At 47.3% G+C, this 144179-nt stretch overlaps 1 protein-coding gene and 6 pseudogenes across 3 annotated transcripts; 2 read left to right on the forward strand and 5 right to left on the reverse strand.

Annotated features, from left to right (window-relative positions):
• Positions 1 to 23027: 23027 nt before the first annotated feature.
• MTIF3 (mitochondrial translational initiation factor 3) lies at positions 23028 to 78156 on the reverse strand. 3 transcript variants are annotated; one of them, XR_010204123.1, is made up of 5 exons: positions 77914 to 78156; positions 56776 to 57242; positions 52418 to 52572; positions 43479 to 43772; positions 23028 to 23547 (listed from the first exon to the last, which is right to left on the reverse strand). XR_010204123.1 is itself a non-coding variant. In XM_063951710.1 (4 exons), exons 1-4 carry the CDS (start codon positions 78042 to 78044, stop codon positions 43554 to 43556), a joined length of 972 nt encoding a protein of 323 aa, XP_063807780.1. In that variant the 5' UTR covers positions 78045 to 78156; the 3' UTR covers positions 43069 to 43553. The 3 variants fall into 3 exon arrangements, 2 of the variants coding, with proteins under 2 accessions (XP_063807780.1, XP_063807781.1); XM_063951710.1 differs by lacking the exon at positions 23028 to 23547 and having other exon boundaries at positions 43069 to 43772; XM_063951711.1 differs by lacking the exons at positions 23028 to 23547; positions 77914 to 78156 and adding an exon at positions 77782 to 77905 and having other exon boundaries at positions 43069 to 43772.
• Positions 78157 to 107201: 29045 nt separating this feature from the next.
• Positions 107202 to 107321, reverse strand: LOC135051723 (5S ribosomal RNA; annotated as a pseudogene).
• A 165-nt stretch (positions 107322 to 107486) lies between these two features.
• LOC135051870 (5S ribosomal RNA) lies at positions 107487 to 107606 on the reverse strand (annotated as a pseudogene).
• A 4364-nt stretch (positions 107607 to 111970) lies between these two features.
• LOC135051554 (5S ribosomal RNA) lies at positions 111971 to 112090 on the reverse strand (annotated as a pseudogene).
• A 165-nt stretch (positions 112091 to 112255) lies between these two features.
• Positions 112256 to 112375, reverse strand: LOC135051871 (5S ribosomal RNA; annotated as a pseudogene).
• A 9251-nt stretch (positions 112376 to 121626) lies between these two features.
• LOC135051873 (5S ribosomal RNA) lies at positions 121627 to 121746 on the forward strand (annotated as a pseudogene).
• A 165-nt stretch (positions 121747 to 121911) lies between these two features.
• Positions 121912 to 122031, forward strand: LOC135051425 (5S ribosomal RNA; annotated as a pseudogene).
• The last annotated feature ends 22148 nt before the right edge of the window (positions 122032 to 144179 follow it).

The following is a 144179-nucleotide window of genomic DNA, read 5'->3' on the forward strand; positions in this document are numbered from 1 at the left end:
GGGTTTCCTCCACTTCCTCTGATCCCAAGAATTCTAAAAAGAATAAAAAGGGAAAAGGTTCAAGCAATATTAATTGCTCCGGACTGGCCAAGAAGGGCCTGGTACACGGATCTTCTGGAGATGCTCCTCAAAGACCTGTGGCCTCTACCTCTTCTGCAACAGGGCCCGCTTGTCTATCAAGACTTACCGCGGCTACGTTTAACGGCATGGAAGTTGAACGGCTGATTCTAGCCAGGAGAGGGATCCCTGACAAGGTCATCCTGACTATGATCCATTCCAGGAAGGGAGTAACGTCTAAACATTGCCACCGTATTTGGAAGAAATATGTCTCTTGGTGTGAGAGCAGAAAATATTCTGCAGTGGAATCTCATCTGGGACATTTCCTGCAGTCGGATGTGGATGTGGGCCTGCGTCTGGGCTCCATAAAAGTCCAGATTTTGGCCTTGTCAATTTTATTCCAGAAACAATTGGCTTCTCTCCCTGAGGTCCAGACTTTCTTGAAAGGTGTTCTACAAATCCAACCTCCCTTTGTGCCTCCCACGGCACCTTGGGATCTCAATTTGGTGTTGCAGTTCCTCCAATCGGGCTAGTTTGAAACGTTACAGGAGGTAGATGTAAAGTACCTGACGTGGAAGACCGTCACACTGTTGGCCTTGGCTTCAGCAAGACGTGTGTCGGAGCTGGGGGCTTTGTCTCACAAAAGTCCCTATTTAATTTTCCATGAGGACACAGCTGAACACAGAACTCGTCAGCAATTTCTTCCTTAAGTGGTGTCTGCATTTCACATCAACCAAACTATTGTGGTTCCGGTGGTTACCGACACCTCTGCTACTTAAAAGTCTTTGGATGTTGTAAGGGCTTTGAAGGTGTATGTAAAACGTACAGCTCGTCACAGAAAATCAGACTCGCTGTTTGTTCTTTATGATCCCAATAAGATTAGGTGTCCTGCTTCGAAGCAGTCAATTGCACGCTGGATCAGGCTCACTATCCAGCATGCTTATTCCACGGCACGATTGCCGATTCCAAAATTTGTGAGACCCACTCTACTAGGTCAGGGGGTTCTTCTTGGGCAGCTGCCCGGGGTGTCAGCTTTACAGCTCTGCTGAGCAGCTACTTGGTCAGGTTTGAACACGTTTGCAAAGTTTTACAAGTTCGATACTTTGGCCTCTGACGACCTTCAGTTTGGTCAATCGGTTCTGCAGGAACCTCAGCACTCTCCCTCCCGGTTTGGGAGCTTTGGTACTTTCCCCATGGTACTAAATGGATTCCAAGTATCCCCTAGGACGTAAGAGAAAATAGGAATTTAGTTACCTACCAGTAATTCCTTTTCTCATAGTCTGGAGTGGATACTGGGGAATCCTAGTACTGTGGGCATAGAGCGGTCCGCAGGAGCATCTGGCACATGTAAAACTCTGTTGTGTGCTGACTCCTCCCTCTATGCCCCTCCCCATGACCCAGTCTTATTAAACAGTGCACTAGGAGACAGAACATACTTCGAAGAAGGCATATATCATAATAACAGGTGTGGTAACATAGCAACACACAACCGCATAACCAACAGGTAATAACATCAACAAAACTATTCAAGAAAATGTTGATGTAAACCGGTAATTTAGCCACTGAAAATGAGAGACTGCAACAAGCAGCCCCTACCAACATAGAAACCAGTAAGCAGGAACGAAGCACTGAGGCGGGCGCCCAGTATCCACTCCGGACTACGAGAAAAGGAATTACTGGTAGGTAACTAGATTCCTATTTTCTCTAAACATCCTTCGTGGATACTGAGGAATCCAAGTACTGTGGGGAAGTCCCAAAGCTCCCAAAACGGGTGGAAGAGTGCTGAGACCCCTGTAAAACCACCTGACCAAACTGAGGGTCATCCTCGGTCAGGGTATCAAACTTATAAAACTTAACAAAGGTGTTCGTACCCGACCAGTAACTGCTCGGCACAATTGTAAAGTCGAGACCCCCCTGGGCACCCGCCAAGGATGAACCCATCGATCTTGTCGAGTGGGCATGAACTGACTTTGGAACCGGCAAAGCGGCCGAAGAATAGGCCTGTTGAATAGTCGACCGAAGCCATCTAGCAATGGACTGTTTAGAATCAGGTCGACCAATCTTGGTCGCATCATACAAAACAAACAGTGAGTCTGTTTTCCTGTTACGAGCAGTCCTATTAAAATAAATTTTGAGTGCCCTGACCACGTCCAAAGAACGGGAGGCAGCAGAGGTGTCACCTAACACAGGAACCACTATTGGCTGATTGACATGAAAAGCTGACACCACCTTAGGCAAAAACTGCGGGCGAGTCCTAAGCTCCACCCTGTTCTCATGAAATACCAAATAAGGGCTCCTACAAGATAAAGCCCCCCAACTCCGAGACACATCTAGCCGAGGCCAGGGCCAAGAACGTGCCTGTCTTCCACGTAAGGTATCTCAACTCCACCTTTTGTAAAGGTTCAAACCAATCAGATTGGAGAAAGGACAACACCACATTCAAATGCTACGGAGCCTTGGGAGAAACAAACTGTGTCTGTATACGCAGAACTCCCTGTAAAAAAGGTCTGCCCCTCAGGCAACGACGCCAGTTGTTTCTGAAAGAAAATCGAAAGAGCTGAGATTTGGACCTTGATGGAACCCAAACGGAGACCCAGGTCTACTCCTGCTTGCAGGAAGAGGAGAAACCTACTAAGGCTGAACTCCACGGGAGGGTAACCCTTATTTTTGCACCACTCCACATACTTTTTCCAAATACGGTGGTAGTGCTTTGACGTTACCCTTTTTCGGGCCTGAAGCAAGGCAGCAATCACCAGGGGATCAAACCCCTTCTTCCTCAATATTGCCCTTTCAACTTACACGCCGTCAAATGCAGCCGCTGTAAGTCTGGATAAACGAAAATAGGATTTTATTACCTACCGGTAAATCCTTTTCTCTTAGTCCGTAGAGGATGCTGGGGTCACATTCAGAACCATGAGGTATAGACGGGATCCACAGGAGACATGGTGTTAGGGTCTCCTGCCCTGTGCTGCCACGTCGTCATGGCAACCGGGAGACAAGTGCTAGTGGAGTAACCTGAGCGCAGCTGATACTCCGGTTCGGGTCTTTTGCTGTGCAGTGGTTATAGGCTCTGTGCACGGCAGGGGATCCGGTGCTGGTTTTTGTGCTCACAGTCTGTGAGGTCTGAGTGGGGCGTGGACAGCACCTGCTTTATAAGGCCTCTTTTCAGGGTAAGCAGATGCTGCTGAATCTCTGTTGGTTAGTCAGTTCATGAAAGTTAGCCAGTACTGTGTAGCTTTGTATTTGTTTGTTGCTTACTGCAAATAGGCCTGGGGATTTGGTATTACACTCTGCCAATCCAGACCTAGCAGTAAGACTGGAGTCAGTCGTTTAGCTTGCTGGGGTTCTGTTATTACTCTGTGAACTTAGCAAGTTTGCGGCTGTATTCTAACACTTGCCTGTCTAATCCTGTCTCACTGTGCTAGGTGTCAGGGGTCAGTTTAGTGGCAGTAAGCTTAAACCTGTGCACTGCAAGTGAGAATCAGGATTGTGGAGGCTCTCCTTGTGTCTATCATTCCATCTCTGACCAAGGAGTTTACTGCCACACCCGTTGGTAACCCTTTAGGGTTTTGCTGTTGCCCTTAGCAACAGCATTTCGGGTTCTCTACGTATTAAAACACAACATCTTGCTTTTTACATCTGAGCAGTTCTAATACAAGGGAGATACCCAGTTCCTTAGCCTCTGGGCTTCTCTGTTCACTGTGTGTGTATTTTGTTACCCTATCACCTTCTGTGTACGTTATGTCATATTCCCCAGTTTGTCTGTGAGTCCATTTGTTTTGCATAACAGTTCAAACACCAGTACATTCCTGCAGACACTGGAGTGCATAACAGTTCTGACACTAGTACTTTCCTGCAGGCACTGGTGTGCATAACATATTCAGCAGCCTAATACTCCTGTTGAAATTTTGTGGGAATATGGAGCATACCCCTCAAAATACGTTGCAACAGGTGGTCGATCAGGTTCAGGTCCTGACTCGGCAATTTAATGATTTGTCCATTAAAATGCACACCTCCCAGGCTGCTGGCGGAGCTCCCGCAGCAGCAGCACCTGCAGGGGTTAAGGAGCCGAAAGTAAATCTCCCGGATCGTTTTTCTGGAGATCGCTTGCAGTTCTTTTGTTTCAAGGAGAGCTGCAAGCTATACTTCCGGCTTAGGCCTCAGTCTTCTGGGTCGGAGATTCAGCGGGTGGGCATAGTGATTTCCTTGCTACAAGGAGACCCACGGGTCTGGGCATATGGGTTGCAGCCTGACTGTCCGTCGCTTAAAAGTGTTGATGCTTTTTTTACGGCACTGGGCATGTTGTATGATGACCCTGACAAGACGGCCTCAGCCGAGGCTCAGATTTCGATCCTTAAGCAAGGGCGAAGGCCAGTTGAGGTTTACTGTACGGAGTTTCGGAGGTTGGCCCATGATACCCAGTGGAATGACCCAGCCCTGAGACACCAGTACCGAAGAGGTCTTTCTAACCAGATAAAGGACCAACTGGTACAATATCCCTTGCCTGATAGCTTGGATCAGCTCATGCAGTTATCCATCCGGGTGGATAGATGGCTGAGAGAGCGTAGGCTTGAAAGGGAGACTGAGATTTCCTTCCTTCCCAAGGGAACCTCAGACTCTGAGGAATTTTCTGAGGAGCCTATGCAGATTGGGGCTACCCGCCTCTCCTCGCGTGAGAAGACGCGGAGGAGACAGCAGGGGTTGTGTTTGTACTGTGGGAATAAAGGTCATGTGGTAGTATCATGCCCAGAAAAGCCGGAAAACTTCAGGGCCTGAGGGTGATGGGAAATATCCTGTCAGGCCAGAAGTCAGAATTTCCCAAGAAGACTTTTATCATTCCGGTGACCTTGAAGATCCTCGGTCAAACTGTCAAGACTGAGGCCTTTGTGGACAGTGGGGCCGACGGGGTTTTTATGGACCGCCAATTCGCCCTAAAACACTCTGTTCCCTTAGTACCCTTGGCATCGGAAATTGAGATTTGTGGGTTAAACGGGGAACCATTATCCCAAGGTAAAATTACCTCTTGCACTAGCCAGATTTCTTTGTTTATTGGAGCCACACACTCTGAAAAATTGTCCTTTTATGTGACTGTCTGTACTTTTGCCCCATTGGTGTTGGGGTTACCCTGGTTAAGGGCCCACAATCCTCAATTTGACTGGGTCTCTGGGGAGATTCTTAGTTGGGGTACTGATTGTTTCAGGAGTTGCTTGAGCCTTCCAGTCAGGCTCTCGCAGCTAAGTTTGCCAGGATTGCCAGGGTGTTATGCAGATTTTGCGGACGTGTTCTCCAAAAAAGTTGCAGAGGTACTACCTCCCCATCGCCCCTATGACTGTGCCATTGATGTGTTGCCAAATGCTAAGCTTCCCAAGAGCAGGTTGTACTCCCTGTCACGTCCTGAGACTCAGGCTATGGCAGAGTACATTCAGGAGAACTTGGCTAAGGGATTTATCAGACCTTCACAGTCTCCAGTTGGGTCGGGGTTCTTCTTCGTGGGTAAAAAGGACGGTTCGTTGCGACCCTGCATCGACTTCAGGGAATTGAACCGTATCACGATTAAAAACTCATACCCACTGCCTCTCATTTCGGTCTTGTTTGACCAGCTTCGTACTGCCACCATTTTTTCTAAGATTGACCTACGCGGTGCGTACAATCTAATCCGAATAAGAGAGGGGGATGAATGGAAGACTGCCTTTAATACCCACTCAGGGCATTATGAATATTTGGTGATGCCTTTTGGGCTCTGTAATGCCCCGGCAGTCTTCCAGGATTTCATGAATGATGTGCTCAGGGAATATTTGGATAGATTCTTAGTTGTATACTTAGATGACATCCTAATCTTCTCCCATTCCCTGGAGGAACATCGGAAGCATGTACGCTTAGTCCTCCAGAAACTCAGAGACCACCGGCTTGGGGCGAAGCTGGAGAAGTGCGAATTTGAAGTTCAGCAAATCGCATTTCTAGGATATATTATCTCCCCAGAAGGTTTCCAAATGGAGGGTTCCAAGGTACAGGCAGTCCTGGATTGGGTGCAGCCCACTAGTTTGAAGGCGCTTCAGCGTTTCCTGGGCTTTGCGAATTTTTATAGACGATTTATCGCTGGATTTTCGTCTATAGTGGCGCCCTTGGTGGCACTCACTAAGAAAGGGGCGGATGTTGCTCACTGGTCTTGTGAGGCTAAAGCGGCTTTTGCCCGTCTCAAAAGGGCATTTGTTTCGGCCAAGGTGCTGCGACACCCAGATCCAGAGCGTCCTTTTGTGGTGGAGGTGGATGCCTCTGAGATGGGTATTGGGGCAGTGCTTTCTCAGATGGGAGTGTCTGATAATCGCCTTCATCCCTGTGCTTACTTTTCCCGTAAATTTTCGCCTGCCGAGATGAATTATGACGTGGGTAACCGGGAATTGTTGGCTATTAAGGATGCACTCGAGGAGTGGAGACACTGGCTTGAGGGGGCTAAGTTTGTGGTCTCAGTTCTCACTGACCATAAGAATCTGGCATATTTAGAGTCAGCGAAGCGTCTCAATGCCAGGCAGGCACGATGGGCTTTGTTTTTTGCTCGCTTTAATTTTTTGATAACATATCGCCCTGGGTCAAAAAACATCAAGGCTGATGCGCTCTCGCGGAGTTTTGCTCCAATCCAGGAGACCACCGAGGAGCCGTTGCCCATTGTTTCCCCATCATGTATTAAAGTGGGCATTACCCAGGACCTCTTATCATTAGTCCTTAGAGCACAGGAGCAGGCTCCTCCAGACCTTCCGGTAGGTCTTTTGTTTGTGCCTCCTAGGTTAAGACAGCGAGTGTTCCTGGAATTCCATGCCAAGAAGTCGGCAGGTCACCCGGGTATTGCCAGAACTCGGGAGTTGCTATCTAGGGCGGTGTGGTGGCCCTCGGTGGCTAAGGATGTGGATCAGTGGGTTCGGGCATGTGACATCTGTGCCCGAAATAAGACTCCTAGAGGGGTTCCTGTTGGCCCATTACATCCACTCTCTATCCCATCTAAGCCATGGACCCACATTTCAATGGATTTTGTGGTGGACTTGCCCAAATCCTCGGGGATGACAGCCATCTGGGTTGTCGTTGACAGGTTTTCGAAGATGGCGCACTTCGTTCCACTGGTTGGGCTGCCATCAGCCAGACGCCTGTCTGAATTATTTATGCTGCATGTTGTGCGTCTCCACGGGTTGCCACTTGATGTGGTCTCTGACCGCGGATCCCAGTTTGTGGCCAAATTCTGGAGGGCATTTTGTTCCGATCTCCAGATTTCTGTCAGCTTGTCGTCAGGCTACCATCCGCAGTCTAATGGGCAGACTGAAAGGGTGAACCAGTCCTTGGAGCAGTTCCTCAGGTGTTATGTCTCCAAGTGTCAGACTGACTGGGTTGCTCATCTGTCCATGGCGGAGTTTGCCTATAACAACGCGGCTCACTCTGCTACAGGGATCTCTCCCTTCCTTTGTGTGTATGGGCATCATCCTAAGGCCAATTCTTTTGACCCCCTGGACTCCACGCCTGGTGGTTCCTCTGTGGTTTCGGTCCTTAGAGGTATTTGGCGGAAAGTGAAGAAAGCCCTTGTATCTGTGTCATTAGTGACCAAAAGGGTTTTTGATAAGCGGAAAAGACCCTGCAGCTTCAAATTAGGAGACTTCGTCTGGTTGTCTACCAAGAATTTGAAGTTGAGACAGCCATCTCATAAGTTAGGGCCCCGGTTCATCGGCCCTTATAAGATCACCAGGGTTATCAATCCGGTGGCATTTCAGTTAGATCTGCCCCGTTCTTTGGGTATCAATAAAACATTTCATTGTTCCCTTTTAAAACGGGCGATTAGTAATCCTTCCTCCAGTGGAAGACCTTCCCCTCTTCTGATACGTGGCCAGAGGGAGTTTGTTGTTGAAAGGATTCTTGACTCCAAGGTGGTTCGGGGTCGGCTGTCATTTTTGGTGCACTGGAAGGGGTATGGCCCGGAGGAGCGGTCGTGGGTGCGCAGTTGTGATCTTCATGCCCCCAGACTGATACGCTCTTTCTTCTCGCAGTTCCCCGATAAACCCGGTGGTAGGGGTTCTTTGACCCCTCGTCAGAGGGGGGGTACTGTTAGGGTCTCCTGCCCTGTGCTGCCACGTCGTCATGGCAACCGGGAGACAAGTGCTAGTGGAGTAACCTGAGCGCAGCTGATACTCCGGTTCGGGTCTTTTGCTGTGCAGTGGTTATAGGCTCTGTGCACGGCAGGGGATCCGGTGCTGGTTTTTGTGCTCACAGTCTGTGAGGTCTGAGTGGGGCGTGGACAGCACCTGCTTTATAAGGCCTCTTTTCAGGGTAAGCAGATGCTGCTGAATCTCTGTTGGTTAGTCAGTTCATGAAAGTTAGCCAGTACTGTGTAGCTTTGTATTTGTTTGTTGCTTACTGCAAATAGGCCTGGGGATTTGGTATTACACTCTGCCAATCCAGACCTAGCAGTAAGACTGGAGTCAGTCGTTTAGCTTGCTGGGGTTCTGTTATTACTCTGTGAACTTAGCAAGTTTGCGGCTGTATTCTAACACTTGCCTGTCTAATCCTGTCTCACTGTGCTAGGTGTCAGGGGTCAGTTTAGTGGCAGTAAGCTTAAACCTGTGCACTGCAAGTGAGAATCAGGATTGTGGAGGCTCTCCTTGTGTCTATCATTCCATCTCTGACCAAGGAGTTTACTGCCACACCCGTTGGTAACCCTTTAGGGTTTTGCTGTTGCCCTTAGCAACAGCATTTCGGGTTCTCTACGTATTAAAACACAACATCTTGCTTTTTACATCTGAGCAGTTCTAATACAAGGGAGATACCCAGTTCCTTAGCCTCTGGGCTTCTCTGTTCACTGTGTGTGTATTTTGTTACCCTATCACCTTCTGTGTACGTTATGTCATATTCCCCAGTTTGTCTGTGAGTCCATTTGTTTTGCATAACAGTTCAAACACCAGTACATTCCTGCAGACACTGGAGTGCATAACAGTTCTGACACTAGTACTTTCCTGCAGGCACTGGTGTGCATAACACATGGGCACTTTAAGACTTTCAAAGGATGTGAACTGGCTTCTCCCTCTATGCCCCTCCTCCAGACTCCAGTTATAGGAACTGTGCCCAGGGAGACAGACATTTCGAGGAAAGGAATTATTGTTAAACCACGGTGAGCATCTTACCAGCTCACACCTCAAGCATGCCGCAGAACGTGGCATTCAACAGAATACAAGCCAACGGCATGAACGATTGCAGCAACATGCTGAATCGTACCATAAATCCAGCGTGCAATAGTCTGCTTGGAAGCAGGGCACCCAATCTTGTTGGAAGCAAACCGGACAAACAGGGCCTCTGTTTTCCTAATCTGAGCCGGTCTGGCGACATAAATCTTCAAAGCTCTGATCATCTAGAAACTTTGACTCAACGAAGGCGTCAGTGGCCACAGGCACCACAATAGGTTGGTTCATGTGGAAAGATGAAACCACCTTCGGCAGAAATTGATGACGTGTCCTCAATTCTGCTCCATCTTCATGGAAGATCAAATAAGGGCTCTTGTGAGACAAGGCCGCTAACTCAGACACCCGCCTTGCAGAAGTCAAGGCCAACAGGATGACCACTTTTCAAGTGGGGAACTTCAACTCCACCTTCTGTAAAGGTGCAAACCAATGTGATGGAAGGAACTGCAACACCACATTAAGATCCCACGGTGCCACAGGAGGCACAAATGGAGGTTGGATGTGCAACACGCCTTTCACCAAAGTCTGAACTTCTGGAAGGGAGGCCAATTGTTTCTGAAAGAAACCGATAAGGCTGAAATCTGTACCTTAATTGAGCCCAATTTTAGGCCCGCATCCACACCTGCTTGTAGAATATGGAGAAAACATCCTAGCTGAAATTCTTCCGTAGGAGCCGTCTTGGATTCACACCAAGAAACATATTTTCTCCAAATACGGTGGTAATGTTTAGACGTTACCCTTTTTCTGTCTTGAATAGGTGTGGTAACAACTTCACTGGGAATACCCTCACGGCTAGGATTTTGTGCTTAACAGTCATGCCGTCAAACGTAGCCACGGTAAGCCTTGATACACGCACGGCCCCCTACTATGGTCCTCACGCAGAGGAAGAGGGCAGGGATCTCCTATGAGTAATTCCAGAAGATCTAGATATCAAGCCCTCCTTGGCCAATCTGGGACAATGAGGATTGTTCGAATCTTTGTTCTTCTTATGATTTTTAGAACTTTTGGAATGAGAGGAAATAGAGAGAATCCATACACCGACTGAAACACCCACGGTGTCACCAGTGCATCCACTGCTATTGTTTGAGGTCTCTCGACCTGGAACAATATCTCTGAAGCTTCTTGTTGAGACGAGATGCCATCATGTCTACTTGAGGAAACTCCCCAATGACTTGTCACCTCAGCGAAGACCTCTTGGTGGAGGCCTCACTCTCCTGGATGGAGATCGTGTCTGCTGAAGAAGTCCCTGGAATGAAGATTGCTGACAGAGCGTTTGTTGTCTTTCCATCCCGCGGAGAACCTTTGTGGCTTCTGCCATCGCTGCTCTGCTTTTTGTTCTGCCTTCGCGGTTTATGTACGCTACTGCTGTTACATCGTCCGACTGGATCAATACGGGCAGATCGCGAAGAAGATGTTCCGCTTGCAGAAGGCCGTTGTAAATGGCCCTTAACTCCAGAACGTTTATGTGGAGACAAGTTTCTTGACTTGACCATCTTCCTTGGAAGATTTTCCTCCGTGTGACTGCACCCCAGCCTCGGAGGCTTGCATCCGTGGTTACCAGGATCCAGTCCTGGATCCCGAACCTGCGCCCCTCTAGGAGGTGAGAGCTGTGTAACCATCACAAGAGTGAGATTCTGGTCTCAGAAGACAGGATAATCCTTCAGTGCATGTGTAGGTGGTATCCGGACCACTTGTCCAACAGGTCCCACTGGAACACTCTGGCATGAAATCTGCCAAACTGAATGGCCTCGTAGGCCGCAACCATCTTTCCCAGCAACCGAATGCATTGTTAAATTTACACTTTTGCTGGTTTCAGAACATGTTTGACCAGGCTCTGAAGTACTAGAGCCTTTTTCCCTGTAAGAAAAACTCTGTAGTTCTGTGTACAGTATCCTTCCCAAAAAATGACAGCCGCGTTGTTGGAATCAACTCTGCTTTTGGCAAGTTTAGGAGCCAACCATGCTGTTGAAGAACTGTCAGGGAGAGTGTAATGTTTTGCACCAACTGGTCCCTGGATCTCGCCTTTATCAGGAGATCGCCCAAATACGGGATAATCGTGACTCCATGCTTTTGAAGGAGAACCATCATTTTCGCTATTATGTCGGTGAAAAAACCTCGGAGCCGTGGATAGACCAACCAGCAACGTCTGAAACTGGTAATGACAATTCTGAATTGCAAACCTCAGTGACGCCGAGGAAAATGGAAATCTGTAAGTAGGCATCCTTTATGTCTACCGAAACAATGAAACCTCTTTCCACCAGACTGGAAATCACTGTCCTGAGAGATTCCATCTTGAATTCGAGTCTCTTTTGTAGAAATCGAAGGATTTCCGTTTAGGATTGGCCTCTGTCCGGTCTCGGGACCACGAAAAAGGCTTGATTAAACGGCTTCACCCTGTTGTAACTGGGGAACCAGGACAACGACATGATTCTGACACAATTTTTGTATTGCGTCGCATACTACCTTCCTGTTCGGAGGAGAACTGGTAAGGCCGATTTGAAAAATCGTTGAGGGGAAACGTCTCGAAAACTGCCAGTTTTCAGAATGAATCCAGAACTGACTGAAGAGTTTTTAGATGCGCCCCCACCGGTGCGGCCTCCCGCAAGAGAGCCCCAGCGTCATGCGGTGGATTTGGCAGACGCAGAGGATGATTTCTGCACCTGTGATCTTGAAGAGGCTGCGGACCTCTTCCCTCTTCCCCTTCCAATACCTGCAAAGAAAAGGGAATCTAACTTCTTGTGCATCTATTGGGTTGAAATGACGGCATCCGATAATGATGCGTCTTCATTTGTTGTGAGTGAACATAGGGCAAGAAGGTTGACTTACCTGCGGCCGTTGCCGAGATCAAATCAACTAGGCCATCATCAAACAAGGCTTCACCTTCATAGGGAAGAGGCTCCATTTCTTCTTGGAGTCAGCATCAGCATTCCATTGGTGAATGCACAACGACCTCCTAGCTGAGACCGCTATGGAATTGCCCTGTGAACCCAAGATTCCTATTTCCCCTGCAGTCTCACTTAAGCATGCTGCAGCGTCCTTGATATGACCCAACGTAAGGAGTATCCCATCTCCCTCCAGGGTATCTATATCGGATGACAAGGTATCCTACCATTTTTTAATACTACTACTCACCCATGCGCCTGCCATGGCAGGTCTGAGTAATGAACCCGTGGTTACATAGCTAGAATATAGCGTAGCTTCCTGCATACGATCCACTGGATTTGTGACATAGCCCCATGCAGAGCAGGGAGTGACTCCCACTTTATTCTGTCCGCGGCGGGAACGAACAACAACCCGAATCCTCCAGGTGATTCTTTCTCAAACAGAGCGCTCAACACATGAGATCAGCTATCAGTATATATCTATACATACATACACATACCCATACATACGTATATACATATATACATATATCAAGCCACATACATATATAGACCCTCCGTCAGGAACAGCAGGGTTCTCAGTGACGTTAATACGTCCTTCATTATACTGCTCTTTGTCAATATTGGATCTAATCAGGAAACAATCTGGTCGACATAGGAATCAGTATCCGTGTCGGTATCAGGGAGTAGCAACTGGGCAAAATAAAATTTTAGCGACCCCGAGGGGTCTGAGGGTAAAATAGCTATGATCATCACATCCTCCATAGATATTTCTACGTCTGTGTCTGGGACACAGATTTATGCAACCTTACTCTGATATGAATCACATTATCATGCACATTTTTACCCAGTCAGTTATTGGTGGTGCCGACAGGGCCACCCACACACGTCTGTGTCCCTAATATAGTTTCCTCTTGGGAAAAAACATTCTGCCAACGACATGTTGACACACATGTACCAAGTACCCACAGACACACCGGCTTATGGGAGTAATCTAACAGAGGGACACAGAGGATTTTTCAGCACACAAAACCAGAGCCAAAAATACACAGTCCGGACAATAATAAATACATATATGACAGACTTGTAGTGCTTTATATAAACAACAAGCACCCATATTGCTGCGCCACCCCCCCCTGTTTTGCACCCTGAACTTTGTCAGCAGTGAAGGAAGGACCAGCGTCTCCCTGAGAAGAAAAAATAGCGCTGAGCAGTGTGCTGGTGAGGTGAGGAAGAAGCCCCGCCACCGTAATGGCGCGCTTCTGTCCCGCTCATAAATAAATAATTACGCTGGCAGGGTAAGGACAGTGCCCAGGCACTAATGTCCACATGTTTGCCAGCCTTTTGTGAGGATTTATGCTGCCCAGGGTGCCCCCCCCAGCGCCCTGCACCCTTCAGTGCTGTGTTGTGTGCGAGCATGGCGCGCAGTCTGCCTTCCGCTCCGCGGTACCTCAGAAATGCCGTCACTGAAGAGAAGTCTTCTTTTCTTCTGCTACTCACCTGTCTTCTGGCTCTGTAAGGGGGTGACGGCAGGCTGCGGGAGTGAGCATCTAGGCGTACCGAGCGATCATCACCCTCAGGAGCTAATGGTGTCCTGTCAGCCAGAAGCAGAGCCCTCGAACTCACTAGAAGTGGGTCATACTTCTCTCCCCTAAGTCCCACGAAGCAGAGAGACTGTTGCTAGCAGCCTCCCTGAAAATAAAAAACCTAACATAAGTCTTTTCAGAGAAATTCAGTAGAGCTCCCCTGTAGTGTGTCCAGTCTCTCTGGGCACAATTCTAAAACTGGAGTCTGGAGGAGGGGCATAGAGGGAGGAGCCAGTTCACACCCTTTGAAAGTCTTAAAGTGCCCATGTCTCCTGCGGATCCCGTCTATACCAGATGGTTCTGAATGTGACCCCAGCATCCTCTAGGACGTATGCGAAAGGACCTTGCTGTAGCAGATCCCTGTTCAGAGGGAGCGGCCACGGATCCTCCAGAGACAGGTCTAGGAGATGACAGTGCACCTTTGGGTATGGATTGGTTGGTGTAATTGTTTCATAATTTAAGTATACACACCCAATGAAGTCAGGCAGAAAAGCATAAGCAAAGTTTTGTTTACTTCTCATAATGTTCCTCATATGTCTACATCACAATAAGGTTTTTGCATAAACATATAAACATAATATAATGTTCATAAGGACAATCTTCATATTTCTACAGTAGGAAAGAGACGCAGCACAGCCAGGCCACAACCCACACTGCCAAGAGATGCAGATGCTGGCGATGCAGGTAAGAATTTAGTGTATACACATATTCTGAAAACACATAGAAATTCAGAATTATAATGTTTATATTATCATATAGGTCCTCGGATCGTCTCCATTAGATGGGTACCAAGAGACGCCGGCTTGAGGCGGAATCTCCACCCGCATCCTCACCACCACAACGGCGCATCTCTACTGTGTTGGCCTAGCCACCACAAGCCATTTTGGCCAGTCCACAAAGCGAGGAACCACAATCCCCTCAGCTGTCTGGTGAGTAAACATAACAATTAATTTTATATTCTTTAAAAAACAGTGTTTGTGCACACCCAAAAAAAATGTGTTTAAAAAAACACTCATCCTTGTATTAATCCCCAACAGCAAACACATGGGGGTAACGTTAGTAAGATGTTTTTTTTTTTTTTTTTTAGATGTGATGTTGGCCATAGCAACCAATCTTTGTTTTTGTTTTTGTGCTAGAAACAGCTACATAAATGTTAAGTCGAATCCGATTGTTTGGCATGGCCAACATCACCAGTTCTAAACATTGCCCACCTTAATACATTTTCAACCATATTTTGAAATACATTTATTTGCACTATATTTAATCAAGTTTTGGCCACACCACTGACTGCCTTGAACAATGTATGCGTGTATTGCTCAACACATTTAATGTATTGTGTGTGTTTTACAAAAGTAAGCTTCATACACAATGTGTAAATGTTGTAATTTTTATTTGTTAGAGTTCTTCGTGTTAGCACATTAATTATGGCTCAGAGTCCAACAATTCCCTGAAACATTTTTGAACTGAGTAGGGAACGTAAGAAGCCACATTTCTCTAACGTCCTAGTGGATGCTGGGGACTCCGTCAGGACCATGGGGATTAGCGGCTCCGCAGGAGACAGGGCACAAAAATAAAGCTTTAGGATCAGGTGGTGTGCACTGGCTCCTCCCCCTATGACCCTCCTCCAAGCCTCAGTTAGGTTTTTGTGCCCGTCCGAGCAGGGTGCAATCTAGGTGGCTCTCCTAAAGAGCTGCTTAGAAAAAGTTTTTAGGTTTTTTATTTTCAGTGAGTCCTGCTGGCAACAGGCTCACTGCATCGAGGGACTTAGGGGAGAGAAGTCAACTCACCTGCGTGCAGGATGGATTGGCTTCTTAGGCTACTGGACACCATTAGCTCCAGAGGGATCGAACACAGGCCCAGCCATGGAGTCCGGTCCCGGAGCCGCGCCGCCGACCCCCCTTGCAGATGCCGAAGATGGAAGAGGTCCAGAAGCAGGCGGCAGAAGACTTTTCAGTCTTCCTGAGGTAGCGCACAGCACTGCAGCTGTGCGCCATTGTTGTCAGCACACTTCACACAGCGGTCACGGAGGGTGCAGGGCGCTGGGGGGGCGCCCTGGGCAGCAATGTATAATACCTTTTTATGGCTAAAAATACATCACATATAGCCCTTGAGGCTATATGGATGTATTTAACCCGTGCCAGATCTCACAAACTCCGGAGAAGAGCCCGCCGAAATAGGGGGCGGGGCTTATTCTCCTCAGCACACAGCGCCATTTTCCTGCTCAGCTCCGCTGTGAGGAAGGCTCCCAGGACTCTCCCCTGCACTGCACTACAGAAACAGGGTAAAACAGAGAGGGGGGGCACTTTTTTTGGCGATATTACTATATTTAAGCTGCTATAAGGATACAACACTTATATAGGGTTGTTCCCATATATATTATAGCGCTTGGGTGTGTGCTGGCAAACTCTCCCTCTGTCTCCCCAAAGGGCTAGTGGGGTCCTGTCTTCAATAGAGCATTCCCTGTGTGTCTGCTGTGTGTCGGTACGTGTGTGTCGACATGTATGAGGACGATGTTGGTGTGGAGGATGAGCAATTGCCGGTAATGGTGATGTCACCCCCCAGGGAGTCGACACCGGAATGGATGGCTTTGTTTATGGAATTACGTGATAATGTCAGCACATTACAAAAATCAGTTGACGACATGAGACGGCCGGAAAACCAGTTAGTACCTGCCCAGGCGTCTCAGACACCGTCAGGGGCTGTAAAACGCCCTTTACCTCAGTCGGTCGACACAGACCCAGACACGGACACTGAATCTAGTGTCGACGGTGAAGAAACAAACGTATTTTCCAGTAGGGCCACACGTTATATGATCACGGCAATGAAGGAGGCTTTGCATATCTCTGATACTACAAGTACCACAAAAAGGGGTATTATGTGGGGGGTGAAAAAACTACCTGTAGTTTTTCCTGAATCAGAGGAATTGAATGATGTATGTGATGAAGCGTGGGTTAACCCAGATAGAAAAGTGCTAATTTCAAAAAAGTTATTGGCATTATACCCTTTCCCGCCAGAGGTTAGGGCGCGCTGGGAAACACCCCCTAAGGTGGATAAGGCGCTCACACGCTTATCAAAACAAGTGGCGTTACCGTCTCCTGATACGGCCGCCCTCAAGGATCCAGCTGATAGGAGGCTGGAAACTACCCTAAAAAGTATATACACACATACTGGTGTTATACTGCGACCAGCCATCGCCTCAGCCTGGATGTGCAGTGCTGGGGTGGTCTGGTCGGATTCCCTGACTGAAAATATTGATACCTTGGATAGGGACAGTATTTTACAGACTTTAGAGCAATTAAAGGATGCTTTTCTTTATATGCGAGATGCTCAGAGGGATATTTGCACTCTGGCATCGAGAGTAAGTGCGATGTCCATATCTGCCAGAAGAAGTTTATGGACACGACAGTGGTCAGGTGATGCGGATTCCAAACGGCATATGGAAGTATTGCCGTATAAAGGGGAGGAATTATTTGGCGTCGGTCTATCGGATTTGGTGGCCACGGCAACTGCCGGGAAATCCACTTTTTTACCTCAGACCCCCTCCCAACAGAAAAAGACACCGTCTTTTCAGCCGCAGTCCTTTCGGTCCTATAAGAACAAGCGGGCAAAAGGACAGTCATATCTGCCCAGAGGCAGAGGAAAGGGTAAGAGAGGGCAGCAAGCAGCTCCTTCCCAGGAACAGAAGCCCTCCGCGGGTTCTGCAAAGCCCTCAGCATGACGCTGGGGCTTTACAAGCGGACTCAGGAACGGTGGGGGGTCGACTCAAGAATTTCAGCGCGCAGTGGGCTTGCTCACAGGTGGACCCCTGGATCCTGCAGGTAGTATCTCAGGGTTACAGGTTGGAATTCGAGAAGTCTCCCCCTCGCCGGTTCCTAAAGTCTGCTTTGCCAACGTCTCCCTCAGACAGGGCGACAGTATTGGAAGCCATTCACAAGCTGTTTTTTCAGCAGGTGATAGTCAAGGTACCCCTCCTACAACAGGGAAAGGGGTATTACTCCACGCTATTTGTGGTACCGAAGCCGGACGGCTCGGTAAGACCTATTCTAAATCGGAAATCTTTGAACCTGTACATACAAAAATTCAAGTTCAAGATGGAATCACTCAGAGCAGTGATAGCGAATCTGGAAGAAGGGGACTTTATGGTGTCCCTGGACATAAAAGATGCTTACCTGCATGTCCCAATTTGCCCTTCACATCAAGGGTACCTCAGGTTCGTGGTGCAAAAGTGTCATTATCAGTTTCAGACGCTGCCGTTTGGATTGTCCACGGCACCTCGGGTCTTTACCAAGGTAATGGCTGAAATGATGATTCTTCTGCGAAGAAGAGGCGTATTAATTATCCCTTACTTGGACGATCTCCTGATAAGGGCAAGGTCCAGAGAACAGCTGGAGGACGGAGTAGCACTAACCCAAGTAGTGCTGCAACAACACGGGTGGATTCAGAATTTTCCAAAATCTCAGTTGACCCCGACAACACGTCTGCTGTTCCTGGGAATGATTCTGGACACGGTTCAGAAAAAGGTGTTTCTTCCGGAGGAGAAAGCCAAGGAGTTATCCGAACTTGTCAGGAACCTCCTAAAACCAGGAAAAGTGTCTGTGCATCAATGCACAAGAGTCCTGGGAAAGATGGTGGCTTCTTACGAAGCAATCCCATTCGGCAGATTCCACGCACGAACTTTTCAGTGGGATCTGCTGGACAAATGGTCCGGATCGCATCTGCAGATGCATCAGCGGATAACCTTATCGCCACGGACAAGGGTGTCTCTTCTGTGGTGGTTGCAGAGTGCTCATCTGTTAGAAGGCCGCAGATTCGGCATACAGGACTGGGTCCTGGTGACCACGGATGCCAGTCTGAGAGGCTGGGGAGCGGTCACACAGGGAAGAAACTTCCAGGGAGTATGGTCAAGCCTGGAGATGTCTCTTCACATAAATATACTGGAGCTAAGAGCGATTTACAATGCTCTAAGCCTGGCAAAACCCCTGCTTCAGGGTCAGCCGGTGTTGATCCAGTCGGACAACATCACGGCAGTCGCCCACGTAAACAGACAGGGCGGCACAAGAAGCAGGAGAGCAATGGCAGAAGCTGCAAGGATTCTTCGCTGGGCGGAAGATCATGTGATAGCACTGTCAGCAGTGTTCATTCCGGGAGTGGACAACTGGGAAGCAGACTTCCTCAGCAGACACGATCTACACCCGGGAGAGTGGGGACTTCATCCAGAAGTCTTCCACATGATTGTGAACCGTTGGGAAAAACCAAAGGTGGATATGATGGCGTCTCGCCTCAACAAAAAACTGGACAGGTATTGCGCCAGGTCAAGAGACCCTCAGGCAATAGCTGTGGACGCTCTGGTAACACCGTGGGTGTTCCAGTCAGTGTATGTGTTTCCTCCTCTGCCTCTCATACCCAAAGTACTGAGAATTATACGGCAAAGGGGAGTAAGAACGATAGAACTTGGTACCCGGAACTTCAGGAGATGCTCACGGAAAATCCGTGGCCTCTACCTCTAAGACGGGACCTGATTCAGCAGGGACCGTGTCTATTCCAAGACTTACCGCGGCTGCGTTTGACGGCGTGGCGGTTGAACGCCGAATTATAAGGGAAAAAGGCATTCCAGAAGAGGTCATTCCTACACTGGTTAAAGCCAGGAAGGAGGTGACTGCACAACATTATCACCGCATTTGGAGAAAATATGTTGCGTGGTGTGAGGCCAGGAAGGCCCCCACGGAGGAATTTCAATTGGGTCGATTCCTACATTTCCTGCAAACAGGATTGTCTATGGGCCTCAAGTTGGGGTCCATTAAGGTTCAAATTTCGGCCCTGTCGATTTTCTTCCAGAAAGAATTGGCTTCAGTTCCTGAAGTCCAGACTTTTGTAAAAGGAGTACTACATATACAGCCCCCGGTTGTGGCCCCAGTGGCTCCGTGGGACCTTAATGTAGTTTTGGATTTTCTCAAATCCCATTGGTTTGAGCCACTCAAATCGGCGGATTTGAAATATCTTACATGGAAAGTAACCATGCTACTGGCCCTGGCTTCAGCCAGGAGAGTGTCAGAATTGGCGGCTTTATCGTATAAAAGCCCATATCTGATTTTCCATTCGGACAGGGCAGAACTGCGGACGCGTCCTCATTTTCTGCCTAAGGTGGTGTCAGCGTTTCACCTGAACCAGCCTATTGTGGTGCCTGCGGCTACTAGCGATTTGGAGGATTCCAAGTTGCTGGACGTTGTCAGGGCATTGAAAATATATATTTCAAGGACGGATGGAGTCAGAAAATCTGACTCGCTGTTTATACTCTATGCACCCAACAAGCTGGGTGCTCCTGCTTCTAAGCAGACGATTGCTCGTTGGATTTGTAGCACAATTCAACTTGCACATTCTGTGGCAGGCCTGCCACAGCCTAAATCTGTCAAGGCCCATTCCACAAGGAAGGTGGGCTCATCCTGGGCGGCTGCCCGAGGGGTCTCGGCATTACAACTCTGCCGAGCAGCTACGTGGTCGGGGGAGAACACGTTTGTAAAATTCTACAAATTTGATACCCTGGCTAAAGAGGACCTGGAGTTCTCTCATTCGGTGCTGCAGAGTCATCCGCACTCTCCCGCCCGTTTGGGAGCTTTGGTATAATCCCCATGGTCCTGACGGAGTCCCCAGCATCCACTAGGACGTTAGAGAAAATAAGATTTTACTTACCGATAAATCTATTTCTCGTAGTCCGTAGTGGATGCTGGGCGCCCATCCCAAGTGCGGATTGTCTGCAATACTTGTACATAGTTATTGTTACAAAAAAATCGGGTTGTTCTTGTTGTGAGCCGTCTGTTCAGAGGCTCCTACGTTGTCATACTGTTAACTGGGTTCAGATCACAAGTTGTACGGTGTGATTGGTGTGGCTGGTATGAGTCTTACCCGGGATTCAAAATCCTTCCTTATTGTGTACGCTCGTCCGGGCACAGTATCCTAACTGAGGCTTGGAGGAGGGTCATAGGGGGAGGAGCCAGTGCACACCACCTGATCCTAAAGCTTTATTTTTGTGCCCTGTCTCCTGCGGAGCCGCTAATCCCCATGGTCCTGACGGAGTCCCCAGCATCCACTACGGACTACGAGAAATAGATTTATCGGTAAGTAAAATCTTATTATTTCTAAAAAAAAGGTGACCTAAATTTTTAAGTTTAGCCCACAATCTATTTATCATTTACAACATGAATATTAAGAAGTAATGCATGTTGACGTAAAGCTCAAACCAAACCGATGCAAAATATTAACTAAATAGTGGCTGTCTTCAACCCCATACAGAACCCACCCATCATGCCCGAGGATACCCAGCAGGAAACGGACTTGCAGGAATCGTACACACTACACCTGCAAGCGATTGATCCAAACCAGCCAACCACGCCGCAGGACATAACCCAACCACCCCAAACATCCCACAGCCCCCAATTGAGCCCAACACCACCCCAGCCACAAATGGGCCCAGAGTTTTGGTCCGGTTGGGCCACACAACAGGCACAACACTATGCCTGTCTGAACACCCACAGCCAATACCTTGCCAGTCTGCCCCATCATCTGCCTAGACTCAGTCGGAACTCAGGCAGACTGATTGTTCAAGTTGGCAGAGTAGCAAATTCTATGGAGCAGATGAGGGCAGACAACAGCCAAATGCACGCACATTTACAAAGAATAATGGATGACCAACAGCGGCATCAACAAGCCCTCATACAAATTATACAACATAACCAAGTAATAAACGAAAGCCTCTCCCGAATCATTGCCAACAACACTACCGCAACTACACAACTGCTACAAGCTACAAGAATCTACAAGCTACAAGAATCAGGGCTAGAAAGCACAATATGCACTTGGGTCAAAAACTGGTTAGATAATAGGGAGCAGCGCGTTGTGGTTAATGGATCTTTTTCAACTTGGACTGAAGTGAAAAGTGGTGTGCCGCAAGGCTCAGTATTAGGACCGCTATTGTTCAATATTTTCATTAACGACCTAACAGAAGGTCTAGAGAGCATGGTGCCAATTTTTGCAGATGATACAAAATTGTGTAAGGCTATAAATACAGAGTAGGATGCAGAGTCTCTTCAGAACTACTTAGTTAAATTAGAAGCATGGGCAGCCAAATGGAGAATGCGCTTCAACACAGAAAAGTGTAAGGTAATGCACTGTGGTAACAAGAACAAAAATTACACCTACCTACTAAATGGGGTAAAATTAGGGGATTCTGTACTGGAAAAGGACTTAGGTGTCCTCAAAGATAGCAAACTAAGCAGTAGTACCCAAAGTAGGACTGCATAAAACGGGGTATTGATGCTAGGGACGAGAGTATTATACTCCCGTTATATAAATCACTAGTGAGGCCACACCTTGAATACTGTGTACAATTCTGGGCACCGTACTACAAAAAGGATATCCTGGAGCTAGAAAAGGTTCAGAGGAGGGCGACCAAACTAATTAAGGGCATGGAGACGATGAAATACAAGGAAAGGCTTGAAAGACTAGGCATGTTTACATTGGAAAAGCAGAGACTAAGAGGGGATATGATCAACATCTACAAATATATAAGGGGACAATACACAGAGCTTGCGCGGGACCTGTTTTTGGTTAGATCAACACAGAGGACTCGTGGACACTCGCTCAGGTTAGAGGAGAGGAGATTCCGCACAATACGGCGTAAAGGCTTTTTCACGGTAAGGACAATACGTGTTTGGAATTCCCTGCCTGAGGGAGTTGTAATGGCGGAATCTGTCAACACCTTTAAGAATGGGTTAGATAAATTCCTAATGGATAAGGATATCCAGGGGTATGGTGCATAGTCATGCATTATAGTTACTATAAATAGGGATAAAATGCAACGGCTGACATCAGCATCAGTCAGAAATTTTAGTCAAATCATCATGCATAGGAGACCACAAATAGGTTGAACTCGATGGACAATTGTCTTTTTTCAACCTCAGATACTATGTTACTATGTAACTCACAGCAAGCCTCAACAACCTGAGCCAAAGCATAAATGTGTTGGCATCCCACCAACTAAGCTCAAGCTCAGGAACAACCACACCTAGCCAGACCCCAGTTACCTCCCCAGTTAGACGATCCAGCAAAACCAGGACCAATGAACCATCCCAATCCTCTGCACCCAGCAAACAAAAAACAAAGAAATGATCAAGGCTGCAGCAACAACTACAGTATGTTCTTAGAAAATTACTAATTATCTAATTGATTAACTCAAAATGCCTGAGTTTAAGGTAATACATTAATCATACGCAATATGTATAATGTTTCATTTATTAATGACTGACAGTGTAAGTTTCACATTTTATTGCCTAACTGTAAACAACATGAGAAATAACAAACAATAACGCATCACAAACAGAATTCAGACCTATCAAACATTTTAGAATTGGTGTTAGCCAAGGTTAATTATGAATAAATAAGACTTACCGGTAAAATAATGCAAAATCACTTCTTGCCTTACCTGCCTCCCTACATCTGTACTCACACTGTCGCCAGATGTTTCTAACTCACCTATTTGCTGACTGTGTTCTTCATCACCAACATGTGGCAGATGTTGGCGCAAACACATGTTATGAAGAAAACAGCAGCAGAACACAATCCTAGTCACCTTTGAGGGACTATACAACAAAAGCCCTGCAGACTTATCCAGACACCGAAACCTAGATTTCAGCACCCCAAAACATCTTTCTATCACATTCCGCGTGGACTTATGTGCATTATTATAATTGTGTTCAGCAGGAGAATCAGGTTGGGACAATGGAGTAAGGAGCCAAGAGTAGCAGCCATAACCACCATCACCTGAAAGACAGATATAGGCAACATTAGGACATGTGGTTTAGGGAAATAAAAAAAACATAATGACGAGGTTGAAGTTACCACACATACACACAACAAACTTGGAACATACCCAGCAGCCAGCCATCAGGCATTTGTCCGGCATCAAACTTATCAAAGAGGAATGACTGACTGAGGATGAAGGAGTCATGGCAGCCGCCAGGGTAACCCGCAACAACACTCATAATTTTTAGATTTGCATCACAAACCACCTGGACATTAGTGGATTGGCCCAGATGTCTATTGGTATAAATATATTGCCTGCCCCTAGGTGGTCTCAGCTCAACGTGTGTGCAATCTATGGCACCCAGCACATTGGGCATGCCAGCAAGCTCATAGAAAGCTACCCTGACTGCATGCCACTGCGACTCCTGGGTAGGGAAGCAGATAGAGGCATCTATGTGGGGATCCAAGGCATCCAAAACCTGAGTGGACATTACAAAATATAAGGCGAGTGTCATGACCTGTAGTAAATACTATACTGTGTTATATTACATAACAGAAGCACCACTTAGACATAGACGTGTATGTATGTTTTAACTCACCTGATTTAAATATTTTGAAAAGGTGGGCTGGGAGATACCAATTACATCGCCAGTCACAGCCTGGAAGCTACCAGTAGCCATAAAGTCAACACAGCCAGGAGTTTGTGCATGCCTGAGACAGAGCGAGAGCATGCTGTCTCAGGGTCTAGGTCCAGTTTGACAAGGTCATACAGACGAAAAAAATATCTCTATTTAGCCGGAACATCTGTATAACCTGATCATCGACCAATGCGTTCAAGTTTAAACGCCCCCTAAAAAACGAGGCCTGCGCAGCCTCCGCGGCACCTGTACAACCTGCTGACCATGTTCAGTTTCCTGGCCCTGGTTTATTGTAGCCTCATGGAGCAGTCTCAGGTATCCCCCAGCAAACAAGAAATCAGTACTACATACGTCAGCAGCCATTTCAGAGTGAGAGATTAGAAAAATGTGCTTGGGTCCCTTTTAAAGGTCAAAAAATTCAGGTGTGATTAATGTAGAATTGGAAACACATGTAAACACGCTTCTCAAAAGCAGGTCTATATTTTTACCGCATTTTTTACGAATTGCTTTTTTTCTCGGCCGCAAATGCATTTTCACGGTAGAGATTTCAAATACGAATGCATAGTAAATGACCGAGTTCTATACCTAAACAGCCGTGTTTGACCGATGGTGTATTCATTCGTATTTTTAAAACACAGCCGTAAAAAAAATACGAATGCCCTCATCACTGCCGAGATTTGAGTTTAGTAAATTCCCTGGATGACATTTTGAACAAAAAACACCAAATCGGTCAAAATCGGGAACTTAGTAAATATACCCCTGTGTCTCCCTGAAGGGCTCTTTGTGGGTTACTTGTGCTTAAAGTGTGTGTGTGTGTGTGTGTGTGTGTGTGTGTGTGTGTGTGTGTGTGTGTGTGTGTGTTGTCTCATTTACATTATGTCAGGCAAAGACTGTTTCTTGTACAGCGGAGTGTTCCTCTTCACCAGGGGGCTCACTACTGGGTACTCAGGGTTCACAGAATAGCAGGGCTGAACCGGAGTGGGTTAATTCTCTTAAAGGAATGATCTCCACTCTTTCTACAAAATTGTCCCGCAATGAGAAAGAGACGCAATACTTAAAACAGACTGTGTATGAGTTTATGAACAGAGACTCAGTCCCCAAAAAAGCGATCTCTGGCCTATATCCTGCAGTCTGACTCTGACGCTGACAGAGGAGTGTGAGGAATCTTATTTCAATGTAAAAAAGAAGTCCTGCGTCAAAGGAATTGAATACCCTGTTTGAAGAACCATGGGTTAATCCTGATAAGAAATTTCAGATCCCTAAAAGATTGCTCTCATCATTTCCTTTTCCTCCGGATGATAGGAAAAAATGGGAAGATCCACCGATAGTGGACACATCAGTCTCTAGGCGCGTAAAATTGTATTGCCTGTTCCTAGTGCAGCCTCCCTGAAAGACACAGCTGATCATAAAATTGAGACTACACAAATCATTGTACACTGTTGCTGGGATGGCCCAAAGACCCACTATTGCATGTGTGTGGATCACAAAAGCCATTGATTCCTTGTCTAGGGGGGATGATGTTTTACTCCTGCAGCATATACAGGACTCTGCAAACTTTATGGTGGAAACCATAAAAGAAATAGGCTTGCTTAATGCACGCACCACCGCTATGGCAGTGTCGGCACGCAGGGGCTTGTGGCTACGCTAGTGGACTACTGACGCAGACTCCAGCAAAGGCGTGGAAGGCCTACCATTCACAGTAGAGGCCTTATTTGAAGATGAACTAGACAAATGGATCTCCACAGCTACTGCAGGTAAGTCTACGTATCTTCCTTCCGCAGCCACCCCAACCAAGAAGACTTATTCAGCTTCTAAGTTGCAGTACTTTTGGACGGCCAAGTTCAAGGGCAAATCCAGAGGTGTTTCTACATCCTCCAGCGGCGCAAGAGGTAAACTACGCACACCAGCAACTGCCAGTGCTCAGGAACAGAGCTCAGGCTCTGCTTCCTCAAAGCCTTCAGCATGACGGTGGACCGCAATGCCTGGAAGGCTGTCAGGTGGGAATCCAACTACAATTCTTCAGTCAGTTCTGGTCCAGTTCGTGCCAGGATTCCTGGGTCATAAATCTCATTTCCGAGGGCTACAGACTGGAGTTCAAAGAGCTCCCACCTCACAGATTCTTCAAATAAGGCTTACCAGTTTCACAAGAGGCAAGTATAACTTTACAGCATGCCATCCAAAAGCTGGAACATAGTCAATTCATTGTTCCAGTTCCACCTCATCTGCAAAATAAGGGGTACTATTCCAACTTGTTTGTAGTACCGAAACCAGACGGTTCGGTAAGACCAATTTTCAACCTCAAGTTGTTGAACCTGTACTTACGAGTGTTCAAATTCAAGATGGAGTCTCAGAGCGGTGATCTCAGGTCTGGAGGAAGGAGAATTCCTAGTGTCCCTGGATATCAAGGATGCGTACCTTCACATTCCGATCTGGCCGCCTCATCAGGCTTATCTACGGTTTGCACTGCAGGACTGTTACTACCAGTTCCAGGCCCTGCCATTTGGTCTCTCCACGATACCAATGGCAGAGATGATGTTTCTACTCCGCAAACAGGGAGTGAATATAATTCCGTGCCTGGACCATCTCCTGATAAAAGTACCGTCCAGGGAAAGGTTGCTGGACAGCTTTGATCTCTCAACCAAACTCCTCCAGGATTACAGGTGGAGTCTGAACCTTCCGAAATCTCACCTAGAGCCAACACGGAGGTTCCCATTCCTGGGAATGATACTGGATGGCCTCTTACAAGGCACTTCAATACGGAAGGTTTCACGCAAGACCCTTCCAGCTCGATCTGTTGGACAAATGGTACGGATCGCATCTTCACATGCACCAGAGGATCCGTCTGTCGCCAAAAGCCAGGATCTCCCTTCTGTGGTGGCTACAGACTTCTCACCTCGTCGAGGGTCGGAGGTTCGGCATTCAGAACTGGATTCTGTTAACCACAGATGCAAGCCTCAGGGGTTGGGAAGCAGTCACTCAGGGGGTGCAGTTTCAAGGCAGATAGTCAAGTCAGGAAGTCATCCTTCCAATCAACATTCTGGAACTCAGATCCTTATACAATGCCCTTCTGCAGGCCTCACATCTTCATCAAGATCGGGCCATTCAGGTTCAGTCGGACAATGTGACGGCAGTAACGTACATAAACAGACAGGGCGGAATGAAAAGCAGAGCAGCAATGTCAGAGGTGTCAAGAATTCTCCTCTGGGCAGAAAGAAATGCTGTGGCATTGCCAGCGGTCTTTATTCTGGGAGTAGATAACTGGGAAGCAGACTTCCTCAGCAGACACGACCTGCACCCGGGGAAGTGGGGCCTTCACTCGGAAGTATTCAGGTGCTTGACACGTCGATGGGGATATCCACTGATCGACATGATGGCCTCTCGTCTCAACAAGAAGCTCAGGCAGTATTGTTCCAGGTCGAGAGACCCACAAGCAGTGGCGGTAGATGCTTTGACGACTCCATGTGTCTATCAGATGGTGTACGTGTTTCCTCCACTTCCTCTGATCCTAAGAATTCTTAAGTGAATAAAAAGTGAAAAGGTTCAAGCAATACTGACTGCCCCGAACTGGCCAAGAAGGGCTTGGTACACGGACCTTCTGGAGATGCCTAACAAGGTTATCCCGACTATGATCCAAGCCAGGAAGGGGGTAACGTCTAAGCATTACCATCGTATTTGGAAGAAATACGTCTCTTGGTGTGAGAGCAGAAATTATTCTGCGGTTGAATTTCATCTGGGACGTTTCCTGCTTTTTCTGCAGTCAGGTGTGGATGTGGGCCCGTGTCTGGGCTCCATAAAAGTCCAGATTTCGGCCTTGTCCATTTTCTTTCAAAAACAATTAGCTTCTCTCCCTGAGTGTCACGCTCGGCGTAAGTTGGGGTTCCGACAACCGAGTTTTGGCTGAAGGGACAGCTACCTGTGAGGAGAGTAAACGAGGTGGATGAATGTAATTCCTCCTCATGGGGTGGAAGCCAAACTAAGTGTTAACGTTGGCCGGAGTGCGTAAAGAAAAGGAGGACTTCGTAGAAAGATAACTGTAGTTTTAATGAATAATAAGGCTGTACACGAATATTGGAGAAATAGAAGAAACTGAAAGAATTAGAGTCTATGGTTAAATGAGTTGAAGAGTGAAGCTGAAGAACTCCAGTAAAGAAGAACTGAAGACTGTGTTTTATGATTAAAAGACAAGGCTGAAGTACTTGGACTTTGAAGAAATGAAGACGTGGTTTGTGATTGAAAGAGGAGGCTGAAGAACTTGGACTTTGAAGAAATGAAGACTGTGGTTTGTGATTGAAAGAGGAGGCTGGAGCTCCTCTACGACCTGGGACCCCGTGAGCACTTCCACGAAGTGGCAACGGACTTAAACAGCAGGACTGCAGCAGCGTTTAGGTAACAGATAGATGAGAGCAACCAGGACCAGGGAACCAGAAGTAACCTGAGAGCACAGAGCTGGAGAACCTTTCACAAGGAGGTAACTTGAAGCACTGGCACTCCACCTCTGAGCCAGCCCCCTTTTGTAAAGGGAGAACATGCAGGATTGACTGGACACAGATTGGGAACTTCATTGGTAATACTCTGGTCTCCAACATGGCTGCCCCCAGCACAGGAGACATACTTAGCTGTTAGCACACAGCTTTAGCCAGCTTCTGTCTCTGACACACTATACTGTGTCACCACTAGAGAACCTTACTGCAGCGATCCCCGCCGCAGCACCTGGCTCTCCAGACCCTCTGCTCCCAGGCCTTGGCAACCGCACATCCATCCAGGAGGACCCACCGCCAGCAGCTCCCTGCTGCCGCAGCCGCGCCAACCATGGGGACGGTAACCCGCGGGAGCACCCGCCGGAGGTAAGGCTCCGGAGCCTGACACTGAGGTCCAGACGTTTTTGAAAGGTGTTCTGCACATCCAACCTCCCTTTGTGCCTCCCACGGCACCTTGGGATCTCAATTTGGTGCTGCAGTTCCTCTAATCGGACTGGTTTGAACAGTTACAAGAGGTGGACGTAAAATATCTTACGTGGAAGACCGTCACACTGTTGGCCTTGGCTTCAGCAAGACATGTGTCGGAACTGGGGGCTTTGTCTCACAAAAGTCCCTACTTAATTTTCCATGAGGACAGAGCTGTACTCAGAACTCGGCAGCAATTTCTTCCTAAAGTGGTGTCTGCATTTTACATCAACCAACCTATTGTGGTTCTGGTTGTCACCGACACCTCTGCTACTTCAAAGTCTTTGGATGTTGTGAGGGCTTTGAAGGTGTATATCAAGCGAACAGCTCGTCACAGAAAATCGGACTCGCTGTTTGTTCTTTATGATCCCAATAAAATTGGGTGTCCTGCGTCAAAGCAGTCCATTGCACGCTGGATCAGGCTTACTATCCAGCATGCTTATTCCACGGCAGGTTTCCATGTCCAATATCTGTACTGGCCCACTCTACTAGGTCGGTGGGTTCTTCCTGGGCGGCTTCCTGGGGTGTCTCGGCTTTACAGCTCTGCCGAGCAGCTACTTGGTCAGGTTCGAACACGTTTGCTAAGTTCTACAAGTTCGATACTTTGGCCTTTGAGGACCTTTAGTTTGGTCAATCAGTTCTGCAGGAACCTCAGCACTCTCCCACCCGGTTTGGGAGCTTTGGTACATCCCCCTGGTACTAAATGGACCCCAGTATCCTCTAGGGAAGAGTCAGCACACAACAGAGTTTTACATGTGCCAGATGCTCCTGCGGACCGCTCTATACCCACAGTACTAGGATTCCCTAGTAATCTTTTTCTCATAGTCCGTAGGGGATACTGGGCCCAGTGCTTCGTTCTTCCTGCACTGTTACTTGGCTAAGTAATGTTGTTTGGTTCAGCTGTTGCTGTTCCTGTTTCAAGTTTGGTTAGCATGGCTTTCCTCTTATTTTATGTGTGCTGGTTCGGATTCTCACCACAATCCTTATCTATCCTTCTCTCAAAGTATGTCCGTCTGCTCAGGCACAGTTTCTTAGACTGAGTCTGGTAGGAGTGGCATAGAGGGAGGAGCCAGCCCACACTATCAAATTCTTAAAGTGCCCATGGCTCCTAGTGGACCCGTCTATACCCCATGGTACTAAATGGACCCCAGTATCCTCTATGGACTACGAGAAAAGGATTTATCAGTAGGTAATTAAAATTCTTTTTTCTGTAACATCATTGACTGCACCTGTTAACAAGCAAAAGTCTGGGGCACAGTGTCTTCTCAATGGTGTGTAGCCAGCAGCTTGTTATTGGTTGGTGCTGGGCAGGCAGTCGGGATCATAGCTGGCTGAAAAACACAACACCAACAGCTCGCTTCTATAGCTTGCACGGTGCACCACATGCTAGTCGCAGCACTGGATGGCAAAGAAGAGAGTTTAAGACAGTAGCCAGCTGCAAGCAGACAGGTGGGTCAGAGACACTGCCCGGGAGCCGTCTGCTGTCTCACTGGAGCAGCACAGCTGGTTAAAAAAAAAAACCTGCTCCTCTGTAACCCCTCAAATCCTGCACCCGGGGCACATGCCCCCTTAGGCCCCCCCCTAGTTGTAGCCTTGCCCAGGCAGTAAAGCACTGGGCACCAAGGAAAAGTGTCATTAATTCTATACTTATGGCTCCATAAAATCGAGAGTTTATTTACTAATCCTATGTTTTGTAATTGTCAGCTTTGCGATTTTACATTTTGGCTTAAATATGCTGGGAATTAAATAAGCCCCAAAACATCCAATGAAAACATCAAGTGTTGTAGAAACTTAAAGGGTTAACTAGAAATGAACCATAACTAAAGGTTTTATACTGTTCATTATGTAGAGAATACAGGGGGTCATTCAGGTGCGGTCAGATTTGCTATACCCGCTGCTTCCTTGAAACGTGTCGACCATTGTCCCCTCAACCTTTTGTCCATGTCGACCATCTGGGGTTGACCTAAAGACTGTAGACCTACTTAATCTAGATACCACACCTTCCTGTAGTGTAATTCTCTATGCGGGTTATGTGTATGTTCCTGGATATGCACCTGCTGCTTTACTTTGTATATGCCTGCCCGTATATGAACACTGCGCTTACATTTGGCAGAATAAAACACACAATGCTTCATTCCTTTAAACATTAAAATAAAAACATTTGGTTGGAAATAAAAGTCAGTTATTTAATTACGGTTGTGGTTTTGTTTAAAGGTAATGGGTCATTGCCTCTTTGCCATTTGCCGATGGTACGCATTCTTGTCTGCATGCTACTAGGTGGAACTATACATGCCACAAAGCCCTGGTCACTGAATTTATTTGCTGGACAAGCCCTGGTACATCATATACCATAGGGAAAAGTATGGTATATGGAATAAAGACAGCATGCTGAATAAGCAAAATAAACAGAATACAACGTGGAAGATACTGGCGCCCTATACATATGATGCACCAGAGAGAAAATAAAAATTTTAAACCTACCGGTAAATCTTTTTCTCCTAGTCCGTAGAGGATGCTGGGGACTCCGTAAGGACCATGGGGGTATAGACGGGCTCCGCAGGAGATATGGGCACTATAAAGAACTTTAGAATGGGTGTGCACTGGCTCCTCCCTCTATGCCCCTCCTCCAGACCTCAGTTAGAGAAACTGTGCCCAGAGGAGATGGACAATACGAGGAAAGGATTTTGTTAATCTAAGGGCAAAATTCATACCAGCCCACACCATCCACACCGTATAACCTGGAATATACGCAACCAGTTAACAGTATGAACAAAAAACAGTATCAGCTAAAGACTGATCTCAACTGTAACATAACCCTTATGGAAGCAACAACTATATACAAGCCTTGCAGATTTTGTCCTCACTGGGACGGGCGCCCAGCATCCTCTACGGACTAGGAGAAAAAGATTTACAGGTAGGTTTAAAATCTTATTTTCTCTTACGTCCTAGAGGATGCTGGGGACTCCGTAAGGACCATGGGGTTTATACCAAAGCTCCAGACCGGGCGGGAGAGTGCGGACGACTCTGCAGCACCAACTGAGCAAACGCAAGGTCCTCATCAGCCAGGGTATCAAACTTATAGAACTTGGCAAAATTGTTTGAACCTGACCAGGAAGCTGCTCGGCAAAGCTGTAAAGCCGAGACGCCTCGGGCAGCCGCCCAAGAAGAGGCCACCTTCCTAGTGGAATGGGACTTTACTGAATTTGTTAACGGCAAACCCGCCGTAGAATAAGCCTGCTGAATCGTGTTACAGATCCAGCAAGCAATAGTCTGCTTCGAAGCAGGTGCGCCAACGTTGTTGGCTGCATACAGGACAAACAGTGCTTCTGTTTTCCTAACCCGAGCCGTCCTGGCTACATTGATTTTTAAGGCCCTGACTACATCCAGGGACATGGAATCCTCGAAGTCACCCGTAGCCACAGGCACCACAATAGGTTGGTTCATATGAAACGAAGAAACCACCTTAGGCAAAAATTGAGGACGAGTCCTCAACTCTGCTCTATCCACATGGAAGGTCAAATAGGGGCTCTTGTGAGACAAGGCCGCCAATTCGGACACCCGCCTTGCAGATGCCAAGGCCAACAACATGACCACCTTCCAAGTGAGAAATTTCAATTCAACCGTTTGAAGAGGTTCAAACCAGTGAGACTTCAGGAACCGCAACACCACGTTAAGGTCCCAAGGTGCCACTGGGGGCACAAAAGGAGGCTGGATGTGCAGCACTCCCTTTACAAAAGTCTGGACTTCTGGGAGAGAAGCCAATTCCTTCTGAAAGAAAATAGACAGGGCCGAAATCTGTACCTTAATGGAGCCTAATTTTAGGCCCATATCCACTCCTGTCTATAGAAAGTGGAGAAAATGGTCCAGATGGAAATCTTCCGTAGGAGCATTTGGCGTCACACCAAGAAACATATTTCCTCCAGATATGGTGATAATGTTTTGCCGTCACCTCCTCCCTAGCCTTTATCAGAGTAGGGATGACTTCCTCCGGGATACCTTTCCCAGCTAGGATTCGGTGTTCAACCGCCATGCCGTCAAACGTAACCGCAGTAAGTCTTGGAACACGCAGGGCCCCTGTTGTAACAGGTCCTCCCTGAGAGGAAGAGGCTATGGATCTTCTGTGAGCATCTCCTGAAGATCTGAATACCAGGCCCTTCGAGGCCAATCTGGAACAATGAGGATCGTTTTCACTCTTTTTTGTCTTATGATTCTCAATATTTTGAGATGAGAGGAAGAGGGGGGAACACATAGACCGACTGAAACACCCAAGGTGTCACCATGGCATCTACCGCTACTGCCTGAGGGTCCCTTGACCTGGCACAATACCTCCGAAGCTTCTTGTTGAGGCGTGACGCCATCATGTCTATGTGAGGAATTCCCCAAAGACTTGTTATCTCTGTAAAAACGTCTTGATGAAGTCCCCACTCTCCTGGATGGAGATCGTGTCTGCTGAGGAAGTCTGCTTCCCAGTTGTCCACTCCCGAAATGAAGACCGCTGACAGAGCGCTTACGTGATTTTCCGCCCAGCGAAGAATCCTGGTGGCTTCCGCCATTGTCACTCTGCTCCTTGTCCCGCCTTGGCGGTTCACATGAGCCACGGTAGGTCGCGAAGAAGATTCTCCGCTTGTCGCAGGCCGTTGTATATGGGCCTCAATTCCAGTACGTTGATGTGTAGACAAGCCTCCTGGCTTGACCATAGCCCCTGAAAATGTCTTCCTTGTGTGACTGCTCCCCATCCTTGGAGGCTCGCGTCCGTGGTCACCAGAACCCAGTCTTGAATGCCAAACCTGCAACCTTCTAGAAGGTGAGCACTTTGCAGCCACCACAGGAGAGACACCCTGGCTTGGGGGACAGGCTTATCTTCTGATGTATTAGTAGATGGGACCCTGACCACTTTGTCCAGGAGGTCCCACTGAAACGTCCTTGCATGAAACCTGCCGAAGGGGATGGCCTCATAGGCTGCCACCATTTTCCCCAGAATTTGAGTGCATTGATGAACAGACACTCTTTTTGTTTTTAGCAAGTCTCTGACCATGTTCTGGAGATCCTGGGCTTTTTCCATCGGGAGAAAAACCCTCTTCTGTTCCGTGTCCAGAATCATGCCTAGGAATGATAGTCGAGTCGTTGGAATCAATTGTGACTTTGGCAGATTGAGAATCCAACCGTGTTGTTGTAGCACTCTCAGGGAGAGCGACACGCTCTTCTGCAATTGATCTCTCGATCTTGCTTTTATCAGGAGATTGTCCAAGTATGGGATAATTGTGACTCCCTGCCTGCGCAGGAACACCCTCATCTCCGCCATCACCTTGGTGAAAATCCTCGGGGCCGTGGAAAGCCCAAACGGCAACGTCTGAAACTGGTAATGACAGTCCCGTACAGTGAATCTCAGGTACGCCTGATGAGGAGGATATATGGGGACATGAAGGTATGCATCCTTTATGTCGAGTGACACCATAAAATCCCCCCCTTCCAGACTGGAGATCACAGCCAGGAGCGATTCCATCTTGAATTTGAACTTTTTCAAAGTACAGGTTTAGGGATTTTAGATTTAAAATGGGTCTGACCGAACCATCCGGTTTCGGGACCACAAACAGGGTCGAATAGAACCCTTACCCCTGTTGGACTAGGGGAACCTTGACAATCACTTGCTGTTGACACAGCTTTTGAATTGCAGCTAAAACTACTTCCCTCTCCGGGGAAGAAGCTGGCAAGGCCGACTTGAAAAATCGGCGAGGGGGCACCTCTTCGAATTCCAGTTTGTAGCCTTGGGATACAATATCCATCGCCCAAGGATCCACGTCTGATAGAACCCAGACCTGGCTGAAGAGTCGAAGACGTGCCCCCACCGATGCGGACTCCCTCAGTGGAGCCCCAGCGTCATACGGTGGATTTAGTAGAAGCCAGGGAGGACTTCTGCTCCTGGGAACTAGCCGGAGCAGGTGCTCTTTCCTCTACCCTTACCTCTGGCGAGGAAAGATGAGCCCCGACCTCTTCTGGACTTATGCGACCGAAAAGACTGCATCCGATATTGTGGAGTTTTCTTTTGCTGTGGGGGAACAAAAGGCAAAAAAGGCAGATTTACCCGCGGTAGCTGTGGCAACCAGGTCCGCGAGACCTTCCCCAAATAAAACTTCACCTTTGTATGGCAAAACCTCCATATGCTTCTTTGAGTCGGCATCACCCGTCCATTGGCGGGTCCACAGGGCTCGCCTAGCAGAAATCGCCATGGCGTTGGCTCTCGAACCCAGTAGCCCAACGTCTCTTTGAGCGTCCCTCATATACAAGACTGCGTCTTTAATGTGGCCTAAGGTCAATAAAATGGTATCCCTGTCTAGGGTATCAAGGTATCTGTCCAAGCTGCAACTGCACTACACACCATGCCGATGCTATTGCCGGTCTGAGCAAAGCACCTGTATGCGCATACATAGACTTTAAAGTAGTTTCCTGTCTGCGATCAGCAGGATCCTTGAGGGCTGCCGTGTCCGGAGACGGTAGCGCCACCTTCTTGGACAGGCGTGTTAAAGCCTTGTCCACCCTGGGTGAGGATTCCCAACGTACCCTGTCCTGTGCAGGGAAAGGATGCGCCATAAGAATCCTTTTGGGAATCTGCAGCTTTTTATCAGGGGTTTCCGAAGCTTTTTCAAATAACTCGTTAAGCTCATGGGATGGGGGAAAGGTTACCTCAGGTTTCTTTTCCTTATACATGCGCACCCTCGTGTCAGGGACCGAGGGGGTCATCTGTGATATGCAAAACATCTTTTATTGCAATAATCATATAATTAATACTTTTGGCCACCCTTGGGTGTAACCTCGCATCATCATAGTCGACACTGGAGTCAGAATCTGTGTCGGTATCAATGTCTGCTATTTGGGATAGGGGACGTTTTTGAGACCCAGAAGGGCCCTGTGACCCAGTCGAAGCGGTGGATTGACTCCCAGCTTTTTCTCTAGACTCTTTGTCCAATCTCCTATGTAATAAGGTCACATTTGCATTTAAAACATTCCACATGTCCATCCAATCATGAGTCGGCGTTGCCGACGGAGACACCACAATCATCTGCTCCACCTCCTCCTTAGCTGAGCCTTCCGCATCAGACATGCCGACACACTCGTACTGACACCCCCACACACACAGGGATATAGTTATAAGGAGACAGTTCCCCAATAAGGCCCTTTGGAGAGACAAAGAGAGAGAGTATGCCAGCACACACCCAGCGCCAACTGACACTGGAAAATAATCTCCCAGATAATAGCGCTTTTATCTTAATCACTGTGTTAATACACTCACTGCGCCTTACAAGTGCCCCCCCTCCTCTTTTCAGCCCTGTGTCACCGTGTTCAGCAGGGGAGAGACCGGGGAGCCAGCTTCTCTGCAGATCTCTGTGGAGAAAATGGCGCTGGTTAGTGCTGAGGGACCAAGCTCCGCCCCCTCCAGTGGCGGGCTTTGGTCCCACTCAAAATATCACAAAACTGACGGGGGATTTATAGAATTACTGACTCCGCAGTGTCTAACCTTATAATGCCAGAATTAGAGGTGTTTATTGCTGCCCAGGGTGCCCCCCTGCGCCCTGCACCCATCAGTGCCCGCTAGTGTGTGTAATGTGTGGGAGCAATGGTGCACAGCTTTACCGCTGCGCGCTTACCTCAGTGAAGATCTGAAGTCTTCTGCCACCTTGAAGTCTTCGTTTCTTCTTATACTCACCCGGCTTCTATCTTCCGGCTCTGCGAGGAGGACGGCGGCGTGGCTCTGGGACGAACAGCGGGGGGAGACCTGCGTTCCAACTCCCTCTGGATCTAATGGTGTCCAGTAGCCTAAGAAGCAGAGCCTATCACTTAAGTAGGTCTGCTTCTCTCTCCTCAGTCCCACGATGCAGGGAACCTGTTGCCAGCAGTGTTCCCTGAAAATAAAAAACCTAACAAAATTCTTTATCACAGAAACTCAGGAGAGCTCCCCTGTAATGCATCCAATCTCCTCTGGGCACAGGATCTAACGGAGGTCTGGAGGAGGGGCATAGAGGGAGGAGACAGTGCACACCCATTCTAAAGTTCTTTATAGTGCCCATATCTCCTGCGGAGCCCGTCTATACCCCCATGGTCCTTACGGAGTCCCCAGCATCCTCTAGGACGTAAGAGAAAGTAATTTAACAGCCGCCACATTCCCATAGTTTAAATAATTTAGAACTATGGTTTAGGCAAAATAAACATATACTTTATTGACACTCACAGGATATGAACAAATTTCACATAGACATATAAAAACATACATAAATAGATAAAGTGCCTTGTGCTAATGGTAGATTTTCTCACCAGAAAGGCACACTGATGTTAGGTCCTGATCGTCACAGCTTGTCATCCATCCAACATGTTTCGGTCCAATGACCTTTCTCAAGGAGTGGATCACGATCAGGACCTAACATCAGTGTGCCTTTCTGGTGAGAAAATCTACCATTAGCACAAGGCACTTTATCTATTTATGTATGTTTTTATATGTCTATGTGAAATTTGTTCATATCCTGTGAGTGTCAATAAAGTATATGTTTATTTTGCCTAAACCATAGTTCTAAATTATTTAAACTATGGGAATGTGATGGCTGTAAAATCACTTTCACTCTGGTACATCATATGTACACGGCGCCAATATCTTCCACGTTGTATTCTATTTAAATTTGCCAAAGGGACTGTGTTTATCCCTTTCCTGTGGAAAGATAAGACAGCCTGGTGCATTTAATTGCGCAGACAAAAGTGAGGGTATTTTTTCATCATTTGAATAAGCAAAATAAGGCAGAATGTTCACATGTAGGAGCGAGTGACCCAGCAGATAATCGAATGTGCTCACACACAACACTATTCCTTCAACCAGACAGAGTTCAATCGGATTAAATTTAAACCATACATAAGATGCTATTCCTTCGGAACACCGATAAAAACACGATCGAAGGTGAACACACATATTGAAAGAAAAACATAAATAGGGCGGGTATTCAATTAGTGCCGTTTTGTCGACCAGTCAAAAAAAAACTGCACTTTTTGCAAATTTTTAGGTTGAATTTAGATTCAACCTATTCAATGCCCGTGCCTTTTTCGACTGGTCTAAAAATCCACACGGGCGAAAACCATGTGGATTGGCGAATGCACCGCCGATCCACGTTGTCAAATTTGCCAGTTTTTGGGTCCATTTTCACCAATGCTGATTCGACAAAACAAAAAGGCATGTTCAAAAATGGATTTGCCCATGCTATTTAATACACACAGGTCGAATTAGTGCCAATTTCCCAACTGTCAAAAAATTTGGCACTAATTGAATATCTCCCACAAATGAAGGAACGTACAGTATGTATGATTGTATCCATGTGTACCCACCTTAAGAGAGTGATAAAGTGGACAGACATAAACTAGCAACCAATCAGCTACTACCATGTTACAGTCTGTGTTTGAAAAATTAGTTAGGAACTGATTTGTTGGTACTTTATCTCTCTTGACAGCTTGGTACATCTCCCCCTATGTTTGATAACCCTCGTTCAGTCATAATCATTTGGCACCAGGACCTGCAGATCCACAGCCATGTAAAGGATTTACACCAAGGCATATAGTCATATTTTAGCCATTATTTTATTTCATTATAGTCTTTATCCATCTGTTAAGTTGGCCCGCCCTTCTCATTCAGCAGAGGTTCTTCTTTTTAGTCAGACGTCACAGGGAATAATAAGGATGTGTACTAATTTGTGTGGTAGAATGTATGTAAGAGTTTCAAAGGGTGTTGAAACTGGAGCTGTGGCCACATCATGTTCTAGATACATATGCACAAATCACTGCATGTAAGTTCTTAGTTCTCAGCGTTGTTGGGCCCAGGAACACTAACACTTACAAGCCAAGACTGAATTATTATTAATATTGACGTCACTTAGGCTTGTTCGCTTCATGCACTACAGAAATTTTTTCAAAAATACCCACATACTCAGGAGTAACTTTGTATGAAATAGGGGAGTTTTTGTAACTACCAGGTTATCTCTAGTGACAATGTGTAGTTACCAGAAAACACACAGCCCCTTAGTGCACTGCAGATAATACGAGTAGGGGAAGGCAGTTAAAGCGCCCAATATCCCCAACTTGGCACTTACATCCTTGATTGAAAACAAGAAGAAAAAAAAATTCAAGTGCAACATTAAAGTATGAAAACCTAGAATCCAGCCTTTTGCTGTTTTGGAAAGTTGGACTAATGACCAAAAGTATTTTGTGGAGGTTAGAAAATAAAATAGACATTTGGTTTTAGTCCACTTTCTTAAAAAAAAAAATATATGACAGTTTTGGCCTTTTTGAATCGACTGACTTTGTTGTGTAAGGAGGAAAAAGCAAACTAATGGCATTTCTTTAATTCAGAAGGTATAAGATGCGAGCGGGCTGCATTAGTCATCACTGCAATTGATACTGGACGGTGACCAGCTCAAATAGGGCCAAAATGTTCAGCAGTGTAGGGGTTAAATATGACCAACCTTCTCAGGAAGGACTGGACATGGCGGGGAGGGGGGGAGGGGGGGTTGTACCTCCTACTCCTGTTGCAATGATTTGCCATATGCTATTGCAATTATATGCTATGTGCAATAGAACGCCCCCTGCGATCGCATCATTTGCATACGGTTCTGTATAACTGCAGAATCATTGCTTACACCGCTGCACACCGGGTAGCCATGCAGAGCCGGAGTACCTCTGTGATGTGCAGGCTAAGCTGAACTTCTGGGACACACAGGCCTCTATAGTAGCAAGTGCGATCGCAACTGCTAATGTATGACCCCCAGAAAGCACAGCCGGAACGGCCATGATACACCACCAACACTGACTTCCTGTCATTCACTTTGCTCCTTAAATCTCCCTGCGACCACTTCGCGAATCACTCCCGGCACGTGTCCACTGTGGCTCAGATGCATGCGCAGTGCTAAAACATTGATTGATAGGCATACAATCGCTGTTTTGCATCCACACCCGAATGACCTCCAGTGTCTATGTATCAATCAAATATTCCAAACTTTTTCAACGTTTGATCATATGGTGGAGCACCATATCTCCATTCTGTACTGAAGCTCAATGAAGGTTGGCCTGGAGATTTTAATTTTAGCCATGAATAAATTAAGTAAAGAGCCTTATAGGAGACAGTAAGTAGGCTTCAGTGATACAAACAAAAAAAGGAAATTGCACCCTTGGTAAATCAAGTTTAGTACACAATAAAAGGCAGTACACCTGACCACCAGGGATGTTATTACAATGCACCTAGTATGATGAAATAAGAGGTCATTGTAGAATAGTCAAACCCATTCCTCCACAATTCCAAGATGACTTCTAATATCTTTATATTACACGAACAGGAGTGGTTTATACGTGATCCGGTCTGAAGATCGACACTGTCTAGGTCAACAATGTTTAGTTCGACCACTATTGGTCGACAGTCACTAGGTTGACATGGTTTCAAGGTCGACATGGTTTCTAGGTCTCCCGCCGTCACCCCTCTGCTACCCCCCTGCCCCCTCTATCCCTCCCCTCCATCTATCCCACCCTGTCCTCCTTCCATCCGACTTCAGAAAAGGAAGTCCACTCCCTCATCTTATCCTCCCCCCCCACCACCTGCGCCCTGGACCCCCTCCCCTCTTCTCCGCTCCCTCTCCCCCACTGCCTGCTCCCACCTTGCTCACCTCTTTAACCTGTCCCTCTCCACCGGCATCTTCCCCTCACCATTCAAACATGCTCTGGTCTCACCTATTCTCAAAAAACCCAACCTCGACCCCTCATCACCCACTAACTACCGCCCCATCTCTCTTCTCCCTTTCGCCTCCAAATTACTTGAACGACTAGTCTACAGCCGTCTCACAAGCTACCTCTCTGACAACTCCATCCTCGATCCACTACAATCTGGCTTTCGCCCACTCCACTCAACTGAGACTGCCCTGGTGAAAGTCACCAATGACCTGCTTTCGGCCAAATCCAGGGGCCACTTCTCTCTGCTCATCCTTCTGGACCTCTCTGCTGCCTTTGACACCGTAGATCATCCTCTCCTCCTCGGCACACTCCAAAACGCTGGCCTCTCTAGCACTGTCCTTGACTGGTTTTCTTCTTACCTCACTAACCGCTCCTTCTCTGTGTCTGCCTCAAGCACCACCTCACACCCTTCCTGTTGGTGTCCCTCAGGGTTCTGTCCTTGGACCCCTTCTGTTCTCCCTGTATACCTCTTCCCTGGGTGCGCTCATTAACTCATTTGGCCTTCAATACCACCTCTATGCTGATGACACACAACTCTACCTCTCATCTCCTGATCTGTCCCCCTGTCCTCTCTCAGGTTTCCAGCTGCCTCTCTGCAATCTTCTCCTGGATGTCTGAACGCTCTCTAAAGCTCAATATGGACAAAACGGAACTCATCATCTTCCCCCCATCCAGAGCAACACCCCCGACCAATATCTCCATCACTGTTGACAACACCACCATCTCCCCCGTTCCCCAACTCCGCTGCCTGGGCGTCACTCTTGACTCCTCCCTCTCCTTTGCACTCCACATCCAAGCTCTGGCACAATCCTGTCGTTTCCAGCTACGCAACATTGCTCGTATCAGGCCATATCTCTCCCAGAGTGCAACTAAACTCATCATCCACTCACTGGTCATCTCACGACTTGATTACTGCAATGTCCTCCTCACTGGCCTCGCTTGCTCCCATCTTGCTCCCCTCCAATCTGTCCTGAACTCCGCAGCTAGGCTTATCTTCCTCTCCCGCCGCACCACATCTGCCACTCCCCTTCAACAAAATCTACACTGGCTCCCATTCCCCTACAGAATCCTCTTCAAACTCCTCACCCTCACATACAAGGCCATCTCTAATTCCACTGCTCCCTACATCTCCAACCTCCTTTCCCTTCATACTCCCTCCCGCCCCCTACGGTCGACTAATGACCGTCGCCTCTCCACCGCCCTGGTCACTGCTTCCCATGCACGAGTTCAGGATTTTGCACGTGCTGCACCCCTTCAATGGAACGCACTCCCCCGCTCCATTTGACTCTCCCCAACCTTGCAAAGCTTCAAACGGGCTCTAAAAACCCACCTATTCATCAAAGCGTACCCTTCTAATGCATAACCCAGAGCTGAAGCCGCGCCTCCACCCCCTGCCTCATGCCGTGAACATCTCAGCTTTGCTTGCATACTGCCATCAGGCTACCTCCCGCTTGCCTGCACCTCTTGTCATCTGTCTGTCGCCCCTCCCCAATAGATTGTTAGCTCTTCAGAGCAGGGCCCTCTTTCCTCTTGTTATCTAAGCCCTCGTCTCAACACATTTCACTCACAGCTCTCCCCTACTCAACGACCATTTTTATCCTGCTAGTAAAGGCTCATCTCCATCTATGACCACCAGCCTCTAGTAGTACGATGATCACTCCCTCAATACTTACATCTTAGCTGTACTATGTCTTGAGAATGTGTGGTGCTCTGTTACCTGTACTCTATTTCTGTTATTTATTTACTGTAATGCAATGTTTTGTCCCCTGTACTGTCCTTTGTACGGCGCTGCGAAACACATGTGGCGCCTTATAAATAAAATGTAATAATAATAATGATAATAGGTCGACATGACTTTCATATTTTTTTTTTCTTTTATTGAACTTTTTCATACTTAACGATCCACGTGGACTACGATTGGGACAGTAATCTGCCTGAAGCTCGCTGCGAGGGAACATGTTGCATTAATTGGACTATCCGGTCACTGTACAGAGAAAACAACATAAAAAACCCATGTCGACCTTTTGAACTGTCGACCTAGACCATGTCAACCTAGAACCCCTGTCGACTTACCAACCCTGTCGACCTAGTGCCTGTCAACCTATAGTGGTCGACTCAAACATTGTCGACCTAGAAACTGTCGACGCAATAATCCACACCCGGTTTATACTTTGCAAGAAAAAATCCTTCGTTTTTTATGAAATATTAAAACATTATTTTAATTACCATTATATTAAATTATGTTTTTATTGTACATCATTCTGTGTAATTCCATATTTTTTGATTTGATTGTAAATGACAAAGTATGATCTGCGCTTACATATTTCTGCTGAATAGGTCAGCTTGAAAACAGTATGAAAGATGAGAGAAGTGCGCTTTTTTTTTCTTTTTTTAGCAACTCCAGTATCACACAGCAAAGACAAACGCTTCATCCGTATTACGGCACGTGCTAAAGGGGGCATAGTTGTAGAATTCAAGTACAATTATAAAAACTGGTGTAAAGGAATAAGGCAGTATTGCAATGGTTTTCATTTTCAGAATTTCACTAGTATCAAGTCTCCTTAGGAGCGGAGAAGTATTATTTAACGGTCAGAATGGAGGAAAATTTCGTGGAGAAAACTACCTTTAGAGAAAGAAAAACATAGTAGAAACAGTATTTCTCTTTAATAAGCTTCAGTCAGTTCCAGACACAGGGCCGCTATGCATCGGGTGGCATTGTGCCCTGGTTTTCTGTCTTCTCTGGAGAAGGGAGGTTATTCTGCTTTTTCTCCTTCAGATCCTTGCGGTGTTTCTGCAGCTCCTTCTCAGAGCACGGCCGCAGAGTACACACCATGGCTCTACCATCTTTCCTTTCCTTTGGCTGCGATAAACAGGCGGCAACATCCTGCAAGTTCTCGATTATCTGCTGCAAAACCACCTGAAGAAGAAACAAATCACACGTGTGACTGGATATTTCCATCCATAGTGGTATTACTAGTTGACATGCCCCCCATAAGGTCAGTTTTAGCTATAGGTTATAGAATTTTGATGGTAGAGTCTACGTAACAGCTCTATCACCAGTTTTAACTAGAGATGAGCGCCTGAAATTTTTCGGGTTTTGTGTTTTGGTTTTGGGTTCGGTTCCGCGGCCGTGTTTTGGGTTCGAACGCGTTTTGGCAAAACCTCACCGAATTATTTTTGTCGGATTCGGGTGTGTTTTGGATTCGGGTGTTTTTTTCCCAAAAACACTAAAAAACAGCTTAAATCATAGAATTTGGGGGTCATTTTGATCCCAAAGTATTATTAACCTCAAAAACCATAATTTACACTCATTTTCAGTCTATTCTGAATACCTCACACCTCACAATATTATTTTTAGTCCTAAAATTTGCACCGAGGTCGCTGTGCGAGTAAGATAAGCGACCCTAGTGGCCGACACAAACACCGGGCCCATCTAGGAGTGGCACTGCAGTGTCACGCAGGATGTCCCTTCCAAAAAACCCTCCCCAAACAGCACATGACGCAAAGAAAAAAAGAGGCGCAATGAGGTAGCTGTGTGAGTAAGATTAGCGACCCTAGTGGCCGACACAAACACCGGGCCCATCTAGGAGTGGCACTGCAGTGTCACGCAGGATGGCCCTTCCAAAAAACCCTCCCCAAACAGCACATGACGCAAAGAAAAAAAGAGGCGCAATGAGGTAGCTGACTGTGTGAGTAAGATTAGCGACCCTAGTGGCCGACACAAACACCGGGCCCATCTAGGAGTGGCACTGCAGTGTCACGCAGGATGGCCCTTCCAAAAAACCCTCCCCAAACAGCACATGACGCAAAGAAAAAAAGAGGCGCAATGAGGTAGCTGACTGTGTGAGTAAGATTAGCGACCCTAGTGGCCGACACAAACACCGGGCCCATCTAGGAGTGGCACTGCAGTGTCACGCAGGATGTCCCTTCCAAAAAACCCTCCCCAAACAGCACATGACGCAAAGAAAAAAAGAGGCGCAATGAGGTAGCTGTGTGAGTAAGATTAGCGACCCTAGTGGCCGACACAAACACCGGGCCCATCTAGGAGTGTCACTGCAGTGTCACGCAGGATGTCCCTTCCAAAAAACCCTCCCCAAACAGCACATGACGCAAAGAAAAAAAGAGGCGCAATGAGGTAGCTGTGTGAGTAAGATTAGCGACCCTAGTGGCCGACACAAACACCGGGCCCATCTAGGAGTGGCACTGCAGTGTCACGCAGGATGTCCCTTCCAAAAAACCCTCCCCAAACAGCACATGACGCAAAGAAAAAAAGAGGCGCAATGAGGTAGCTGACTGTGTGAGTAAGATTAGCGACCCTAGTGGCCGACACAAACACCGGGCCCATTTAGGAGTGGCACTGCAGTGTCACGCAGGATGTCCCTTCCAAAAAACCCTCCCCAATCAGCACATGATGCAAAGAAAAAGAAAAGAAAAAAGAGGTGCAAGATGGAATTATCCTTGGGCCCTCCCACCCACCCTTATGTTGTATAAACAAAACAGGACATGCACACTTTAACCAACCCATCATTTCAGTGACAGGGTCTGCCACACGACTGTGACTGATATGACGGGTTGGTTTGGACCCCCCCCAAAAAAGAAGCAATTAATCTCTCCTTGCACAAACTGGCTCTACAGAGGCAAGATGTCCACCTCATCTTCACCCTCCGATATATCACCGTGTACATCCCCCTCCTCACAGATTATCAATTCGTCCCCACTGGAATCCACCATCTCAGCTCCCTGTGTACTTTGTGGAGGCAATTGCTGCTGGTCAATGTCTCCGCGGAGGAATTGATTATAATTCATTTTAATGAACATCATCTTCTCCACATTTTCTGGATGTAACCTCGTACGCCGATTGCTGACAAGGTGAGCGGCGGCACTAAACACTCTTTCGGAGTACACACTTGTGGGAGGGCAACTTAGGTAGAATAAAGCCAGTTTGTGCAAGGGCCTCCAAATTGCCTCTTTTTCCTGCCAGTATAAGTACGGACTGTGTGACGTGCCTACTTGGATGCGGTCACTCATATAATCCTCCACCATTCTATCAATGTTGAGAGAATCATATGCAGTGACAGTAGACGACATGTCCGTAATCGTTGTCAGGTCCTTCAGTCCGGACCAGATGTCAGCATCAGCAGTCGCTCCAGACTGCCCTGCATCACCGCCAGCGGGTGGGCTCGGAATTCTGAGCCTTTTCCTTGCACCCCCAGTTGCGGGAGAATGTGAAGGAGGAGATGTTGACAGGTCGCGTTCCGCTTGACTTGACAATTTTGTCACCAGCAGGTCTTTCAACCCCAGCAGACCTGTGTCTGCCGGAAAGAGAGATCCAAGGTAGGCTTTAAATCTAGGATCGAGCACGGTGGCCAAAATGTAGTGCTCTGATTTCAACAGATTGACCACCCGTGAATCCTTGTTAAGCGAATTAAGGGCTGCATCCACAAGTCCCACATGCCTAGCGGAATCGCTCCCTTTTAGCTCCTTCTTCAATGCCTCCAGCTTCTTCTGCAAAAGCCTGATGAGGGGAATGACCTGACTCAGGCTGGCAGTGTCTGAACTGACTTCACGTGTGGCAAGTTCAAAGGGCATCAGAACCTTGCACAACGTTGAAATCATTCTCCACTGCACTTGAGACAGGTGCATTCCATCTCCTATATCGTGCTCAATTGTATAGGCTTGAATGGCCTTTTGCTGCTCCTCCAACCTCTGAAGCATATAGAGGGTTGAATTCCACCTCGTTACCACTTCTTGCTTCAGATGATGGCAGGGCAGGTTCAGTAGTTTTTGGTGGTGCTCCAGTCTTCTGTACGTGGTGCCTGTACGCCGAAAGTGTCCCGCAATTTTTCTGGCCACCGACAGCATCTCTTGCACGCCCCTGTCGTTTTTAAAAAAATTCTGCACCACCAAATTCAAGGTATGTGCAAAACATGGGACGTGCTGGAATTTGCCCATATTTAATGCACACACAATATTGCTGGCGTTGTCCGATGCCACAAATCCACAGGAGAGTCCAATTGGGGTAAGCCATTCCGCGATGATCTTCCTCAGTTGCCGTAAGAGGTTTTCAGCTGTGTGCGTATTCTGGAAAGCGGTGATACAAAGCGTAGCCTGCCTAGGAAAGAGTTGGCGTTTGCGAGATGCTGCTACTGGTGCCGCCGCTGCTGTTCTTGCGGCGGGAGTCCATACATCTACCCAGTGGGCTGTCACAGTCATATAGTCCTGACCCTGCCCTGCTCCACTTGTCCACATGTCCGTGGTTAAGTGGACATTGGGTACAACTGCATTTTTTAGGAGACTGGTGAGTCTTTTTCTGACGTCCGTGTACATTCTCGGTATCGCCTGCCTAGAGAAGTGGAACCTAGATGGTATTTGGTAACGGGGGCACACTGCCTCAATAAATTGTCTAGTTCCCTGTGAACTAACGGCGGATACCGGACGCACGTCTAACACCAACATAGTTGTCAAGGACTCAGTTATCCGCTTTGCAGTAGGATGACTGCTGTGATATTTCATCTTCCTCGCAAAGGACTGTTGAACAGTCAATTGCTTACTGGAAGTAGTACAAGTGGGCTTACGACTTCCCCTCTGGGATGACCATCGACTCCCAGCGGCAACAACAGCAGCGCCAGCAGCAGTAGGCGTTACACGCAAGGATGCATCGGAGGAATCCCAGGCAGGAGAGGACTCGTCAGACTTGCCAGTGACATGGCCTGCAGGACTATTGGCATTCCTGGGGAAGGAGGAAATTGACACTGAGGGAGTTGGTGGGGTGGTTTGCGTGAGCTTGGTTACAAGAGGAAGGGATTTACTGGTCAGTGGACTGCTTCCGCTGTCACCCAAAGTTTTTGAACTTGTCACTGACTTATTATGAATGCGCTGCAGGTGACGTATAAGGGAGGATGTTCCGAGGTGGTTAACGTCCTTACCCCTACTTATTACAGCTTGACAAAGGGAACACACGGCTTGACACCTGTTGTCCGCATTTCTGGTGAAATACCTCCACACCGAAGAGCTGATTTTTTTGGTATTTTCACCTGGCATGTCAACGGCCATATTCCTCCCACGGACAACAGGTGTCTCCCCGGGTGCCTGACTTAAACAAACCACCTCACCATCAGAATCCTCCTGGTCAATTTCCTCCCCAGCGCCAGCAACACCCATATCCTCCTCATCCTGGTGTACTTCAACACTGACATCTTCAATCTGACTATCAGGAACTGGACTGCGGGTGCTCCTTCCAGCACTTGCAGGGGGCGTGCAAATGGTGGAAGGCGCATGCTCTTCACGTCCAGTGTTGGGAAGGTCAGGCATCGCAACCGACACAATTGGACTCTCCTTGTGGATTTGGGATTTCAAAGAACGCACAGTTCTTTGCGGTGCTTTTGCCAGCTTGAGTCTTTTCAGTTTTCTAGCGAGAGGCTGAGTGCTTCCATCCTCATGTGAAGCTGAACCACTAGCCATGAACATAGGCCAGGGCCTCAGCCGTTCCTTGACACTCCGTGTGGTAAATGGCATATTGGCAAGTTTACGCTTCTCCTCCGACAATTTTATTTTAGGTTTTGGAGTCCTTTTTTTACTGATATTTGGTGTTTTGGTTTTGACATGCTCTGTACTATGCCATTGGGCATCGGCCTTGGCAGACGACGTTGCTGGCATTTCATCGTCTCAGCCATGACTAGTGGCAGCAGCTTCAGCACGAGGTGGAAGTGGATCTTGATCTTTCCCTAATTTTGGAACCTCAACATTTTTGTTCTCCATATTTTAATAGGCACAACTAAAAGGCACCTCAGGTAAACAATGCAGATGGATGGATTGGATACTAGTATACAATTATGGACGGGCTGCCGAGTGCCGACACAGAGGTAGCCACAGCCGTGAACTACCGCACTGTACTGTGTCTGCTGCTAATATATAGACTGGTTGATAAAGAGATAGTATACTCGTAACTAGTATGTATGTATAAAGAAAGAAAAAAAAACCACGGTTAGGTCACTGGTATATACAATTATGGACGGGCTGCCGAGTGCCGACACAGAGGTAGCCACAGCCGTGAACTACCGCACTGTACTGTGTCTGCTGCTAATATATAGACTGGTTGATAAAGAGATAGTATACTCGTAACTAGTATGTATGTATAAAGAAAGAAAAAAAAACCACGGTTAGGTGGTATATACAATTATGGACGGGCTGCCGAGTGCCGACACAGAGGTAGCCACAGCCGTGAACTACCGCACTGTACTGTGTCTGCTGCTAATATATAGACTGGTTGATAAAGAGATAGTATACTCGTAACTAGTATGTATGTATAAAGAAAGAAAAAAAAACCACGGTTAGGTCACTGGTATATACAATTATGGACGGGCTGCCGAGTGCCGACACAGAGGTAGCCACAGCCGTGAACTACCGCACTGTACACTGGTTGATAAAGAGATAGTAGTATACTCGTAACAACTAGTATGACGACGGTATAAAGAATGAAAAAAAAACCACGGTTAGGTGGTATATAATACAATTATGGTTGGACGGACTGCCTGCCGAGTGCCGACACAGAGGTAGCCACAGCCGTGAACTACCGCACTGTACACTGGTTGATAAAGAGATAGTAGTATACTCGTAACAACTAGTATGACGACGGTAAAAAGAACGAAAAAAAAACCACGGTTAGGTGGTATATATTATAATACAATTATGGATGGACGGACTGCCTGCCGAGTTCCGACACAGAGGTAGCCACAGCCGTGAACTACCGCACTGTACACTGGTTGATAAAGAGATAGTAGTATACTCGTAACAACTAGTATGACGACGGTATAAAGAACGAAAAAAAAACCACGGTTAGGTGGTATATATTATAATACAATTATGGATGGACGGACTGCCTGCCGAGTGCCGACACAGAGGTAGCCACAGCCGTGAACTACCGCACTGTACTGTGTCTGCTGCTAATATAGACTGGTTGATAAAGAGATAGTATACAATACTACTAATATACTGGTGGTCAGGCACTGGTCACCACTAGTCACACTGGCAGTGGCACTCCTGCAGCAAAAGTGTGCACTGTTTAATTTTAATATAATATTATTTATCATGTACTCCTGGCTCCTGCTATAACAACCTGCAGTGCTCCCCAGTCTCCCCCACAATTATAAGCTTTATATACAATACATTGATGTGCAGCACACTGGGCTGAGCAGTGCACACAGACTGAGTCACTGTGTGACTGTGTATCGTTTTTTTCAGGCAGAGAACGGATATATTAAATAAAACAAACAACTGCACTGTCTCTGGTGGTCACTGTGGTCGTCAGTCACTAAACTCTGTCTGCACTCTGCACTCTCTTCTAATCTACAGTATCACAGCAATCTCTCTCTCTCTCTTCTAAATCTAATCTAAATGGAGAGGACGCCAGCCACGTCCTCTCCCTATCAATCTCAATGCACGTGTGAAAATGGCGGCGACGCGCGGCTCCTTATATAGAATCCGAGTCTCGCGATAGAATCCGAGCCTCGCGAGAATCCGACAGCGTCATGATGACGTTCGGGCGCGCTCGGGTTAACCGAGCAAGGCGGGAAGATCCGAGTCGCTCGGACCCGTGAAAAAAAAAGTGAAGTTCGTGCGGGTTCGGATTCAAAGAAACCGAACCCGCTCATCTCTAGTTTTAACACCAGTGCCTTAGCAAGGAACTCGTGCAACCTGGGCTGCCCCAAATTCATGTAATGTCACAAAAAGGGGGCCTGGCCAAGTGGCTGAGTGGCGAGTGAATACTAAGAATGTACACACGTGTGTTTTCAGGCTATAGTGTGTTAAGGAATTCTGCAGGTGAAATCCTGTTGCCACCAGGGCAGAGATAGTGCCCTCCTTAAGCCTTGCACCTTAGGCCGTGTACCTGCTCGCACACACCCCTAGTGGTGGCCCTGGATAACTGTGACTACAACTGCTGCATGCTCCCTCTGATGGAAAGATGCATTTCTTTTCTTTATGTATAAGAATTTTTTTTACAAAGGATGGCAAAAAAATAAAAATTTTCCTATAAAACGGGGAAAGTATTTAGGTGCTTTATTACACAGAAGAAACATCATTCATGCCTGCAATATGCTGTTTAGTTTCTCACGTTTTGCTCTGTAAATCAGTTCCCTTTTAGAACATCCCTATGTGTACTGGCTGACGTACAGCAATAATCAGTGTAAGAGCTGACAGTAAATCACAAGGCTAAGCATTGTATTCAATACAAATGATAAAAGAGATGTAAATCAGCACACAGCTCTCACTGACAAGCCTGCTTACAGCACTGTCAATCACGCAGAACACACAAAGCTAATAAACCATACCGGTGTAATATATTCTGCCAAGAACCTTTATATGACTATTTGTCTTCAGGGTTTGGTCTTTTCTTAAGCGGAGATCACTTTACTAGTTTATGTTGGATTTAAACTGAAAAACAACCATCTCAGAAACAGATGTCGCTACCTCTCATACAATAAGTCTTGGTGCTGATGATTAAACTATGCAATGTCTTCCAGTCTTCATACAACGTGTAAAACATTACTAGTATGCAGACTGCTAATGAAAGCTAATGAATTGCTTGTGCTAACGGGCGGCCATTATTTCTGCTCACACACTCCTGAGGTGCCAAAGAGAAATCCACCCAAACTCAGCGTCCCCAGCAGTTTGCACAGGTCCGCTTTATGTGGCTAATACAGGTGCATTTGGGCACAACATGCGAAATAAGTAATGGCCGCCCGCAGCATTCATTCTCATCGGCACAAGCAACTGAAAAATCACCCATCACTTTAGACAAGAGATCGGGTGCCAAAAAACAGTTCATTCCCACCATGGAGGCAATGCTGAGAAAATGCAGGCACTGGATTCAGTATGATATCCCAGCCGATGGGATGCCAGTGGTCAGAATTCCGACGCCAGCATTCCGATAGTGTAAATCCTGGAAGGGGGTAGGTAAGACACCCCCCCCCCCCCCCCCCTTGCACATCCCTTTCCACAGTCTAACCTCCCCCCGGTGGTACCTAAAACTCCCCCTTAGTACCCAAACCCTCTCCAAGCCCGTCCACCCCCCTCCGCTGCCGAACCCTAATCTCCCCTACCTTGGTGGCATCTAAACCTATACCACCCAGGGCCCCCCCACCCTGCGTGGTTATAACCTGCCCGCTATACTTATGGTCGGTATGTCGGCTGTCGGGATCCCGACAGCCAGCATCCGGATCGCATCCCCAGGCACTGCCCAACATGCAAGTATACATGTGAGTGGGTGGTATAATGCCAGTTTGTGGTGGTACACTGTGGGCATTCCTGAGATTATGAGTTTGATTCTGGGGAAATCATCTGTGTAGGGTTTATATGTTCTCCATATGTTTGCATGGCTTTCCTCCCACAGTTCAAAAACATACTGGTAGGTCAATTGGCTTCTGACAGAACTGATCCACAACATAGATTAATATTTCAACAAAAGCAGATTTTATTCTTACAACATGCTGCCAATCACCCCTTTACATTTTTGTAATGCTGCCAAGTAGTTCAGTAGTATCAGCCATTGGCACTGCCACTTACCACCTTGTCTGGTCCCGAGCCTCCGCGACTATTCAAAACAGTAATTTTTACATGACGTTTCTTTTCTATCCACTGAGCGACCTGTTTCATTTTCACATCTAAATCATGTTGTGAAATGCTCGCAAGGAAAGACAATTCCTTGGTATAGATGGGACCTGTGAATTAAAATCTCATTAATAACCATATACTTATACAAAATATATATATTTTAAGCACATTGGGGTAAATGTATGACAACGGTGCCTGTACGGAGGTGCAGCACAAGTCAATTGAAGACCATGGGGTCTATTTACTAAGCCTTGGGTGGAGATAAAGTGGCCGGAGATAAAGCACCAGCCAATCAGCTCCTAAATATCATTTTTCAAACCGTCTGTGACATGGCAGTTAGGAGCTGATTGGCTGGTGGTTTCTCTCCGTCCAGGGCTTAGTAAATAGAACCCTTAGGGGCTTATATAATAACCGGCAAGTTGCAGGCTGTGCAGGATTTATGGAGAGTCTGCCTATATTTTCTTTGTAAAGTGGTAACCATTTACAAGGCAAAACCAACCCAGTTTTGCCTTGTAAGTGATTGCCGCTTTAAAAATACAGGCAGAACCACTTGAATTCCCGGTGAGCAGGCTATTACATAAGCCCCCTTGCACGTAAGGTAAGGTAAAGAGAAACAAATGTTGACACAGTGAACACCAAATAGTTTACAATTCATTCTTAAACCTAAAACAAATACCTTGTGTATCTCTTTAATATCAGCAACTCAGAAAGCCGTTTAGAGATTGCTTATTGTACACTGCCATACTTCTATGTCTATTAATACAAATCAGTGATGTGAGGTAAACCCAATGCTTTATTAGCAGCAATGTATCTTGTAGAAAATGTCTCCCCACCCGTTTCCACAGAACACTTGTCCAAGAGACCTGCAGTGGGTGTGTGTAATGCCCCCTCAGACATCAGTGCAGCAGTAACGTATCTGTACATGCGCTGGGTACGTGTGACCGGCGGTCTCACAATACCGATGAAGGGTTCCCGGTAGTTAGATGACCGCCGGGGCACGTGGGAGTGCAACGAAGCCCCTTGCGGGCCCACTGTCCTTGTCACGCAGCGGGCTCACCACAGATTCTATTCCCACTCTGTGGGTGTCGAGTGGGAATAGTCTCTGTTGGTCGGCATGCCGACCGGCGGGATTGTCAGACGTCAGAATCCTGGCGTCAGTATAGTCTCCTGTCCGCCGGTCACAGAAATGTATCCCGTGCACACTACTATCTAGTCCAAAAAGAAAGAACAGATACAGTATGTCCCCCATAAAATGAATACTGCAGGAGGATTGAAATAACAATAAATGCATACAGTGCTGAATATGCTGGAAGTTAGGTCATTACAGGTTTCTCTATTTTAAACTTAGGCACTTCTGTAATAAGGGTCTGCCTCTCGCTGTAATGAGTTCTCTGTCTAGCTGCCCCCACACTGTGTGTAGGACAGTGCTGTCAGAATGGTCGGGTAAGATTAAATGCTTGGTTCTGTGGGCAAGTACTCTATGTGTCAGCTGATTGGAGAGTAGCCCCTGTCGAATCAATCAGCTGACAGATGCACTATAAACAGCACAGTCTCTCCAAATGTGAGCAAAATTACAAAAAAATCGTTTTGTGCCCTTACCCGTAATATAACGTTCAGTACTCTTTGCTGACGGAACATAGAAATTACAGCAGATGCATGCAGGCATGGTTATGGCTGTCTTGTGAGTGGTTAAACTGACAAGATCAAGGGAGTAATCTGATGCACTTCAATGCAAATTTACTAAAGAAAATTATGGCAGTTGCTGCTTGTTAATGTCTCACCCCAGAACGACGTCCAATCCTCCCGATGGAGAAGACGAATTTCCATCAGCCCAGACCATCAGAGACTGGCCGTACACACTAAATGTGTAATGAACGTCAATACACTCTACAGCCGGGCACACGGTATCATCTGATTGACCATGCAGCACGGCTATGCACACGATGCACGCAATTGTGAGTACACACTAGACGATTTGTCATTCCAATACGGCAAAGTGTCCAAATATCGTTCTAGTGCAGTGATGGGGAACCTTTGGCACTCCAGCTGTTGTTGAACTACACATTCCAGCATGCCCTGCTACAGTTTTGCCATGGCCAAACAGCAAAACTGTAGCAGGGCATGCTGGGATGTGTAGTTCAACCACAGCTTGAGTGCTAAAGGTTCCCCATCACTGTTCTAGTGTGTACCCAACCTAAGCGTTTCCTCCCCTCCCATAGTCAATGAGAAACACTGCTAAGCAGATGATGGAAGAATCAAGTTAGACTATAACTGTGTCTTTACAGTCGCTATAAAAAGTATTCACCCCTTTTTTTCACATTTATACTTATGTATATATGTTGTGAAATCAGATGACTTCATTCTTACCACTGATAACCACAAAATACTCTAACGCAAAACTAAAATAAAAACATTCTTATGTCAAACTAAAGAAAAGAAGAAAAAAAAAGTGTACACATCCATAGTTATGCATTACTGTAGTACAAAATACATATACCTGTCTGAAGTTTGACAGCTGGTTTTTGAATTTCCAAACAAGAGCTTCATCATGAACATCTCAGAGCATTTAAAAAAAACAAGTGTATTTTCTTGCCTGCTTCAGAGATTTTAACTTGTCAAAATAGAAAGCAAAACCTAGCAGTAGTTAATTAAAAGTATGGCACTTACAGTAACTGAACCAACCAGTCACTCCAGAGGAGATTTGAATCTCGAGTGTGACAGAATAGCGGAGCAACAGACAAACTGGCAGCATTTTGCCGATGAGGCAAAGTGGGAGGGACTGGTAGTTACACCACAGATTTTGTCATTTGGTAACTGACATGACTGGTGGGTGGGGTCCACACAAGCAGCGGTTGCATATTTAATAAGTACCAAAGAATTATATTCTAGCATGACAATAACCTAGAGCATATGTAATTGCAGGAAGAAACAATGTTCTTGAGTGGTCCAAGGCTTAATCATACTGCAGATCTGTGGAATGATTTGAAAATTGTGCTCAACAACGGTCCCCAATCTGATGGACAATCAATTCATTTTGCAAAGAAGAATGGGCTAGAATTACAGAGTGCAGATGTGCAAAGCTGGCAGAGACTTAAACGCACAGCTGTAACTGCAGCCAAAGCTGCTCTTACAGGGAGCTAAAGCAAGACGAGACAAATACTTTGCAAATTAAAGTACGGTTTTAACTGGCAATGAGGAAAAAAAATATATAATATATTGTACTTTACTTTAAAGAATATTTTGTGTTGACCAATGGTGAGAATCCCTGAATAAAATCAATGTTGATTCCATGATGTACCAAAAAAAAAAAAAAAAAAACCCGACATTTTATTATATATATATATATATATATATATATATATATATATATATAATTTCTTTGAAAGTCCGCACTCACATCAGAAAAATCCATATATAGGGGTGCTCCTCAAAAAACCCCAAGGAGAGTTATATATATATACACATACATACTTACATACATACACACACACACACATTTTATACATATATATATATATACATACATATACACACACACACACACACACACACACACGCACACCGTGTGTATATATGTACATACACACACAAACACACACAGTGTGTATATACAGGTTGAGTATCCCATATCCAAATATTCCGAAATACGGAATATTCCGAAATACGGACTTTTTTGAATGAGAGTGAAATAGGGAAACCTTTGTTTTTTGATGGCTCAATGTAAACAAACTTTGTTTAATACACAAAGTTATTAAATATATTGTATTAAATGACCTTTAGGCTGTGTGTATAAGGTGTATATGAAACATAAATGATTTGTGTGAATGTGCACACACTTTGTTTAATGCACAAAGTTATAAAAAATATTGTCTAAAATTACCTTCAGGCTGTGTGTATAAGGTGCATATGTAACATAAATGCATTCTGTGCTTATAATTAGGTCCCATCACCATGATATCTCATTATGGTATGCAATTATTCCAAAATACGGAAAAATCCGATATCCAATATACCTCTGGTCCCAAGGATTTTGGATAAGGGATACTCAACCTGTAATATTAAAATAAGCAGGAAGTGATGGATACTTATTACAGCAAGTTCATGCATAAACATTCAGTATTTTTCGGATAGTACACAGCTATGAGACCCCGACTGACCTGCCTTAGGTAAAAGCAGGACGTACAGCATTTGCTTTCCAATGAAAAGGGGACAGCAATGTATTCAAATAATATAAATATTTTTTTATCGAGTGCCGCCATATACTGAGGGGACTTGTGAACCAAAATCTAGCTGTGATAAATATTACGTGCCAGAGCTAGTGGACAATTTCTGCTTCTCCCTGAGTTTCAGTTGCTCTTCATAAAGCTGTTTCCCTGTGAGCAGCCTGTACAGCGGAGGATCTGCTTTTTCAGAAACAGAAATCAGTTTCAGTTCCTGCGTTTCCACCATGTGCATTACATCCTTTCTATGCATCGTCCCCATGTCCTCCCCATCAGCATTTAGAACCTGGATAATGTTGTATGGGATCTTTCTTCCAACATGTCCAATGACTTTCTTGGCGTTAGGATGTTCTTTTTTCTTTGTCACTGGCGGACTGGCTAGATCCTCGGTGGTAGAGTAAGATTTTAAGTCTACAGCCAGTGGCCCCTTTCTTGTCCAGGCAATGGAATTCCATGGGAGAAAACTTGTTGCCTTAAACCACCGGTGTCTTACAAAATAACACCTCCAAGCATATGTAGCTGGGCAAATCATCTTCTTTATGTGAAGTCCAGACATTCTACAAAACAGAAAAAAATAGGCATAAAATATGGTTCACACAGCTCCAGTTACAGAGTTTGTAGAGGTAACAGAGCGGTGGGAAGCGTTCAGTACCCATCAAGTAACGCTTCTCAAAGCAGTGACTGATCTGGTGGGAGCATGATATTGAAATGGTTAGACCCACCTGCAGCAGTTTCCCCAAGTAAGTCTACAGGAGGGACTGGAAGCCACTCAGAAAGATTTTGAAAAGGAGATTTTATGGAGAATTAATTAGAAGGGGTCTGCACATACTTTTGGCCATGTTGATTAAGACACCAATAGGGAAGTATCTGAAAAAGGCTAGCTGAAATTTTCAGACCGTGTTTTAATTGTTCCTTTATTTTACTTTTATATACATTTTAAAATGGTATAAATGATGTGTATTAAAAAAATAAAAAAAAAGTCCAAATAGTACATTTCTGTGTTGGCAAACTAGTGTGGATGGCCAAACATTAATCCATTGTCTCTTAGCGGTTTTTAAACTGCACATGTAACATTAGCACCTACAAAAACACACATTTCTTGAAAATAGTTTGTAACAAGTAATATCCTTTGACTGTTTCTACATACCCGTACAATTTAGAGGTAAGAAATCCCAAGATTTCGTTACACTGCATATGAAATGCACAGTTTTCTTTACATTAACATTCTTACCACATTACTGACAAAATAGCCTTTTGGACGTAACACATTTCAATCCGTCTCACAATGAGAGAGACATACTTTCCTAAGCAACTTAATATTGCTCCACTGCTGGTGCTTGTGAAAAGCTGTTGTCACAGTGAATACTAAGGCCCTTTAAAACCTTAACTTAAGCCACAAATAGCTACAATGGACGTTTACACTGCTGGGTTCTGTCCTGGCATTGGGCCTAATTCAGCCCTGATCGCAGCAGCAAAATCCTTTCTCCAATGGGCAAAACCATGCGCACTGCAGGTGGGGCAGATATAACATGTGCAGAGAGAGTTCGATTTGGGTGGGTTATATTGTTTCTGTGCAGGGTAAATACTGGCTGCTTTATATTTACACTGCAATTTAGATTCCAGTTTGAACACACCCCATCCAAATCTAATGCTCTCTGCACATTATATCTGCCCCCCCCCCCCCCCCCCCCCCCCTGCAGTGCACATTGGGGCTAATTCAAACCTGTTCGCTTGCTAGGGGATTTTTGCAGTCCTGCGTTCATATAGTCGCCACTCATAGGGGAGTGTATTTTCGATTTACAAGTGTGTGAACGCATGTGTAGCAGAGCAGTACAAACAGATCTTCTGCAGTCTCTGAGTAACCCAGGACTTACTCAGCCGCTGGGAACACTTCAGCCTGTCCGGGACCAGAATTGACGTCAGGAACCCTCCCTGCAAATGCATGGACACACCTGCGTTTTTCCAAACACTCCCAGAATACGGTCAGTTGACACCCACAAACGGCTTCTTCCTGTCAATCTCCTTGCGAACGCCCGTGCGAATGGATCCTTCTCACAAACCCATCGCTGAGCGGCGATCCACTTTGTACCCGTGCGCCGCACCTGCGCATTGCGGTGCATACGCATGCGCAGTTTAGACCTGATCGCCCGCTATACGAAAACACAGCCTAGCGATCAGGTCTGAATTATCCCCATGGTTTTGCACATTAAGAGAAAAAATTTGCTGCAGTGATCAGGTCTGAACTAGGCCCAATGTTTCAGCTTATGTGCAGACTTAAGTCACACATGCACATTCTGGGCCTGATTCAGGTCCCGATGCAAAAGTGGGCTGCATGTCGCAAAGTACCGTACTTGACCCGTACTGCGCATGTGTAATGCGGGTCCTGCGTCATTGGACGGACTTTTGCTGCAGACTCTCACTGATTGACAGTCTGCAGCCGACTGGGGATGGCAATGGCCGTGGTTTCCCAAAACATCTGAATTAGGCCCTCAGAGCCAGAGGGATCCAGATGCATCCCTCCTCGCACTCCAGACTCTCTTCCAGCAGATATGAACGTGTTAATGCCTTGTGAAAATGATAAACAGCACAACCATAACAGGAGGGGTGATCCAATTCAGCCATTAAAGCAGGATAATCTCATGCGTTATAAACTAGAACATTTAAATAATTCAGTTATACTCATGCTGTTTCCGCATGATCACAGGAGCAAAAGCAATGATTAGTAGGCCTTCTAGTCAGACACTTGCTTTCATTTATCAGATTATATACCCTGGTAAATTAAGAACACAAGGAATATCATCATCTTCAATCTTTACTGAAAGGATAATTGCACAGAAAATTCACTTGAGTGGAAAATCTGAAGTTTTTTTATTATTATTATTATTATTATTATTATTATTATTATTAGTTTGTCTGCTTCAAATGGCCATTTAATAAAAAAAAATTACATTTTACAAATGGAGATACAATGCTATCAGCAGAAATTGTTATTTTGCACCAACAATAAGAAGATTTATGGTAGACTTACCATTGTTAAATCTCTTTCTGCGAGGTACACTGGATTCCACAAGGAATAACAGAGGTGTAGAGTTGGACCTTGATCCGAGGCATCAACAGGCTAAAGCTTTGACTGTTCCCAGGATGCACTGCATCGCCTCCTCTATAGCCCCGCCTTCAGGCACTGGAGCTCAGTTTTGTTAACCAGTCCAATGCAGTAGCAGGTAAGAGAGACGGTAGATGTTAGTCACGTAGAACCACATTCTCACGACAGGAGAAGGGACTAGCGGCTAATGCCATACAAACCCAAAGAAGCTAAGTGCGTCAGGGTGTGCGCCTGTGGAAACCAGTGTACCTCGTAGAAAGAGATTTAACAATGGTAAATCTACCATAAATATCCTTTTCTGCAGCGGGTACACTGGTATTCCACAGGGAATAACTTTGGGGATGTCCTAAAGCAGTTCCTCATGGGAGGGGACGGACTGTTCTAATCCATCTGGCCAAGGTTTGCTTATTCGCAGGCCAGCCACGTTTGTGAAAACCAAAGAAGTACAAAAAGGGAATCTGACCTCCTGATGGAGGCAGTCCTTTCCACATAAACACGGAGAGCCTGTACCACATCCAAAGATTTTTCTTTGGAAGATATACCAGAAGAGTTGAAGGCCGGAACTACAATCTCCTGGTTAAGGTGAAAAGATACCACCATAGGCAAATAACCAGGACGATTTAAAAAAAAAAAACAGCCTGGTCACAGTGAAAAATCAGAAAGGGTGGACGACAGGACAAAGTGCATAAGTCCGATACCCTCCTAGCAGAGGCAATAGCCAACAGAAATACGACCTTAAGCGTAAGGCATTTAAGGTCCACAGACTCAAGAGGTTCAAATGGAGACTCTTGCAGGGCATTCAACACTACAGACAGATCCCAGGGAGCCACAGGAGGGACATAGGGAGGCTGAATCCATAGGACACCCTGAGTGAAAGTGTGAACATCAGGAAGAGACGCAATTTTTCTCTGAAATCACACCGCAGATATATGAACCTTGAGGGAGGCCAGACGAAGGCCCAAGTGTAGGCCTTGCTGTAGAAAAGCCAACAGTCTGGACGTTTTGAAAGTATATGTATCATAATTATTAGCAGCACACCAGGTGAAGTAAGAATTCCAGACCCTGTAATAAATCCAAGCCGAAGCTGGTTTACGGGCTTTCAACGTAGTGTGAATGACCGCCTCAGAGAATCCTTTGGCTCTCAGGAGTGATGCTACAAGAGCCACGCCGTCAAAGACAGTAGCCAGGTCTGGGTAGACACAAGGGACTTGAACGAGGAGGTCTGGGCATTGAGGAAGTAGAAGAGGACACTCTATCGAAAGACCCTGCAGGTCTGAGAACCAAAACCGTCTGGGCCACACTGGAGCGACTAGAAGTAGTATTCCTCCTTCTTGCTTGAACTTCCGTATTACCCTGGGCAGGAGCGACACTGGAGGCAACACGAATGGCAGCCGAAGGTTCCATTGAATTGCCAGTGCGTCCACAAACGCTGCTTGAGGATCCCTTGTCCTTGCTCCAAAGACTGGAACCTTCTGATTGTGTTGAGATGCCATCAGGTCTACATCTGGTAGGCCCCACTTGTCCACTAGGAGTTGAAAGACTTCGGGATGAAGACTCCACGGCGTGCACGTCCTGACAACTGTTGAGGACTCCCGGAATGACTCCTGGAATGAACACTGCCGATATGGCTGGCAGATGGCATTCCACCCATTGGAGGATTTTTGACACTTCCATCATTGCCATGCGGCTTCGAGTGCCGCCTTGATGATTTATGTATGCCACCGTGGTGGCATTGTCCGACTGTACTTGAACAGGCCTGTTCTGTACCAGAGGCAGGGCCAGTGTCAACGCATTGAACACTGCCCGCAATTCCAGAATGTTTATCGGGAGGAGATTCCTTCCTGGTCCACCGACCCTGGAGAGATTGTTGCTCCAACGCCGTGCCCCAACCTCGCAGACTGGCGTCCGTTGTCAGGAGGACCCAGTTGGAGATCCAGAATGGACAGACTCTGTTCAACTGTTGGTCCTGTAGCCACCAGCTCAGTGACAGACGAACCTACGGAGTCAAGGAGATCATTTGAGACCTGATACGATGAGGCAGGCCGTCCCGTTTGGAAAGGATTAACAAAAGCCGACACCATGAGGCCTAGTACTTGCATCGCCGAGTGTATCGATACTCTCTGGTGAGAGTGGAAGCATCTGATCTTTTCCTGAAGTTTCAGGACCTTCTCCGGAGACAGAAACAGTCTTTGGCTGTGTGTGTCCAGCAGCGCCCCCAGGTGCCCCATGCTCCGAGTAGGGACCAGCGAGGACTTCTTCCAATTGATGAGCCACCCGTGGGCTTGTAGGAATTGACATCTCCAGTTGACTGAGAAGCACATCTTGGGAGTTCGCCAGAATCAGCAAGTCGTCCAGATACGGCAGGATCTCTATTCCCTGGCGACAGAGGAAAGCAGTCATCACGGCCATGACCTTGGTGAAAATCCGAGGTGCCATGGCCAGTCCAAACGTAAGACCCTGGAACTGAAAATTAAGGTTGCCAATAGCAAACAACAGATACTGCTGATGCGAAATGGCAATAGGTATGTGTAGGTAAGCATCCTGTATGTCCAGGGATACCATATAGTCCTCGGGTTCCATGGCCAGCACAATAGAGCACAGAGTTTCCATACAGAACTTGGACACTCTCACAAACTTGTTCAATGATTTGAGGCCGGAAAGCCCCATTCGGTTTCGTAACTAGAAATAGGGTCGAATACTATCCCCTGCCTCTCTGTGACAGAGGTACCGGCACTACCACTCCTGTTTCCAGGAGGGATTGTACAACCAGGTGTAGAGCTTGCGCTTTCAACGGATCCGAAGGGATAACCGTTGAACAAAACTGGCAAGGGGGGTGTCTCTTGAAAGAGATTGCGTACCCGTGAGAGACAACTTCCCGTACCCAGGCGTCTGAAGTGGTCTTTAACCAGGCCTTGGCGAACTGCAGAAGTAGGCCTCCCACCCTTGGGTCCCCCAGGGGGAGGGCCGCCCCATCATGCAGCAGGCCTGTCTTGTTTGGAAGCAGGCTGACGGGCGGCCCATGATTGTTTAGATTTGGGCTTAGTGGTTTTGGAAGTACGAGCCTGTCTCGGGTACGCCTGACCTTTTGCTTTACTTGGAGGTCGAAAGGAACGAAAAAGTGGTACTCTTAGCCTTCTGTGCAGAAGGATTAGTACTTGGGAGAAACGCAGTCTTGGCCGTCGCCAAGTCAGTCACAATCTTATTTAGATCTTCCCCAAACAGGATGTCTCCCTTGAAAGGGAGTACCTCCAAGGTCTTTTTAGAGTCCAGATCCACTTTCCAGGACCTTAACCACAGATTTCGGTGAGCCAGGATAGACGTAGTAGAAGCCTTGGCCGCCATGACCCCTGCATCAGAGGCCGCCTCCGAATATAGTGAGAGGCTGTGGTAATATTCGACAGATATTGTCTGGCAGTGTCAGAAAAAAATAAGATTTTAAACCTACCGATAAATCTATTTCTCTTAGTCCGTAGAGGATGCTGGGGACTCCGTAAGGACCATGGGGGGGTATAGACGGGCTCCGCAGGAGATAGGGCACCTAAAAAGAACTTTGACTATGGGTGTGCACTGGCTCCTCCCTCTATGCCCCTCCTCCAGACCTCAGTTAGAGAACTGTGCCCAGAGGAGATGGACAATACAAGGCAGGATTTAGCAATCCAAGGGCAAGATTCATACCAGCCCACACCAATCATACCATGGTAACCTGGAACATACATAACCAGTTAACAGTATGAACAAACAACAGTAACGGTCCAAGACCTATTCCAACTGTAACATAACCCTTGTGTAAGCAACAACTATATACAACTCTTGCATAGTTTCCGCACTGGGACGGGCGCCCAGCATCCTCTACGGACTAGGAGAAATAGATTTACCGGTAGGTTTAAAATCTTATTTTCTCTTACGTCCTAGAGGATGCTGGGGACTCCGTAAGGACCATGGGGTTTATACCAAAGCATACAATCGGGCGGGAGAGTGCGCATGACTCTGCAGCACCGACTGAGCAAACGCTAGGTCCTCCTCAGCCAGGGTATCAACCTTGTAGAATTTAGCAAAAGTGTTTGACCCCGACCAAGTCGCCGCTCGGCAAAGCTGTAATGCCGAGACGCCTCGGGCAGCCGCCCAAGAAGAGCCCACCTTCCTAGTGAAATGGGCTTTAACCAAATTTGGTACCGGCAATCCAGCCGTAGAATGAGCCTGCTGAATCGTATTACAGATCCAGCGAGCAATAGTCTGCTTCGAAGCAGGTGCGCCAATCTTATTAGCAGCATACAGGACAAACAGAGCCTCTGTTTTCCTAATTTTAGCCGTTCTGGCTACAGAAATCTTTAAGGCCGTGACTACATCCAGGTATCTGGAATTCTGCAGGTCACTTGTAGCCACAGGCACCACAATAGGTCGATTCATATGGAAAGAAGAAACCACTTTAGGCAAAAATTGCAGACGTGTCCTCAATTCAGCTCGATCGACATGAAAAATCAAGTACGGGCTCTTGTGTGACAAAGCCGCCAATTCTGACACTCGCCTTGCTGATGCTAAGGCCAACAACATGACCACCTTCCAGGTAAGAAATGTCAACTCAACCTTGTTAGGCGGTTCAAACCAGTGTGATTTTAGGAACTGCAACACCACGTTCAGGTCCCATGGTGCCACTGGAGGCACAAAAGGGGGCTGGATGTGCAGCACTCCCTTTACAAACGTCTGGACTTCTGGAAGAGAAGCCAATTCCTTCTGAAAGAAAAATCGAGGAGGGCCGAAATCTGTACCTTAACAGAGCCTAATTTCAGGCCCATATCCACTCCTGTCTGTAGGAAGTGGAGAAAACGACCCAGATGAAAATCTTCCGTAGGTGCATTCTTGGTCTCACACCAAGACACATACTTTCGCCAGATACGGTGATAATGTTTTCCCGTCACCTCCTTCCTAGCCTTTTTTAAAGTAGGGATGACCTCTTCCGGAATCCCCTTTTTCGCTAGGATTCGGCGTTCAACCGCCATGCCGTCAAACGTAACCGCGGTAAGTCATGAAATACACAGGGCCCCTGTTGCAACAGGTCTTCCCTCAGAGGAAGAGGCCAGGGATCTCCTGGAGAATCTCTTGTAGATCCAAGTACCAGGCCCTTCGAGGCCAGTCTGGGACAACGAGTATCGCCTGTACTCTTCTTCGTCTTATGATCCTCAACACTTTTGTGATGAGAGGAAGAGGGGGAAACACGTAGACCGATTTGAACACCCACGGTGTCACCAGGGCGTCTACTGCTACTGCCTGAGGGTCCCGAGACCTGGCACAATACCTCCGAAGCTTTTTGTTGAGGCGTGACGCCATCATGTCTATTTGAGGAGTTCCCCAAAGATGCGTTAAGTCTGCAAAGACTTCTTGATGAAGTCCCCACTCTCCTGGATGGAGATCGTGTCTGCTGAGGAAGTCTGCTTCCCAGTTGTCCACTCCCGGAATGAAGACAGCCGACAGAGCGCTTACGTGATTTTCCGCCCAGCGAAGAATCCTGGTGGCTTCCGCCATCGTGACTCTGCTTCTTGTCCCGCCTTGGCGGTTCCCATGAGCCACTGCTGTGACATTGTCTGATTGAATCAGAACCGGTAGGTTTTGAAGAAGACTCTCCGCTTGTCGAAGGCCGTTGTAAATGGCCCTGAGTTCCAACACATTGATGTGTAGACAGGACTCCTGGTCTAACCACAGTCCCTGAAAATTTCTTCCTTGTGTGACTGCTCCCCATCCTCGGAGGCTCGCGTCCGTGGTAACCAGGATCCAATCCTGAATTCCGAACCTGCGACCCTCCAGCAGGAGAGTACTTTGCAACCACCACAGGAGAGACACCCTGGCCCCTGGGGACAGAGTTATTTTCCGATGTAAGTGCAGATGAGACCCGGACCACTTGTCCAGAAGGTCCCATTGAAAAGTCCTTGCCTGGAACCTTCCGAAGGGAATGGCCTCGTAGGCCGCCACCATTTTTCCCAGAACTCGAGTGCATTGGTGAACTGACACCCTTTTCGTTTTTAGCAGGTCTCTGACCATGTTCTGGATGTCCTGGGCTTTCTCCAGTGGGAGAAAGACCTTAATTTGTTCCGTATCCAGTATCATACCTAGGAACGTTAGCCGAGTTGTCGGAATCAACTGTGACTTCGGTAGATTTAGAATCCAACCGTTTTGCTGGAGCACTCTCAGAGAGAGCACCACGCTGCTCAGCAATTTCTCTCTGGATCTCGCTTTTATTAGGAGAGCGTCCAAGTATGGGATAATTGTGACTCCATGCTTGCGCAGGACCACCATCATTTCCGCCATTATCTTGGTGAAAATCCTCGGGGCCGTGGAAAGCCCAAACGGCAACGTCTGAAAATAGGATTTTGGTACTTACCAGATAAATTCTTTTCTTTGAATCCATAGGGGCCCTGGAGTACTCTTGGGATATGGACGGTTCCACAGGAACTAGGCACTGAATAGTTAAACTTTGACTATACCTCCCCTCCATATCCCAGAGTACCTCAGTGTTTTTTTACTGAGCCGAACTGGAGCTATAGAAATTGACAATGGAGACATACACATAACAAAACAAAAAAAATGGACAACAATAAAGTTGACACAAACAAAAAATGACAACTAACCGTTGACACCAACCCGACAGAATTTCTAATTTGAAACAGTCGGTAAGAGTGTGTTACCATAATATTCCCTGCACTTACCACAACCAGGTAACAACTGCTCTGGGTGGGCGTCCAGTGCCCCCTATGGATTCAAAGAAAAGGATTTATCTGGTAAGTACCAAAATCCTATTTTCTTTTTCATCCACAAGGGGTCACTGGAGTACTCTTGGGACGTACCAAAGTTTCCCCCGTGGGAGGAAGAGCTGTTTGGCACCTGTAACACTAAACGGCCAAAGCTAGATGCTGATGCCGCAAAAGTATCAAACTTATAAAAGCGCACAAACGTGTGCACTGACGACCATGTAGCCGCCCGGCAAAAGCTGTGTCGTAGAAGCTCCCCGACCAGCTGCCCATGAAGTTCCCACAGAACGTGTGGAATGAGCCGTTACCGATGTAGGCGGCTGTAACCTAGCCTGAAGATAAGCCTGACGTATGGTCAGTTTTATCCATCTGGATAAGGTCTGCTTAGAGGCTGGCCAACCCCTCTTGGCAGCATCATAGAGAACAAACAACGTATCCGTCTTACGAACTGTAGACGTTCGAGACACATAAACGCGTAAAGCGCGTACCACATCCAGAGTTTCAGAATGTCCTGATAACACAGGAACTACTATTGGTTGGTTGATGTGAAAAGATGACACTACCTTTGGTAAGAAAGCGGGATTCGTCCGAAGTTCCGCTCTGTCATCATGAAATACCAAATATGGTGGCTTGCATGACAAGGCACCCAAATCTGAAACCCGCCTTGCCGAAGCCAAGGCTAGAAGAAAAATTGTTTTCCAAGTGAGAAATTTAATATCCACTTGTTGTAAGGGTTCAAAATGAAAAGACTGTAAGAAATCTAAAACCAGATTCAAGTCACATGGCGCTGTAGGTGGAATGAATGGAGGCTGTACTCTGAGGACACCCTGCATAAAGGTGTGTACTGATGGCAAAAGAGCCAATCGTCTTTGAAAGTAGATTGACAAAGCAGATATCTGCACTTTTAGTGTGGATAGACGTAGACCTCCATCTAACCCCATCTGTAGAAATAACAAAAGACGGGATAACTTGAAAGAAGATGTCGGAAATTTGCGAGCTTCACACCAACCTATATAGGCACGCCAAATTCTGTAATAATGAGCTGCCGTAACCGGCTTTCTAGCTCGTAACATGGTTGGAATGACGGATTCTGGAATGCCCTCTCTTCTTAAACGCAGCCGCGCTAAATCGGGGTAAAGAAACGGACCCTGTTGTAACAGGTCCGGACGTAGTGGGAGCGGCCAAGGATCGTCTGCGAGTAATCCGCGAAGATCCGAGAACCAAGCTCTCCGTGGCCAATGAGGCGCCACTAGTATGACTGTGACGAACTCTCTTTTGATCCGTTTTAGCAATAGCGGGAGCAGTGGAAACGGTGGAAACAGATACACTAGACTGTATGGCCAACGGACTGTGAGAGCATCCACCGCCACTGCCTCTGGATCTCTCGTTCTGGATACATGCTGGGGCATTTGATGATTGTGGCGAGATGCCATCAAGTCCACCTGCGGGTAACCCCACCTCTGGACCAGCATGAGAAATACTTCTGGATTTAATGGCCATTCTCCTGGATTAAAATCCCGACGACTGAGATAATCCGCCTCCCAGTTGTCTACTCCCGGAATGAACACTGCCGACAATATGACCTGGTGGTATTCTGCCCAATTGAGGATTCGAGCTACTTCCCGCATTGCCATGCGGCTTCTCGTTCCGCCTTGTTTGTTGATGTATGCGACCGCCGTCGCATTGTCTGATTGCACCTGAACCGCCTGCAGGATGTGCACTGCCTGTCGCAATGCATTGTAAATTGCCCGGAGTTCCAGGACAATTATAGACAGCAATCTTTCGTGATCCGCCCAGAGACCCTGGAGCTGAAGATTCTGAACTACAGCTCCCCAACCTCTGAGACTTGCGTCTGCCATGAGAATTATCCAATTCCAGGTGTCGCACTGTTTCCCTGCGGTTAGATTCTGTACCCTGAGCCACCAGAGTAGACACACTCTGGTCCTTGGAGACAACCTTACCCTGTGGTGAATCTTTAAGTGTGAGCCCGACCACTGTGCGAGCACATCCAGTTGAAAAGGACGTGAGTGAAATCTCCCGAACTGAAGTGCTTCGAAAGCCGCCACCATTGTGCCTAAGAGGCGAATGCACAAATTAACCGAGACTGTGCGTGGCTTGAGCACTAATTGTACCAGATGACGAATGACCCGTACTTTCTGTTCGGGTAGGTAAATCCTTTGGTCTACCGTATCGAGAATCATACCTAGGAATTGAAGTCGTTGGGACGGAACTAGATGTGATTTCTTGAAGTTGACAATCCAACCGTGGTGAACAGAACATTGTATGTCAGCAATGCCTGTTGAAGGAGTATTTGTTGAGACGGAGCTTTGATGAGCAGATCGTCCAAGTATGGAACTATTATCACTCCTAGAGATCTGAGATGAGCTATCAACACAGACATCACCTTGGTGAATACCCGAGGTGCTGACGAGAAGCCAAACGGTAGAGCCTGAAACTGATAATGGTTCTGTCGTATTGCAAACCGCAAAAATCTTTGATGAGGAGGCCAAATCGGAATGTGTAAGTACGCATCCTTGAGATCCAGCGCAATCATAAACTCCTGTGGCTCTAGACCTGCAATTACTGATCGTAGAGATTCCATCTTGAATCTGTAGTAAGCGACGTACTGGTTGAGGCCCTTTAAGTTCAATATTGGCCTGACCGAGCCATCCGGCTTCGGTACTACAAACAGACTGGAATAATAACCCTAACCCTGTTGGTGTACAGGGACCGGAACCAAAACTGCTGCGTCCAGCAAAGACTGAATGGCAGTCTGCAGAATCGCCCTCTTGTCGTCCGACCGAGGTAGTCCTGTCCTGAAAACCGCATTGGCGGGAGACAGTCGAACTCTATTTTGTAACCTGATAAAACTAGATTGCGGATCCACCCATCTGTGGACGTCTGAAGCCACGCCAACTGGAATGACTGAAGACGTGCTCCTACAATAGGAGATCCGAGATGGGCTGGGAGCCCGTCATGCCACTGGCTTACCGGTGACTTTAGTATCCTGACGAGTGGTATTGGCTCGTTGGAAACTACGTCCCCGACCTCGTCTACCTGGTGTGGCCGTTCCCATGCCATGCACGCGAAAGGACTGAGGTGTAAAAGATTTGAACGCCGGTCCAGAATATCTTTTTCTAGGCACTGTTGGAGGAAATGGTAAGAAAACCGACTTTCCTCCCGTGGCCTCAGAAATCCATTTGTCCAATTCAGGACCGAATAACCTCTCGCCCTCATAAGGTAATGCTTCTATTCCTTTTTTGACCTCTGCCTCAGCTCGCCAAGAGCGTAGCCAGAGTGCACGTCGTGCTGTGACTAGTGATGAAGAAAGGCGAGAAGTAAGCTGACAGACGTCAGTAGAAGCTGTACATAAATAGTCAGCCGCTTCCCAGATTTGATCAGCGAGAAGTATAAGATGATCATCAGTTAAGGCAGATCGGAGTTCTGTTATCCATACCATTAGCGCTTTAGTTACCCAAATGCCACTCAACCCAGGTCTAAGCAGCACTCCTGCCGCTGTATACATGGACTTCAACATAACCTCTATTTTACGGTCCGAAGGGTCCTCGAGTGTAGTTGCAGCTGGTACTGGTATGGTTAATTTCTTTGTAAATTTAGACACAGATGAATCCACCAACGGCGGATTCTCCCATGTAGCTGTCATAGACTCTGGAAACGGATAGCTAGACCTAAATCTGTGAGGCACAGAAAACCGTTTATCCGGATTCTTCCTTGTTTCTAGTAACATTTTATTAAGAGATTCTGACACAGGAAAACAAACTGGAGTTCTTTGTCGTTTAGTAAAAACGACCTCATCATTTGTCAGAGGCTCCTCGGTTTCTGTAAAATTCAGAGACTGACGCACTGCTCTGATGAGATTATCAATACCTGGCCTGTCAAAATTGTCACCCTCTGACTGCTGGTCTACTTCGCCCTCCTCACCCATATCTTGTACAGTGAGGTCTGGCGAAGAATCATCAGACATTAACATAGCAGCCGGTAGCTTATAGGAAAAATGAAACTTATCCCCTTTAGTCAAAGAGGATCTGGACCTTTGGTAAGGCTGATACCCCTCTGGAAGATCTAGCTGTCTCACCCTAGATTCAGATCTTGCCTCCTCTCGCTCCTGCCGAAAGGCGGCCAACTCTGATTGCAATCCAGCTAAAACATCTGCTAATATAGCCCATGGCGGGTCCGGGGTTGAAATGGGATTTGAAACCGGAGCAGGAATTGTATTTGTTTCAGAATTTACAACACATATTTTACATGTGGTAAATCCATCAGGTAATACACCCTTACAGACATTGCAGTAAACCTGCTTCTTGGACTTTGCTGGTGTCTTACTCATTATGCCAAAAAAAAAATACAAATACAAAGACAAAGAACCTGTGCGGCTCAGTAAATAGCACTAAGGTGTCTCTATATCTCTGGCCAAATGTGCCAGTAATATGTCTGATCCCAAAAATCCCCTTAACACCCCAGCGCCTTCAATGGTGGAGAGATGTAATACAGGAAATTCTGTAAAGAAACAGGAAAAAACAGGAAGCATGGTTTAATATGTCCCCATGCTCACAGAATATCACAAAGTGCAAACATTAATCTATGTAGCAGATTATACTTAAATACATATATGCCATTCCTGTTACCGATTTATACAGCGCTGCTGGCTCTGTGTTAGGTCATACATACTTTTAAAGAAGTGTGCCTCCCCCTCTCCCCCGTGCTCCGTGTACCACTACTCTGTACACGGAGACCGGCCTATAACTGTGCGCCCTCCGGAAGTGCATCGGAGCAGACGATATGCCGGGTGGAGCGGCCTCCAAAGACCAGCGTGGCTCAGCGCAGCGGAAGAGACATTTACACAGCGGCGCTGGAAGCGGCGGCGGGCAGCGGCACGGCACAAATACACACACAGTAATCCCACACAGCGGGGCGGCAGCTTGAGCTGACCGCCCCAAACAACATTCCTGGACCCTGTGGTGAGGGCAATGACGGGGCTTCTCTGTAAGCGCTGTCAGCCTTTTACTGCAGGTGTCCTGCACGTGGAAGTGAGGGAGCTCTTCTAGAGAGGTCCGACACCCACAGCTGCATCAGCAGCTTGACTATCCCAAACCCTCGCCTTCTTGGAAGGGGGAAAGGGATGTTTTCAAAAATAATCAAAGAAAAATCAATAATTGTGGATCCACTTCCACAAGCCTAGTTGCTCGGTGAGTACCGAAAAAACACTGAGGTACTCTGGGATATGGAGGGGAGGTATAGTCAAAGTTTAACTATTCAGTGCCTAGTTCTTGTGGAACCGTCCATATCCGAAGAGTACTCCAGTGACCCCTAGTGGATGAAAAAGAAATTGGTAATGATAATCCTGTACAGCGAATCTCAGGTATTCCTGATGGGGGGAATATATGGGGACATGAACGTACGCATCCTTTATCTCCAGAGACACCATAAACTCCCCCTCCTCCATATTGGCTATTATCGTTTTGAGTGATTCCATTTTGAATTTGAATCTTTTTATGTACAGGTTTAGGGACTTCAGATTCAAAATAGGTCTGACCGAACCGTCCGGTTTCGGGACCACAAATAGGCTTGAGTAGTAACCTCTTCCCTGCTGGTTCAGGGGAACCCTGATTATTACTTGCTGTAGACACAGCGTTTGAATTGCAGCTAATACTACATCCTGTTCCGATGTGGAAGCTGGTAGGGCCGATTTTAAAAATCGGCGCGGGGGCACCTCCTCGAATTCCAGTTTGTAACCCTGGGAAACTGTTTCCAACACCCAAGGATTCAGGCCTGAGCTTACCCAAGCCTGGCTGAAAAGTCGAAGACGTGCCCCCACCGGTGCGGACTCCCTCAGGGGAGCCCCAGCGTCATGCTGTGGGCTTTGGAGTAGCCGGGGAGGACTTTTGTTCCTGGGCACCTGCCGAAGCAGGTGCTCTTTTGCCTCTGCCCTTACCTCTGGCGAGGAAGGAGGATCCCCGACCTCTTCTGGACTTGTGCGACCGAAAGGACTGCATCTGATAGGGTGGTACTTTCTTTTGCTGTTGGGGAATAAATGGTAAAAAGTTTGATTTACCTGCTGTAGCTGTGGAAACCAGGTCCGTCAGCCCATCCCCAAACAATACATCTCCCTTATAGGGTAGAACTTCCATTTGTTTTTTGGAATCTGCATCACCTGTCCATTGGCGAGTCCATAAGGATCTTCTCGCAGAGATAGACATGGCATTGGCCCTAGAAGCCAGCAAACCAATGTCCCTTTGAGCATCCCTCATAAGACTGCGTCTTTAATATGGGCTAGAGTTAAGAATATAGTATCCTTGTCCATCTTATCAAAATCAGCTGTCAGCTCATCTGTCCAAGCTGAAATCGCGCTACACACCCATGCCAACGCAATTGTCGGTCTAAGGACTGCTACAGTATAAGAATAAATACACTTTAAGGTAGTCTCTTGCCTGCGATCTGCAGGGTCCCTAAGGGCAGCTGTGTCAGGAGACGGTAGCGCCACTTTCTTGGACAAGCGCGTCAGGGGCTTGTCCACAGTGGGAGGTGATTCCCAACGCTCCCTGTCCTGTTTAGGGAAGGGGTATGCCATATAAATTCTTTTTTCCGGGGTCTCCCAAGTTTTTTCAAAGAAATCATTTAGCTCATGAGATGTGGGAAAATTTATAATCTGTTTTTTTTCCTTAAACATGTGCACCCTTGTGTCGGGGACCGAGGGTTCATCCGCAATATGAAACACATCCCTTATTGCCACAATCATACACTGAATGCTTTTTGTCACCCTAGGCTGCAATTTCACTTCGTCATAGTCGACACTGGAATCAGAGTCCGTGTCGGTAGCAGTGTCTTGTGTTAAGGGACGCTTTTGAGACCCCGACGGGCCCTGTGAGTCGGTCCATCCGAGGATTGACCCCCTGATGTCCCCCCTAATTCAGCCTTATCAAGCCTCATATGTAAGGATGCCACACTTGCATTCAACATATGCCACACACCACTCATTTGCTCCACCTCCTCCTTGGAAAAGCCTTCCGCTTCAGACATGTCGACACCACGTACCGACACCCCACACACACAGGGCTTAACCTATAAGGGGACAAAACCCCAACCAGGCCCTTAGGAGAGACAGAGAGAGAGTATGCCAGCACACACCCAGCGCTTAATAACACTGGAAAGATATGACCAGATAGCGCTTATATATATATATATATATATATATATATATAAAAAATGACCAGATTCCCACTCACTGCGCTCAAAATGCCCCCCTCCTCTTTTTTTCCAGCCTGAATGTTCAGCAGGGGAGAGACCAGGGAGCCAGCGTTTTCCTCATGCAGCTTCTGTGGAGAAAATGGCGCTGGTTAGTGCTGGGGATCAAGCTCCGCCCACCCGACGGCGGGCTTCGGTCCCGGTGATTTTTTTTATAGAAAATGGTGGGGGATCGTAGAATTACTGCCCAGCAGCCTAATCTACCTTGTCAGTGCCCAAATGTGAGGTTTATTGCTGCCCAGGGCGCCCCCCCCCCCCCACCCTGCGCCCTGCACCCTTCAGTGCTGCTCTGTGTGTGTGAATGGGAGCAATGCCTTATGAAGATCTGATGTCTTCTGCCTTCTCATACTCACCCGGCTTCTATCTTCGGCATCTGTGAGGAGGACGGCGGCGCGGCTCCGGGACGAACCCCAGGTGAGACACGTGTTCCGACTCCCTCTGGAGCGAATGGTGTCCAGTAGCCTAGAAATAGAGCCCAACTGTTAAGCCAGCTCTGCTTCTCTCCCCTCAGTCCCACGATGCAGGGAGCCTGTTGCCAACAGGACTCCCTGAAAATAAAAAACCTAACAAAATTATTTTTCAACAGAAAACTCAGGAGAGCTCTCTGCAGTGCACCCATTCTCCTCTGGGCACAAGATCCAACTGAGGTCTGGAGGAGGGGCATAGAGGGAGGAGCCAGTGCACACCCATAGTAAAAGTTCTTTTTAGGAGCCCGTCTATACCCCATGGTCCTTACGGAGTCCCCAGCATCCTCTAGGACGTAAGAGAAATGGGCATTACCTATTCCCACAAAAGTTTGTATATGGTTTACAGATAAGCAAACCTGTGAAGAAAAAAAATATCTTCAAGCAATATCCATAATAAGGAGTTATGGTCCAAAAATAATCCTCCGTCTGGTCTTTATGCCCTCTCTTGCCCATCATCGGAAGTGCTTATTCGGAATAGAGACTGATATTATTGTATATATGTACCTAAACTAATGTGACAAGTAAGTGACTGGTGAAATACAACCAGTAAAGGATGGACAAAAATGATCTCTGCATCACTTTGACACCGCTGTCCCGTGTATTATACTACCGTCCACACGTTACAGGATTCACATGTATTTTATGACACATTCTATTTGGAAGTAGATGCCAGTACGTCATGAAAAACTATACCATATGGAAGAGCCAATAACGTGGTTGCCCTTAAGGTCCGTACACATTAGACGATGTCGCTCTATGAGTGACTTCGTCTAATGTTTCCCCCTCCCGGGCCGGCCGGTCAGCGGCTGACTATACACTGAGCGACATGACCGCTCATATCGCTCAGTGACATCACGCCTCCGCCAGCCCTGCATGTTGGTCGTGGACGACAGTCCAGATCCTGCATGCATGCCCTACCGACAGCGACGATCGTTGCCGACCCGCGGGGCCGCGCATCGGTCGTTGCTGGCGGCATACACACTTGCCGATAAAACGAGCAGCTTCGCTCAGTGAGGGGGAAAATGAGCGACGTCGCTCATTTTATCGGCAAGTGTGTATGGGCCTTTAGACGACACAGTGGTTTTGTTTTACTTATAAAGCATCCAGGAGGATGAAACATAATGCAGGAATGTGATACTATGGGGAAAAAGTATTTTTTTTATTTATTTGGGGACTATTTATATAGGGCTCTATTTAATAATGAATGAACGGAATAGAACATTATTAACCTCTTTAGAGAGGTCCAGCGATGTCTCCCTTCTCGATGGAGGGAGTCCTCTGCTGTGTTGCAGAGTTGCACGCACATTGCATTTCCACAAGGTGGGGACTTAGCAAAGCCTGCAAGTCCTCGCTGAAGCCTAAAAGACTTTTGCTGGGAACCGTACCACTAATGCCATATAAGCAGAACAGTGACAAACAGCAGTAAGATAAGCTTATTGCGCTTTATTAAATAAAGAACTGGGGACATAATCATTTTAGCACTTGCTTCAGAGGTTATGTCCCGTTCTTGAATAGAGCACATAGTGCCATGAAATTATATACCACTGTACAGAGCATAATTAATCAACATCAGTCCCTGCCCCATGAGCTTACAATCTAAATTCCCATCACAAGCGTCCATCTTTATCAGAAGCCAATTAACCTAACAGCATGTTTTTGACTGTGCGGGGAAACCTCAGTGTGGGAGAAAACGGGTGTGGTATGGCTGACCGATGGTCTCCTGACCGCCAGTCAGCATACCGACGCCGGGATCCTGGCAGGGAAGGGCGAATGCAGCAAGACCCCTGCGGGCTCGGTGGCTACCTGTAGTTGCCAGGGGTTCTATTCCCACTCTATAGGTGTCGTGGACACCCACGAGTGGAAATAGTCCCTGTTGGTCGGCATGTTGATGGTCGAGAGAGGGAGGGGGCGGGATTTTGGGGGAGGCCACTGAAGTATCACAGCTTGTAAAAAAGCGTTTACAAGCTGTGATACTTGCCAAAGGGGGCAATACAAGGTATTAACTCTGCAGGGTGGCCAAACTTTTGCAGACGCCATTTTTTGTTTTCTGTTCATTTTAAAGTGTAAATGATGGTAATAAAAGCAAACTTTTTTTGACATGTTAGAAGAATGTCTAATCTGTAATTTGATGCCTTTTGGAGATTTTCCCATCTTTCCTTGGCTTCTTTTTGCACATTAAAATTAATTTTGCCTGGGGTGCCCAAACTTTCGAACCCCACTGTAGTATTGCTGGCCAAGGCCCAATCTGTGTATAAGAAGTTCCGATGCGTTTTTATTTTAAATCATAGCAGTGTTTTTCTACATAAAGGGGGATATTCAATTGTTTGAAAAGTCAGTTGGGTGTATTTTTTACTATCTAATAGACAGGAAAAAACAGACACCCAACTGACTTTTCAAACATTTGAATTCCCCCCAAACCGACATGCTAAGATAAATTGTTGGAATTATTTTCTTATGTGTGGGTAAACTTAAATAAAGTTATTAAGAGGCAAAAGCAATTATGGTAATATTATACACTGGCTGATGGGCACCACCAGAAGCCAGTGACAAAATAAAAAAATGCTATTTCATAAAATAGATGTATACATTATACAGGTTATGTGAAAAGCTGGGCAGCAATAATACAAGCATTACATTATAAAATGCCACTATGGACTACATGGTGGCATTGGACACGGATACCCCTCTCAGACCGCACAAATAACCCTGTATCAACCTGGTATATTGCCAGGTATACGCGGGTCGCTGTGCGGTGTGAAAAGGTCACTCCCAAATTACCGGCGGGTCGCCTAACCTGGTAATTCAACCCGGTAATTAAGAAGGGTTATTACCGGGTCAGGTGCAGTGTAAACGGGTTACCCAGGTCGATCTCATCTCCCATCGCTGCCTCCGCCCCCAATGCCACCACAGTACCCGCCCTCGATGGCAACCTGACGCAGTATATTGCCGGATCAGGCAGCCAGTTCTCAGGGGGCAATGCCGGGTCGCACCTGGGAAGGACCAGTTTCAATTCCTGGGTGCGACCCGACATTTGCAATCTGAAAGCAGTATGAATTAAACAAGCACATACATGGGATGAAATTAAATTCAAAGCAAAGTGCTGCTGAGCACATACATACAGGAGCACCAACATAACAAGTATTCCCTTGTCCCTCTATGGGTTGCAGGGGACAACATTAGATGACAACCCCCCCCCAATATATAAATCCTATAATATTGCAAATCCTCAGGTGAGGCCACACCACTACTGCCTATGCTGCAGATATTATATTTAGGTGTGTTCTATGACTAAACTGGCATATAGCTCCCTGCCTCTAACCATAGGTAAATGTAATTGGTTGTACATTGCACAGCAGACTATGAGCTCTTGCAAAAACGGGTATATATAATCAGTAGGCCTCAGTCATCCCCGGCCTCTCCTGCAGGGTAAGGCGGCAGCGCGACCTCCACGTACGGCTCTCGCCATCCATGCTGAGGCGATCAGTGCCCGCAGCGGGTGTCCCCCCTGAGCAAGGTGACCTACCGGGAACACAAGTCAGTGCCGTGCGCTGCGGCAGGCGGACGGTATACTCGGCCGGTCACATGACGTCTACAATGGTGCAGGTTACATGAGGGTGCATTAACCCTATCTATACCGCCCACTGTGCACACTTACAGATGACACCGAGACGAGAATCGGTGAAAACCGGACACGTTTCCGAAACGCCGGACCGCATCAGCTCCCTGCAGCGACCTCTGCCGCTGGAGAGCTGTGAAAGCGCGTCCCCGTCCGGGGGGCGTGACCATGGACGGGCTGTCAGCGGTGAAGGAGAGATGTGTGCAGGCTCCCCGCTCGAAGCTGCCGCTACTGCCGCACTGCTAGGAGGCTGTCAGCCCAGCACAGTGGTGCTGTCTGTGCGCTGTTGGCACACAGGGAAACGCCGTGCAGGGCTGACAGCCTCCTACATGCCCCGCTGATACTACACTCGGGCAGAGGGAGGGGGGAGAACGGACATAGCTGCTGGTGCTGCTGCTCATCTATTTGACACACTGGCTTCATAGGCAGGGTCGGATCTAGACTTTTCTTTTAGGGGGGGCGGTTTACGGTTTAGTCTTGAACCCTCCCCTCTCCAGTCCCAACTCCTCCCCTCTCTCATCTTGACTCCTCCCCTCTCATCTTGACTCCTCCCCTCTCCCATCTTGACTCCTCCCCTCTCCCGTCCAAATTCCTCTATCACACAAATAGGTATAATTGCAGGTAAAGGATTTGTTAGTGGATGTTAGGTATAATAATCACTTCTACAACACATCAAAGCAAAGTTCCCCAATATGACATCTATCCAAATCCCTCCTTATGTTCATCATAATGTATGACACAGTTGTGATACCTACAGTATAAAAAGTTATAATCCCCTAATAATAAGATTTTACTTACCGATAAATCTATTTCTCGTAGTCCGTAGTGGATGCTGGGGACTCCGTCAGGATCATGGGGATTAGCGGCTCCGCAGGAGACAGGGCACAAAACTAAAGCTTTAGGATCAGGTGGTGTGTACTGGCTCCTCCCCCTATGACCCTCCTCCAAGCCTCAGTTAGGATACTGTGCCCGGACGAGCGTACACAATAAGGAAGGATATTGAATCCCGGGTAAGACTCATACCAGCCACACCAATCACACCGTATAACTTGTGATCTAAACCCAGTTAACAGTATGACAAACGTAGGAGCCTCTGAACAGACGGCTCACAACAATAACAACCCGATTTTTTTTTTGTAACAATAACTATGTACAAGTATTGCAGACAATCCGCACTTGGGATGGGCGCCCAGCATCCACTACGGACTACGAGAAATAGATTTATCGGTAAGTAAAATCTTATTTTCTCTGACGTCCTAAGTGGATGCTGGGGACTCCGTAAGGACCATGGGGATTATACCAAAGCTCCCAAACGGGCGGGAGAGTGCGGATGACTCTGCAGCACCGAGTGAGAGAACTCCAGGTCCTCCTCAACCAGGGTGTGCCCCTGACCAAGTAGCAGCTCGGCAAAGTTGTAAAGCCGAGACCCCTCGGGCAGTCGCCCAAGATGAGCCCACCTTCCTTCCTTCCTTGTGGAATGGGCATTTATATATTTTGGCTGTGGCAGTCCTGCCACAGAATGTGCAAGCTGGATTGTACTACTCATTCAACTAGCAATCGTCTGCTTAGAAGCAAGAGCACCCAGTTTTTTGGGTGCATACAGGATAACAGCAAGTCAGTTTTCCTGACTCCAGCCGTCCTGGAAATCTATTTTTTTCAGGGCCCTGACAACATCTAGCAACTTGGAGTCCTTTTTTTTTTTTTTTTTTGTTCAGGCGGGACGCCATCATGTCCACCTTTGGTCTTTCCCAACGGTGCACAATCATGTGGAAAAAACTTTTCGATGAAGTCCCCACTCTCCCGGGTGGAGGTCGTGCTGAGGAAGTCTGCTTCCCAGTTGTCCACTCCCGGAATGAAAACTGCTGACAGTGCTATCACATGATTTTCCGCCCAGCGAAGAATCCTTGCAGTTTCTGCCATTGTCCTCCTGCTTCTTGTGCCGCCCTGTCTGTTTACGTGGGCGACTGCCGTGATGTTGTCCCACTGGATCAATACCGGCTGACCTTGAAGCAGAGGTCTTGCTAAGCTTAGAGCATTGTAAATTGCTCTTAGCTCCAGTATATTTATGCGGAGAGAAGTCCCCAGACTTGATCACACTCCCTGGAAATGTTTTCCCTGTGTGACTGCTCCCTAGCCTTTCAAGCTGGAATCCGTGGTCACCAGGACCCAGTCCTGAATGCATAACTGTGGCACTTTAGTAGATGAGCACTCTGCAGCCACCACAGAAGAGACACCCTTGTCCTTGGAGACAGGGTTATCCGCTGATGCATCTGAAGATGCGATCCGGACCATTTGTCCAGCAGATCCCACTGAAAAGTTCTTGCGTGAAATCTGCCGAATGGAATCGCTTCGTAAGAATCCACCATTTTTCCCAGGACCCTTGTGCAATGATGCACTGACACTTTTCCTGGTTTTTGGAGGTTCCTGACTAGCTCGGATAACTCCCTGGCTTTCTCCTCCGGGAGAAACACCTTTTTCTGGACTGTGTCCAGAATCATCCCTAGGGACAGCAGACGTGTCGTCGGAGACAGCTGCGATTTTGGAATATTTAGAATCCACCCGTGCTGTCGTAGAACTACTTGAGATAGTGCTACTCCGACCTCCAACTGTTCTCTGGACCTTGCCCTTATCAGGAGATCGTCCAAGTAAGGGATAATTAAGACGCCTTTTCTTTGAAGAAGAATCATCATTTCGGCCATTACCTTGGTAAAGACCCGGGGTGCCGTGGACAATCCAAACGGCAGCGTCTGAAACTGATAGTGACAGTTTTGTACCACGAACCTGAGGTACCCTTGGTGAGAAGGGCAAATTGGGACATGGAGGTAAGCATCCTTGATGTCCAGGGACACCATATAGTCCCCTTCTTCCTGGTTCGCTATCACTGCTCTGAGTGACTCCATTTAGAATAGGTCTCACCGAGCCGTCTGGCTTCAGTACCACAATATAGTGTGGAATAATACCCCTTTACTTGTTGTAGGAGGGGTACTTTGATTATCACCTGCTGGGAATACAGCTTGTGAATTGTTTCCAATACTGCCTCCCTGTCGGAGGTAGACGTTGGTAAAGCAAACTTCAGGAACCTGCGAGGGGGAGACGTCTCGAATTTCCAATCTGTACCCCTGGGATACTACTTGTAGGATCCAGGGGTCCACTTGCGAGTGAGCCCACTGCGTGCTGAAACTCTTGAGACGACCCCCCACCGCACCTGTTTGTACGGCCCCAGCGTCATGCTGAGGACTTGGCAGAAGTGGTGGAAGGCTTCTGTTCCTGGGAATGGGCTGCCTGCTGCAGTCTTCTTCCCTTACCTCTATCCCTGGGCAGATATTATGGGGACGAAAGGACTGAGGCTGAAAAGACTATGTCTTTTTCTGCTGAGATGTGACTTGGGGTAAAAAAGGTGGATTTTCTAGCTGTTGCCGTGGCCACCAGGTCCGATGGACCGACCCCAAATAACTCCTCCCCTTTATACGGCAATACTTCCATGTGCCGTTTGGAATCTGCATCACCTGACCACTGTCGTGTCCATAAACATCGTCTGGCAGATATGGACATCGCACTTACTCTTGATGCCAGAGTTTCGCATATATAGAAATGCATCTTTTAAATGCTCTATAGTCAATAAAATACTGTCCCTGTCAAGGGTATCAATATTTCCAGTCAGGGAATCCGACCAAGCCACCCCAGCGCTGCCCATCCAGGCTGAGGCGATCGCTGGTCGCAGTATAACACCAGTATGTGTGTATATACTTTTTAGGATATTTTCCAACCTCCTATCAGTTGGCTCCTTGAGGGCGTCCGTATCTGGAGACGGTAACGCCACTTGTTTTTATAAGCGTGTGAGCGCCTTATCCACCCTAAGGTGTGTTTCCCAACGCGCCATAACTTCTGGCGGGAAAGGGTATACCGCCAATAATTTTCTATCGGGGAAAACCCACGCATCATCACACACTTCATTTAATTTATCTGATTCAGGAAAAACCACATGTAGGGGTATATTTACTAAGCTCCCGATTTTGACCGAGATGCCGTTTTTTCTTCAAAGTGTCATCTCGGTTAATCTCGGTCATTTACTAAACACTAATCACGGCAGTGATGAGGGCATTCGTAATTTTTTGCTAGTTCAGGTAAAAAATTACGAATGAATACACCATCGGTCAAATTACGCCTGTTTAGATATGAATCTCGGTCATTTACTAAGAAGTGCAAAGCAAAAAAACACAAAACACTGCCGTGAAAAATTACAACTCGTAAAAAAGTCCTAAAAAAAAACAGACCTGCTTTTTTTTTCCGTGATTTGAGATGCATGCAGGGATCCATGAGATCCGTGCATGTATATCAGTGGGAAGGGGTGGGAAAGTGCTTATTTTTGCCAAAAAAATTGCGTGGGGTCCCCCCTCCTAAGCATAACCAGCCTCGGGCTCTTTGAGCCGATCCTGGTTGCAGAAATATGGGGGAAAAAATGACAGGGGTTCCCCCATATTTAAGCAACCAGCATCGGGCTCTGCGCCTGGTCCTGGTCCCAAAAATACGGGGGACAAAAAGAGTAGGGGTCCCCCGTATTTTTAAAACCAGCACCGGGCTCCACTAGCTGGACAGATAATGCCACAGCCGGGAGTCACTTTTATACAGCGCCCTGCGGCCGTGGCATCAAAAATCCAACTAGTCACCCCTGGCCGGGGTACCCTGGGGGAGTGGGAACCCCTTCAATCAAGGGGTCCCCCCCCCCCAGCCACCCAAGGGCCAGGGGTGAAGCCCGAGGCTGTCCCCCCCCCCATCCAATGGGCTGCGGATGGGAGGGCTGATAGCCTTTGTTGTAAAATAAAAGATATTGTTTTTAGTAGCAGTACTACAAGTCCCAGCAAGCCTCCCCCGCATGCTGGTACTTGGAGAACCACAAGTACCAGCATGCGGCGGAAAAACGGGCCCGCTGGTACCTGTAGTACTACCACTAAAAAAATACCCAAAAAAACACAAGACACACACACCGTGAAAGTATAATTTTATTACATACATACACACATACATACATACTTACCTTATGTTCTCACGCAGGTCGGTCCTCTTCTCCAGTAGAATCCAAGGGCTACCTGTTGAAGAAATTCTACTCACCAGATCCATGGGTCCAGGCTCCTCGGCAAATCCAGGGTTAATCCACGTACTTGAATAAAAAAAAAAACCGGTGTCCCGACCACGAACTGAAAGGGGACCCATGTTTGCACATGGGTCACCTTCCCACGAATGCCAGAAACCCACTTTGACTTCTGTCTAAGTGGGTTTCTTCAGCCAATCAGGGAGTGCCACGTTGTAGCACTCTCCTGATCAGCTGTGTGCTGCTGTCCTCACTGACAGGCGGCACACGGCAGTGTTACAATGTAGCGCCTATGCGCTCCATTGTAACCAATGCTGGAAACTTTCTGCTCAGCGGTGACGTCACTTTAGGTCAACCGCAGGGCAGAAAGTTCCCATCATTGGTTACAATGTAGCGCATAGGCGCTACATTGTAACACTGCCGCGTGCTGCCTGTCAGTGAGGACAGCAGCACACAGCTGATCAGGAGAGTGCTACAACGTGGCACTCCCTGATTGGCTGAAGAAACCCACTTAGACAGAAGTCAAAGTGGGTTTCTGGCATTCGTGGGAAGGTGACCCATGTGCAAACATGGGTCCCCTTTCAGTTCGTGGTCGGGACACCGTTTTTTTTATTTATTCAAGTACGTGGATTAACCCTGGATTTGCCGAGGAGCCTGGACCCATGGATCTGGTGAGTAGAATTTCTTCAACAGGTAGCCCTTGGATTCTACTGGAGAAGAGGACCGACCTGCGTGAGAACATAAGGTAAGTATGTATGTATGTGTGTATGTATGTAATAAAATTATACTTTCACGGTGTGTGTGTCTTGTGTTTTTTTGGGTATTTTTTTAGTGGTAGTACTACAGGTACCAGCGGGCCCGTTTTTCCGCCGCATGCTGGTACTTGTGGTTCTCCAAGTACCAGCATGCGGGGGAGGCTTGCTGGGACTTGTAGTACTGCTACTAAAAACAATATCTTTTCATTATCACAAATGGCTATCAGCCTCCCCATCCGCAGCCCATTGGATGGGGGGGACAGCCTCGGGCTTCACCCCTGGCCCTTGGGTGGCTGGGGGGGGGGGGACCCCTTGATTGAAGGGGTCCCCACTCCCCCAGGGTACCCCGGCCAGGGGTGACTAGTTGGATTTTTGATGCCACGGCCGCAGGGCACTGTATAAAAGTGACCCCCGGCTGTGGCATTATCTGTCCAGCTAGTGGAGCCCGGTGCTGGTTTTAAAAATACGGGGGACCCCTACTCTTTTTGTCCCCCGTATTTTTGGAACCAGGACCAGGCGCAGAGCCCGATGCTGGTTGCTTAAATATGGGGGAACCCCTGTCAATTTTTTCCCAATATTTCTGCAACCAGGATCGGCTCAAAGAGCCCGAGGCTGGTTATGCTTAGGAGGGGGGACCCCACGCATTTTTTTTTGTGATTTTACATTGTTTAATTAAAAAAAAAAAAAAAAAAGAACCCCAGCACGGATCACACAGATCCGGCCGAGATTGATTGTAAAAAAAAACGGCAGTGTTTTGCTAATCACTGCCGTAAAAATAGGTAAAAAAAAACGAATGACATCGACATCGGAAGCAAAGAAAAATACGAATACGACAGCTTAGTAAATCCATCGTAATCAATTCAAAAAGTTGCAGTTTTACACTGTCGATGTCATTCGTGATTGAACTTTGACCTATTTTCGGAAATTACGAATCTTAGTAAATATACCCCGTAGTTTTTTCACACTCCACATAATACCCTTTTTTGTGGTACTTGTAGTATCAGAAATATGTAACATCTCCTTCATTGCCCTTAACAAGTAACGTGTGGCCCTAAAGGAAAATACGTTTGTTTCTTCACCGTCGACACTGGAGTCAGTGTCCGTGTCTGTGTCTGTGTCGACCGACTGAGGTAAAAGGACGTTTTAACGCCCCTGACGGTGTTTTAGACGCCTGGACAGGTACTAATTGGTTTGCCGGCCGTCTCATGTCGTCAACCGACCTTGCAGCGTGTTGACATTATCACGTAATTCCTTAAATAAGCCATCCATTCCGGTGTCGACTCCCTAGAGAGTGACATCACCATTACCGGCAATTGCTCCGCCTCCTCACCAACATCGTCCTCATACATGTCGACACACAAGTACCGACACACAGCACACACACAGGGAATGCTCTGATAGAGGACAGGACCCCACTAGCCCTTTGGGGAGACAGAGGGAGAGTTTGCCAGCACACACCAAAAACGCTATATTATACAGGGGCAACCTTTATATAAGTGTTTTTCCCTTATAGCATTTTAATATATATATATACATATCGCCAAATAAGTGCCCCCCCTCTCTGTTTTAACCCTGTTTCTGTAGTGCAGTGCAGGGGAGAGCCTGGGAGCCTTCCCACCAGCATTTCTGTGAGGGAAAATGGCGCTGTGTGCTGAGGAGAATAGGCCCCGCCCCCTTTTCGGCGGGCTTCTTCTCCCGTTTTTCTGAGACCTGGCAGGGGTTAAATACATCCATATAGCCTCCAGGGGCTATATGTGATGTATTTTTAGCCAGAATAAGGTATTATACATTGCTGCCCAGGGCGCCCCCAGCAACGCCCTGCACCCTCCGTGACCGTTGGTGTGAAGTGTGTGACAACAATGGCGCACAGCTGCAGTGCTGTGCGCTACCTTCATGAAGACTGAAAAGCCTTCTGCCGCCGGTTTCTGGACCTTCAATCTTCAGCATCTGCAAGGGGGGTCGGCGGCGCGGCTCCGGGACGAACCCCAGGGTGAGACCTGTGTTCCGACTCCCTCTGGAGCTAATGGTGTCCAGTAGCCTAAGAAGCCAATCCATCCTGCACGCAGGTGAGTTGAACTTCTCTCCCCTAAGTCCCTCGATGCAGTGAGCCTGTTGCCAGCAGGACTCACTGAAAATAAGAAACCTAAAAACTTTTTCTAAGCAGCTCCTTAAGAGAGCCACCTAGATTGCACCCTGCTCGGACGGGCACAAAAACCTAACTGAGGCTTGGAGGAGGGTCATAGGGGGAGGAGCCAGTACACACCACCTGATCCTAAAGCTTTAGTTTTGTGCCCTGTCTCCTGCGGAGCCGCTGATCCCCATGGTCCTGACGGAGTCCCCAGCATCCACTTAGGACGTCAGAGAAATTGGGGTATAGCAAAATAAAATAAAATAATAAAATCATTAAATAAAAACAAAATGTCTGGAGTAATTATTTGCATCTATTTCTCATCTTAATATGAGGTACTGATATAGAGACAGTCAATCATCAAGGTTTATATGTCAACGTCGTTATGAAATACAGTATTATCATAAACCTTGATGATTGACTGACTCTATATAAGCGCATTGTATTAAAATGAGAAACAGTAACAATGTGATAATACCTATAATTCCTTTCTTTGGGATACTAGCAACTTGTATGGATACAAATGGTAACAACTGGCATACTATGTGTTACTGAACCAGGAAGGGAAGACACATTATAATACCCTGTTATATTATTATAATAAGGGGAACTGCTGAATAGTACCAAGGGGATTTTAGGCACAGAGTCTTGGAGGGTTAGGCCAATTATTTGATAATCCCACACAGTACTCAACACTTGCCAACCCTAACAGATGAATTCCACATTTGTAATTGTCCAATAATGGAGTTTGAGACTAACCAGGATTAAGTGAGAGTACGTAATACTCGCAGGAGTTCACCCGTGGATTAAAATCCCTTTTGCGTCTATGTGCCACATGGGTTTGGGAAATCCCCCACCACCCTTTTTTTCCTCCAGAAATATGTTGCTAGTATACCAAAGATCTCTGATTGATACAATTAATTTAAGGAATTATAGGTATTATCACATTGTTGTATAGAATTTAGCCAGTGCTACTGCATATGTAGGTTGTTCATAAATATACCACTTCAGATACAGCGGATGTCATACTTCTTATTAGGCTCATTCACTTATACCCAAAATGGAAGGGTTAAGCAAATATAGTGAAGTGCTGTTTAATAATTGTAAATTTCAGCCAAACCTGAGCCTGCACCAGTGGGACAACCCAGGACTTGCACTGTTTCAGGTGCATTCTGAACTGCTTAAAAACAGTTCATGTCTAGCTGGTAATTGTCAAAATTTGGCCACTTGGAAATACCTGTAATCTGTGTGGAGTTTATATGTTTTTGTTTTTCTCATATTAAATCTTACAATTATTAAACAGTATTTCACTATAAATTGCTTATCTCTTACATTTTGGGTATATCTGAATGAGCCTAATAAGAAGTATACTGTGAGATATGACATCTGCTGTATCTGAAGTGGTATATTTATGAATGACCTACATACTGTATGCAGTAGCGCTGGATAACTTCTATTCAACCTTTTTTGGCACATATTTGGTGAAGATGTGAGGATACCTTTAAGTAAAATATTGAGTTCACCGAGCTGCTTTTTTTCTGCTTGTGCAGGATTGTCTATTTTATATATCTATTATTAGATTGTTATTGTTTCTCATGTTAATATGAGTTGCAGATATAGAATAAGTCAATCATAATTAATCCAGGCATTCTGCTTTAATTTAATATTTTTTTGCTATACCCCAATATTAGGGAATTACAACTTTGTATACTGTAGGTATCACAACTGTACATGACGTGTCATAAATTATGATGAACATATGGATGGTATAATAGAGGGCCATCAAAATATGGCATTTGTGGCAACAACAGTGACAAGACATTGGGCATAATTCAGACTTGATCGTAGCCATGCAAAATTTTGCACGGCTACGATCAGTTACTCATACATGCGGGGGGAACGCCCAGCACAGGCTAGTCCGCCCCGCATGTCTGGCTCTGCCCCACCGTACAAGTTCAAAAGCATCGCACAGCGGCAATGCTTTTGTACTTGATGAGTAGCTCCATACCAGCGCAGCTCCTGCACACATGCAGGGAGCTACTAGTCACTGACCGGGTCACAGCAGCTGCGTGTGACGTCACGCAGCCGCCGCAGCCTGCCCCCCGCACGGTCCGGGCACACCTGCGTTGCCCGGACCGCACCCCTAAAAAGGTGTCCAAACGCCACCGGCCCGCACCCTCCTGCCCAGCGACCGCCTCTGCCTGTCAATCAGGCAGAGGCGATTGCAGGGCTAAGATGGCCGTCGGCTGTCTGGCATGCGCCGGCGCATGCGCAGTTCAGACCTGATCGGCTGCTGTACGAAAATGCACAGCAGTGATCAGGTCTGAATTAGGCCCCTTGTCTGTAATGACATCAGTTATAAGAGAGTGAGGCTCCCGAGGACGCACCATATCAAGCAACTGAAATATTTTTAGGGATTCCGACAGATGTCATATTGGGGGACTTTGATTTGATGCGTTGTAGAAGTGATTATTATACCAAACACCCACTAACAAATCCTTTACCTGCTTGTCTTGCAATATATCCCTACCAGCTATTAGGGTGCCATTTATAATCAGGGGATCTCTCCCACTGATATATAAACTGTTTGATGCACATTATAGGACCAATGCTATACACTACTACAGACATCCTCTGTTCTACTGTGTTGCACATATGAGAGACTCAACCTGTAATACCCTGCCTAGGGAATATAGCACTAAGATCTCTCACTGGCTGGTTCCTCTGCAACAGGCTGGTAAGATGATCCCTCTTCCACAGGCTGGTCAATGGTACAGGTTGGCAGGAAAGTCCCTCTGGCAGCTGGCTGGTCTCTGGGTGCAGGAATCCAGCATGCTCTCACTGTGCAGAAATGTCAACACACTATAACTTTCTATTAGCCCACTAGCCTGTCATATAAGTGAAGCCACGCCCCCTACATACAGCCACTTCCTGGATCTCCTGTTATCAGCACTTTGGAGACACTGGGGAGATGAAAGCAGTCTCAATCAACAAACAATGTTGATTAACTGCTGTGCAGGCCAAAGGTGTGAGTGGGGAGGAAGGGGCACCTGCTGTGAGCTGCTGCGACTCACACAACTGACTATAGCTGATAGCCAGCTGAGATAGGAAGGGGTTAAGGAGCAGGACTTCACAGACAGTTTGTCCGTAGGCGGGAGTGTGCTAGGGGGGGCGACCGCCCCCACCGCCCCCCTCTGTATCCGTGCCTGTTCATAGGGAGGGGGATTTTTATTGTATTTATTTTTTTAGTGCAGTATAAATATAAATAAATAATATTAAATGACCCCTTGCCCATTGTTTTTGTTGGGAGGGTAGGGGATGTGACCACGCCACCTTTGTAAAAATTATAATTAAAACTAATATTTATGAGCGGCACCACACTTAGTGGTGGCGAGAGGCGGGTAATCAGGTATTAATTACCCCGTCCCAGGCTGCTGGAAGGGCCCGACAGGGGAGTCTACCTCCCCCTTCCCAAATATATTTACTCTTGGCGGTACTGGGCAGCGTCCTGTAGTGCACATGCGCCATGTTCCCAGATGTCACTGGGCAGATGTCGCCACCAGCCGAAGAGGAGGGACCCGCTTATGATCAAGCAACCTGGTCCAGTTGAATAAATTGCACACAATTAATACTTTATTCAATTATATCTTTCAGAGGTGTAGACGCCCCCAATTTAGGCCACACCACGTTACATTACTGGGGCCCAGCATGGCTTTCCAAGCCCCTGACCGCACGCTCTATTGTGGGGTGGGGCGCCGTTATACCCATTCCGGTTGGTAGAATTGGGTGCAGAACACCCAAACAAACTTAGATGTTCAGGGTGCCGAAATAGGAGGCAGACCACCTTAGATAGCTGTTTCATGTGCCGGAATGGTGTGGAGGACACTAAGACAACCGTAGATAGCTGTTCAGGGTGCTGGAATAGGGTGCAGACCACCTTAGATCCCTGTTCCGGGTTCTGGAACAGGACGCAGACCAGGTTATACAACCGTTCCGGGTGCCGGAACAGGATGCATACCACCTTAGATAGCTGTTTCATGTGCCAGAATGGTGTGCAGGACACCCAGACGACCTTAGATAGCTGTTCAGGGTGCCGGAATAGGGCAGTCCACGCAGGGCCGAAGCTTCCACTAGGCAGCTTTAGGCAGCTGCCTAGGGGCGGCGGGACCTGAAGGGGCGGCCTGTTACAGCTACATGAAAAAGGTAGTGTGGTCCTACATCTCATAGCAGCCGCACTCCCCCCGGCACTCGTATCTACAATAGCCGCGACTGCCAAGCTCCTGTATTGCAGCATCCAGCTCCACCTGGCACAGGCAGTAACTTTGACAACTCCTGGAGTCCTGGCTGGGGGTGACATGCGGTGCTGCTCTTCATTCCAGACTCTTTTACAGACTACTCAGTCCCAACTCTGCATCGCAGCCTGCAGGTAAGGTGGCTGCACAGTGCACTCTCTGCATTTAATAAGAAATGAGGGGGAGAGCAGCAGTCTGGGGGGGCGGAGAGGAGTAGCTGGCATGCACACAGAAGGTGGAGGGGATAGAGCAGAAGACATTTAAAAAAGTGTGGGGGGGGGGGGCAGCTGGAGCCCACACAGGCTGGGGAGATGGGAGCAGCCATACAACAGACGGGGTGGGGGAGAGCAACAGTATGCCTTTCTCCTGAAGGGCAGGTAGGGGGAAGGGGCAGTAGCCAGAAGTTTTGCCTAGGGTGCCGAGAGACCTTGCACCGGCCATGAGTCCACGTTAGATATCCTTTCCGGGTGCTGGAATGGGGTGCAGACCACATTATATAGCCATTCCGGCTACCAAACGGAGTGCAGAAAACTCAGGCCATAGTACACAGCCATTCCGGGTGCCGGAACAGACAGCAGATCACCATAGATAGCAGTTCCGGATGCAGGAACAGGGCACAGAACACATTAGATTGCCGTACCGTGTACCTGAACCTAGTGCAGAACACCCAGACCACATTACGCAGCAATTTGGGGTGCAGATAATTTTAGATAGCATTCTAGCATTCCAGATGCCGGAATTGGCCACACACCACCTGAAGATAGCCGTTCCAGGTACCGAAAGGGGATGTAGAACACCCAGACCACATAACGCAGCCATTTCGGGTGCCGGAACAGGCAGCAGATCACCATAGATAGTATTTAGGGTGCAGGTACAGTGTACAGACCACATTAGATAGCCGTTACGAGTGCTGGAAGGGGCCGCAGACCATCTTAGATAGCCATTCTGGGTGCCGGAAAAGTATGCAGACTACCTTAGATAGTGGTTTCAGGTGCCGGAATGGTGTGCAGGACACCCAGACAAACTTAGTGTCACACGCCAGAGGCGGCGTTCGCCGCGCTTACCCCTGTGTGTCTGCTGGTCTGTGTTGCGGCCTCCGCCTTCGGTGGGCCGCGGGCTCCGGCATCTGGCTGGCGCGGCTCCCGGCGGTTCTCCAGGGCATGGGCGCCGCCATGACACCCGGCATCACGTGGACGGGGGCAGGTGACGTCATCATACTTTTCCGCCAATCCAGCGGTGGCGGGAGATTCAAAGTCAGACGCCGGACAGAGCCTCAGCGCCTGAGTATCGTCTTTTCCTGACGTGGATGTCAGCGCTCTTGTTCCCGGCAAGGATCTCTGAAGTTGTACTCCAGTGTCTCCGGCATTTCCAGGTGCCAGTTCGCTGCACCGGTTCCAGTGTAGTCAGTGGCCGGTGTATCTCTCTGCGGTCCAGTCACCAGTGCTCCTAGGAATCAGCGTGGGCTGCGGGCCCTAAATCACCGTTCTCAAGTTCTACGAATCACCAGCGTCTTAAACCACTGCACTTCAGTTCTTCACATCATCACACCGTTCTTAAGTTCTACGAATCACCAGCGTCTTAAACCCCTGCACTTCAGTTCTTCACATCATCAGCGTCTCAGTCACCATTCTCAAGTTCTACGAATCACCAGCGTCTTAAACCCCTGCACTTCAGTTCTTCACATCATCAGCGTCTCAGTCACCATTCTCAAGTTCTACGAATCAACAGCGTCTTAAACCCCTGCACTTCAGTTCTTCACATCATCAGCGTCTCAGTCACCATTCTCAAATTCTACGAATCAACAGCGTCTTAAACCACTGCACTTAAGTTCTTCACATAATCAGCTTCTCAGTCACCGTTCTCAAGTTCTACAAATCAACAGCGTCTTAAACCACTGCACTTAGGGGGTAATTCCAAGTTGATTGCAGCAGGATTTTTGATAGCAATTGGGCAAAACCATGTGCACTGCAGGGGAGGCAGATATAACATCCTGCTGCGATCAACTTGGTATTACCCCCTTAAGTTCTTCACATCATCAGCGTCTCAGTCACCGTTCTCAAGTTCTACAAATCAACAGCGTCTTAAACCACTGCACTTAACTTCTACAAATCATCAGCGTCCTAACCCTCTGCACTTAAGTTCTTCAAATTACCAGTGTCTTAATCTCCGCTCACAAGTTCTTTAACCATCTGTGTCTTTAACCTCCATTTACAAGTTCTTTAAGTTATCAGTGACTTTTAAACATCACCCACAGTTCCTTCAGTCACCAGCATCTCTAATATTGCTCACAAAACCCTTCAATGGGTCTGGACTTTTCCTCATAAGTTCCTTTATGATATATGACTTTAAGTTGTTCTTTTCCTACAATAAAGCTCTTAAATATTTCACCAAACCTTACTGTCAGCGTCCTGTATGAGGAAATCCTATATTAGGCCACCCCTGTCGCGGCTCAGTTGTGGTTCCTCTTCCCAACCATCGGAAGAATCCCCGAGTCCACAACACCCTCAGTCTAGGCCAGTGACAGTATACTCAGGCCACATGGACCCGGGGAATCGGAACCCAGAGGCAAGCACCATGCAGGACTTGGTTTCCCGAGTACAGAGTCAGGAAGCAGCACAGAATCAGGTGATGCATTATCTCCAGGAATTATCTGGCCGGCTGGATCAAATCCAGACTTTTCTAGCTTCAGTGGTTCCGGCTCCAGTTCCAGTATCTGCTCCAGTGGTTGTCTCTAGCAATGTTCCGTCCTTGTCTGGAACCAGGTCACGCCTTCAGCTTCCCACTCCTCCTCGTTATAACGGGAATCCAAAGAATTGCCGTGGTTTCCTCAATCAGTGTGAAGTACATTTCGAACTCCTCTCACATAACTTCCCTACTGATCGGTCTAAAGTGGCATACATTATCTCTTTGCTTGAGGGTTCAGCGTTGGAGTGGGTGTCACCGTTGTGGGAGCGATCAGATCCGTTAGTTTCTAGTTATACTAACTTCATCACGTCATTCCGAAGGATCTTTGAAGAACCCGGCAGGACGACCGCTGCCTCTGCTGACTTGCTCCGAGTTCGACAAGGCTCTCGTACAGTGGGACAGTATGTGATTCACTTTCAAACTATAGCTTCAGAACTGTGCTGGAATAATGATGCCCTTCGGGCTACTTTTTGGAACGGGCTCTCGGATCGTTTAAAGGGCAAGTTGATCACTAGAGATCTGCCAGATTCCTTGGAACAGTTGATCTCACTCTGTGTAAAGGTGGATCTTCGCATGCAGGAACAAGGTGGTGAACGTAGTCGGTCAGACCGGTCGAGATTCCGATCTCTTCCATCTAAGCAAACAGTTATTTCAAGTCCAGACGAACCCATGCAGATTAATCGGTCTCGGCTGTCCCCAGAAGAACGTCAGCGTCGTTGTGAGGGTAGACTCTGCCTCTACTGTGGAGCGGCGGATCATTTCCTCAAGTTTTGCAAGTCTTGCCCGGGAAACGGGCAGTCCTAGCTTGTTCTGGAGAAGTCGAGCTAGGGGTTTTTTCTCAATCTTCTCCGGCAGTGGACTGTTTACTCTCCGTGTCTCTGTTTTCTGAGTCTGAAGTCAAAACCGTTAAGGCACTGTTGGACTCAGGGGCTGCGGGGAATTTAATTTCCCTTTCCTGTGCCCAGAATCTGGGTTTGAAGTTACGGTCGGTCGAACGACCTATTACGATAACTGCTATTAATGGTACCCAAATTCCAAACGGTCTGATTTCAAGTCGTACTATGCCAATCAAGCTGCAAGTGGGAGCTTTGCATCAAGAACATCTGGAGTTCCTTGTGATTCAGGAGATGCCTCACGATCGCATTCTTGGTCTTCCCTGGCTCAAGCTTCACAACCCTCACGTCGACTGGAGGTCGACACAGATAATTTCTTGGAGTCCATTTTGTCATTCGAATTGTCTTACTCCTGTCTACCCGCTTCGTGTATCTTCCAAGTCGGACGAAGAGCTTATTCCAGAGGCTTATTGGGAGTTTACAGATGTGTTCTCGGAGCAGGCAGCCGGTCAGTTACCACCACATAGAGACGTTGTGGACTGGAGGACTGGTTTATATCGCTAAGGTACCATGGCTGTGGGCTGTCCGTGTTTGAATGGCTGGCGGGTGGCAGCGGGGTAGGGGTGCTAGATCTGCCCAGTATTAAGGGGGGGGGGCTGCTGAATGTGCTGAGGGAGGAAGGGAGAGCTGGTAAGTATGCCCAAGGAGGGAAGGGAGGGGGGAAGGAGCTGGTAACATTGCCCAAAGAGTAGGGAGGGAGGGAGGGTGAAGGATCTGGTGACTCTGCCTAAGTCGGGAGGGTGGGATTGGGGAAGGAGCTGGTAACTGCCCAAGGATGGAGGGAGGGAGGGAGGGAAGGGAGCTGCTAATATTCTGGATGTTGTTATTTGTTTTCATCACTGTTTTTTTTTTTATTCTAATTACTTGCTTATAAGGAATTCTGTCCTTAAATGAAGGCTCTTCTGTTTATTTTATTTAGCCATTTCTCTTTATTTTTGCCTGTCCCCATTATTAATAAATATATAATGCATATGGGGTGGGAGTGGGTTGGGGGGGGGGGGGGTGAGGGGACGACGACACACGTATATGGGTGAGGGAGGTGCTGGAATTACAGCAGAAACAATATATTTTGTGTACGGCCCTCACATATTCGCTGTAAAGTGTTAAGTGGCCCCCTAGCTAAAATAATTGCCCACCCCTGCCTTAGACCTTTGGTGTTGCCCATGTGGGGCCACTAGTACAGATTTTGCATATGATGGCTTTGGGGGCTATATGCCATCTCAGGATGGTGTATAGTATCACTAACAAGTTCTGAAAAAATGTTTTTTGGGAACTTGATAAATAGCACAATTTCCATATCCCCATTCTTTAGTATGAGAGCGTGGAAATTATCGTGGCAGATTTTTAACAAGGAGATATGAGAGATATCCAGGGGTGTAACAAGAAATTTGTCGGCCCCATACCAAAATATTTAAGGGGCCCCCCAACTCAGCTCTCCACCACAGTTGGTATGGCTAGTGATGCAAAATAAATGTGGTTAGTGTTCACATCCGGGGATCAGGATGCAAGAAGTAGTAGTAGGAAGAAGGGGGCAGGACAGAAGTAGTAGTGTGGATCAGGGTGGAAGGCTGGAAGTAGTAGTTGTGGGTAGCAGGGGGGCAGGCTGGGAGAAGAAATAATACAGAGCAAGGGGCAGGTTGGAAGTGGTAGTGGTGCAGAGCAGAAGGGACAGCCTAAGAGTAGCAGTCATAAAGCAGAGCGGGCAGCAGGTTGAGGTTAGAAGTTGAGGGGGGAGCAGGGGGGCAGGCTGGTGAAGAAGTAGTGTAGAGCAGGTGGCAGGTTGGGAGTAATAGTAGTGCAGAGCAGGAGGGAAAGGTTGGGAGTAGCAGTAGCAGTGCAGAGTGGGGGTCAGGCTGGGAGTAGTAGTGGTGTAAAGCGGGCAGCAGGCTGGGAGCAATTGTAGTGCAGAGCAGGGGGCAGGCTGAGAGTAGTTGTGGGGAGCAGGGGGACAGGCTGGGAGAAGAAGTAGTGCAGTGCAGGGGGGCAGGTTGGGAGTACTAGTAGTGCAGAGCAGGAGGGGCAGGTCAGGAGTAGCAGTAGTAATGCAAAGCAGGGGCAGGCTGGGTGTAGTAGTACTAGTGCAGAGCAGGAGGGGTAGGTCGGGGATAGCAGTAGCAGTGCAGAGCGGGGGGGGATCAGGCTGGAAATAGTACTGGTGGAGAGCAGGGGCAGGCTGGGAGTAGTAGTGGTGGAGAATAGCGGCAGGCTGGGAGTGGTAGTAGTGGAGAGCAGGGACAGACTGGGGTTAGTGGTGGTAACTGGAAAGAAGCAGCCAGGATGGGAGTGGAAGATGAACAAGTATGTCACCTCATCTCTGTAGCTCCCAGGTCATGGCTGCCGCTTGTGCTGACAGCAGCTTCACAGGTCATGGATAGCCTGTGTGGGTATAATGGACTGTACCGCTCCTCCCGGCTCCTAGGCAGCAACAGTCACCATCTCCTCCTTGCGCGGCCCAGCTCACTTACTCTAACAGCGCAGTACCATTGGACAGGGGGTTGGACCAGCAGCGGAGGATGAGGAAGTGCGTGCCCAAGAAGACTGCACAGATGACTACAGGTTCTGGAGCTAGGCACACTGAAATGAAAAAAAGCCCGCACACAATTGAATAGCAAAAATCTCATACCTGCTGGAAAACCCCCACAGGTGTGAGATTTTTGTCATTCTCACACCTAATTGAATATGCCCCTTAAGTCTCATTGATGTGAACACATGCACTATTTGTTATTAATATGACTTAATTGTACAATAGCCTGTGATTGGTTTACAGAAGGAAGGGATTGGCCATGTCCTCTTTCAGCTATGGTTCATGATCAGGAACATTAGTTACATTGGTATATGACACATGCTGTCTAAGGGGGATGCGATCAAGATGCCAGCTGTCGGGATCACGACAGCCAGAATGCCGACAGGCATCAGAATCCCAACAGCTGTCAGAATCCCGGTTCCAGAATCCCAACAGGATCAGGAGACCGCCCCCGGATTCCCGACCATATGTATAGTGGGCAGGTTAGGGCCAGTATGAGGGGGTTAGGTTTAGGCACCTCCTGGGGGGGTTAGGTATGTGTGGGGAGGGGAAGGGTTAGTCTGCTTAGGCACCACCAGAGGGAGCTTAGGTATAGGCACTAAGGGGGAGGTTAGGGTTAGGCTGCAGGCATGGAGGGGTAGGGGACAGTGGGGAATATACTGACATCCCCCCTGTCGAGATTTAGAAAATCAGGATGCCAGCAAGGATAATCTGACCGCTGGCATATCATACTGGATCCCTGAGTCATAACTATACATTTTGGTACCCAGTGCCAGAAATAAAATTGGTGCCCCTCCCCCCCCAACAAAAAAAAAAGGTGTGCAGGAAAAATATAGGGGCATGGCTTCAGGGGAAAGGGGCGTGGTCACAAAATAATACCAATTCATATTATGCCGCAGAGCAGTCTCCATTATTCAAATTACACCACACAGTCATCCCACTTATACACATTGTACCAGGGAGAGCCCTCATATACTCTACACGAGACAGAGACACTTTTACACATTATGCTGGGTACAGTCCCCTTATACAAAGCCAGGTAGAGCCCTCTTACACACTGCACCAAGTAGAGCTCCCTTTTACACACTGTGCCAGGAAGAGCCCCCATTCCTTTTACACATTGCACCAGGTAGAGCCCGCTTTTAAACATTGCACCAGATAGAGCACTCTTTCCTTTTACACATTGCACCAGGTTTATAAGGGCCCTAGGCTGATAGCTGATGGTCCCCTCTTTCCAGGGGTACCAGATGTATTTAAAATCGTCCCTGGGGCAACAGATATCCGACTTCAAAGCTGTGGTTCCCATCCAAGCTTATTAATTGCTTTTCCTAGCCAAGTATCTTGGGTTCTGTCTGACTTTGAGTATTTCTGATGGTATACCCCAAAAGCTGGATCTTTCCCCCCATTTGGTGGACACTGGCAGCTTGTCTCTACTATGCCCAGATCCAGAGATATCAGCCTTCCAGCAGCTGGCTCCTGTTATGAGCCACGGCTGTGGCTCATTCCTGTTTTGCATGTCAGTTAGGTATTTTATGTTATTCTTCTGTTCATGTTCCCCGTGGGTGTCATGGGGTGCTCGGAGCTCACCCTTAAGGAGGGGATACTGTTATGAACCACAGCCATGTGTTCAGCCTCACCTGGCTGCTAATTGCATCTTGTCAGTCTGGAGTCATGCAACAGGGCAGCTGCATGACATTATTAATTAGGCCTCTCTGTTATATGCTGGCTCAGTGCTATTCACAGACACTGGTGATATTTCTAGGTTTCCAGTCTGCTTGAGTTCTGAGCTTGTGCCTGCTAGTTCCTGAGCTCCTGTGTAGCAGTGTCAGTCGAGCTGCTTCCTGTGTCGATTCCTGTGTCAGTCCCTGTGTCTGATCCCATGTCCTGCCGTGAGGCGTTCCTGCCCTGAGGTCCAGTGGCTTTGCCTGTGCCTGGTCAAGTTTCTGGCTTCTTGGTGTCCACCGGTCTGTCGTTTGGGATTCTGCCTGTCCTCCAGTTCTGAGAGTCTGTGTCAGCAGCATTGGGACTTCCTGTCCGTTTGCCAGTATTTGTACCGGTTCCGTGAGTAGCGGCTCTGCCGCGTCCGTCGGCCTAGGCCGCTGTATTCCGTTATTATTTCTGTCACTGGTGTTTTGCAGAGGGTTCTGCTTATGCTGTCACCGCCGGTACACAAAAGTATTGTGTCGGCGTGTGGTCAGCATTTCCTTTGTTGTTCTTTTCCTTTGGCGGCAAGCCTCACATACATTTCGTTTTAGGCTAGTTAGTAGCCCCTGGCTTTGGTTGTTTCAGTTAGAGGGCCCCTTGTTATCACCCTGTCTCGGTACACTCTTTGTCTCTCATTAAGACCTGAGGGGGCATCGAAGTTGGGCAGACGTAATCCGCCCTTCAAACGCGGCTGCCATGGGCTCAAGCAACCATAGTCTCGCAAGAGTGTACTGACAGCACGGGCGAGACAACGGAGATAGGGCGCCAGGGGCTATTCCCTTTCCATTCCCCTTTCCCAGCGTTACATCCTGGTGCTCTGGACTCACTTCATAACATCTCCCTTGTTCTGAGCACCAGGAACCTAACATTATCACCAGCCATACCACAAAAAAGAAATAAAACTTTTTTTTTCTTTTTTGGCCCAGTCCAGTGTCTAGTCTAGAATCCAGTCCTGTCTAGAATTCAGTGTTTAGAATCCAGTCCGGTGTTTAGAATCCCGTCCAGTGTTTAGAATCCAGTCCAGTGTTTAGAATCCAGTCCGGTGTTTAGAATCCAGTCCGGTGTTTAAAAAAAAAAAAACCCCAGTCCGGTGTTTAAAAAAAATCAGTCTTGTTTTGTCTAGTTTAAAAATTCAGTTTTGCCTTGCCTTGTCTTGTCTAGTTTTAATCCTCCTATGTCTACTATGCAAGCCCTGCAGGCATCTCTCGTAGCCCTGAACTCTGCTTTCAGTGCTTTGAGATCAGAGCGACTAGAAGTTTTGCAGCAATCCCTAAAGCAACTGCAAAACCTTCTGACTAAAATCTTGCTCATCTTGCCAGAAGTCGTTGAGAGTACATCTATCTCTAAAGAGACTCTTGTTCACAGTATGGTGACAAGAGAATCCTCTGGTTTAATTGAAGAGAAAAGGTTTAAAAGTTTTCTGCGGCCCAGGCTCTCAGAAGAGGAGCGCCTGCGTCGCAGAAACTTAAACTTATGCCTATATTGTGGGGGTTTAGGCCACTATCTGCAGACCTGTGAGTTGCACAAGCCAAAGTGTGGTGACGAGTCTTGCCCTCTGGCCAAGTTGAGTCAGGATACAAGACCTACTCCTGTCTCTACTGTGGCAGAGGTACTTGTCACACAACCCACACTAAAAAGCTCTCTGTCCTATAATTGGGGTCCTTGGGCAAGGGAGCCCCATTATAGATTCAGGAATCAAAAGAGAATGTTTCTCTCCTCTCTTGAGGTTCCTGTTGAAGCAGAGTTGCAAGCCCCTGGAGTGGTGCCCGATGCCCAGGTTCCTAGAGTGGTGCCCGTTGCCCAGGGTCCTGGAGTGGTGCCCGTTGCCCAGGGTCCTGGAGTGGTGCCCAGGGTCCTGGTGCGGTACCCGATGCCCAGAGTGCTGGAGCGGTACCCGATGCCCAGAGTGCTGGAGCGGTACCCGATGCCCTAGCTTATAGAGGGACATCAAATATTATAGCTCAGGTGTCCATACCAGAAGGGGTCTCAGAAGCTGTTACCCCAGGTGGGGACTTGAAAAGCGCAACCCCAGAAAGGGTATCTAAAACCATAGTGCTAGAAGAGAACTCGAGAAGCAAAACCCCAGAAGGGATATTTGAAGTAATATCCCCAAGTGGGGTCTCGAGAGACGCAGCCTCTAAGAAGGGTCTAGAGGTCGCTTCCCCAGGAAAGAACTTAAGAGGCGTAGCATTAGTGGAGGTGCTGAAGGTTATAGCTTCAGCAAAAGTCCCGGAAGTCATAGTCCCGGGAGAAGTTTCGATAATTATCGACTCAGAGAGGGAGGCCGATGGCTCGGTCCCAGTGGGGGAGGCCGACGGCTCGGTCCCAGTAAAAGAATCCGAGGTGCTGACCCCAGCAGGGTTCCCGGAGGCCACTGCCCCGGCGGGGTTCCCGGAGGCCACTGCCCCGGGGGGTTCCCGGAGGCCACTGCCCCAGCGGGGTTCCCGGAGGCCACTGCCCCGGGTGGGGTTCAGAAAGTCACTGCCCCGGGTGGGGTTCAGAAAGTCTCTGCCCCGGGTGGGGTTCAGAAAGTCACTGCCCCGTGTGGGGTTCAGAAAGTCACTGCCCCGTGTGGGGTTCAGAAAGTCACTGCCCCGGGTGGGGTTCAGAGAGTCTCAGCCTCGAGTAAGGTCAATAGTGACCAGGTCCTAGCAAAGCACTCCAGTCAGTCAGATGGGAAGGAAACAGATCCTGACTCTGATATCTCAACATCCATAATCTTTGATGGGGACTTAGCCCAATTTCTGGCGCTTTTCAAACTATTACACTATTATGTTGTCTAGACCATTTCTGGGCATCACTTCAGAGAAACTTGTGCTCTATCTGATTTATTCTTTTAGAGGAGAGCCTTTTGAGAGGGCAACCAGCCTAATGAAAGCTGAAGATCCCATTCTTCAGGATCCCCCAGCATTCAGTGATGCAATTATTAAAAGATATGGTTCCAAAGAAATTGGTTCAGGTTCCTCTAAGTCACCCGTCGTGTCTGCTGAGAGTCCACCAAATACTGTAAACTCGGCACAAGAGTCTCAGCCCGTTGTTTTGACTGCAGGATGTGCTTTTCTGAATTCTTCTTCTAATAGGAGTACTTTGCCAGAAAGTTCAGCTCCCAAGGGTAAGAAACCTATCTCTGATTTGAACGCAGCCTTGCTGGGTGGTACCATCAGTTCAGATAATGTTTGGGGAATTACCTTGGTCAGATCTAAAGAGCTTTGTAAAAAGAAGAAGAAGAAAAAGAAATAATTTTTGACTCTTGCCTTGATAAATAAAAAAAAAAAAAATTCCTTGTCTTGTGTCCAGTGGCCACCGTCAGGGGGAGGGCACTGTTACAAGCTGTGGTTGCAGCTTGTTTCTGTTTTCGTGTCTGTTAGACCAGTGTGTCAGGTTTTTTTTTTTTTGTATCCCTCCTCAAGGGGGGGGGGGTACTGTTATGAGCCACGGCTGTGGCTCATTCCTGTTTTGCATGTCAGTTACACACTGCACCAAGTAGAGCTCCCTTTTACACACTGTGCCAGGAAGAGCCCCCATTCCTTTTACACATTGCACCAGGTAGAGCCCGCTTTTAAACATTGCACCAGATAGAGCACTCTTTCCTTTTACACATTGCACCAGGTTTATAAGGGCCCTAGGCTGATAGCTGATAGTCCCCTCTTTCCAGGGGTACCAGATGTATTTAAAATCGTCCCTGGGGCAACAGATATCCGACTTCAAAGCTGTGGTTCCCATCCAAGCTTATTAATTGCTTTTCCTAGCCAAGTATCTTGGGTTCTGTCTGACTTTGAGTATTTCTGATGGTATACCCCAAAAGCTGGATCTTTCCCCCCATTTGGTGGACACTGGCAGCTTGTCTCTACTATGCCCAGATCCAGAGATATCAGCCTTCCAGCAGCTGGCTCCTGTTATGAGCCACGGCTGTGGCTCATTCCTGTTTTGCATGTCAGTTAGGTATTTTATGTTATTCTTCTGTTCATGTTCCCCGTGGGTGTCATGGGGTGCTCGGAGCTCATCCTTAAGGAGGGGATACTGTTATGAACCACAGGTAGTGGTTCATTCCTATTTTATTTTTATAAGTTGTTTTGCAGGCCAGGATTTCCCATTGCTCTGTTTAAGAATACTCTTGGTTGCTGCCACTGGTGAGTCTATGTAATTGCAGCTTGTTCCCATGTGTTCAGCCTCACCTGGCTGCTAATTGCATCTTGTCAGTCTGGAGTCATGCAACAGGGCAGCTGCATGACATTATTAATTAGGCCTCTCTGTTATATGCTGGCTCAGTGCTATTCACAGACACTGGTGATATTTCTAGGTTTCCAGTCTGCTTGAGTTCTGAGCTTGTGCCTGCTAGTTCCTGAGCTCCTGTGTAGCAGTGTCAGTCGAGCTGCTTCCTGTGTCGATTCCTGTGTCAGTCCCTGTGTCGATTCCTGTGTCTGATCCCGTGTCCTGCCGTGAGGCGTTCCTGTCCTGAGGTCCAGTGGCTTTGCCTGTACCTGGTCAAGTTTCTGGCTTCTTGGTGTCCACCGGTCTGTCGTTTGGGATTCTGCCTGTCCTCCAGTTCTGAGAGTCTGTGTCAGCAGCATTGGGAGTTCCTGTCCGTTTGCCAGTATTTGTACCGGTTCCGTGAGTAGGCCGCTGTATTCCGTTATTATTTCTGTCACTGGTGTTTTGTAGAGGGTTCTGCTTATGCTGTCACCGCCGGTACACAAAAGTATTGTGTCGGCGTGTGGTCAGCATTTCCTTTGTTGTTCTTTTCCTTTGGCGGCAAGCCGCACATACATTTAGTTTTAGGCTAGTTAGTAGCCCCTGGCTTTGGTTGTTTCAGTTAGAGGGCCCCTTGTTATCACCCTGTCTCGGTACACTCTTTGTCTCTCATTAAGACCTGAGGGGGCATCGAAGTTGGGCAGACGTAATCCGCCCTTCAAACGCGGCTGCCATGGGCTCAAGCAACCATAGTCTCGCAAGAGTGTACTGACAGCACGGGCGAGACAACGGAGATAGGGTGCCAGGGGCTATTCCCTTTCCATTCCCCTTTCCCAGCGTTACGTCCTGGTGCTCTGGACTCACTTCATAACATCTCCCTTGTTCTGAGCACCAGGAACCTAACAGCTCCAGCTCCACACGCCTAATATATATTTTAATATATTTGTATATTTTTATTGGTGGTTTGCTGTGGCTCCTGATCTGTGATCCCCAGGTCCCCAGCACCTCCTGACAGGGGGAAATCTCTAGTATTTTTTATCTCATTCAAAGCCAAGAAATGTATTTCCAGGAACTTGTGATATCTGCAGTCAAACAAGCTGCCCTCCCACCAGAAAATGATGAATATTAAGCCCACTCCACTATCCACCCCTCCCCTACGTATTAAACACCCCCTACCACCCTGGAAGTCATGTACCAGGGCCCCTTCTTTCAGCACAATGTCCCTTTCTACAGTTTAGTTTTCTCCCCCTGCCCCTTCTGTGCAGTAGAGGAGTAATTAGCAGAAATTACTGCTCCAGGTCATGCATGCTGAGCGCCGTGAGCGGAACATAGGGCCTGGTTCAAACCCCCCCCCCCCCCCCCCCCCCCTTTATCAATCAAAAATTGCAACCGCACCACAATTTCTGCTGGATCACTAAACTTAAGGAAGCCTCCTGCCAGCGCAGCCTGGCTGCACCTGCAGGGGTCCAGCCTCCGTCTCTTTGATCGTGGTGGCTGAATGTGACGTAATGCACAGAGCCGGCCCTAAGAATATGCAAACTAGGCAAATGCATAGGACATTTGGTATGCCTACGGGCACAATCAGCTTCCGCTGATTGAAATGATATGCAGCATGCCTATATTCTGTGTGTGACTGTGTCTGTATCTGCATATGAAAGGCTACACTACAGTGTATTCCTGGAAATCAGTGTAACGTAGCATTTCATATGCAGATACAGCCGCAGTCGCACACAGAATATAGGCATGCCTCATATCATTTTATTCAGCAGAAGCTGCTTGTGCATCCTAGCCACATAGTAATGCAAATAAGATGCATTTTCATCACAACAAGGCGCCCGACGTTAGCAGAGCTGGCCTTGAGTTGCCAGCTGACTCACGCCAGGCATCTCCTGCTGCATGGCGTATTGAGGCAAGATATATGAGGACACACCTGTATCCAAGTAGAGGCAGAGGTCACAGTGTTAGCAACCATGTGAGTGCTGTGTGCGGGTGGGTCGGTTGTGCAGTAGTGTTCAGCATATGTGTAAGGGGCATTATGTGTGTCATGTGTATAAATGCATTACAAATGTGCGGTATATGTGTAAGGAATGTTATGTGTGTAATTTTATATGTATAAAGGCATTAATAATGTGCGGCATATGTGTAAGGGACATTATGTGTGTCATTATGTGTATAAGGGCACTAATAATGTGCGGCATGTGTATAAGGACATTATGGGGGAATTCAAATGTTTGAAAAGTTGGTTGGGTGTCTGTTTTTTCCTGTCTATTAGATAGTAGAAAACAGATACCCAACTGACTTTTCAAACAATTGAATACTCCCCAATGTGTGTACTTATGTGTATAAGGGCATTAATAATGTGCGGCATAGGTGTAAGGGACATTATGTGTATAAGGGCATTAATAAAGTTTGGCATAATGTGTAAGGGACATTATGTGTGTACTTATGTGTACAAGGGCATTAATAATGTGCAGCAAATGTGTAAGGGACATTATGTATATGAGGGCATTAATAAAGGTTGGCATAATATGTTAGGTGCATTATGTGTAAGGGACATTACTGTGTGGTATAATGTGTATAAAGTCATTACTAATATGTAGCATTATGTGTATAAGGTGCTCTATTATGTGGCATAAAGTATAGAAAAGACACTACTGTCTGGTCTAATGTGAATAAAGAGCAATATGGTGTGGTGTAATGTGAATAAAGAGCAATTCAGTGTGGTGTAATGTGAATAAGGGACACTACTGTAAGGAGTAACGTATATAAAGTAAAGTGGCACTACTGTGTGGTCTAATGTGAATAATGAGCAATATGGTGTGGTGTAATGTGAATAAGGAGCAATTCAGTGTTATGTAATGTGAATAAGGGGCACTACTGTGAGACGTAATGTAAGTGGTACTACTGTGTGATGTATCATGAATTAGAGACAATATCGCATGATAAAATGTGGATAAAGTTTATTTATTTATTAACAGTTTCTTATATAGCGCAGCAAATTCCGTTGCGCTTTACAATTTGAAATAACAATAACAAAATGGGTGATAACAAACAGTCATAGAGGTAGGAAGGCCCTGCTCGCAAGCTTACAATCTATAGGGATTGCACTATAAAGTTGCACTACTATGTGGCATAATTTGAATTGAGGGTACTACTGTGTGGTCATGCCCCTTCCCAGCAAGAACACACCCCTTTTTGGGCTGTGCGCCGAATGTGCACAGTGTTCCTATTTAAAATATAGTGGGTAGGAGCACCAAAATGAGGACTGCTATGGGTAAGGGGTGATGGTGCTGGGAAAGGGGTGCAGGGTCAGAGGCGGAACTAGCGGTGATGCTAGGAGGCACCAGCCAAAATCTTGCCTAGGGCATCATATTGGTTAGGGCAGGCTCTGGTATTGCAGCCGCCCCGATCAGGCCCCCCCGTTCATGCTGGCATGCCTCCGTTTCTAAGCCAAGCCCCTGCAATGCTCATTCTCTGCCTTGGAAAAGGAGCGTTGCTGTCCCCCGCCCGCAAACACCTCTGCCTGATTGACAGGCAGAGGCATTCTCATTTTCTGCGGGCACCCCCTACCGCCCACGGAACATCAAAGCTGCCACTGATAGCAATCCTCCACCCCTACTGCTGCAGGATGAATAGGGGCCCCTACACTGCTGTTAAGACAGTCCTGGTTCGTGTGTGTGTGTGTGTGTGTGTGTGTGTGTGTGTGTCTGTGTGTGTGTTATACTTACTTCAGCCTCCAGAGCAGCTGCTTCCACCTGGCTACCGGCCTGTCACCCGCGCTGTGTTCATCCTGTTCCGGCACCCAGAATGGTTGTATAACCTGGTCTGCGTCCTGTTCTGGCACCCGGAAGGTAGGAGGCTGTCAGCCCTGCACAGCGTTTTCCCTGCACAGTTTTTTATGATAACTGTATTAAAAAATATTATTGAAAAATATCTTTATTATTGCAATAGGATTTATATATGAGAGTATCTCTTAAATCATCTGTGTTAGCACATATGTTCAATAGTATTTATGCTGTTTTTTTCAGTATATATTTATATTTTCTCATGTATTCCAGATTTCTGTAAATGTTTTGACACGGTGAAGGGTTAATTGGTGTGGTCTGTTCTGACTGATGTCAGCGGAAGTCCAGGGCTCTGGACATCCTGTGACCGTTTTGCACATGTGGTTGTTTGTTTGCTATAAAGGTAAGAGTGTACTGTTCATGTTTGTATAGCCTGACGACGGTTGTAATAAATACCGAAACGTTGCAAGTGATGGGCTGAGGTCCCATTCACTTATGTAAGTCCTGTGAGTGCCGCTCGTTCATGTTTGCATATATATATATATACAAACACTCACTTCTTCCACAGTTGAAAAAAGAATTAGACCAGCACTCACGTTTAGTAGGTGAAAGAAAAAAAGGGTTTTATTCCTGATAAGCCATCTGGATATACCCCATTGCTACAGTTCGCCCGACAGCCGTTTCAACGCTCAATGGTCTTCATCAGGGGCAGCAGTCACTCTGTCCGGGGTTGCTTTAAATAGCAGAGAGGGCGCCAGAAATTTTGAACCGGAAGCCTGGAGGCAGCGCATCATAGCTGCTTTCCGATTCGCTCCTTCCTGCACGTGGGTTGTGTTGCTATGGTAAACAAACCCGGCTCTCTCCTTAGCAATCCGCTCCGGCAGCGCGACATTCATGTAGTGCAGGATGATCTGTATTAGTGTGCAGCGGCAGACAGGTGAAGTTGCTGCTGTCTATGTCCCCAGCCAGAGGCATACATGTAGGGTAGTCAACCCCATAGTGTGCCGACAGCATGGAGACCTGACAGTCCAAAAACGTGCAAACCATGAAACAATATATAACACAAGTGAACCAAACTGTACTATCGTGCACAGCAAGGGTGTCATAACACTCAGGGAATATTGATAGCTAAATGCAGCACAACATCGCACTGATGTGATAAATAACATCATGGATAACAGGTACCATACAGGGGTGACGTGAAAGGCAAATGCGAGCGCCATGTGATGTCAGGGACAGAACGGGGATGCCAAATCATCACCTGTAGGACAAACTTGTCCCTTGGTACAATACCCAGTATTCTCATGCCGTCTCCAAGCATGGTACTAACTGGGCCCAACACTGCTTAATTGCCAAGATCAGACGGGATCGGATGGTTTCCAGTGTGGTATGATTGTATAAAACAGATGTGCCCATATGTATATACCTCCCGTTGTGTCAGTATCATCCCTCGTTTCACAGCCAAATCACATCATAGTCCTGTATATTGGTGTGCAAGAAAGGACACCACTAATAGTGCCAACAACTAAGATACAAAGAGAAAAGGAGAAACACACACCGACTCCTTCGATACAACACCCAGTATTCCCACATTGTCTCCAAATGTGGTACTAGCTAGGCCCATCACTGCTTAATTGCCAAGATCAGACGGGATCGGATGGGATCCAGTGTGGTATGATAGTATCAATCTCCACGGTGTGCAAAAGCAATGAGCTGTTAAGCATGTCCAATATGCAAACTGCAAGAGCCCAACAGGCACTGTGAGTGAGAGACATATGTTGCTCGGAAAGTTAAAACAATCAAGCCTCAGCAGGTGACATGTGATCAAACATATCCATTAAGACAAGACATAAACATGACACACGGCGGTGTCTCAGAAAAGTAAACCAAAAAATTAGACTCTGTGCGATGTTATACAGAGTCAGAGGAAGCATCCCAGGCGGAATTCCTCATTGAGCCCATTAGGGGCCAATGTTTGTAATCTATCAATCCATTGGTGTTCTCTTTGTAGTAAGATTTTGTTGCGGTCACCACCCCTTTGTAGTGGTGGGATTTGATCCAAGATGCAACACTTGAGTTGATTGATAGTGTGTTTTGCCTCCATAAAATGTCTTGCCACAGGTAAATTTGAAAAGTCACTTGAAGTCCCACCCTGGGTAATGCTCTTTTTGATTGTTGAACGATGCTGGCTTAGGCGCTCCTTTAGCATCCTACTGGTCTTTCCAACATAAAGCAAATTGCATGGACATTTCAGCACATAGACTACAAATTTACTGTTGCAGTCAAGTCTTTGTTTAATAGTGTAGGTCTTGTTATCCTGAGGGTTAATAAACCGATTGCCAAGTAGCAAGAATGGGCAGTTTGGACACCCCGTGCATTTGTGAACCCCTGTTTTAATGGTCAACCAGTGAGAGGGTGTACTCTTTTTTTTCTCTTTGAAAAATCTGTTACGACAAGCATATCTTTCAGATTGGGTCCTCGTTTATATGCGAATCGAGGTGGTTGCGGGATGGCTTTTGACAGACCTGGATCCGTGCCAATGAGGTGCCAATGTTCCTGAATCTTATTGCGGATGAATCTAGAAGCAGTGGTGTACATGCTAACAAAGTTAAACCTGTCGTTATCTTTGTTAAGAGAAGCGTCTTTACTAGATAGGAGTTCCTCTTTCCTTATTTGGCCAATTTTTGTGAGTGCCAAGTCAATCTCCTCCTTTGAATATCCACGATCGAGGAAGCGTTGACTCATAGATTGTAGAGCAGATGGTATTGCTGAAGGGTCAGAGGTGATACGTATCACCCTTAGGAGCTGTGAGAACGGTAATCCTCTTTTGAGGGGAGCCGGGTGAAAACTCGTTGAAAGCAAAAGCGTGTTCCTATCAGAGTCTTTACAGTGGATCTTGGTAGTCAGTGTATTATTGGACAGAAGAACGGACACGTCCAAAAAGTTGATTTCTGTTTTGCTAAACGTGAGGCTGAATCTAATGGTGCCAGGAAGTGAATTCAGATGATCTATGAAAGTCAGAAGTGTTTTCTCTCCCCCATGCCAGATGAAAAACAAATCATCAATATACCGGACATATGCTGTCAAGAACCGGCCAAAAAGGGGGTGACCTGTAATGTGCTCTTGTTCATATGTTGACATGAAGATGTTGGCATAAGCTGGGGCTATGTTGGACCCCATAGCGGTGCCCTGTTTTTGTAGGAAAAAACAATTCTCAAACAAAAAATAATTTTTGTTCAAAATTAGGTTGATCAGTAACACCATATATTCTGATGGAGGTCCAAAATACACATCACTTTCTGTTATTAGCCGTCTACATGATTCAATGCCAAGTGCATGAGGAATGTTTGTGTATAGACTCGAGACATCGAGTGTAACCAATAATGCACCATCATTGATGTGCTTGATGCAATCCAGTTTCCTTAAGAAGTCAGTTGTGTCCTCAATGTAGCTGGCTGCACTTTTAGCAAGGGGCTGTAGATAAGTCTACAAGCTGTGAAAGTGGTTGACATAGAGATCCACGTGCCGAAATGATCGGACGCCCAGGGGGCTGTGTCAGTGATTTATGAATTTTGGGTAACGTGTAAAGGATTGGGGTTTTGGGATGAGGCGTAGTCAGAAAATCAGCAGTAGTCTGATTGATGTACCTGTTGTTGACTCCCAAGTTGATTATCGAATCAATTTCCTTTTTATATGTCCATGTGGGGTCGTAGGTAAGCTTTTGATAACAGGTTGGGTTAGACAATTGCCCATAGGCCTCTTGTACATAATAGTCATAATCAAGCAGGACTATGCCTCCTCCCTTATCTGCAGACCTGATGACCAGGTGATTATCATTCTGTAAAGATTTGATGGCAGCTCTTTCTCCCTTAGTGATGTTAGAATAACTAGACTTTTGTTCCTTTATGTAGGGCATCGTGTCCCTTTTAAGTACTCTTAAGAAGGTGTGGATTGAAGGATTTAAGGTCGGTGGGTCGAACTGACTGGGTTTCTTCAAAGGACAATGAGGTGTAGAAGATGTAACCGTTGTGGTAGAGTCTGGACCTGAGGAATTGTAGTAATAGTCTTTTAGACGGAGTTGTCTTCCTAATTTGTAGAGGTCAACCTGCCAATGGAAGCTATCCTGTTCAACAGTTGGCACAAAAGTTAATCCCTTATGCAGGATAGAGAGTTCTTCATTAGTCAGTTCATGTTTGGATAAATTAAAGACCACTGATGTCTGTGATTTATTTCCCATTGTTATTTTTTTCTTCCTTTTTCTCCCACCCCTACGGGTGGGTAAAGCGGGTTTTTTGGAGCCCTCCTATTGCGTTCAGATCTGGAAAGGTAGGTGGCCCCTTGTGCAGATGTGGATGGTGCATCAGAGTCGCTTGCTGACGTCTGAGATCTGCTCTCAATATCCCTGAAGGGTGTGGTAGGTCTTCGTCCTCCACGTCTCTGTTGAGGTCTGTATTTACGTGGCTCACTGCGTGAGACCCAGGTATATACCCTATTCTCCTTATAGTCCAGTTTGACCTGTTTATATTTGTTTTTCTTAAATCTCAACAGGTCACCATGAAATTTATCAATGTCCTTATTTAGTTTAGTGAAAAGGTCACAGTCAGGAGATTGTATCGTCCTAAATAGTTCTGAAGCCTCTAGTTCTGAAATGTCTCTTCTGATTTCTGTTAGATCTGAACCAGCCTGTTCGATTACAAGCAGCATTAGATCCTGGGAACATTTATTCAAAATGTTGCACCACTTCGTGCAAAAGTCATTATTGTGTCTCCCCAGTGTGGGTTGATTGTGCAATCTAAACCCTCTGGGGATAAGGGATTCTTTATAGTATTGAGAGAGAGTTAGGCCATGCAGATGTAACTCAACTTCTCTCTTTTTCAGTCTGAATAAATCATTTATGAACTCCTCTGGACTATCTTTATCGAAAGCCAGGGATTCAGTATTATCAAAGAGTATCCGTTCCGCATCTGTTTTATCAAATTGAAGAACAGAGACTAGATCTTTGTTGATACTGGTAGACATTTATACATACAGGGGTACGTTGAGTGATGTGGAAAAAAAAAAAAATACAAAATGGCAACCATAAGTTACTGTGTGCAACTGCCAAAAATAAAGATCATTATATATATTCCTAAAAAAAGTGAGATTTGAATAAATGGTAATGTTCCAAAAAATGTGATTGGTTAATCTCTACTGCAGAGATCATAACCTCACTGACTGGTGCAAGTCAAATAAAGATTGATACAAAATATAGCAAAGATGACAGCACTCTATGTCCTATAACAAAAATTGCTGGTGCAGGGTCCAGGTAATTAATACAAACACTCACTTCTTCCACAGTTGAAAAAAGAATTAGACCAGCACTCACGTTTAGTAGGTGAAAGAAAAAAAGGGTTTTATTCCTGATAAGCCATCTGGATATACCCCACTGCTACAGTTCGCCCGACAGCCGTTTCAACGCTCAATGGTCTTCATCAGGGGCAGCAGTCACTCTGTCCGGAGTTGCTTTAAATAGCAGAGAGGGCGCCAGAAATTTTGAACCGGAAGCCTGGAGGCAGCGCGTCATAGTTGCTGTCCGATTCGCTCCTTCCTGCACGTGGGTTGTGTTGCTATGGTAAACAAACCCGGCTCTCTCCTTAGCAATCCGCTCCGGCAGCGCGACATTCATGTAGTGCAGGATGATCTGTATTAGTGTGCAGCGGCAGACAGGTGAAGTTGCTGCTGTCTATGTCCCCAGCCAGAGGCATACATGTAGGGTAGTCAACCCCACAGTGCGCCGACAGCATGGAGACCTGACAGTCCAAAAACGTGCAAACCATGAAACAATATATAACACAAGTGAACCAAACTGTACTATCGTGCACAGCAAGGGTGTCATAACACTCAGGGAATATTGATAGCTAAATGCAGCACAACCTCGCACTGATGTGATAAATAACATCATGGATAACAGGTACCATACAGGGGTGACGTGAAAGGCAGATGCGAGCACCATGTGATGTCAGGGACAGAACGGGGATGCCAAATCATCACCTGTAGGACAAACTTGTCCCTTGGTACAATACCCAGTATTCTCATGCCGTCTCCAAGCATGGTACTAACTGGGCCCAACACTGCTTAATTGCCAAGATCAGACGGGATCGGATGGTTTACAGTGTGGTATGATTGTATCAAACAGATGTGCCCATATGTATATACCTCCCGTTGTGTCAGTATCATCCCTCGTTTCACAGCCAAATCACATCATAGTCCTGTATATTGGTGTGCAAGAAAGGACACCACTAATAGTGCCAACAACTAAGATACAAAGAGAAAAGGAGAAACACACACCGACTCCTTCGATACAACACCCAGTATTCCCACATTGTCTCCAAATGTGGTACTAGCTAGGCCCATCACTGCTTAATTGCCAAGATCAGACGGGATCGGATGGGATCCAGTGTGGTATGATAGTATCAATCTCCACGGTGTGCAAAAGCAATGAGCTGTTAAGCATGTCCAATATGCAATATGCAAACTGCAAGAATCCCTTATCCCCAGAGGGTTTAGATTGCACAATCAACCCACACTGGGGAGACACAATAATGACTTTTGCACGAAGTGGTGCAACATTTTGAATAAATGTTCCCAGGATCTAATGCTGCTTGTAATCGAACAGGCTGGTTCAGATCTAACAGAAATCAGAAGAGACATTTCAGAACTAGAGGCTTCAGAACTATTTAGGACGATACAATCTCCTGACTGTGACCTTTTCACTAAACTAAATAAGGACATTGATAAATTTCGTGGTGACCTGTTGAGATTTAAGAAAAACAAATATAAACAGGTCAAACTGGACTATAAGGAGAATAGGGTATATCCCTGGGTCTCACGCAGTGAGCCACGTAAATACAGACCTCAACAGAGACGTGGAGGACGAAGACCTACCACACCCTTCACGGATATTGAGAGCAGATCTCAGACGTCAGCAAGCGACTCTGATGCACCATCCACATCTGTACAAGGGGCCACCTACCTTTCCAGATCTGAACGCAATAGGAGGGCTCCAAAAAACCCGCTTTACCCACCCGTAGAGGTGGGAGAAAAAGGAAGAAAAAAAATAACAATGGAAAATAAATCACAGACATCAGTGGTCTTTAATTTATCCAAACATGAACTGACTGATGAAGAACTCTCTATCCTGAATAAGGGATTAACTTTTGTGCCAACTGTTGGACAGGATAGCTTCCATTGGCAGGTTGACCTCTACAAATTAGGAAGACAACTCCGTCTAAAAGACTATTACTTCAATTCCTCAGGTCCAGACTCTACCACAACGGTTACATCTTCTACACCTCATTGTCCTTTGAAGAAACCCAGTCAGTTCGACCCACCGACCTTAAATCCTTCAATCCACACCTTCTTAAGGGTACTTAAAAGGGACACGATGCCCTACATAAAGGAACAAAAGTCTAGTTATTCTAACATCACTAAGGGAGAAAGAGCTGCCATCAAATCTTTACAGAATGATAATCACCTGGTCATCAGGTCTGCAGATAAGGGAGGAGGCATAGTCCTGCTTGATTATGACTATTATGTACAAGAGGCCTATGAGCAATTGTCTAACCTAACCTGTTATCAAAAGCTTACCTACGACCCCACATGGACATATAAAAAGGAAATTGATTCGATAATCAACTTGGGAGTCAACAACAGGTACATCAATCAGACTACTGCTGATTTTCTGACTACGCCTCATCCCAAAACCCCAATCCTTTACACGTTACCCAAAATTCATAAATCACTGACACAGCCCCCTGGGCGTCCGATCATTTCGGCACGTGGATCTCTATGTCAACCACTTTCACAGCTTGTAGACTTATCTACAGCCCCTTGCTAAAAGTGCAGCCAGCTACATTGAGGACACAACTGACTTCTTAAGGAAACTGGATTGCATCAAGCACATCCCTGATGGTGCATTTGTTAGGGTCTCCTGCCCTGTGCTGCCACGTCGTCATGGCAACCGGGAGACAAGTGCTAGTGGAGTAACCTGAGCGCAGCTGATACTCCGGTTCGGGTCTTTTGCTGTGCAGTGGTTATAGGCTCTGTGCACGGCAGGGGATCCGGTGCTGGTTTTTGTGCTCACAGTCTGTGAGGTCTGAGTGGGGCGTGGACAGCACCTGCTTTATAAGGCCTCTTTTCAGGGTAAGCAGATGCTGCTGAATCTTTGTTGGTTAGTCAGTTCATGAAAGTTAGCCAGTACTGTGTAGCTTTGTATTTGTTTGTTGCTTACTGCAAATAGGCCTGGGGATTTGGTATTACACTCTGCCAATCCAGACCTAGCAGTAAGACTGGAGTCAGTCGTTTAGCTTGCTGGGGTTCTGTTACCACTCTGTGAACTTAGCAAGTTTGCGGCTGTATTCTAAGACTTGCCTGTCTAATCCTGTCTCACTGTGCTAGGTGTCAGGGGTCAGTTTAGTGGCAGTAAGCTAAAACCTGTGCACTGCAAGTGAGAAATAGGATTGTGGAGACTCTCCTTGTGTCTATCATTCCATCTCTGACCAAGGAGTTTACTGCCACACCCGTTGGTAACCCTTTAGGGTTTTGCTGTTGCCCTTAGCAACAGCATTTCGGGTTCTCTATGTATTAAAACACAACATCTTGCTTTTTCCATCTGTGCAGTTCTAATACAAAGGAGATACCCAGTTCCTTAGCCTCTGGGCTTCTCTGTTCACTTTGTGTGTATTTTGTTACCCTATTACCTTCTGTGTACGTTATGTCATATTCCCCAGTTTGTCTGTGAGTCCATTTGTTTTGCATAACAGTTCAAACACCAGTACATTCCTGCAGACACTGGAGTGCATAACAGTTCTGACACCAGTACTTTCCTGCAGGCACTGGTGTGCATAACATATTCAGCAGGCTAATACTCCTGTTGAAATTTTGTGGGAATATGGAGCATACCCCTCAAAATACGTTGCAACAGGTGGTCGATCAGGTGCAGGTCCTGACTCGACAATTTAATGATTTGTCCATTAAAATGCACACCTCCCAGGCTGCTGGTGGAGCTCCCGCAGCAGCAGCACCTGCAGGGGTTAAGGAGCCAAAAGTAAATCTCCCGGATCGTTTTTCTGGAGATCGCTCGCAGTTCTTTTGTTTCAAGGAGAGCTGCAAGCTATACTTCCGGCTTAGGCCTCAGTCTTCTGGGTCGGAGATTCAGCGGGTGGGCATAGTGATTTCCTTGCTACAAGGAGACCCACAGGTCTGGGCATATGGGTTGCAGCCTGACTGTCCGTCGCTTAAAAGTGTTGATGCTTTTTTTACGGCACTGGGCATGTTGTATGATGACCCTGACAAGACGGCCTCAGCCGAGGCTCAGATTTTGATCCTTAAGCAAGGGCGAAGGCCAGTTGAGGTTTACTGTACGGAGTTTCGGAGGTTGGCCCATGATACCCAGTGGAATGACCCAGCCCTGAGACACCAGTACCGAAGAGGTCTTTCTAACCAGATAAAGGACCAACTGGTACAATATCCCTTGCCTGATAGCTTGGATCAGCTCATGCAGTTATCCATCCGGGTGGATAGACGGCTGAGAGAGCGTAGGCTTGAAAGGGAGACTGAGATTTCCTTCCTTCCCAAGGGAACCTCAGACTCTGAGGAATTTTCTGAGGAGCCTATGCAGATTGGGGCTACCCGCCTCTCCTCGCGTGAGAAGACGCGGAGGAGACAGCAGGGGTTGTGTTTGTACTGTGGGAATAAAGGTCATGTGGTAGTATCATGCCCAGAAAAGCCGGAAAACTTCAGGGCCTGAGGGTGATGGGAAATATCCTGTCAGGCCAGAAGTCAGAATTTCCCAAGAAGACTTTTATCATTCCGGTGACCTTGAAGATCCTCGGTCAAACTGTCAAGACTGAGGCCTTTGTGGACAGTGGGGCCGACGGGGTTTTTATGGACCGCCAATTCGCCCTGAAACACTCTGTTCCCTTAGTACCCTTGGCATCGGAAATTGAGATTTGTGGGTTAAACGGGGAACCATTATCCCAAGGTAAAATTACCTCTTGCACTAGCCAGATTTCTTTGTTTATTGGAGCCACACACTCTGAAAAATTGTCCTTTTATGTGACTGTCTGTACTTTTGCCCCATTGGTGTTGGGGTTACCCTGGTTAAGGGCCCACAATCCTCAATTTGACTGGGTCTCTAGGGAGATTCTTAGTTGGGGTACTGATTGTTTCAGGAGTTGCTTGAGCCTTCCAGTCAGGCTCTCGCAGCTAAGTTTGCCAGGATTGCCAGGGTGTTATGCAGATTTTGCGGACGTGTTCTCCAAAAAAGTTGCAGAGGTACTACCTCCCCATCGCCCCTATGACTGTGCCATTGATTTGTTGCCAAATGCTAAGCTTCCCAAGAGCAGGTTGTACTCCCTGTCACGTCCTGAGACTCAGGCTATGGCAGAGTACATTCAGGAGAACTTGGCTAAGGGATTTATCAGACCTTCACAGTCTCCAGTTGGGTCGGGGTTCTTCTTCGTGGGTAAAAAGAACGGTTCGTTGCGACCCTGCATCGACTTCAGGGAATTGAACCGTATCACGATTAAAAACTCATACCCACTGCCTCTCATTTCGGTCTTGTTTGACCAGCTTCGTACTGCCACCATTTTTTCTAAGATTGACCTACGCGGTGCGTACAATCTAATCCGAATAAGAGAGGGGGATGAATGGAAGACTGCCTTTAATACCCACTCAGGGCATTATGAATATTTGGTGATGCCTTTTGGGCTCTGTAATGCCCCGGCAGTCTTCCAGGATTTCATGAATGATGTGCTCAGGGAATATTTGGATAGATTCTTAGTTGTATACTTAGATGACATCCTAATCTTCTCCCATTCCCTGGAGGAACATCGGAAGCATGTACGCTTAGTCCTCCAGAAACTCAGAGACCACCGGCTTGGGGCGAAGCTGGAGAAGTGCGAATTTGAAGTTCAGCAAATCGCATTTCTAGGATATATTATCTCCCCAGAAGGTTTCCAAATGGAGGGTTCCAAGGTACAGGCAGTCCTGGATTGGGTGCAGCCCACTAGTTTGAAGGCGCTTCAGCGTTTCCTGGGCTTTGCGAATTTTTATAGACGATTTATCGCTGGATTTTCGTCTATAGTGGCGCCCTTGGTGGCACTCACTAAGAAAGGGGCGGATGTTGCTCACTGGTCTTGTGAGGCTAAAGCGGCTTTTGCCCGTCTCAAAAGGGCATTTGTTTCGGCCAAGGTGCTGCGACACCCAGATCCAGAGCGTCCTTTTGTGGTGGAGGTGGATGCCTCTGAGATGGGTATTGGGGCAGTGCTTTCTCAGATGGGAGTGTCTGATAATCGCCTTCATCCCTGTGCTTACTTTTCCCGTAAATTTTCGCCTGCCGAGATGAATTATGACGTGGGTAACCGGGAATTGTTGGCTATTAAGGATGCACTCGAGGAGTGGAGACACTGGCTTGAGGGGGCTAAGTTTGTGGTCTCAATTCTCACTGACCATAAGAATCTGGCATATTTAGAGTCAGCGAAGCGTCTCAATGCCAGGCAGGCACGATGGGCTTTGTTTTTTGCTCGCTTTAATTTTTTGATAACATATCGCCCTGGGTCAAAAAACATCAAGGCTGATGCGCTCTCGCGGAGTTTTGCTCCAATCCAGGAGACCACCGAGGAGCCGTTGCCCATTGTTTCCCCATCATGTATTAAAGTGGGCATTACCCAGGACCTCTTATCATTAGTCCTTAGAGCACAGGAGCAGGCTCCTCCAGACCTTCCGGTAGGTCTTTTGTTTGTGCCTCCTAGGTTAAGACAGCGAGTGTTCCTGGAATTCCATGCCAAGAAGTCGGCAGGTCACCCGGGTATTGCCAGAACTCGGGAGTTGCTATCTAGGGCGGTGTGGTGGCCCTCGGTGGCTAAGGATGTGGATCAGTGGGTTCGGGCATGTGACATCTGTGCCCGAAATAAGACTCCTAGAGGGGTTCCTGTTGGCCCATTACATCCACTCTCTATCCCATCTAAGCCATGGACCCACATTTCAATGGATTTTGTGGTGGACTTGCCCAAATCCTCGGGGATGACAGCCATCTGGGTTGTCGTTGACAGGTTTTCGAAGATGGCGCACTTCGTTCCACTGGTTGGGCTGCCATCAGCCAGACGCCTGTCTGAATTATTTATGCTGCATGTTGTGCGTCTCCACGGGTTGCCACTTGATGTGGTCTCTGACCGCGGATCCCAGTTTGTGGCCAAATTCTGGAGGGCATTTTGTTCCGATCTCCAGATTTCTGTCAGCTTGTCGTCAGGCTACCATCCGCAGTCTAATGGGCAGACTGAAAGGGTGAACCAGTCCTTGGAGCAGTTCCTCAGGTGTTATGTCTCCAAGTGTCAGACTGACTGGGTTGCTCATCTGTCCATGGCGGAGTTTGCCTATAACAACGCGGCTCACTCTGCTACAGGGATCTCTCCCTTCCTTTGTGTGTATGGGCATCATCCTAAGGCCAATTCTTTTGACCCCCTGGACTCCACGCCTGGTGGTTCCTCTGTGGTTTCGGTCCTTAGAGGTATTTGGCGGAAAGTGAAGAAAGCCCTTGTGTCTGTGTCATTAGTGACCAAAAGGGTTTTTGATAAGCGGAAAAGACCCTGCAGCTTCAAATTAGGAGACTTCGTCTGGTTGTCTACCAAGAATTTGAAGTTGAGACAGCCATCTCATAAGTTAGGGCCCCGGTTCATCGGCCCTTATAAGATCACCAGGGTTATCAATCCGGTGGCATTTCAGTTAGATCTGCCCCGTTCTTTGGGTATCAATAAAACATTTCATTGTTCCCTTTTAAAACGGGCGATTAGTAATCCTTCTTCCAGTGGAAGACCTTCCCCTCTTCTGATACGTGGCCAGAGGGAGTTTGTTGTTGAAAGGATTCTTGACTCCAAGGGGGTTCGGGGTCGGCTGTCATTTTTGGTGCACTGGAAGGGGTATGGCTCGGAGGAGCGGTCGTGGGTGCGCAGTTGTGATCTTCATGCCCCCAGACTGATACGCTCTTTCTTCTCGCAGTTCCCCGATAAACCCGGTGGTAGGGGTTCTTTGACCCCTCGTCAGAGGGGGGGTACTGTTAGGGTCTCCTGCCCTGTGCTGCCACGTCGTCATGGCAACCGGGAGACAAGTGCTAGTGGAGTAACCTGAGCGCAGCTGATACTCCGGTTCGGGTCTTTTGCTGTGCAGTGGTTATAGGCTCTGTGCACGGCAGGGGATCCGGTGCTGGTTTTTGTGCTCACAGTCTGTGAGGTCTGAGTGGGGCGTGGACAGCACCTGCTTTATAAGGCCTCTTTTCAGGGTAAGCAGATGCTGCTGAATCTTTGTTGGTTAGTCAGTTCATGAAAGTTAGCCAGTACTGTGTAGCTTTGTATTTGTTTGTTGCTTACTGCAAATAGGCCTGGGGATTTGGTATTACACTCTGCCAATCCAGACCTAGCAGTAAGACTGGAGTCAGTCGTTTAGCTTGCTGGGGTTCTGTTACCACTCTGTGAACTTAGCAAGTTTGCGGCTGTATTCTAAGACTTGCCTGTCTAATCCTGTCTCACTGTGCTAGGTGTCAGGGGTCAGTTTAGTGGCAGTAAGCTAAAACCTGTGCACTGCAAGTGAGAAATAGGATTGTGGAGACTCTCCTTGTGTCTATCATTCCATCTCTGACCAAGGAGTTTACTGCCACACCCGTTGGTAACCCTTTAGGGTTTTGCTGTTGCCCTTAGCAACAGCATTTCGGGTTCTCTATGTATTAAAACACAACATCTTGCTTTTTCCATCTGTGCAGTTCTAATACAAAGGAGATACCCAGTTCCTTAGCCTCTGGGCTTCTCTGTTCACTTTGTGTGTATTTTGTTACCCTATTACCTTCTGTGTACGTTATGTCATATTCCCCAGTTTGTCTGTGAGTCCATTTGTTTTGCATAACAGTTCAAACACCAGTACATTCCTGCAGACACTGGAGTGCATAACAGTTCTGACACCAGTACTTTCCTGCAGGCACTGGTGTGCATAACAGCATTATTGTCTCGAGTCCATACACAAACATTCCTCATGCACTTGGCATTGAATCATGTAGACGGCTAATAACAGAAAGTGTTGTGTATTTTGGACCTCCATCAGAATATATGGTGTTACTGATCAACCTAATTTTGAACAAAAATTATTTTTTGTTTGAGAATTGTTTTTTCCTACAAAAACAGGGCACCGCTATAGGGTCCAACATGGCCCCAGCTTATGCCAACATCTTCATGTCAACATATGAACAAGAGCACATTACAGGTCACCCCCTTTTTGGCCGGTTCTTGACAGCATATGTCCGGTATATTGATGATTTGTTTTTCATCTGGCATGGGGGAGAGAAAACACTTCTGACTTTCATAGATCATCTGAATTCACTTTCTGGCACCATTAGATTCAGCCTTACGTTTAGCAAAACAGAAATCAACTTTTTGGACGTGTCCGTTCTTCTGTCCAATAATACACTGACTACCAAGATCCACTGTAAAGACTCTGATAGGAACACGCTTTTGCTTTCAACGAGTTTTCACCCGGCACCCCTCAAAAGAGGATTACCGTTCTCACAGCTCCTAAGGGTGATACGTATCACCTCTGACCCTTCAGCAATACCATCTGCTCTACAATCTATGAGTCAACGCTTCCTCGATCGTGGATATTCAAAGGAGGAGATTGACTTGGCACTCACAAAAATTGGCCAAATAAGGACAGGAACTCCTATCTAGTAAAGACGCTTCTCTTAACAAAGATAATGACAGGTTTAACTTTGTTAGCATGTACACCACTGCTTCTAGATTCATCCGCAATAAGATTCAGGAACATTGGCACCTCATTGGCATGGATCCAGGTCTGTCAAAAGCCATCCCGCAACCACCTCGATTCGCATATAAACGAGGACCCAATCTGAAAGATATGCTTGTCGTAACAGATTTTTCAAAGAGAAAAAAGAGTACACCCTCTCACTGGTTGACCATTAAAACAGGGGTTCACAAATGCACGGGGTGTCCAAACTGCCCATTCGTGCTACTTGGCAATCGGTTTATTAACCCTCAGGATAACAAGACCTACACTATTAAACAAAGACTTGACTGCAACAGTAAATTTGTAGTCTATGTGCTGAAATGTCCATGCAATTTGCTTTATGTTGGAAAGACCAGTAGGATGCTAAAGGAGCGCCTAAGCCAGCATCGTTCAACAATCAAAAAGAGCATTACCCAGGGTGGGACTTCAAGTGACTTTTCAAATTTACCTGTGGCAAGACATTTTATGGAGGCAAAACACACTATCAATCAACTCAAGTGTTGCATCTTGGATCAAATCCCACCACTACAAAGGGGTGGTGACCGCAACAAAATCTTACTACAAAGAGAACACCAATGGATTGATAGATTACAAACATTGGCCCCTAATGGGCTCAATGAGGAATTCCGCCTGGGATGCTTCCTCTGACTCTGTATAACATCGCACAGAGTCTAATTTTTTGGTTTACTTTTCTGAGACACCGCCGTGTGTCATGTTTATGTCTTGTCTTAATGGATATGTTTGATCACATGTCACCTGCTGAGGCTTGATTGTTTTAACTTTCCGAGCAACATATGTCTCTCACTCACAGTGCCTGTTGGGCTCTTGCAGTTTGCATATTGGACATGCTTAACAGCTCATTGCTTTTGCACACCGTGGAGATTGATACTATCATACCACACTGGATCCCATCCGATCCCGTCTGATCTTGGCAATTAAGCAGTGATGGGCCTAGCTAGTACCACATTTGGAGACAATGTGGGAATACTGGGTGTTGTATCGAAGGAGTCGGTGTGTGTTTCTCCTTTTCTCTTTGTATCTTAGTTGTTGGCACTATTAGTGGTGTCCTTTCTTGCACACCAATATACAGGACTATGATGTGATTTGGCTGTGAAACGAGGGATGATACTGACACAACGGGAGGTATATACATATGGGCACATCTGTTTGATACAATCATACCACACTGTAAACCATCCGATCCCATCTGATCTTGGCAATTAAGCAGTGTTGGGCCCAGTTAGTACCATGCTTGGAGACGGCATGAGAATACTGGGTATTGTACCAAGGGACAAGTTTGTCCTACAGGTGATGATTTGGCATCCCCGTTCTGTCCCTGACATCACATGGCGCTCGCATCTGCCTTTCACGTCACCCCTGTATGGTACCTGTTATCCATGATGTTATTTATCACATCAGTGCGATGTTGTGCTGCATTTAGCTATCAATATTCCCTGAGTGTTATGACACCCTTGCTGTGCACGATAGTACAGTTTGGTTCACTTGTGTTATATATTGTTTCATGGTTTGCACGTTTTTGGACTGTCAGGTCTCCATGCTGTCGGCGCACTGTGGGGTTGACTACCCTACATGTATGCCTCTGGCTGGGGACATAGACAGCAGCAACTTCACCTGTCTGCCGCTGCACACTAATACAGATCATCCTGCACTACATGAATGTCGCGCTGCCGGAGCGGATTGCTAAGGAGAGAGCCGGGTTTGTTTACCATAGCAACACAACCCACGTGCAGGAAGGAGCGAATCGGAAAGCAGCTATGACGCGCTGCCTCCAGGCTTCCGGTTCAAAATTTCTGGCGCCCTCTCTGCTATTTAAAGCAACTCCGGACAGAGTGACTGCTGCCCCTGATGAAGACCATTGAGCGTTGAAACGGCTGTCGGGCGAACTGTAGCAGTGGGGTATATCCAGATGGCTTATCAGGAATAAAACCCTTTTTTTCTTTCACCTACTAAACGTGAGTGCTGGTCTAATTCTTTTTTCAACTGTGGAAGAAGTGAGTGTTTGTATTAATTACCAGGACCCTGCACCAGCAATTTTTGTTATAGGACATAGAGTGCTGTCATTTTTTGCTATATTTTATTTATATATATATATATATATATATATATATATATATGTTATTGCTCTTAGTAATACCATACTGTGCAAATTTCCAATAAGTTGATCAATGGTGCGAAGGTGCTGGGAACTGGCGCTGCAGCCGGATTAAGGGGGAGCGGCGCCAGGTGGCTCGCGGGCCAACTGAAGGTATACAGGGGGTAAGGTGGAGGTTGCCCGCGGGCAAGCAGCTCCTCCTTTCAGCACCTGGCCGTTTTAGCCATCTAGTGGAATTCAACAAGGGTAATTGCTAGGGAAGGGGGCAGCAGGGGTATATAAAAGCTGGCTGGAGGGGAGGGAGCCCTCTTACCTTGCTGCCCCAGACAGGACACTTGGTTCCAACAATAATTCGGCATGGGCCATATGGGTTGCGTGCCAGGTGAGGGTGTTGTGCAGATGGTAGCTGGTCCCAAATGGTAGGGGCTGTGCTTGCGTACCTACAAGGTTGGGACAGGCACGCCCAGGTGGTTACAGCGTTGAGAGACCTTTTGTGTATACCACTCCCCTTTCCTTGCCCTGCGATTGTTTTGTTGTGATTGTGTTATGGAAATAAAGCTGTGACCGATTTTATTGCCCAATTTATGTGGCCTCTCCATTCTTAAGTGGTTTGCATTCCGCACCATTCGCTGTGTGTCATACACAGGGACATGCACAGAGTGCTCAACAGTGGCACAGGTTGCTGTAGGAAGCCTACCCGGGTTCCGGAATCTGGACTGTTCCAGCTTTCACCCAATCCCTGAAAATTGCATTGCATTTAAGTGATGTGCACCGGAAATTTTTCGGGTTTTGTGTTTTGGTTTTGGGTTCGGGTTCGGTTCCGCGGCCGTGTTTTGGGTTCGAACGCGTTTTGGCAAAACCTCACTGAATTTTTTTTGTCGGATTCGGGTGTGTTTTGGATTCGGGTGTTTTTTTCAAAAAACCCTAAAAAACAGCTTAAATCATAGAATTTGGGGGTCATTTTGATCCCAAAGTATTATTAACCTCAATAACCATAATTTACACTCATTTCCAGTCTATTCTGAAAACCTCACACCTCACAATATTATTTTTAGTCCTAAAATTTGCACCGAGGTCGCTGGATGGCTAAGCTAAGCGACCCTAGTGGCCGACACAAACACCTGGCCCATCTAGGAGTGGCACTGCAGTGTCACGCAGGATGGCCCTTCCAAAAAATACTCCCCAAACAGCACATGACGCAAAGAAAAAAAGAGGCGCAATGAGGTAGCTGTGTGAGTAAGCTAAGCGACCCTAGTGGCCGACACAAACACCTGGCCCATCTAGGAGTGGCACTGCAGTGTCAGGCAGGATGGCCCTTCCAAAAAATACTCCCCAAACAGCACATGACGCAAAGAAAAAAAGAGGCGCAATGAGGTAGCTGTGTGAGTAAGCTAAGCGACCCTAGTGGCCGACACAAACACCTGGCCCATCTAGGAGTGGCACTGCAGTGTCAGGCAGGATGGCCCTTCCAAAAAATACTCCCCAAACAGCACATGACGCAAAGAAAAAAAGAGGCGCAATGAGGTAGCTGTGTGAGTAAGCTAAGCGACCCTAGTGGCCGACACAAACACCTGGCCCATCTAGGAGTGGCACTGCAGTGTCAGGCAGGATGGCCCTTCCAAAAAATACTCCCCAAACAGCACATGACGCAAAAGAAAAAAAGAGGCGCAATGAGGTAGCTGTGTGAGTAAGCTAAGCGACCCTAGTGGCCGACACAAACACCTGGCCCATCTAGGAGTGGCACTGCAGTGTCACGCAGGATGGCCCTTCCAAAAAATACTCCCCAAACAGCACATGACGCAAAGAAAAAAAGAGGCGCAATGAGGTAGCTGTGTGAGTCAGCTAAGCGACCCTAGTGGCCGACACAAACACCTGGCCCATCTAGGAGTGGCACTGCAGTGTCAGGCAGCTTGACCCTTCCAAAAAATACTCCCCAAACAGCACATGACGCAAAGAAAAAAAGAGGCGCAATGAGGTAGCTGTGTGAGTAAGCTAAGCGACCCTAGTGGCCGACACAAATACCTGGCCCATCTAGGAGTGGCACTGCAGTGTCAGGCAGGATAGCCCTTCCAAAAAATACTCCCCAAACAGCACATGACGCAAAGAAGAAAAAAAAGAGGCGCAATGAGGTAGCTGTGTGAGTAAGCTAAGCGACCCTAGTGGCCGACACAAACACCTGGCCCATCTAGGAGTGGCACTGCAGTGTCACGCAGGATGGCCCTTCCAAAAAATACTCCCCAAACAGCACATGACGCAAAGAAAAAAAGAAAGAAAAAAGAGGTGCAAGATGGAATTGTCCTTGGGCCCTCCCACCCACCCTTATGTTGTATAAACAGGACATGCACACTTTAACCAACCCATCATTTCAGCGACAGGGTCTGCCACACGACTGTGACTGAAATGACTGGTTGGTTTGGGCCCCCACCAAAAAAGAAGCAATCAATCTCTCCTTGCACAAACTGGCTCTACAGAGGCAAGATGTCCACCTCATCATCATCGTCCGATTCATCACCCCTTTCACTGTGTACATCCCCCTCCTCACAGATTATTAATTCGTCCCCACTGGAATCCACCATCTCAGATCCCCGTGTACTTTCTGGAGGCAATTGCTGCTGGTGAATGTCTCCATGGAGTAATTGATTATAATTCATTTTAATGAACATCATCTTCTCCACATTTTCTGGAAGTAACCTCGTACGCCAATTGCTGACAAGGTGAGCGGCGGCACTAAACACTCTTTCGGAGTACACACTGGAGGGAGGGCAACTTAGGTAGAATAAAGCCAGTTTGTGCAAGGGCCTCCAAATTGCCTCTTTTCCCTGCCAGTATACGTACGGACTGTCTGACGTGCCTACTTGGATGCGGTCACTCATATAATCCTCCACCATTCTTTCAATGGTGAGAGAATCATATGCAGTGACAGTAGACGACATGTCAGTAATCGTTGGCAGGTCCTTCAGTCCGGACCAGATGTCAGCATCAGCAGTCGCTCCAGACTGCCCTGCATCACCGCCAGCGGGTGGGCTCGGAATTCTGAGCCTTTTCCTCGCACCCCCAGTTGCGGGAGAATGTGAAGGAGGAGATGTTGACAGGTCGCGTTCCGCTTGACTTGACAATTTTCTCACCAGCAGGTCTTTCAACCCCAGCAGACTTGTGTCTGCCGGAAAGAGAGATCCAAGGTAGGCTTTAAATCTAGGATCGAGCACGGTGGCCAAAATGTAGTGCTCTGATTTCAACAGATTGACCACACGTGAATCCTGGTTAAGCGAATGAAGGGCTCCATCCACAAGTCCCACATGCCTAGCGGAATCGCTCTGTTTTAGCTCCTCCTTCAATGCCTCCAGCTTCTTCTGCAAAAGCCTGATGAGGGGAATGACCTGACTCAGGCTGGCAGTGTCTGAACTGACTTCACGTGTGGCAAGTTCAAAGGGCAGCAGAACCTTGCACAACGTTGAAATCATTCTCCACTGCGCTTGAGACAGGTGCATTCCACCTCCTTTGCCTATATCGTGGGCAGATGTATAGGCTTGAATGGCCTTTTGCTGCTCCTCCATCCTCTGAAGCATATAGAGGGTTGAATTCCACCTCGTTACCACCTCTTGCTTCAGATGATGGCAGGGCAGGTTCAGGTTTTTTTGGTCGTGCTCCAGTCTTCTGTACGCGGTGCCTGCACGCCGAAAGTGGCCCGCAATTCTTCTGGCCACCGACAGCATCTCTTGCACGCCCCTGTCGTTTTTTAAATAATTCTGCACCACCAAATTCAAGGTATGTGCAAAACATGGGACGTGCTGGAATTTGCCCAGATGTAATGCACGCACAATATTGCTGGCGTTGTCCGATGCCACAAATCCCCAGGAGAGTCCAATTGGGGTAAGCCATTCTGCGATGATCTTCCTCAGTTGCCGTAAGAGGTTTTCAGCTGTGTGCGTATTCTGGAAAGCGGTGATACAAAGCGTAGCCTGCCTAGGAACGAGTTGGCGTTTGCGAGATGCTGCTACTGGTGCCGCCGCTGCTGTTCTTGCAGCAGGAGGCAATACATCTACCCAGTGGGCTGTCACAGACATGTAGTCCTGAGTCTGCCCTGCTCCACTTGTCCACATGTCCGTGGTTAAGTGGACATTGGGTACAACTGCATTTTTTAGGACACTGCTGAGTCTTTTTCTGACGTCCGTGTACATTCTCGGTATCACCTGCCTAGAGAAGTGGAACCTAGATGGTATTTGGTAACGGGGGCACACTACCTCAAGAAATTGTCTAGTTCCCTGTGAACTAACGGCGGATACCGGACGCACGTCTAACACCAACATAGTTGTCAAGGCCTCAGTTATCCGCTTTGCAGCAGGATGACTGCTGTGATATTTCATCTTCCTCGCAAAGGACTGTTGGACAGTCAATTGCTTACTGGAAGTAGTACAAGTGGTCTTCCGACTTCCCCTCTGGGATGACGATCGACTCCCAGCAGCAACAACAGCAGCGCCAGCAGCAGTAGGCATTACACTCAAGGATGCATCGGAGGAATCCCAGGCAGGAGAAGACTCGTCAGACTTGCCAGTGACATGGCCTGCAGGACTATTGGCTTTCCTGGGTAAGGAGGAAATTGACACTGAGGGAGTTGGTGGTGTGGTTTGCGCGAGCTTGGTTACAAGAGGAAGGGATTTACTGGTCAGTGGACTGCTTCCGCTGTCGCCCAAAGTTTTTGAACTTGTCACTGACTTATTGTGAATGCGCTGCAGGTGACGTATAAGGGAGGATGTTCCGAGGTGGTTAACGTCCTTACCCCTACTTATTACAGCTTGACAAAGGCAACACACGGCTTGACACCTGTTGTCCGCATTTCTGTTGAAATACTTCCAAACTGAAGAGCTGATTTTTTTGGTATTTTCACCAGGCATGTCAATGGCCATATTCCTCCCACGGACAACAGGTGTCTCCCCGGGTGCCTGACTTAAACAAACCACCTCACCATCAGAATCCTCCTTGTCAATTTCCTCCCCAGCCCAAGCAACACCCATATCCTCATCCTGGTGTACTTCAACACTGACATCTTCAATTTGACTATCAGGAACTGGACTGCGGGTGCTCCTTCCAGGACTTGCAGGGGGCGTGCAAATGGTGGAAGGCGCAAGCTCTTCCCGTCCAGTGTTGGGAAGGTCAGGCATCGCAACCGACACAATTGGACTCTCCTTTGGGATTTGTGATTTCGAAGAACGCACAGTTCTTTGCTTTGCTTTTGCCGCAAGTCTTTTCTTTTTTCTAGCGAGAGGATGAGTGCTTCCATCCTCATGTGAAGCTGAACCACTAGCCATGAACATAGGCCAGGGCCTCAGCCGTTCCTTGCCACTCCGTGTCGTAAATGGCATATTGGCAAGTTTACGCTTCTCCTCAGACGCTTTTAATTTTGATTTTTGGGTCATTTTTTTACTGATCTTTTGTGTTTTGGATTTTACATGCTCTGTACTATGACATTGGGCATCGGCCTTGGCAGACGACGTTGATGGCATTTCATCGTCTCGGCCATGACTAGTGGCAGCAGCTTCAGCACGAGGTGGAAGTGGATCGTGATCTTTCCCTATTTTTTTAACCTCCACATTTTTGTTCTCCATATTTTGCGCACAAATAAAAGCCACCACAGGTATACAATGTAGATGGATGGATAGTATACTATTATTACTTATACTTATGGACGACGAGTGATGACACAGAGGTAGGTACAGCCGTGGCCTACCGTACTGCTGCTTAGTGCTTATATATATAATATACTGTATAACGGACCTGGTGGACACTGTCAGCAGACTGCTAAACAAACTATCATGAAGAAAGAAAAAATAAAACACCACAGGTATACAATGTAGATGGATGGATAGTATAGTATTACTTATACTTATGGACGACGAGTGCACTGACGACACAGAGGTAGGTACAGCCGTGGCCTACCGTACTGATGCTTAGTGCTTATATATATATAATATACTGTATAACGGACCTGGTGGACACTGTCAGCAGACTGCTAAACAAACTAGCATGAAGAAAGAAAAAAAAAACACCACAGGTATACAATGTAGATGGATGGATAGTATAGTATTACTTATTCTTATGGACGACGAGTGATGACACAGAGGTAGGTACAGCCGTGGCCTACCGTACTGCTGCTTAGTGCTTATATATATATAATATACTGTATAACGGACCTGGTGGACACTGTCAGCAGACTGCTAAACAAACTAGCATGAAGAAAGAAAAAAAAAACACCACAGGTATACAATGTAGATGGATGGATAGTATAGTATTACTTATACTTATGGACGACGAGTGACGACACAGAGGTAGGTACAGCCGTGGCCTACCGTACTGCTGCTTAGTGCTTATATATATAATATACTGTATAACGGACCTGGTGGACACTGTCAGCAGACTGCTAAACAAACTAGTATGAAGAAAGAAAAAAAAAACACCACAGGTATACAATGTAGATGGATGGATAGTATAGTATTACTTATACTTATGGACGACGAGTGCACTGATGACACAGAGGTAGGTACAGCCGTGGCCTACCGTACTGATGCTTAGTGCATATATATATAATATACTGTGTAACGGACCTGGTGGACACTGTCAGCAGACTGCTAAACAAACTAGCATGAAGAAAGAAAAAAAAAACACCACAGGTATACAATGTAGATGGATGGATAGTATAGTATTACTTATACTTATGGACGACGAGTGATGACACAGAGGTAGGTACAGCCGTGGCCTACCGTACTGCTGCTTAGTGCTTATATATATAATATACTGTATAACGGACCTGGTGGACACTGTCAGCAGACTGCTAAACAAACTAGTATGAAGAAAGAAAAAAAAAACACCACAGGTATACAATGTAGATGGATGGATAGTATAGTATTACTTATACTTATGGACGATGAGTGCACTGACGACACAGAGGTAGGTACAGCCGTGGCCTACCGTACTGCTGCTTAGTGCTTATATATATAATATACTGTATAACGGACCTGGTGGACACTGTCAGCAGACTGCTAAACAAACTAGTATGAAGAAAGAAAAAAAAAACACCACAGGTATACAATGTAGATGGATGGATAGTATAGTATAGTATTACTTATACTTATGGACGACGAGTGCACTAACGACACAGAGGTAGGTACAGCCGTGGCCTACCGTACTGCTGCTTAGTGCTTATATATATAATATACTGTATAACGGACCTGGTGGACACTGTCAGCAGACTGCTAAACAAACTAGCATGAAGAAAGAAAAAAAAAAATACCACAGTGTTTTTCAGGCAGACAAACGTATTCTGGACTGGTGGTCACTGTCAGCAAAACTGTGCACTGTACTCCTGGTATAACTGCTCCCCAGTCCCCACAATTAGGCAGTGTGAGCAGTGCACTCAGCACAGATATATGCAGCAGTGCAGCACACTGAGTGAGCACAGATATGGTGGAGCGTTTTTTTTCAGGCAGAGAAACAACGGATTAAACTCACTGGTGGTATAATCAAAACCCTGCACTGTACTCCCTAACAGCTGCTCCCCGTCCCCAATCCTCCCCACAATTAAAACTAAGTCACTTAGTCTTTTCTAATATAACGGAGAGGACGCCAGCCACGTCCTCTCCCTATCAATCTCAATGCACGTGTGAAAATGGCGGCGACGCGCGGATCCTTATATAGAATCCGAGTCTCGCGAGAATCCGACAGCGGGATGATGACGTTCGGGCGCGCTCGGGTTAACCGAGCAAGGCGGGAGGATCCGAGTCGCTCGGACCCGTGTAAAAAAAAGGTGAAGTTCGGGCGGGTTCGGATTCCGAGGAACCGAACCCGCTCATCACTAATTTATAATAAGTTATTCTTAAAGGCCTTTAAGAGCTCAGCATTTCGGGTGCTTCAGCACACCTGGGGCCAAATATAAATAGCCTGTGATTTGTTGGAAACAGCGAAATTCATTCCAGCGAGATAGTCATTAGATTTAAATCGGCAATTCGATTTTTGGCAAAACCAGGTAGTTTAAACTAATTGCTGCTTTAAGGGGCCCATTTATCAATAATCGCATATACAATGCGATCTGGGCCTGATATTAGTGCCCAAGTATGCGATTATTGTTATACCGCCCAGATGTATCAAAGAGCACATGCAGGGACAGAGGCTCCGAAAGGAGCCCATTCTTACACTGTGCTCTGAGTGAAGACACTGCATCAGCGGTCTCTTCACTACTGCGTCGGGACTCCTGCACATGCATGGTCTGCTGAGGTATAGTCCATAGGCCACAGCAGCATAATGATATTTTCAGATGGTGGTAGCTGTGGGGGCGAAAGTCTGGAATGTGAATAAATCTGACAGCATCACATCGCCGAAGAAACCTATGGAGGCAGTGTTGGGGTTACGTGGCTGGCCTGGCGCACAGGATTCCGGTTGTCAGCAGGGTTGGACTGGCCCACAGGGGTACAGGGGAAACCACCGGTGGGCCCTACTGCCTGGGGGCCCACACCCTCCTCTAGGGATCAGGTTCCAGATTGTGCTGTTACTAATCTAATACATTATCTTGCATACACTACAGTATTTACTGTATATATTTATCTAGGGGACCAACACTTGCAAAATGGTTAGGTTAACCAATGTGGTGGCTGGGCACACCTCCTCTAGAGACTGGCCACACCCCTAAACATGGGCCCCTACCACTGCATTCCCCCGGTGGGCCCTACATGCCCCAGTCCGACACTGGTTGTCAGCATACCGTCGCCGGGATCCTGGCAGCAGAATGCCGGCGAGTGGGGTGGGGGCGAGCTCAACAAAGCCCCTTGCGGGCTCGCTGGGCTAGCCATGCAGCGGTTTTGGTGGCACAGTGCGCTCGCCACTGGTTATATTGCCATTCTATGGGTGTCGTGGGAATAGCCCCTGTTAGCCGGTATTGTGGCTGGCTGCATTGTCAGTCTTTGGGATCCTGGTGTCAGTATGCTGACCGTGTGCCGGCCACATAACCGCATCCCCTGTAACAGATATAGGAGAAATCCCTTCTTACATTTGGGTAATACTTAATATTTGCAGGTATCCCCTGAAAACAGGTGTTTTTGAAACATATGTTGAAAATATTTCATGATAATTAGGCCCCTGAAATTAATAACTATCCTGCCTTAATCGCAACGGCTGTTTCAAATTGCAGACGATTGCATGTGACCCCCAGTATGTTTAGCAATTTGAAAACTTAGGGGTCTGGGGGCGGGATGTACTACTCTTGTCCACGACGCTAAATGCCCTCTTACCGCTCCGGGCACTTCTCCATGCTTACCTCCTTCCCCAGCCGCCCGGTGCTGCCTTTCTGTTCCAATATTTTCTCTGCGAATCACTGCCGGTATGAACTAACAGTAGCCCCACCGCTCCTCCGTTGCAGCCACTCCGGGCTCAGCACATACGGAGCCAGAGAAGGACCAATAGGCGGACAATGTGGTCAGGTAACGTGACGGAAAGGACACGTGATGCGGAAACTGAGGAGAAAGGTAGCACCGGGTGGCTTGGGATGGAGGTAAGCATGCAGAAGTGGGTATTTAGTGCCGCGAACAAGCTTAGTACATCCCACCCTATGTACGAAGCCTTGGAGAGAGATAAAGTGGAAAGAGATAAAGTACCAGCCAACCAGCTTCTAACTGTCATTTTTCAAATGCAGATGTATTACGCCTGGAGAAGTGATAAAGCAGTGATAATTGCAAGCTGATAACGCACCATCCAATCAGCTCCAATATGTAAATCGACAGGACTTAGGAGCTGATTGGCTGGTGCGTTATCACCTTGCACTTATCACAGCTTTATCACTTCTCCAGGCTTAATACATTTGCCCCACAACAGCCCGTAACATGCAGTTAGGAGCTGATTGGTTATTACTTTATCTCTCTCCACCTTATCTCTCTCTCCAAGGCTTAGTACAAAGACCCCTTTGTTCCTATGATTACACCTATGAGTATACCTCCCAACTTTTGCTCCACCGAAGAAGGGACAGTAACGCGCACCTCCGGCGCACGTCCGGATATGGGGGTGTGGCCTCAAGGTGAGAGGGCGTGGTCTCGCCATAAGGCGATCACAAACCACGCCCCCAGTTTTTTGTCAGTGTGGGGGCATGGACAGCGCTCAGTGAGCTACTGGCCATGCCCACTGTCCCTCTTTGTCGGGGAATAGACGCTGTGTGCAAGAGCACACCATCTATTCACCGCTGCTCTAATCAGATCATCGAGTAACAGGGGGGGGGGGATCTCCCAAATGCACCCCCATATGCGAGACACTGCGGGCGGGACAGACCGTGAAAAACGGGACTGTCCCGCCAAAATCAGGACAGTTGGGAGGTATGCTATGAGTACTAAAGTGTGTAGAAAACAAATGCTGCATTCTGTTGAATCCATTAAGGCATGCTTTTCCATACAGCAGAATGGAACACTGCTGTGTTCACATATACATTTAACAAAAAAACCATACCATTCAGATGTATATTGTAGGATATATTAAATGCACTGGAGTGGAGAATGCCAGTGAGAAATTGTAATAGCACAAAAATAGTGTGTAAAGCGGAAGCACTGGGGGTAATTCCAAGTTGATCGCAGCAGGATTTTTGATAGCAATTGGGCAAAACCATGGGGGTCATTCCGAGTTGTTCGCTCGCAAGCTGCTTTTAGCAGCTTTGCACACGCTAAGCCGCCGCCTACTGGGAGTGAATCTTAGCTTCTTAAAATTGCGAACGAAAGATTCGCAATATTGCTATAAGACATCTCTGTGCAGTTTCTGAGTAACTCGAAACTTACTCGGCATCTGCGATCAGTTCAGTGCTTGACGTTCCTGGTTTGACGTCACAAACACACCCAGCGTTCGCCCAGACACTCCTCCGTTTCTCCAGCCACTTCCGCGTTTTTCCCAGAAACGGTAGCGTTTTTTCGCACACACCCATAAAACGGCCAGTTTCCGCCCAGAAACACCCACTTCCTGTCAATCACACTCCGATCACCAGAACGAAGAAAAAACCGTGAGTAAAAAACCTAACTGCATAGCAAATTTACTTTACACTGCGGACATTGCGTATGTGCACTAAGCGGAAAATCGCTGCGATGCGAAAAAATTTACCGAGCGAACAACTCGGAATGACCCCCCATGTGCACTGCAGGGAAGGCAGATTTAACATGTGCAGAGAGAGTTAGATTTGGGTGTGGTGTGTTCAATCTGCAATCTAAATTGCAGTGTATAAATAAAGCAGCCAGTATTTACCCTGCACAGAAATAAATAACCCACCCAAATCTAACTCTTTCTGCACATGTTATATCTGCTATCAAAAATCCTGCTGCGATCAACTTGGAATTACCCCCACTGTCCTGTCCTGGTTCTCATCCTACTTTTCAAAATGCTCTTTTACAGTATGTGCCGAATTCAAATGCCTATGGTGCTTACTACAGGCTTGTAACTCTGGATCAAGTGCCCAGTGTTATTCAATTACAGCCCATGGTAAGTTTGTGGTTGCACTTAACCCAGCTTTCTGTTTACACCCTCTTGAGCTGGGAATGGAAAGCTGTTTCAAGTAGGGCTTTCGAGGGTTTACCAGGGCTGCCCAAGGACGGTAAAACCATACTATGGGCTCTTAAGCCCTCATTCAGTATGGATCACTCCTGCGATCCTCAGCAAAGTTTCCCGATAATGAGGAAGCTGCACATGTACAGAATGGGTCCTACAAACGCATTGCAGTATTGTGAATGCCTCCGCCTGATTGGCAGACAGAGGCATTCAGGGGGGGAGGAGTGGGGGCAGCCAGCGTTTCCAGAAAAGGGGCCTCCATTTTCAATGAGTGGCAAGGCCAAGGACGGTGTCTCGAGACACAGTTTCCTTGGCCTCGAAAGTCACCCTGTGATAGCCAGCATGAGTAAGCTGAGGCACACTTAGCTTGCCGTCACAAATGAACAGACTGCGACTCCGGTTGCAGTGCTGCGATTGCAAATACAGCCAGTGGTGAGTTTCTCATTAGGCACGAGAGGCACATGCCTAGTGGCGGCACATGTTTGGAGGAGGCACTTGGATGATTTTGTTTGTAATGTCAGCGAAAAAAGTACTAGTAACTAAAAAATATTTCCACTGTACTGTACTATGGGGGTCATTCCGAGTTGATCGTAGCTGTGCTAAATTTAGCACAGCTACGATCAGGCACTCAGAAATGCGGGGGGACGCCCAGCACAGGGCTAGTCCGCCCCGCATATCAGTGCCCCCGCCCCCCCACCTGCAGAAGTGCAAAAGTGCTTTTGCATTTGAGGAGTAATTCCCGGCCAGCGCAGCTCCTGCGGCTGGCCGGGAGAACCTCTTCGCTGCCCCGGTTGCAGCGGCTGCATGTGACGTCACGCAGCCGCTGCGGCCCGCCCCCCCAACGGTCTGGCCATGCCTAGCGACCGCCTCTGCCTGTCAATCAGGCAGAGGCGATCACTAGGGAACAACGGCCTTCGGCCACTCAGCATGCGCCGGCACACTGCGCATATCCGACCTTATCGCTGCGCTGCGATAAACTGCAGCGAGCGCTCGGGTCGGAATGACCCCTATATGCCATTTTGAATGGAGTGTAAACAGTTAGGAAAGGCACATACTGCACCTGTAAGATGTCCTACTTGGGTGTACTATGAGTGGCCAGCTGTTGGGATCCCGACAGCCGGTCAATGCTGGCAGCGGGGCGAGCGCAAAATAGCCCCTTGCGGGCTCGCTGCACTCGCCACACTGTGGCCACGGTAGCGCGCCATGCTATTTATTCTCCCTCCAGGGGTGTCGTGGGCACCCCAAGAGGGAGAATAGTTGTCGGGATCCCGGTGCCGGTATGCTGAGCGCCGGGATCCCGACAGCCGGTATATCGAGTGCCTCCCGTCCTACTTAGTAAATATGTTTCTGCAGCGGGGTACACTGGTATTCCACAGGGAATAACATCAGGGTGTAGAGTAGGATCTTGATCCGAGGCACCAACAGGCTAAAAGCTTTGACTGTTCCCAAGTTGCTCAGCGCCGCCTCCTCTATAACCCCGCTGTTTTAAAGAAGATAGAAAACCTCAAGGGCTGCAGCAGAGGCACTCTAGTACTAGATATCATTCTGATATCTCCTGCTGCAGCTCCATCACCTCCCACAGCGGCGCTGTATACTCCCGCTTCCCTGGTAGCCGGGTACTTACAGCGGAGGCTCCGGTTCTTCACCCAGGGCACACATACTAACTGAAGTCCTCCGGGATCGCGTGGCTGCACTAAGGGAGGAGGTAAGAGGGTCCCCCAGGCAGGGCCCGCTGGAAATCGCGATCCGCCGTGGCTATTAGGAGGCGGGCCGCGCGCACTGGCGTGGACACTGTGGCGGTACAGGGACCCCACTAGACCACCAGGGCAAGGGCACAGGTCGGATTAGGCTATAATCTATTTTATTAAGGCCCGCAGCACCTGGTGGTGAAGTCCAGCAAGGGGATAAGGCTCTGGCCTGTAGCCCCTCCCCCAGCTCCTGGGCGCCATTTAGAGTAAATGTTCCCGCCCTGGAGCTGCATCTCTCTCTGTCTCCCTCAGTCCCTGTCAGCGTTTGGGTGCCAATACACACAGCTGCGCTGATTCTGGGACTGCCGGGTGATGCCTCCTCTGTAAAGCCGCCTGCATCATCAGCGCTGTGCATTTACAGGTCACTTAAGTATTCTACATGTCGTTTAGACAGTGTTAGTTAAGAACAAGTGCATACTTCAGGGTTATTTAGTACAAGTACCATGTGATATTCATCCAGTTTTTACTGTGCATTGATATATCTGTTTATATACATAGCTGTACTCAGTAATAGTATTGCTAGTCCAGTGCAGTTTTATTGTTTGTCATAATTCCTGCATTGTACATGTGATTGTGTGCAGTAGAGGATCTTGCCACAAGCAAGCAGGACTTTTGTCTGGGGCTCCGCCTTCCGGAGGGCGCCGGGGCCATCCGGAGGGCGCCGCACCATGGCAAGATCCGCTACTGTGCCCCCCGCTGCCGCTGTGTTCCCCGCTGTGAAGGGAACTAGACGCTATCCGTCTAGTTTCCCTTCGTGGAGAGGACCTTTGCAGTGCGGTGCGCGATGACGTCATCACGCACCGCACAGCATTGTGGGACTGGCACAGACACTAGGGGTCATGATTGACCTCTAGTGTCTATGCTGTGCTATGGGAGAGACATCATGATGTCTCTCCCATAGATCCGAGGAGAGGAGCGGCGCGGCGCCGGCGGAGGTCTGCAACGGTCGGGACTCAGGAGCGGGGATCGCAAGTATTAATTTTTTTTTTTAAGCGGCACTACTGGGGGCACAAATGGCGCTACTGGGGGCACAAATGGCGCTACTGGGGGCACAACGCTACAGGGGGTGTAACTGACCACGCCCCTGTATGAAGCCACGCTCCTATTTTCCGCCCGGGGCGCCACAAGGGCTAGAACCGGCCCTGATTGTGTGTGTGTGCATATAGCTGCTGGGTGATCTCTACTCCGTGTATCTCACTCCTACTGCTATCCCTATATTGTGTAACCTGAGAGAGGCTCTGTGCATCAGGGTTATTAGATAATATAGGTATTTCACAGGATATACGTATTTTGTATTTTTCTCTGTGTTTTTCAGTCACATTTTACCTCAGAAATCCTCTGTTTGTGCTGTCACATTGCACGGTGGGTTTGTGTTAGATATTTTATCTGCTGATATTGTACTGTGTCGCCCGTGGTTTACGCTTTCATATCATGTCAGCTACAGGGGGCAATGGGTCTGGGGCTGATTCCGCCGTGCGCGGTTATGATATCCCAGATGCATTTGAGGATAACATGGCTGCGGAGGGTTCAGGTTTTGGGGGTTCTGTACCCCCCAGTCAGTTTGTAACAACGGGGGCACATCAGGGCCCGCCTTGGGCTGCCTTTTCTAATTTACTGACTACGCTGGTAACTAGACTCACGCCCCCTGTGGGACCTCCTGTGCCTTATCAGCCTTATATGGTCCCTGCGGTTAATCCGCCATGGACCATTACAGGCCTATGTTGAAGGCCTGTTAGCCAGCTTCTGCTCGGATTTACCATAGGGTCTGGAATTCTTACTTTGCTTGGTGCGCAAATAACAATCATGACGCTTACAAGTTCAGTACAGCCAAACTTTTGGCTTTTCTACAGCAAGGCCTGGATTTAGGTCTTCATCTGGCCTCCCTCAAGGTTCATATCTCTGCATTGTCGGTATGGTTTCAGAGAAAAATTGCATCTCTGCCTGATGTTCATACCTTCACTCAGGGTGTGTTGCGCATTCAACCTCCTTATGTCCCACCTGTGGCCCCTTGGGATTTGTCGTGGTCTTGGAGGGCTTGCAAGAATCTCCATTTGAACCTCTTGCATCTGCAGAACTTAAGTGGCTTTCCCTAAAGGTCTTCTTATTGTTAGCCATTTCTTCCGCTAGACGCGTTTCAGACTTGGGTGCCTTATCTTGTAAGTCCCCCTATCTGATTTTTCACCGTGATCGGGCAGTTCTTAGAACACGCCCTGGTTACCTACCTAAGGTGGTGTCTTTCTTCCACCTTAACCAGGAGATTGTGGTTCCTGCCTTTAATTCTCCAGAGTTGTCTTCCGGAAAGCGATCTTTGGATGTGGTACGGGCTCTCCGTATCTATGTGAAGAGAACTGCTTCCATTCGGAAGTCTGAAACTCTCTTCATGCTGTTTGGTTTTCACAAACGTGGCTGGCCTGCTAATAAGCAGACCTTGGCCAGATGGATTAGAATGGTGATTGCACATGCTTATGTACAAGCTGGTCTTCAAGCTCCTGCTACCATTAAGGCCCATTCTACTCAGTCTGTTGGACCTTCTTGGGCGACCCACTGTGGTGCGACCCTTGAACAATTGTGCAAGGTGGCTATGCGGTCCTCAGTGAACACGTTCCTGAGGTTCTATGCCTTCGATACTTCCGCCTCCCAGGATGCTTCCTTTGGACGCTGGGTTCTTGTGCCTGCTACAGTGCGTCCCCTCCCATAAGGAACTGCTCTAAGACATCCCCGATGTTATTCCCTGTGGAGCCCAGTGTACCCTGCAGCAGAAAACGAGATTTATGGTAAGAACTTACCGTTGTTAAATCTCTTTCTGTGAGGTACACTGGGCTCCACAGGGCGCCCACCCTGACGCACTTAGGGGGTAATTCCAAGTTGATCGCAGCAGGATTTTTGATAGCAACTGGGCAAAACCATGTGCACTGCAGGGGAGGCAGATATAACATGTGCAGAGAGAGTTAGATTTGGGTGGGGTGTGTTCAATCTGCAATCTAATTTGCAGTGTAAAAATAAAGCAGCCAGTATTTACCCTGCACAGAAACAATATAACCCACCCAAATCTAACTCTTTCTGCACATGTTATATCTGCCTCCCCTGCAGTGCACATGGTTTTGCCCAGTTGCTATCAAAAATCCTGCTGCGATCAACTTGGAATTACCCCCTTAGCTTCTTTGGGTTGGTATAGCATTAGCCGCTGACACCCTCTCCTGTCGTGAGTGTGTGGTATGTGGCTACTAACGATTGTCGTCTCTTTTACCTGCTACTGCATTGGACTGGTTAACAAAAACTGAGCTCCTGTGCACGGAGGCGGGGTTATAGAGGTGGCAGCGCTGTGCATCTTGGGAACACTCAAAGCTTTGAGCCTGTTGGTGCCTCGGATCAAGATCCTACTCTACACCCCGATGTTATTCCCTGTGGAGCCCAGTGTACCTCGCAGAAAGATTTAACAACGGTAAGTTCTTACCATAAATCTCGTTTTTGGATCTGCATCAACAGTTGGATCCTCAGTTCTAGATCCCCTGATCTTCTCTGTTTATACCACTTTTCTTGGAAAACTATTCAGTTCCTTTAGATTTCAGATTCATCTCAATGCGGGTGATAATTATCTATAATCTCCTTGGGGGAGGGGCATCTACAGTGATAGGAAAATGATCATTGGTGGCTTTGAAAATCCAACATTTAGTAAATCTGCCCCTTGTTCTTGGGTGTCCTCTAACCAACTCAATGTAAATTTTTCAAAAACAGAGCGTCACAACTGAGGGCATCTGGAAGCCTCAGTTGTAGGGGCTGACGGATACCGGAATTTGGGTGGTGTGAGTAGACTCCTAGACATGCGCTAAGATAGTAGCAATGAAATGCCCAAAGGCGTGACCATGACAACTGGAAGTATCTTTCTGGAGTTTTATTAAATAAAAGTCAAATAAGGTGCAAAAAGAATAATAAACGTCACAAGTGGTTATTAAGAGCACAACTGGTTAGGACCAGTAATCCGGAATGTGAGGGAAAGTTCTGTATAACGCCTGGGGACCCACATGAGGAAATAACGTGATGCTGGGAATGGTAGGTGAAACTTTAAACAATACTGGGGTCAGTGGATAAACAATAAATGAAGCTGGGGTTCGCTGGAAAACTGTAAGTGAAGCTGGGGTTCGCTGGAAAACTGTAAGTGAAGCTGGGGTTCGCTGGAAAACTGTAAGTGAAGCTGGGGTTTGCTGGAAAACTATAAGAGAAGCTGGGGTTCACTGGAAAACTGTAAGGGAAGCTGGGGTTTGCTGGAAAACTGTAAGAGAAGCTGGGGTTCACTGGAAAACTGTAAGAGAAGCTGGGGTTCACTGGAAAACTGTAAGACACTGAGAAGTGGCTGCTGGGAAGCCGGAGCATGAAATGCTGTTAGTACTGGGTGCAGGAATAATGGAGACACATTGCACCACGAGTAATGGACACAGCAAGCTGGAATACCACCAGAGAGGAAATACACAGGGAGTCAGGCTAATGCAGGGAGAGTCACAGAGAACTGCACACTGGAATCACTGGAGACAATTGAAGCTCTGACAACTTCTAAGTGCTGGGACCAGATATTTATAGCAGCAGGATGGCAGGGATTGGTGGACAATTAGGCTCCGGCTCTTACAGCACTGCGGATAGGTGAAACGGGATCATGTGATCCAAGTCCAACATGGCTGCGCCCATAGACGAATGCAGAAGGGGAATTAGGAACTTAGAACACATGTGTGAGGTAACAATGGCGGCGGAGGCCGCAACAGCAGAAGTCCACGTGCCCAGAGCGTTCAGCGGCCACAGGGATGGAGGTGGCGGCCAGAGCACACGGCGGACACACATCCAGCGGGGAGCGACGGGTGTGGCAATGACAGCCGCAACGGGACTGAGAGCGTGGCACCACCGCGAGTGCAAACACTGAGGAGGCCCACTAAAGCCAGCGCTGAAGGCACAACAAACTACAGCCCGGCCCTGGCTGATTGAGCCAACCTCAGGAGGCACCTAACCGGTAAGAAACGGTGTCTAGTTACCCGGATCGTGACAGCACCCCCCCTTTAGGAGTGGCCCCAGGACACTTCTTAGGTTTTTGTGGGCATGTGAAATGGAATTCCCAAATCAACTTGGGAGCATGGACATCAGAAGCGTTGGTCCAAGAACGTTCCTCTGGACCGTAGCCCTTCCAATCTATTAGATACTGGAGGTAACCATATCTAAACCGGGAATCCAGGATCTTGGCGACTTCGTACTCAACTCCTCGTTGAGTCTGGACTTTAGGAGCAGAGGGAAGAGCAGAATGGAAGCGACTCAGAATCACTGGCTTGAGAATAGAAACGTGGAATGTTTTAGGAACTTTCAAGAACGAAGGTAACTGAAGTTTGTAGGCCACTGGGTTAACAACTTGCTCAATCTGGAAAGGGCCAATATAACAGGGAGCAAATTTCATACTCAGGACTCTCAGTCGTAGATTCTTCGTAGACAGCCAGACACGGTCACCAACTTTAAGGGCAGGAATTGCCCTACGCTTCTTATCCGCAAATCTCTTGTACCTGGATGACGCTTTTAAAAGAGCTGCACGAACATTCTTCCAGTTATTTGAAAACTGTTGAATTGTGATGTCAGCTGCAGGCACCAATGTTGCTGGACGCGGCTGGAACTCAGGCACTTTTGGGTGGAACCCATAATTGGTGAAAAATGGCGTGGAGGAAGATGAAGAATGATACTGATTGTTGTGGCAGAATTCAGCCCAAGGGAGAAGTTGAGCCCAATCATCCTGGGAGGAGGATACATAAATCTGGAGAAAGGCCTCCAAGTCCTGATTCACCCTCTCAGTTTGCCCATTGGTCTGGGGGGTGATAGTCTGTAGAGAATTTAAGCTTGACTTGGAGTGCTTGACAAAGACTTCGCCAAAACTTGGCCACAAACTGCACGCCTCTATCAGAGATTATCTCCACAGGGAGACCGTGTAATCTGAAGATCTCTTGAATAAAAACTTGTGCCAACTTGGAAGCTGAAGGAAGACCGGTGAGAGGGACGAAATGAGCCATCTTGGTGAACCGGTCAACTACCACCCAGATGGTGTTAAATTTGTTACTCACAGGGAGATCCATGACGAAATCCATCGAAAGACGAGTCCATGGACGATAAGCAACAGACAAAGGATCCAGTTGCCCAACGGGTGACTGATGGGGTACCTTATGTTGGGCACATTTTGGGCAGGAAGCCACAAATTCAGCAATGTCCTTCTTTAGGGTCGGCCACCAGTATGATCTGGAAACAAATTCTAAGGTCTTTCGTATGGCCGCGTGTCCGAGAGGAATGTGCCCAATGCAAGAGCTTCCTTCTGAGAGCCGACTTTACGAAACTTTTCCCCGGCAGGGGCATAGAGTCCATCCTCACTGAGGAGAACGCCACTGGATCAATGATATAATGCTTGTCAGTAGACTCCGACTCATTTTCTTGCTCCCAGGAACGGGAAAGGGCATCGGCCTTACGATTTTGTGACCCTGGACAAAACTGCAACTTGAAATCAAATCTGGAAAAGAAAAGTGCACACCTGGCTTGGCGAGGGTTAAGACATTGAACGCCTTTTAGATACAGGAGGTTCTTGTGATCCGTCATAATGGTGATAGTATGAGAAGCTCCCTCTAACAGGTACCTCCACTCTTCCAAAGCAAGCTTAATTGCCAAAAGTTCCTGATCGCCAATGGCGTAATTACGCTCTGCAGGAGAGAACTTTCGTGAGAAGAAGCCACAAGGATGTAGATGACCATCGTTAGCTCTTTGAGACAGTACTGCGCCCACTCCAACAGAAGAGGCGTCCACCTCAAGGATGAAGGGCGAGCTGGTATCAGGCTGTTTCAAAACCGAAACAGTGATGAATCTTTGTTTCAACAAATGAAAAGCTTGGGTGGCTTCTTCTGGCCATTTGGAAGAATTGGCACCTTTTTTGGTAAGAGCCGTAATAGGCGCTACGATGGTGGAAAAGTCTCGAATAAATTTCCTGTAGTAATTGGCAAACCCTAGGAACCTCTGGATGCCCTTGAGGGTTACAGGAATCGACCAATCTTGGATCGGTTGAAGTTTTTCGGGGTCCATCTCCAGACCGGAACCGGATACAATATACCCCAGGAACGGGATGGATTTAACATCAAAGACACTTTTTTCCACTTTGCAATATAGATGATTAGTACGATGACGGGACAGGACCTCTTTCACCCAGAAACGATGTTCCTCCAAATCATTCGCGAAGATAAGGATATCATCGAGATAAACCACAACGGGACGATAAAGAATGTCTCTGAAAATCTCATTCACGAAGTGTTGGAATATCGCTGGAGCATTGCTGAGTCCGAAAGGCATGACGAGGTACTTGTAATGTCCATCACGGGTGTTAAAAGTGGTCTTCCACTCGTCACCCTTTCGGATACGGATGAGATTATAAGCACCCCTCAGATCTAACTTTGTGAAGATAGTGGCTCCACTGACGCGGTCAAACAGCTCGGTGATAAGCGGCAGAAGGTACCGATTTTTCACTGTGATGTCATTCAGACCCCAGTAGTCAATACAAGGCCGCCATCTTTCTTCTTCACGAAGAAGCCTGCGCCAGCTGGAGAAGACGAAGGCCGGATGAATCCTTTAGCCAGATTTTCCTTAACATACTCCTCCATAGAGTGGGTCTCAGGCAATGATAGTGGATACGTGCGTCCACGGGGAGGAGTTTTCCCTGAGATGAGGTCGATAGGACAATCCCATTCTCTATGAGGAGGAAGAATATCGGCTGAAGACTTGCTGAATACATTGGTGAAATCCTGATATGGAGAAGGTGGAACATCAGGAGATTTAGAGGAGGATTTGCAAACTGGAAGCACTTTCTGTAGACATGTCTTGGAACAGGAAGGACCCCACGCCAGGATATGGGTTGTCTTCCAATCGACTTGAGGATTATGCAGATGAAGCCATGGGAGGCCTAGAACCACAGGATGAGTGGCCCTTGGGATTACCAGGAAGGAAATTAACTCTGTGTGCAGGACC

Source organism: Pseudophryne corroboree, chromosome 2 (genome assembly GCF_028390025.1).
Source record: "Pseudophryne corroboree isolate aPseCor3 chromosome 2, aPseCor3.hap2, whole genome shotgun sequence".
Taxonomy (NCBI): Eukaryota; Metazoa; Chordata; class Amphibia; order Anura; family Myobatrachidae; genus Pseudophryne; species Pseudophryne corroboree.

Coding starts and splice junctions, on each gene's coding strand:
- MTIF3 (XM_063951710.1), bottom strand. CDS start 78,044: ATGGTCACGCCCCCCGGACGGGGACGCGCTTTCACAGCTCTCCAGCGG. Junction 57,243..77,913: donor TTCTCGTCTCGGTGTCATCT/GTAAGTGTGCAC, acceptor TCTGTTTTGTAG/AATGTCTGGACTTCACATAA. Junction 52,573..56,775: donor GAAATTGTCCACTAGCTCTG/GCACGTAATATT, acceptor TTTAATTCACAG/GTCCCATCTATACCAAGGAA.